Below are 104,702 nucleotides of genomic sequence, written 5' to 3' on the forward strand. Positions count from 1 at the left end.
ATGAGCCGGGCGCTGCCGCCTGCACCGGGGCGGCTCAGCTGCTGGTGACTGAGAGCTGTCGCAGGGAGCGGGGCAGTGGCTCCCGGCGGGCACCCCTGGGCCCAGAGGCCCCCGGCACCGGGGGACGCCGCAGGCTGGACTGTGTTGGGGTGCTAGGGGCTCCCCGCCGCTCTCCCTGCCCTCACCGCGGCCTTGGGGTGGCCCCTGGTCCCGGCAGCGGGGCTGGGCGGGGGGTTAGTCCTGGTGCTGGCCTCGGTGGGATCCGGTGAGCCCAGTGCTTGGGGTGACAGGTCAGGGCTACCGGCGGCGGTGTCGAAGCACTGGCAGGGGTGCGGGTGCAATACGGGGGTGCAGCAGGGTGAGGTGCAGAGTGTGGGGTGGGGGCTGCAGGGGTGCGGGATGCAGGGTGCGCGGGATGCAGGGTGCGGGGTGTGCGGGATGCGGGGGTGGGGTGGGAGATGTGGGGTGCAGGATGGGGGATGCGCGGGATGCAGGGGTGGGATGGGAGATGCAGGGTGCGGGATGGGGGATGCAGGGTGCACGGGATGCAGGGGTGGAGTGGGAGATGTGGGGTGCAGGATGGGGGATGCACGGGGTGCAGGGTGCGGGATGGGGGGTGCAGGGTTCATGGGATGCAGGGGTGCGGTGGGGGATGCGGGATGCAGGGTGCGGGATGGGGGACGCGCGGGATGCAGGAGTGGGGTGGGGGATGCAGGAGTGGGGTGGGGGATGCGGGGTGCAGCGTGCGGGATGGGGGATGTGGGGTGCGCGGGATGCAGGGGAGGGATGGGGGATGCGGGGTGCATGGGATGCGGGGTGCACGGCGCAGAGCGTAGGGCGCGGACCCAGGGCTGCAAGGCCTCAGGCAGAGGGGGTGTTTGGGGTGCAGGTCGTGCAGGGGTGAGGCTGGGGGATGCAGGGCGTGGGGTGCAGCGATCCCACCGCCCCAGCCCAGCTCCTGTCAGCCCTGCCGGAATCCCGCCGAAGCAGGGGCTCTGCTCCCAGACAAGGATCTCTTGCCCCCGTTGCGATCCTGAAGCTCTCCCCACCGCTCCTTCGCTCCCCTTCAGCGCCTCAGGTCCCAGCAAGCCGCCAGCGCCCGGTCTTGTCTTACTCCCTTCGATTCCCAGACTCGATCGTCAGCCCGTAAGGAGGTTCCCACTGGCGATATCGATCCTGGAGCATCACTACTTCCTCCAGCTCTCTGACACCCCAGGACACATCTCTGCGCCTCACCCTGTGCACGGACCCGTTGCACGTGGCAGTTTGCTCCTGCCCGAACCCCGGGAGAGGTGCGGAAGCCTTTTTCTCCGCTTGGCTGCCTGCAGGCCGGCGGAGACGCTTGCATTTCAGGCTCATTCTCAGAATTTACAACGTTTTCTCCATTGCCACGCTGGAAACCTCCTTACAGAGCTGGGCAGAAGCTTCTCCTGCCGGGGAGGTAGGGCTGAGGGTGACCCGTAGGCACACGGGGAGCAGCAGCAGGGCTAAGAATAGACCTTGGGGGGCTACCAAGGCAGCGACGCTCTCCCAGCCATCCTGCCCACCCTACGATTACACCGATGACAAGAGCTTGGAAGAGGGGAAGAGCAGCTCATCCCCAGAAGCCGAGCATCTCCTGCCGGCCGAGGACCAGAGAAGGCCGGGCGGCGATCGCCGCGCACCTCCTCTCCTCCCCGCACGCGACGGGAACGACCACGGCTCGCTAACGCTGCTACCGCCGGGCTCAACGCAACCCCCTCTGCAGCACCGGGAGCTCATTTTTGCAGCGCTCCTGCTGTCACCTTGCAGCCTTCCTCCTCCTCCTCCTCCTCCTGCCACTGGCTGGGGCCTGCGGGAGCGTTCCTCGCTAACTAGTGCTTGTTTTCTATCTAACTTTTAATTGCAGGGCACAAGGAGTAAACCACCTACCCCCGGCAGCAAGCGGAGTTTTGCACAGAAATTCCTCGGCATCGGGCTGCGAGGTCCCTGCCTACGTGCGCACGAAATCCGGCGTTATTTATGGAAGGGAAAGAGTTACAAAGGAGAAGATTACAGGCTGAGTATACCTGGAGTAACACAGTGACTTTGATTACAATTACTGACACTGCTGGGTGAGGTGTAATTAATATCGCGGAGTAATTACATGGTTACTTCATCTGTTTAAAAATATATAAATAGCCTCTGCTGAGTTTTCATTGAAAGCAGCAAACACCAGCCCCAAAGCCGGAGCCCGGCAGCAGCAGGCAGGGCTCCACGCAAGGACCTGGCAGAGCCCGAGCAGGACCCCGGGGCAGCACCGGGGAGGAAAAAGGGGGAAATGGTGAAAGCCGAACAGAAAACGGCTGCTTCCAGAAGTAGCCAGGTGATGCCCAAGGGTACCTCGGGAAGCTGAATGCCGTCAAAAAAATAAAAAAAAATAAAGCATGAGGGGCTGCGCTTCGGCAGGCACAGGCGGTGGCTAATGCCGAGCGCCGCGCCATCGCCGAGACGGTGCCGCTGATCCCCACCAAACCCAGCAGAAGCGGCAGGAAGGCGATGGGCTTGGTTTTAAACAGATGAAGCGCCTGCTCCCGCTACTACGTCGCTTGCCGGTGAGCCCCCGCTCGACCCCGGCGGATTCGGCGCTGCCGGCTGGACTCCAGCACGGATGCTCCCGGTGCGAGCAGAGGTGGTTGTAGCTGATGGGGTTTTTCACCCAGCGGTTCTGAGGCCGCCGCAAAGAGCCCGGTGGCTTCCCAAAATGCTGGGGGGGTGTGGGGTCCTGGGCAGGCGGCGATGTGAGCACCTGGAGACCCCCTCGGCGCCTGGGCTGGCCTGCCAGCCCCGTCATCGGCCATCGCCGCGTCGGCTGGGGGCAGCCCTGCCTGACCCCACATCCCCGCACGCTTTAGGCACTGCTTTCCCAGCTCCGGCACGTGTCTCCAGGCAGAATATGACACCGAGGACCAGAAAGACGAAGCGTCCCTTGTTCTGCCCCGGGGCAGAAAACACTCACTGCTCCGCAGAACCCCCGGGGCAGGTTACGGCCAGACACCGTCACCCACCCGGCAATGCAAGGCAGGGGTTCGTGTGGGTCCCGGTAAGGAGATGGGATAGAGCGCGGGCAGCGTAGGTCAGAGCCTGTGCAAGAAACCACCACGTTGGCATCTGCCCGGCGGGGCTTTGCGATGGTGAGAGGGGCAGGGGGCGAGGAGAGCGCCCCGGCCCCCGGCGGGGTCCACGCAGGGGAGGGAAACTCTCCCTCTGGTGTCTCCGTTGCTTCAGTGCTTCTGACTTGTTGTTTTATTTTGTTTTCAAATGTGAAGACCTGAGATTGAGCGTGGGTTTTTTTTTCCGTCTGCCACCGGACGCCGTGGCGCGGGCCCGCCCGAGGCGTCGCCTCCCGTCCCCTTCCTTCACCACGTGTAGAGGCACCTGAACAGGGATGCGATTCCCGATACCAAGGCGTTGGCAAAGCTCCGAGCGTCGCTCGGCACTGCTGGTCCGACTGGCTCCGGCCGAAGGGTCCTGCAGCGGTTCGAGGACCAGAAGAAAGTCCATGGAGACCTCGGGACCTGCGCGGAAACGCTTCCCCTGTCCGTGGGGGGGCTGAGGGGCTGCGTTTTAGCAGCTGCTTGAGCTCGTGTAAGGGGTGGGGAAGGAGGTGGAGCTGACCCCGATGGGGCTCTCGGAGAGAGGAGTTTGGGGGGTGCCCACCGGCACGCCGACCCCCCGCGCCTCCAGGACGGCGGCGAGCAGGCGCTGCTGCTGCTGGCGCAGCATGTCGGCCATCAGCAGGGGCAGGGAGTTGAAGCTAGCGCTGAGCTGCTCCAGCTTGGACTCCAGGCTGCCGATCTGCTTCTCCAGGTCCTCGCTGCGGTCGTTGAGCTCGGTGATGAGGTCGTACATCACGTTTTGCATCTATGGGGAGGGGACAGAGGGGTTAGTGCCACGGCCCAGGGCCGGAGGGGTTAATGCCACTGCTGCTGGCAGCGCTGAGCCCTTTAACCGCTTCTTGCGGGCAAAGCCCCAAGAACTGCCCCGTCTCACCCGCTCCGGGAGCTCGCAGGGCACCGTGACCGCAGCTTGGCTCGCCCTGGGACGTTAAAATGAGGAAACCCTGTCTCCGCGCAGGCGGAGGGGAAAGGGGCAGCCAGCCCCGTGCTGCCAAGCACTGGTACCCACGGCTGGGGCTGCATAAGGGGGTGCAGGGAGCAAAGACCTTTCCTGGAAGCAGGGTGACCCCCCACCAGTCCCTGCCTCGTGTCTGTATTTCTCCTCCTGCCTTGCAAGAGCAGCCATCCCACGGCAGCTATTCCCAGCTGACATCTACCGAGCCGAAGCATTTTGCGGTCAGCCAGGTCCGCTCGAGTTTTTCCAAGTGAAGAGAAACACTCGGGCAGCCTGGCCGAGCTGCGAGGTCGCTGCGGGGACTTGCCTTCGAGAGGTCGACCAGGGTGTTGGCTTGGTCGCTCAGCTTCCTCTGCTCCATCTTTACGCTCCGCAACCTGGGGAGGAGGAAAGAGCAACGTGTCTGCACCCCTTCCCCAACTGCAAACCTCAGCCGGAGATCTGCCCGCATCCACGGCGATGGGAAAGGGTCCCCATGCTCCTGCCGGGGGCTGGACCACGGTTCCCACGGGGGCTCAGCATCCCCCGCAGCCCTCCCGCCCCGGCGTGCGGCCCCTTACTGGTGAATGGCTTGTAGGAACTTCCTCTGATGCTTCCTGACTTTGGCGTGATCGATCTTCTTCAGCAGTTTGGTGTGCTTATAGATGAGCCACGTTTCCCGCAGGACGTTGGCCGCCGCGTTCTTGATCTGCAAGAAGGGAGTTGGCTGCGTGTCACCGGCCCCGGCTGCGCCGGCACGCAGGATGTGGGATTTCACGGAGACACCGGTCTGGCTCTGCCGTGAGCTGCTGGATCGTGAGCCGGTGCTGCAAGAGCACTTGACTCGCCCCAGCTGGAGCGAGGCGCTCGGCTCCGCTCCCGCACGGTCTCCTGCGCCTTCGCAAGGGATCACGGGCAGCTCAGACAGGAGCACGGGCCGGCAGAGCTGCCCGCACCGAGCAGCGGGTCTTGGCCCCTGGTGCGCCCGCATCCCCATCCTACCCCGCACCGATGCTCCGCCACCGGGCTCCTCACCCCTGCGTGAAGCTGTACCCTAAGCCTCGAGAAAAAGAAAAAAATCCCAAAGTTTTTCTCAATTCCCGCATCCATCTGCCACTCTTGGCAGGTCCCGGCTGGGCTGCCGGCATGAGGACGCAGCTTCCGCAGGCTCCCCGGCTAAACCGCCGTGCTGCTGCTCACTCCAAGATGAATTGGCCACCGCCTGCCTGGCATGGAGCCTGCAGATCCATATCCACGGCCGAGGGAGCGGGGCAGACCAGCTGTTTGCCTTTCCGGCCCGGCCACGCCGAGGCCCCCAACTGTCCCCAGGGTGTCAGGGCTGCTGCCGGCACGCGGCTCTACCCGGGGCTTGGCTCTGCGGGGCAAAGCGGGGTTCCCTGGCCACATCCCGACACTGGGAGGTCGCCCTTCCAAGGGCTGCACCGACACTTGCTTTGCCACCATCCCCTATATAAAATATCACTCCTGCTGCTGGCGTGCAGAGCCCATTACATCACGCGGCGCCGTTGGGTTGCCGACGCTTTGTCATCACGAAGCTGCTGAGACCAGAGACCTCCGGCAGCCCCCGCACGCTGCCGGGGATGCGATGCCAGACCCCGGCGCGACCAGCGACCCCCTGGACCCCCTCTGTGGCCGCCATGGCCTCCGGGTCCCTCCTTGGGGATGGAAACCGCAGAAGCCTCACGGCGCAGCTCTCGTCTGTGGCAGGCGAGGCGCTGAATCACCGAAATCCAGCTGTCTTCCCGACACTGAGCTACAGGAGATCATGCTCCGCAAGAGGAGAGAGCCCATATCCTCCCCAAGGGAAAAAAAATGGGCTTTTCCTCTCGGGAGTGCAGCCGAGCATCCTGCATCGCCCAAATCCCTGATACAGAGCTGGTGCTGTTTGCTTTCACCGCAACGCCTGCACTGCATCCAGAGCACTCAGACGCCTTCCTCCGGCCGTGGGACCCACGGGACCCGCACCCAGGGGTGCCGACGCCTTCCTCCCGCCACGGTCGCCAGCATCCCCAGCTCCCCGCAGCGCCTTACCCGCTTCGTCAGCTGCGTGTCCATCATGAAGTTGTGGACGTGCTTCTCGGCTTTGGTGAGCTCCAGCTTCCTGGCCACCACGGCCACCACCAGTGCCGTGCAGCCGGCGCCCTGCGCGGGGACATCAGTCAGGGAAACGGTTTGGCACCCTCGTGCAACAGCAGCACTCCCACCCTCACAACCCCCTAATTAATTAAACCTCCATGGCCCCCCACCCACATCACCCTAACGAGGAGATATCACAGAGCCTGGGTGTCCTTGAGCGGCTGACGATGTGCTGGGTAATTAACGGGAGAGGCTGGGGCTGATTAACGAGGTCAGTGGTGATCAGCTGTGAGCCCTCACCTCCCCGCCGCTAATTAGAAATGGCTGGGCTGAGCCTGCTTCCCGGTGCCACCGCGGGCCGGGGCCCTGCGGGATGGGGAGCCCCCCGCTCCCGAGAGGGGTGCAGGGTGGGAGAGCGGTGGGGAAGCACCGGGGGAGAGCGGGGAAGGGGACCCGCGAATCGAGACCCCGCTGAATCGCCGCGTCTCCCAACAGCGACAGCTGGGAGCTCGCTTATCCCGGCGATTAGGGCCGGATCCGCGTGGTAGCCATCATCTCCGGCGCGTATTTGTCTTTGGAAAGCAAAGGTGCCAAGCCTCCGCTCCCTGTGGTGTCCCCGCGCTCTGCCTGCTGCTGCCCGTACCAGATGAGCCGCTCCCCCCTCCCGGCACTCTGGCAGAGGCCCACGATCCTGGCAAACGCTCCTTAATTTATTAAAGAGTCATTAATTAACATCATGCTCTGAGCTGAATCCTTTAGCATCCCCGAAGATCCCGCTGCGTGCTCTCGGCTCCCACCGCTTCGCTCTTCCCAGCGGGGCAGCCGCCCCTGGTGCCGCGGCTCGGGGAGCCCCCGGCCCCGGTGGTCACGGGGGTCCCCATCCCCAGCAGTGCTGCTGGATCGGCGCCGGCAGCGGGGCACGCTTTGCCAGATGGTGCCTTGGTTCAAAGTAACCACTGGCTGCGGGGGGAGCTCCGGGAGCCCCCGGCACCGGGACGCCCTCAGCCGAGCCAGTGACCGCTGCCCCGCGCCGTGCTGCTGGCAAACGCCGCGTGTTCCCCCCCCAGGAGGGATTTTCTCCTTTGCTTGGCTCCTATCAACAGCATCAGCCTCGCTGGTGCCCGGCCTCACACAAGGCAGATCAAAGACTCGCAGATAATATAAAATTAATACCCGCTGGCGGAGCCGCCTCGGCCAACAGCTCTCGCGGGGCACAGAGCGGCAGAGCTGAGCCTGGCCAGGGCGGGGTGCCAGCTCCGGCTGCCCCGGCTGGGAAGCGGGGACAGGGATGGCTCCGTCCCCAGGGCCTGGAGCTGACGGGGGCAGCGCCGGGGTGCGGGGGGCTGGGGTGGATCTGCAGAGGAGCTGTGAGCGCAGAGCCCCTGGCCACTCCTTTGGCCACCCTGGCTAGAAAGCCCCGCAAGCTGGGACATCTCACGGGCGCCTTGGAGCAGGTATGCCGGAGGCCCCGGAGGACGGTGACCTTCTGGCCATGAGGAAATGAATCCGCGGCAGAGCGGTGATGCCGGTGGGAGCGCGGCGGGGGCGGAGGGCTCCCAGCTGGTCCCAGCTCTCAGTGGGAGCCGGCAGCATTTGGGATTGCTCCGGGCGATGGAAGCCAGGCGGCGCGAGCAGGGACAGCCAAGGGATGCTCGGGGGCCCCTCTGCTCCCTGAGGACACCCCTGACCCCGCCGCGGTCCAGCTCCCCCCTCCCTCGCCGACCGTAGGTCCAAATCCACCCCAAATTCACCAGTGGGGACCGCGGGGCAAGGGACTGGCTGGCGTCCCACGCTGCACCCGGTGCGACTGCAGCACCCGCCAGGCACGCACCCAGCCTGCGCCATGAACCAAACCACCACGTCCTGCTAATTACTGCGCTTACAGTAATTGCAATTACAGCTCTATCACCTTCCAGGCTGCGAGACCTCGGAGCCGAAGTCGTTACACCTCATGCACGGACAAGCCAGCCGGGAAGCAGGTCCCCTTAAAATCTGGTAGCCCTGCAGGACGGGCAACCGGCTCGGCACGGCCCTTACCATGATGCCGGTGAGCAGGCAGACACCCTTCCCGCAGTAGGTGTGTGGGACCATGTCACCGTAGCCGATGGAGAGGAAGGTGATGGAGATGAGCCACATGGCACCCAAGAAGTTGCTGGTTACGTCCTGCTGGTCATGGTACCTGCCAAGGAGACATGGGCGTCAGCGTCACGGCAGGGGACGGGGACGGCTGCAGGGAGCAATGGGGGCACTTGGGCACGGCGGCTCTCCTGGCACGAGGCTGTGCCGCGCCACGGGGAATAGGGATTAATAACGCGGCAGGATGCCCCGTAGCAGCGGCGCTTGCACAATTTGTGGCACAGGAAAACCCCCAAGGACAAAATCAGAGCGAAAACTCCATGGAGAGGGCTTCTGCTTTTGGTCAGACCTGTCACCACATCCTAGTCCCACCGGCTGCATCCCCGGTGCCACGCAGCACGGTGGCAAGAGCCAGCTGATGGGAGAAACAGCTGTGGTTCGGCAAAGCCCCCAACGGCACCAGCTCGCCGCCGGGGTCCTCCTCCATGTCCCCTGGCTGCGGTGGCTCAGGCTGAGCCCACTCGCCCTGTGCCACCCCGGGGGATGGTGCCGTCAGCAGCCCCGGCAGGACCACTGGGGACGGATCCTGCCAAGCCTCCGGCACGCACTTGGCTCTTGGACAATGCGGGGGGGACGGCTCACGCGCTCGAGACAAAGCACACGTGGAGCGGCTGCGGCTTCGGGGATGCTGCAAACTTTCCGTGGCCATGTCCCTGCCGAGCTGCGAGGTCAGCGACCGCCCTGGCCAGCCCAGCAGCCGGCTGCGGCTCTTCTGGCAAACACGCAACCGGGGGCCCCGGCTGCCTCCGGTTCCCCAGGGCCGGTGCGAGCCCGGCTGAGCCGCGCAGGGATGCTCCCGGGGGGATGGAGGGCTGGCTCCCGGCGGTGAAACGGGGGCTGGCCTGGCCCGCAGCGGGACTCAGCCCAACGCCCCAGGGTGGGCAGGGGAAGGCAGCACCTTCGCCCTGCCACGGGCAGGACGGTCACCTCCTGCCTGCACGCATCCCTCTCCCTGGCAGGCTTCTCCCAGCCTCCTCATGAAATCATTAGAGGGAAACCAGATGGAGCTTTTGGCAATTCCCCCCCAGTTCATCCCAGCTCCTTCTTCCCGGAGCAGTTGGGTTTTCTCCTCTTCCGAAATGTTTTTCCCCCCAAGTAACTGGAGACCTGAACGACATCTTGGTGCATGAGAAAGCGCCCTCAGCCACAGCGAGAGCCGCTGCCGCGCTGCGGCCAGGGGAGCCGGAGCCTGTCACCGCGGCCACGGCAGGGCTCCCCAAAATCCCGGCACCAGCAGCGGCACGCAGCCCCCATCCCGGCCAGCACGTTCCCTGGGAAAGGCTGAGCCCAGCCCGTCCCGCAGGATGTGAGCTCTCGAGCCACGGGGACGACCCCGGGAGCATCGTGCTGGGGAAGGGGGTTACGGCGCAGCCGGACAGACGGATGTTCTCTCTTCCCAGAAGCACTTTGAGCAGAAGGAGCTGATAAACAGCGGGGCCTGGCACACGCCGCGGCTGCCGCCATTGGCCCCCAGCGCCGGTTTCCATCGTCCCCTCGTCCGCCTGCCCCCACCAAGGGCACAGCCGCTCCCTGCCAGCAGGGCCGCCCCGAGCATCGCCCCAGTCCTGCGCCACGGCACCGCCGAGCGGTGCATCGCCATGCCAGGATGCTGCGGTAGCGCTGCCATCGGTTTGGGCGGCACTGCCGAGCGGAGCATCGCCACGCCGGGATGCTGCGGTAGCGCTGCCATCGGTTTGGGCGGCACCGCCAAGCGGAGTATCGCCACGCCGGGATGCTGTGGTAGCGCTGCCATCGGTTTGGGCGGCACCGCCAAGCGGAGTATCGCCACGCCGGGATGCTGTGGTAGCGCTGCCATCGGTTTGGGCGGCACCGCCGAGCGGAGCATCGCCACGCCGGGATGCTGCGGCAGCACTGCCATCGGTTTGGGCGGCACTGCCGGGGAGCGCCAGGCTGGCTGCACCCTAACCCCAGGGAGCGGGGCCGGCTGCACGTGCATGCGCACGTGCGCGCCATCGGCGGGCAAGGCCAGCAGCAGCGCTGGCACCGCAGGCGGCTCTGCGCAGCGGCCGGGCGAGCGGGCGAGCGGGCAAGGTTGCTAAGCGACTTGCTGCCTTCGGAGAGCTGCGGCCCCCCGCCACGCACGGGAGGATGCCCGGCAGCGATGCTGCGCCCGCGAGCACCGAAGCAGCCCACGGTGCCGAGGGGACGTGCCGCAGCCGTGCCACCCCAGCCTGGGGACCACGTCTTGGAGAAGCACAGCCATCCCCGAGCTGCCCGGCCCCAGTGAGTGCTGGTTGGGGATGGCCCCGCAAGCCACAGCAAACTGGTTTCCAGTGCCGGTGCAGCAGCCTGCCGTCGGTGGGGACACGTCCTGGGCGGCCCTTGCAGGGGCTGTGCGGCACCCAGGGCCGGTGCAGGCCCCGGGGCTGGTGCATCCCTCAGGGACGGAGCGTGTCCCGGGGGTCCTGCATCCCCCGGCTCCTGCATCCCCCGGGCCGGTGCATCCCCAGCCCGGCCGGGAGCCTGCCTGGGTTCACATCTGCCGCTCTGTAGACAGAGGGAGGTGGCAGCAGCTCACGGCAGCTGCGGTGCCAGTGATCCGCAGCGCCTCGTCTGCATCATTTCTTTTTTTTTTTTTTTTTTTTTGTGGTTGCTAATGGTTCTTTATTTACATTGCGTTTTCCAGCCCAAGCCCCCCAGGTGCAGAACCAACCCCCCGCGCGTCCCCCGGGAGCCCGTCCGCCCGCTCCCCATTTAGGAGGCGCAAATAAAAAATCTCCCAAACACAATTAAGCAGCGCACAGCTATCCGCTATCCAGCACATCCTGAGAGCATCATTAGGGGAGGCAGGAAGGCAAACGCAGCCTGTAAAAGCTCGTAAAACCTCAGCGTGCCGCTCCGCTCCACTGCCACCACACTGAAAGCTGCTCTAATGCCCCTTCACCGGGTGCCCAGTGCGAGGGGTCCCGCGCTGGGGAAGAGGAGGGGTGGCCTTCCTCCTGCCGTGCGAGTGCCTAGAAGCAAGCTGGGTGTCCCGGGGACCTCGGGGTGCCGGCGGTGCGATCCCGCGCACCTCGGTTTCGAGTATGGCACGAAGCTGCCGCAACAACTTAAATGGATTTCAGGTGATTTCACTAATCCACGGACACCAAACGGTAACACGCGCTCCTCGGGCGCTTCCCGGCAGAGCGGTCCGGGCTCCGAGAGCCCTCCGGGGCAATTAGCCGTGCTCCGATGGCAGCAGGGCACCGAGCTCAGCTCCCTGGGGACAGGGGTGGCCCCACGCTGGGACAGGACGCAGGACACCCTGCGGGGCACCTGCCCTCCCGGCCCTCAGATGGGCAGGTGCTGCCGGCACCGTGCTCCGTGCCGAAACCCCTCCGGCACAGGGCTGGGGCGGGCGGGGGTGCTCCGCCACAGCCCTCCGCTTCCCCTTGGGGGACAAAGGGGTGCTGGCGCATCCCCGAGAGATGGAGGCGCAGCGGTACCCGCCAGGGCCGGTCGCCACAGCAACCCCCGCGCCGAGCATGCCGATGGCGGCGTGATGCCATCCGGCAGTGGGTTTGTCACCGCGGTGTTGTCATGGCAGTCGCTCGCAGCGACGCCAGAGCCCGAGCCAGGCACTACCGCTCATCAGCCTCATGGCACCTCCAGCCTCTCCCCACGCTCGGTCCCCCCAGCTCCCGCCGCTCCCCGCATCCCCCACCCACCCTCCTGGGGCTCCCGCGCCGGCTGGCACCGCATGCCATCCCCTCTCATGGGGACCCTGCCTGTCCCCAGGCACCGCGCTGCGAGGACAGGGCTGGCCCTGCCTCTGCCTCCTGCCCGGGGACGGGGGCTCATCGGTGGGAACCCGCGGCTGCCGAGCCCGCGGATCTCTGCATCCCTCCCACAGGGTGCTGGGACATCGCAGCTCCGCCGAGCATCCTGAACCGCTGCGCATCCCAAACAGCCACGCACCCCGAATGGCCACGCACCCCAAACCCCAACACAGCCCCTCTCACCTCTCGCACACCCGGACCGTCCACGCAGCGATGATCCAGAGGGAAATGCTGAAGACCAGCAGCACCGTCCCGGGGCAGATGGTCATGAGAGTCTTCATGACGAAGCGGGTGTTGAAGTTGATCTTGTTGAGCGCCCCGATGCTGCGCGAGGAGGCGTCGGTGAAGAGCTTGCTGTGCAGCAGCATCACCCGAGCGATCAGGTAGAGGCGCAGGAACATGGGGATGGACAGGATGATGTCCACGTCCGCCTCTGCCCGAGAAGGCGTGTAGGAGAAAGCCAGGCGGGCTGTCCAGAAAAATTTGTACTCCCCGGGGATGGGGTGTATGGCACAAACCAGCATCTCCAGGCTGATGTAGAGGATGCGCTCGTACGTCATCGCTATCCGCCAGTCGTCGGCTCCGTTGTCAATCACAAAGAGCTACCGGGATATAAAACCACACGGTTACTGGTGGCCCCGGCTGACCCTGCCCCACCAGCGTCCCGCCACGGGCACCCGGGGGGACCGACACCAGTGCCCCGCGGAGCCAGCGATGGCTTCAGCCAGGAGGCCTGGGGATGGATGGGGAAGGCAAAGGTGGGGATGAGCCTTCTCCATCCCCTCCGCTGCTCTGCCTGGGTCTTCAGGGGACGGGGACAGCGCTGGGGACACCCCAGAAAGCTTTAGGGTGCCCAGGTACGGCATGGGGACAGCTCGCTCGGACCCGCTCCCGCACGCCGGCTGGCAGGAGCCCACCTCCCGACACGGCCTCCTTGCCGGGGGCACGGAAACGGGTGAGCCGTGGTGCCGCAGATCACTGGCACGAGCCACCCTTTGCTCCCGCCACTGCTGCACCAGTGTCACCGACAGCCACCACGCCCCAGTGCTGGGGCAACTTTTGGGGAGGGAACACCACAGCCAGAGCACCCGGTCGCTGGCGGCGATGGGATCCGGTTGTCATAGCAACCGCCGGTTCGTCCTGGGTACCAGCTCCTCTCCCACCGCCGGCGACAGAGTCGGGGTCTCTGCGGGAGCTGGGAGGACGGCAGCTCGGGCTGGTCCTGCCAGGACGCCGCCAGACCCCGTCCTGCCTCGGCGGGGCCGTCCCGAGGCTGCCATCGGTTTGTCCCTGGTGCGACGGGGACACCGGTGTCACCTACGGCAGCGGGGACGCACTCAGGGCCTCTCCGCAAGCAGTGTTTGGCAAAGACACCGTTGGGAAAGGATCCAAGGGGGACGTGGCAGCCGGCGCTACTGTCACCACCGTGTCCTCGACCCCGCAAAGCACGGAGCAACACCGGCTCATCCGGGGGGGCCAGGAGCTCTCGCGGCCGCTCCAGCCCCGGGTGCTGGGTGGAAGCGCGGCCCCGGCTGGCGCCGAGCCCGGGAACAACCTCCCACTCCGCCGGAGGCCCCAGCGCACCTGCGCCAGCCGCCTCGCCGGCACGGCACGACACACAGGGCTCTCCCCGAGGACAGCAAGAGCCGCCGGGACTGACTCACGGAGCGGCCGTCCCCGGCCACCTCCTTTTCTGTTTGGAAAGCTCCGCTCCTTTTAGCTGCTTTGTTTGAGAAATTGTTTATAAAAATGCTCCAAGCTGTCAAGGGAGATCCTCAGGCAGTTAGCAAGCTGACAGCCCATTCCTTCCTGGAAAAGGGTGTTAAAAATAAACAAATTAGCAAGAGGAAAAAGGCAGGGAGCCTTTTGACTGCGTGGGGGGGTTTTGCAACGGGCCGGGTCGGGGAAGGGAAGGAGCAAGGGGGGGATTCGGGCAGGTTCCCCCTGCGCCAGCCCCTCTCAGCCCTGCACCTGCGGCGCATCGCTGCGGGTTTCCATGGAAACCCCGGCACGGGCCGGCGGTACCCGGGGCATCCCCAGCATCCCCAGCATCCCCAGCATCGGCGCCGGCAGGGGAAGGAGCAAGCCCGCTGGCCACTGCAGCTGCGGGCAAGCGAAGCACAAGGAAAGCCACCGAGAAGCCGCGTGGGGGGAGAAAGCTTCACCCAATTAAATGCACAAAGAGCCCCGGGCACCCCGAGGGCAGGGGCGAGGGGGGCCGTGCCCCCCCAGAATCCCCCCGGCCGGAGCTGGCAGCCTCGCCGGCATTGCGCTCCATCCCGTGCCACGGCAATAACCGCGGTGCTGTCACGCTCCGCACCACCCTGGGGCATCACAGCGGTGGCAGACCCTACCCCAGGGTGCAAACCAGAGCCATCCCCAAGGCGCTGAGCCCGGTGTCACCGGGAGCGGGTCAGCCCCTGCCCGCGGGCGCAGGGAGGCCGGGGCCGCGGCGGCGCTGCTGGCAGCTCTCTGCACACGCTCAGCCTCGCGACGAGCGAGCGACACACGCAATTAGCAGCAGCTCACGGCCTTGCAGCAGAAAGCGGAGCTGGGAAGGCCGGCGGGGGCGGGAGGATCTTCTTCACCTGCAGCCCCGGCTGGCGGGTGATGGGCACAGGGACACCCCGGGGACCCGCCGCCGTCCCAGCCCGTCGGGTGACAGCGGGTGTAGGCAGCCGGGGAGGGGACAGGCAGGACCCCAGGAGCTGGACTCAGGACCCCAAGCACAGCGATGCCCAAGCCCCAGAGAAACCGAGGCACAGGGAGAGCTGCAAATGTCCCAAAAGATGGGCAATTAATGCGATTAATACTGAGGAAAGAGGCCAAAGCCGCTGTCGAGGCTTTCCTGGAGGCCGGGGAGGTCCGGCAGTGCCATGGCGGGGTGAGCGCAGCCCCCCCTTAGGCAAGAGGGCCGAGAAGCGGAGGATTTACAGCTCTGTCAGCCCCGCTTCCATCCCCGGCCGGATTATCAGCAATCCCTTTATAAGCACCTAAGAGATAATAGGGCGATCAGCAGCCAGCGCGGCTTTGTCCGGAGCAAATCAAGTCAAACCGATCTCATTCCCTTCCCTGCCAGTGTAACCAGCCCAGCGCAGCAGCCGGGGCCTCACGGCCAGACCGTGGCGAGGTTCGGCATCCCCGCACCGGCACGGCGCGTGTGCTCGGGGACCGGGACCCCGCGGAGGGACGGCAGCGGGGATTTCGGCTCCGGCCGCAGGCAGAGCCGGGGTAGATGTGGGAAGCCCCGCGCACCGCTGGGGTGGACGCTGCCTTTGCACAACCCACTCCCGAGAACAACAAGCGGAGGAAGCCGGCGAGCACCGGGGCACAGCCCGCCTGGCTGACCCCAACCGCCACCACCCCGGGGTAAATATTATTCTAGCAGAAAACCAGAACTCCCAAATATTTGCTTTGAGCAACCCGCAGCCAGGCTCGCTGCCCGCGCAGGCAGGCTGAGCCGGGGGGGTGGCTCCCGGGAAGGTCCCTGCAGGCAGGAGGCAGGCAGGGAGCGGCGCGCCTGCCTCCAGCCCCCCAGCCAGCAAAGCTGCCCCGTCCCCCAGCCTCGAGCGGGACGAGGTGGGATCTTTGGTGCACCAAAACACCGGGCACTCGGGGTCGGGGGCTTCGGCGGCCCTTCCCAGGATGCTCCTTTTCTGCCTGGTGATTCGTTCCTCCCGTCGCCAAAACACGCCGGCATCACGCCGAAGCCGGATCCCGTGGGGAAGCGCAGCCTTCCTGGAGCAAACCGGGAGCCCTTTCATTTCCCAGCAAAGCCGGGGGGGGGGGGCAGGGAGGAAGAGGGTGGGCAGCCCTGATTAGGAAAGGATTTCACAGCTTTCCTTGGCACCTCGGCTGGTCTGAGCCCTTCCTGGCTGCAGCCTCCCCCAGCCGCCGGCAGCTCCGCCGGGCACCCTGCGCCTGGGCAGACCCCTCGGTGCCCGGCCTTGCTGCCCCCCGAGACCCCTCGCTGTCCCCCAAGACCCCTCGCTGCCCCCTGAGACCCCAGCAAGGAGGGAGGAGGCTCCATGCAGGCTACGAGCTCGGGTACCACATCCCACCGAATCCCGGCAAACCCCGCAGCCACCCGCCCTGGCAGCCCCTCGCTCGGCGCCGGCGACGCCGGGACCTACCTGCACCTCCCGCGTGTGGTAGGCGATGATGAGGCCCAGCAGGATGACGGTGGAGAGGCTGATAAGGCATTTCAGGGCCAGGGAGAACATGGAGTCCTGCGAGGCGAGAACAGGGTGGGCGTTAGGGGGGACGTGGCCGTGGCACCCTGCCGGCACTGCCGCGACGCCGGGCTCCGCACCCCCAGGGAGATGCTGACCCTCCCAATACCTGCTTTCCCCGCCGCCGGCACTTCGGCCACCCCAGCTCCCACCTTGAGTGGCTCGGCACGGTAGCAAGGGCACTGCCGGCACCACCGGCACCATGGGCAAGAGTGGCCCTGTCACCGAAACGGTTTTTTATTCGATTCTGCCAAGTGTAATTACCAGCCTCCCCTCGCTGGGACGCGCGACGCCAGCGCCCCAGCCGCATCCAGCGTGAGCCCAATGTTACGGCACCCTAATGGATGCTCTAATTAGATCCTCCTGCTAATTAGCTCTATGTAAATTAAACCAGCCCGTGATTCAGTGGTGGTCGAAGCAGCTGCTGCCCAGGACCCCGCCGGGAGGAGCAGGATTCACCCTCCCACGGGCTCCCCTCCAGACCCCATTTCAGTCACTGGTAAGGCCAGGATCTGGCCCTACCGGTGCTGGGGCACCCGGCCGAGCCCTGGCAGCCCCTCACCACCATCTTATCTCCAAACCAACCTGCCCCGCCACCGCACCCGTCCCACACCTTCTCCCCATCCCCAGCACACCGAGGCCCGGCACGCTCACGGCACGCCGCGACCCGGCGCGCTCACGGCACGCCACACCCATCCTTTGCTCCCCGGTGCGCCGGGCTGCCTTCAGCCTGCCTCCTCACCCTCTCCCCGGCGTTCCCCATCCCCGAGGGGTATTTAAACGCGGAGAAGGGACTATTTGCCGCGGAGGCGGTGGCGCATTGTTAACAACTTGGCTCCGGCCGTGCAATTGTGTGGATATAATGGCTGGTGCCGAGAGAAGTGCCGGGGACCAAACAACGGCTATTAATAGGCAAACTCCGGGGCAGGGCTCGTGCCAAGGCTGCTCCAGCCAGACTCTTCCCAGGGGCACTAATCCTGCCTGCCCGAAGCACGGGGACCCCATGGGGCTGGTGGGTCCCCAGCAGGCGCGGCGTTATTGGCAAAGGCAGCCACACACCCACCACGTTTACCGATGCCTCCTGCCAGCGCCGGGTCTGGAGGGAGCGGGCAGGAAGAGCCGCTGCTGGATCCCACGCTCGCGGCAAACAACAGGGAGGGCTTGGCTGAGCTGCGGCGTCACCTCGGCAGCCCCGGCACGCATCCTCCCCGCGCCACGCAGGTGGCAGGATGCTTCACCCCGGCGGTGCCGCGCAGGCTGCTGGCGGCCCTGGGAAGCAGCGGTGCCGTCCCGGAGGCGGGAGAGGCCCCATCCTGCCCGAGGGACAAGCAGAGAGCAGGCAAAACCCGGCCACCGCGTCTTGGCTTTCTGGCTCAGCCCCGGCACCCTCTGGCCTGGGGAGCCTGCGGCGGCATGGCTGCCGGCCGTGGGGCAGAGCTGGAGCCGGGCCAGGGCCGGCAGCACCGACATCGCCGTCCGCACAACAGCTGCCGGCCCCGGCCCCAGGCGCTCCTTCGGTCATGGCCGCGTCCCTGCCAGCGAGCTCCGGTTTCCCACCAGGGGCTGCCGGGGGGGATTTATAGACGGTCGCCCATTGCCACAGCTCCGGCCAAGGGCCTGGGGCGGCTGGGAGCCAGGGACCCCCCGCTGCACCCTGCGGTTGTTGGCACGAGCATCACGGTGAGCGGCAGGCGCTGGGGCAGGGGTCGGGGCTGCGGGCGGCTGCACGGCGGCAGCGCTGACTCACAGGGTCTTCCCCGGCTGACACAGCAGCTCGGCGTGCCGGGGCCAGCAAGCGTGGCAGCGGCGCTGCCAGCGGCCCGGTGAGGGCGACTGGTCCCTGCCGGCACCAGGCACGCGGGCCCAGGGAGCCCGGCAAGGGCGGCCGCGGCTCAACAGGTAGCGGGCGCAGGAGGGGGACGGTGGCTCGGCCTTGCTCCTGCCGAAGGAGAACCGCCGGCATTGCGCTCCAGGAATCGCCGGGAGAAGAGGCTCCGGCAGTGAAGCGAAGCAAAGCATCCTCCTCCCTCGGCGGGGGAGCCAGGGATGTGGGCTCGGCACCGAGGCATCCCTCCGCCTCGGCCGGAGCAGAGGGAACCGCTGCTGGCAGCCCCCGCACTCCCGCTGCCGCCGGCAGCTGTGGGCAGCCGGGGCTCGGGAGCCCCCCGCCGCTGTTTGGGCACCTCCATGGGGAGGCGGCGGGGTCTCCCGCACCCACGGGACCCCCAGCCGCGTCCCTGCCTCCCTCCACCTGCTCCAGCTCCGTCGCCTCCGCCGCCTGTGCCGCCCTCCCCGCCGCCCGCGCCGGATAATGGCAGGAAGCGGCGAGCAGCCCCTTCCCACCCTGCTCCTTCCCCTCCGCCGGCGGCACCGCGGCACGGGGACCCCCGCCGCCCGCCCCCCAGCCCCCTCGGCAGCGCCGTCCCGCTGACGCCCATGGGTGCCATGCACGCCCTGCCGGCGCGGGTGCCGATGCCTTCCCCTCTCTGGATAGGTATAAATAACATGACAGATGTCTATACAAAGAGTTATTCATATCGCTGCCAACCAGCGCAGCCCGGGAGCAGGAGCTGGAAGGGGCGTGGGGGGGAGAATTATAAATAAAAGACACCGTCCTGCAAAAAAAAAATGAAAAAAATGGAAGAAAGGGGTGTGGAGGAGGAGGAGGAGGAGGGAGGGGGGGCTCCGCCGCACCGCCGAGGGCACAGTGCCTCGGGGAGCGCCTGGCCGAGCCGGCGACGGGCACCGCAGAGCCTGGTGGGTCGGTCCCTGGTACCGCTGGCACATGGGGTGGCTCTGCCAGGACCCGGCACAGCACCCGCCCCGGCACACGCAGCCGGCGCATGGCCCCCGAGCCCGGCGCTCGCCCTGTCCGACACCTGCGGCCGCAGCGTCCCCGTAAGGCCCCGGGGCCGCCCCGTTGGTCCCCAGCCAGCCCATACGGCCCCGTCCCATGCCGTATGGGGCAGACGGCTCCGTGTTTATCCCATGGGACGCCATACGGGGTAAACGGCTCCGTGCTCACCCCACCGGGCACCGTCCAGTGCCGCCAGCCCCGCACCCACCCCCCAACCCCATCGGTACCTTGGAGTAGAGCCCCCAGGAGAGCTCGGTCTCGATGACCATGACGACGATGCCGAACATGCCGAAGATGAGCGCGTAGTCGCTGAGACGCTTCCTCTTCTCGAAGAGCGCCCGGCGGTGCCCCAGCCGGTAGCCGATGTTCTGCGCCTTGCGTTTGGGCCCCTTGGCGAAGGCGGCGGGGGCCGGGCGGGCCGGCGGGCGGTCGGGGCGGCGGGCGGCGGGCGCGTGGTTGTCCTCGCGTGAAACGACGATCTCGGGGGGTCCGCCGGTACCGAAGAGCTGCAAGGGCTGCGCCTCCGGCTCGGCCTCGATGAGGTTCCTGCGGGATGCGCTGAGCCGGCTGAGGGGCTTCATCACCCCGCCGCTGTACTTGCAGGAGCTCATGGCGATCTCGGTGAAGGGGTTGCTGTCCCGCCGGTGAACCAGCGGGCTGGGCTGCCGGTGTTTGCCGCTCCCCGCCCCGGAGCCCGCTCCCGGGTGGTCGCCGAGGTTGAGTTGGCTGCCGTGGCGGGAGGAAGGGTGGAGGGCGGCGGGGGCGGCGGGAGGAGGAGGAGGGGCCCGTAACGACCCGGGCGAGGAGTGCAACAGGCTGTGCTGGAGCGGCGGGAGCGCGGCGGGAGGCGGCGGTGACCGTTCATCCCCCGGTAAGGGACAGGGACACCGACCATCCTCTTCCAAGTCCCCCACTCCCGAATCGTGAAGATGGCCCGATGTCTCCATAACGGCGGTACCGGCGCCGATTTACCGGGCACCGGTTCCGTTTTACCGGTCCCGCGAGCTGGATCATGAATGGGCGCCGCGCTCTCGCCACCGCCGCCGCCGCCGCCCCCGCCACCGCCGCCGCCGTTGGCCCGGCCCCGCAGCGCCATTGGCCACGCCGGGGCTCCCCGCAGGCTGACATCATCCCCGCCCGCTCCCCGCTTCGTAGCCCCCCTCCTTCCCCTCCCACCTTCCCGGTTCTTGCGTCTCTACGGGGTCGCTCGGGACTTGTAGTCCGTCGTTACCGGTGCCGGTGCATCCCGGTGGACTACAAGTCCCGAGAGACCCCCCCGCACCGGTTCCACCCCCCTGGAGCCCCCCCACCTCGAGGGGCTGCCCCCCCTTATTTAAGCCCCCCCATAATCCCCTTAGGGAGGCTGGGGATTACGGGCAGCAGCTGGAGCGGGTGCTCCCACCCTGGGGCTGCGTCACCCCGCGACGTCCCCAACGCCCCCCCGATGTCCCCAAAGGGGGATCGCGGCGAAGCGGGAGCCGGGCTTTGCCGCCGCCGCAGCGATGGACCCTCAGCCCCCTCCCCAAGCCCGCAGCCCCCCCCGGCCGTGCCCAGCTGCTGCGGGAGAGGAGCGGGTATTAGGGCAGGAGCCGTCGGCTTGGGAAGCGGATAATCCGCAGGGAATCGGCCGCTGGAAATCCATTCAAACACCCCACGAAGCACCCAGCTGGCGGCCCCCCGGCCCGGGCGGCGGGAATTAAAGTGCACCCCTGCCCCCCCCAAAGGTGGGGAGCCCGGCGGGGGCGCGGGCAGGGGAGCATCACTGCGTCCCCCGGCCCCGTCCGCAGGTCCCCTCCCCAGGGAAATGAGACGCGGAGCCGGGGCGGCCGCGGTTCTCCCTGTCGGAGCTTTATTTGCAGGGCGGGGAGGGCTGGCAGGAGGCGGAAGGGGGGGACGCGGTCCCCGAGCCCCCGGCACCGGGCTACAACCGGTGGCGGAGCGACCGCAGCAGCGGCTCCAGCTGCTCCTCCAGGGCCACCTCGTCCCCGTCGTTGGTGATCACCCAGTCGAAGGCCACTCCTTGGTCCAGGCCGCACTCAGACTCGGCATCGTCCACCCCTGGGGAGGAGCAGAGCCCGGGTGAGGCCCCCGAGGAGGGTCAGGATCCGTCCGTCCGTCTGTCCCGCTGCAGCCTCACCCCCCCCCCCCCCCAGCTCAGGGGCTTTAGCTAAAACCGCTGGCTCCCGCAGGCCGGGGATGGTGGCGCAGGCGTGAGGCAGCCGCGGCGGCGGCGCAGCCCCGGGTTTGGCGCTGTGCTCAGGGAAGCGGCGCTCGCTCGCTCGCTCACCGGCGACGAAGGCCCAGTTCCTCTTCTTCCTCGTCTCCTCGCTGGCCACCACCCGCGCGGTCTGCACCGCGGCCCCGTAGGCGTCCCGGAACCACTCCACATCGGAAAGGCGCCGCGTGTCGCTCACCACCTGCGCGGGGGCTCCGTCAGCGCCCGCCCCGCGCCCCCCACGCCCCCCGCGCCCACCCAGCCGCTCACCCACACCGGCTGCACCGCCCCCTCCACCGCCGTCCTGCAGAAGAAGCCGGGGTCGGCGCGGCGCTTCTCCTCGCCCCAGCGGATCATGTCCTGCCGGTACCTCTCCTTGTAGGCGCTGGCGTCCAGGAGCCGCTGGAAATCCAGGCCGTGCTCCTGCGGGGAGAGGGCGTCAGCAGGCACGGCCCGTGCCGCGGCGCGGCAAGGCAGGGCTCGGCACCGGACGACAGCGCAGCACGATATGGCACGGCACGGCAAGGCAGGGCTCAGCACAGCACGACAGCGTGGCACGGCGCAGTTGAGCATGGCGCGGCATGGCACGGCGTGATGTGGTGTGGCATGGCATGGCACGGTGCGGCACGGCACAGTGCGGCGTGGCGCAGCTCAGCATGGCGTGGTGCAGCACGGCACGGCGCAGCGTGCATGGCACAGCGTGGTGTGGCATGGCACAGCTCGGCACGGTGTGGCACAGCCTGGCACAGCACAGCATGGTGCGGCACGGCACAGTGTGCCACGGCGCAGCACAGTGCGGCATGGCACAGCTTGGGACGGTGTAGCACAGCACGGCACAGCTCGGCACAGCGCAGCATGGCACAGCCAGGCACAGTGTGGCACAGCCTGGCACAGCACAGCACGGTGTGGCATGGCACAGCGTGCCACGGCGCAGCACGGTGCGACATGGCACACCTCAGCACGGTGTGGCACGGCATAGTGTGCCATGGCACAGCATGGTGTGGCACGGCACAGCTCGGCATGGTGCAGCACAGCACAGCCAGGCACGGTGTGGCACAGCATGGCACAGCACATTGTGGCACGGTGCAGCATGGTGCGACACGGCACACCTCAGCACGGTGCGGCACGGCACAGCGTGCCACGGCGCAGCACGGTGCGGCACGGCACAGCTCAGCACGGTGTGGCACAGCACGGCACAGAACGGCGTGGCACAGCACGGCACAGCACGGCGTGGCATGGCACAGCTCAGCATGGTGCGGTGCAGCGTGGCGCGGCGCAGCATGGCGCAGCGCGGCACGGTGCAGCATGGTGCGGCATAGCACAGCCGGGCACGGTGTGGCACAGCACGGTGTGGCGCAGCGTGGCACGGCGCGACGTGGCGCGGCAGGGCGTGGCAGGGCGCGGCAGGGCCGGTACCTTGGCGTAGCGCTCCTTGAGGGGCCCGGAGAGGCGCAGCACGGTGCACACGTCAGGGCCCAGCCTACGGGAGAGGGGTCAGCGACCGGCACCGGCACCGGCACCGGCACCGGCACCGGCACCGGCACCGGGCGCGGCTGGCTCCACCCGGGCAGGGCCCGCCCCCCCCCCCCCCCGGTGCCGGCCCCGCCCCTCTGGTACCGGCCCCACTCCCGGTGCAGGCCCCGCCCCCGGGTATCGGTCCCGCCCCCCGGTACCGGCCCAGCCCCTCTGGTACCAGCCCCGCTCCCCCGGTATCGGCACCACTCCCGGTACCGGCCCCGCCCCCTGGTAACGGCTCCGCCCCCCGGTGCAGGCCCCGCCCCTCAGCACCGGCTCCGCCCCCCCGGTATCGGCCCCACTCCCGGTACCGGCTCCGCCCCCCCGGCGCCGGCTCCGCCTCCCGGTACCCGCCCTGACTCCCCCCCCCCCCCGGTACCGGCCCCGCCCTCCGGTACCGGTCCCAACCCCTGGTACCAGCCCCGCCCCCGGTACCGGCCCCGCCCCCCGGTGTAGGCCCCGCCCCCCAGTACCGCCCCCACCCCCCGGCACCGGCCCCGCCCCCGGTACCGGTTCCGCAGCTCCTCGGCCACGAAGTCCTTCCCCGACTTCCTCTTCCCGCTCAGCAGCAGCACCGCGCGCGGCACCGCCATCCGCCCGCCGGCCACGCCCTCGGTCACGCCCACCGAGCCGGTCTGGACCGCCCCCCGTGCCCCGCCCCCCCCCCCCGCGGGGGAGCCGAGTGGTACTGCCCGAGGAGGGGGGCGGGGCGGGGCGGGGCGCCGCTGACTCCGCCCCTCCGGAGGGCGCCCGCCGCACAGCGCCCCCTGCAGGGCGGGGCCTGCGCACCCCGACACCGCGCTGGGGCACGGCGGGGCCCCGGCCCCCGGCCCCTCCGTTCCTCCTCTGAACCCCCCTTTCTCCAGCACCCTTTCCCCCCCCAGCACCCCCTCTTCCCCCCAGTATCCCCAGTTCCCCCTCTGAACCCCCCTTTCCCCCTGCACCCCCTGTTCCTCGTCTGAACCCCTCTCCCCCAGCACCCTTTTTCCCCCAGCACCCCATCTTTCCGCCTGCACCCCCTCTTCCCCCAGCACCCCCAGTTCCCCCTCTGCACCCCCCCTTTCCGCCTGCACCCCCTGTTCGCCCCATTCCCCCCAGCACCCCTGTTCCCCCAGCACCCCTGTTCCCCCAGCACCCCTTGTTCCTCCTCTGAACCCCTCTTCCCTGCAGCACCCCCAGTTCCCCCTCTGCAACCCCCCTTTCTACCTGCACCCCCTGCACCCCCCTCTCCCCCCAGCACCCCCATTCCTCCTCTGAACCCCCATCCCCCCCAGCACCCCATTCCCCCCAGCACCCTCTCTTCCCCCCCAGCACCCCATCCCCCCAGCACCCCATTCCCCCCCAGCACCCTCTCTTCCCCCCAGCACCCCATTCCCCCCAGCACCCCGTTCCCCCCCAGCACCCCCATTCCCCCCAGCACCCCGTTCCCCCCCAGCACCCCGTTCCCCCCAGCACCCCCCATTCCCCCCAGCACCTCATTCCCCCCAGCACCCCCCATTCCCCCCAGCACCCTCCATCCCCCCCAGCACCCTCCATCCCCCCCAGCACCCCGTTTCCCCCAGCACCCCATTCCCCCCAGCACCCCCCATTCCCCCCAGCACCCCATTCCCCCCAGTACCCTCCATCCCCCCCAGCACCCCGTTTCCCCCAGCACCCCATTCCCCCCAGCACCCTCTCTTCCCCCCAGCACCCCGTTCCCCCCAGCACCCCCCATTCCCCCCGGCACCCTCCATCCCCCCCGGCACCCCCCATTCCCCCCGGCACCTTGTTCCCCCCAGCACCCCCCATCCCCCCCAACCCATTCCCCCCAGCACCCCCCGTTTCCCCCAGCACCCCCCGTTTCCCCCCAGCACCCCCTTTTTCCCCACACCGGCACAGCTCTGCCCAGCGGTGACTTTATTGCACGGCGGCCGTGCAGCATCACGCGGTGCATCTGGCTGGGGACCTGGCCCCCCAAAACCAGCCCGTGGGGGGACCCCCTGCCCCAGGGGCGCTGGGGGAAAGCTTGCGGTGGGGCGACTGCCCCGGCGCTGCCCCCCGGTTCTACCCCGCCGTGCCGTGCTGCCGTGCGGCTCTCCGGCCCCGCTCCTTCCCGGCAGCGCTGCAAGAGAAGGGGGGCCGTGATGGGGTGCCGGGGTTTGGCCCCACCGGGACCCCCCTGGCACCCCCCGGCACCCCGGCTCACCCGTTGTCTCCGGCGTAGTGCCGCAGCACGTACTCCTCGAAGCCGTCGGCCGCCTCCTCGTCGCCCCGCTCCCGCCTCGCCACCTCCTCCAGCAGCTCCTCCACATCATCCACGAAGTCGACGAAGCGCAGGCGGTCGTGGGCGAAGGTGCCGTCGGCCCCGAAGGCGCCGTCCAACCGCGCCGCCAGCCCCCCGAAATGTCCCCCCCAGCCCAGCCGCCCCATGAACCCCTCCAGCAACCGCAGGAACTGCGCCTTCTGCACCGGCTCCAGCGCGACACCCAGCACCTCCCGGCCCTCCTTGCGGGCACAATCGGCCACCCCCGAGCAGCCTCGGGGTGCCCGGTACCGGTTGAACGATGGCGGCTCGCGGGGGCCGCGCTGCGGGGGGCCGTGAGATGACTTCCCCCAGGTTTTGCCGGGCTTGTGCTCCCGCGGGGGCCGGGGATCCTTCCCGTGCCGGTGGGGTTTGCCGTGCTCCCTCCTCTCCCGCTCGTGGGGGGCCCCCCCAGCGCCGTGCCGCTTGTGCCGCTTGCTCTCCTTCTTCTCTGCCTTCAACGGCTTCTTCCAGGGCCCGGGGAAGGGCTCGGCGCCCTCCGCCTCCAGCTCCCGGCCCAGGTGCTGCTCCAGGGCGCTCAGCTCCTCCACGAGCCCCTCGAGACCCCCGGGGCCCCGCGCCCGCTCCAGGGCTCCCGCCAACTCCTGCCGCACCGAAGCCAGCCGGCCGTGCTGCCGGGCACCCTCCCGCCGCGCCGCGTCCTCACCACGAGCTGCGGCGTCTGTGGCGGGGGGCTGCTCTGCCGTCGGTTCCCCGGCCCCGGGGCTCCCCGGTGCTTCCACAGCCCGCAGGCGCTGCAGCTCGGCCCGGGCGTCGCGGAGCGCGGCGGCCTCCCGCTCCAGCGCCACGCGAAGCCGGGCGTTCTCCGCGGCCAGGCTCTGCTGTTGCGCCCCGGCCGCCGCCGCTTCGCCCTCGCTTTTCTGCAGCAGGGCGTGCAGCTCTTCCTTGTGCGCCTGGAGGGAGGGAGCGGGGGCCGTGGGAGAGCAGCGCCGGGACGCGGCACCCGGCTTCCCCCGGCCACGGCCGCGCTCGCCCACCTGCAGCTCCGCCTGCATGAGCCGGATCTCCTGGTTCTCCTTGGCCAGCTTGTCCAGGAGGAGGCTCATGGATTGCACGCTCTGGGGGTCCCCAGCGTCCGACGCGGGGGGCTTCTGCTGCCAGTCCTGCGGGAGGGGAAGGATGGGAGCCCTGGGGGTGCCGCCTCCCCTCGGGGAGCTCGGGGGGCTGAGCCCCACCGCGGACCCCCCTCCTTACATTGCCGGCGGCGGGCGGCAGCGGCTCCTGCTCTCCAGCTGCCACGTCCCGGCTCTGCACGCTCTCCACGGGGCCTGGGGAGGAACCGGACGGGGGTGTCCAACGGCGGCCGTACGTCCGGGCCCGGGGAAGGCCGGTCCCCTGTACTCACCATCCGCCAGGTCGTAGATGCCACCTGGGGAGAGGAAGGGACAATGAGAGGGACGCCAGGACCCCTGCCCTGCCGCTGGGACCCCCACCCTGCCTCGGGGACCCCCACCCTGCCGCTGGGACCCCGACCCTGCCCCGGGGACCCCCACTCACCGGAGACGATCAGCAGCCCCACGGCCACCAGCGCCAAGGCGCCCAGCAGGTACTTGCTCATGCTGAGCCCGTCCTCGTCACCGGTGTCCGGTGTCCCCCGGCGTGGAGCAGGCGCAGAAAGGGGGGGCCCGGGCCGGGGCTCGTGACCCTGCCGTCGCCGCAGCCCCTCCACGTCATCGTCGCTGCTGGTGCAGCTCCCCTCCTCCGCTGGGGGCCCTGGAGAGGGACGGGGGGACCTGCAGGGAGGGGCTGCACCCCAGCACTGCCGGCAGGGACCCGGTCCCCTGCGAGGGCCTGACCTGCTTTGAGGGTGTCAGGGCAGGGTCCCGCCTCGGCCTCGGCCTCGGGCTCCTCCTGCTCGTCGCCATCCGGCACGCCGGGCTCCGCGGAGTCGCCCAGGGTGGGCGCTGCCCCGGTGCCGGGGTCCCAACACTCCTCCGGGTCCTGCGGACACAGGCGCTGGGGTGCCCCGCGTCCCCACGGGGCGAGCAGGACCCCGGCCCCCCCCAGCCCCCACCGCTTACCCCCGGCCCGCTGCCCTCGGGGCGCCGGGTCTGGCCGGGGAAGGCGGCTGCGCCGTTGGCGGTGACGGCTGGGGAGAGGCAGAGAGCGGCGGTGAGCCGGTGGCACGGGCGTCACCCGCTCTGCCCCGTCCCCGTGGCTGCCGCCTGCCTGTGACGGTGTCCTGGGTGCCTTCCTCCTCCTCTGCCTCCTCATCCTCAACCCCGTGGGAGGCCAAATCCTGCTCCGGACCCACCGTGTCGACGGGCAGACCCTGGGAGAAGGGGGGGGATGGGTGGCACCTTCGGCCTCAGCCCCTGCCTGCCTCCCCCTGCCCGCAGCCCTGCCTGCCCTGCCCTCACCTCGCTGCCTGCCTCCCCCTGCCCGCAGCCCTGCCCTCACCTCGCTGCCCGCCAGCACCCAGCTGCTGTCCGAGTCCCGTGAGTCCGATTTCTCCGCCATGGGGACGGCCCGGAGTCACCTGCAAGGAGACAGACGGACGGACGGATGCAACCCGGAGCCATGGGCAAGGAGACAGACGGACAGACGGATGGATGGATGCGACCTGGAGCCACCTGCAAGGAGACAGACGGACAGACAGACAGACGCGACCCGGAGCCATGGGCACGGAGACAGACGGACGGATGGACGCAACCCGGAGCCACCTGCAAGGAGACAGACGGACAGACAGATGGACGGACGCAACACAGAGCCACCTGCAAGGAGACACACAGATGGACGGACGGACACGACCTGGAGCCACAGGCAAGGAGACAGACAGACAGATGAACAGACGTGACCCAGAGCCACCTGCAAGGAGACAGACAGACGGACAGACAGACAGACGTGAGCTGGAGCCACGGGCAAGGAGAACGACGGACGAACAGGACCCGGAGCCACCTGCAAGGAGACAGACGGACGGACAGACACGACCCGGAGCCACGGGCAAGGAGAAGGACAGACAGACGGATGTACGGACACGACCTGGAGCCACGGGCAAGGAGATGGACGGACGGACAGACAGACATGACCTGGAGACACGGGCAAGGAGATGGATGGACGGACACAACCCGGAGCTACGGGCAAGGAGACGGACGGATGGACAGACGGACGGATGGACACGACCCGGAGCCACAGGCAAGGAGACGGATGGACGGACAGACGGACGGACACGACCCGGAGCTACGGGCAAGGAGACGGACGGATGGACAGACGGACGGATGGACACGACCCGGAGCCACGGGCAAGGAGACGGACAACCCAGAGCTACGGGCAAGGGGACGGATGGACGGACAGACAGACGGATGGATGGACACGACCCGGAGCCGCGGGCAAGGAGACGGACGGACGGACACGACCCGGAGCTACGGGCAAGGAGACGGACGGACAGACAGACAGACGGACGGACGGACCCGGCTGCCGGCACCAGCAGGACCCGACCGGGGACCCGCACCGCCGCTCCCCGAGCCCCGCCCGAAGCCCCCCCGTTCCTTCCCCCCCCCCCCCCCCGCCGCCAGCTGCCGCCACCGGGTATTTTTACTTTTCCCGGGTATTTTTAGCCGGTGACGCCGCGGCAGGTGGCGGGGGCCCCCGGGGCCCCGCGGGAAGGCGCCGGTACCGGGAAGGGGGCCGTGGGGCAGCCCCCGCCGCCCCCCGAGGGACGCGGAACCGGACCGGGGGGGGGGGGGGTTGACGGTCCCGCCGGTGTCCGTCCGTCCCGTCCCGTCCCCCCCCGATTCCTACGGCGCCGGTACCGGGCGGTGCCCGTTCAAACCGTGCCCGCCCCCCCCGCTGCGTAACCCCGGGCCCGGCACGGATCGGTTCCCGGTTCCCCCGGGGCCGGGCCGGGCGGTACCTGGTGCCGGGACCCCTCTGCTCACTTCGCCCCGGTCCCTCCGGTAACTTTCCCCCGGTACCGGTCACCGCCCTCGGGAAGGGACGGGCACGTGACGCCAACAGCCAATGGGAGCGAGGGGCGACCGCGACGGACCAATGGGATGGCCCGGGGGCACGTGGGCTCCCCCCCCCCCGGTACCGGACACCCCCCCTCCCCGGTCCCCATCCCCATCCCCGGTGGGAGCGGATCGAGACACGGACACGCCGGTTTCAGAGTTTTATAGCGACGGTACAAAAGTTTCCATTAACGATCGGTAAAATGGGGGAAGCACCGGGACCGTCCCGAGCACCGGGGGGGGATGGGGGGGCACCGGGACCGTCCCGAGCACCGGGAGGGGGTGGGGAAGGCACCGGGACCGTCCCGAGCACCCGGGGGGGGGGGAGGGGAAGCAGGCAAGGAGCACCGGGACCATCCCGAGCACCGGGACGGGGCAGGGAGGGCACCGGGACCGTCCCAAGCACCGGGATGGGGGCGGGGGGGGCACCGGGGCTGCCCTGAGCCTGTGGAGGAGAGCACCGGGAGCGCCCCGAGCACCGGGAGGGGGCGGGGGAGACACCGGGACTGCCCCGAGCATGCGGACGGGGGCACCGGGACCATCCCGAGCACCGGGGGGGGGGGGGGGCACCAGGACGGCCCCGAGCACCGGGAGGAGGTGGGGGGGGCACCGGGACTGCCCCGAGCACCGGGAGGGGGGCACCGGGAGCGGTGCACAGCCCCGGGGGAGTCACGGATTCGGGGGGGTGACCCGACTCACCCTCCCCCAAGGGCGCTGACCCCACCGGGCAGAGCTGGGGGGCCCGGGCGGCACCGGGGAGCCTCAGCCCCCCCCAAAAGGGCCGGTGCACCGGGACCGGAGCCTCCCCGGTAGCAAGGGGCTGGCGACGGCATGGCCAGCACCGGCCCAGAGCCCGCGGTGGCCAGTGAGGAGCCGCAGCTGGCGCCCGGCACCGTCTCTGCCTGGCAGGGGGACGGCTACAAAAAAAAAAAAAACCCAAAGAAAAAAAAAGAGGGGGCGGGGGGGGGGGGGATTTGGTCCTAAATCGGCGGGGGAGGCTGCGGCGGGCGGGCGGCTCAGCCGTCGTTGGCGGCCACCAGTTGTCCCATGCCCTCGCGGACGTAAACGGACTGGATCTCCTTCGTCTTCAGGCAGAAGTCGCAGGCCCAGACGGCGGAGGCCTCGGTGGTCAGCAGCCCGTAGGCGTTCTCCGTCATCCCCGTGCATTCCCGGTGGAACCACTTCTGACAGGAGGCTTCGCATAAAATGGCGTCCTGGTCATCGTTTACCTCGTTACGGCAAGCCCCGCAGGGGTACACCAACCCCGGCGGCGGTTGGTGACCCGAACCGCCGGCCGCCTTGCCGGGAGGCGGCGGTGGGAGGCTGTTGGTTTCGGGGGTGCCGGCGCCGCGACCGGCGCTGTTGGGAGCGAAAGCGGGTTGCGCCCCGTTGACGGCGGCGGGGGAACCCGAATGTTGCTCCGGAGCGAAGGTGCTGGGCGGGGGGTTGAGGTTTTTACCCCCCTCCTCGCCGCCGCCGCCGCCGCCACCGCCGGCGGTGGGGAAGCCGGGGTCGGCCCCGGGGAAGGGGCTGGCGGTGGGGGGCAGCGGGGGCACGTTCTGCCCGGGGCGCTGCATGGGCGACTGTCCAAAGAGATTCCCGGGTTGACCGAAACGTTGAGCCACCGCCGGTCCCCCGGGGGGGTTAAGGGTCGGCCCGGGGCCCAGTTCCCCCCGCGGGGGCTGCCCCATGGGGGGGGAGAGCATGGGCCCGAAGCCCCCGACGGGGCCCTGCATCAGCTGCCCCGCGGGGGGGCTGAAGCTCTGTCCGAGGGGCTGCCCGAAGGGCTGCCCGGGGAAGCTCATGCCCCCGGGCTGGACGTAGTTGGGGTTTTGGGGGGCCATGCTGAAAGCCGGACCCATCTGCCCGGGGGCGAAGGGGGGAGGTTGCCTCCGCAGGGGTTGGGGACCCCCGCCGTAACCGGGGGGCACCTGCGGTGACATCCCCCCCTGCAGACGGAAGCCGCCGAAGGGCACGGGGCTGCCGAGGAAGGGGGGGGCGGCGGCCGCCCCCACCTTGGGAGCCCCGAAATCATCCTCGAAGGGGTTGGAAGCCACCAGGTGATCCACCATGGGGGTGGGCGGCGGGGCGAACTCCGAGAGGTGCGAATAGGCGGGGCCCTGCGGGGAGAAGGCGGCGGTCAGGGCGGCGGCGGCGGCGGCGGCCCCCCCCTCCCCGTCCCGGTCCCGGTCCCGGTCCCGGTGCCCGGCCCTACCTGCGTGTTGGATTTGCGCCGCTTCTTCTCGGGGCTCTTCATCTGCAGCCCTGCGGGGAGAAGCGGGGCCGCGTCAACCGGGGCCGGTACCCCACCCCCCCGCCCCGCCAGGCCCGGCCCGGCCGCCCGCGCTCACCGGCCTTCCCCTGCTTCCGTCCGGGCCCACCGGCGGCGGCGCTGCCCGCGGGGTGGGGAGGCCCCGGCGGGGGCGGCGGGGCCGGGACGCCTCCCTCCAGTTTCTCTGCGTGCGGGGCCGCCATGGCCCTCAGAGGCGGCGCGGCGCCATGGCCCCGCCACCGTTCCTCGGCACGGCGCCCCCGACCGGAACCGGAACCCGCGCGGAGCCAATCAGCGCGGGAGGGGCGGGGCGGAGGCGGTGACAGCCACTCAGCGGGCGGGGTCAGGGCGGACCAAGTGCAGCGCATTGCGGGGGGGCGGGGGGCGCGGCGGGACGAACCATGCGCAAGGTCCTTGGGGGAGGGGGGGCACGGAGCAACCATAGCGGGCGGCGCAGACCATTTGGCGCCCGTAGGGGAGAGCGGGACGTACCATGTGCAAGAGCCGGGGGGGGGGGGGGAAGGAACCATGTGCCGGTCGCAGGGACGACGCCGGGGGGGGCCGTGAGCCCGGTGCTTCCCGCCCCCCCCCCCCCGCCCCCCCCGGTTCTCCCCCCCCTCACAGCAGCCAGGGCCTAGAGAAATAACAACTTTAATACCAACCGCCGGTTCCTTTGGTATAGCGGGGCCCGGGGCAGGGCTGCGCTTTGGCTTGGAGGGAGCAACACCGTGCATGCAAAGGGGGGGGGGGGGCACCCTCCCGCCGCCCCCCCGGGGCTACCGGGGCCGGCCTTGCCCAGCCAGGACCCCGGGGGTGGCGGGCAGGGAGGGGGCGCGGAGGAGCACGGCCCGGGAAGGGGCACGGGAGGGGGGTTCTGTCCCCGACCCCCCGCCATTGCATAAAAGTGTGGGACCTGCAGGGTCAAGGCACAGAGTTAACACATAAAGTGATCGGGTACAGTCGGTGCGGGGCCGGCAGGGCCTTGTGCTTGGGGGAGCGGAGCCCCCCGCAGCCCCCCACCGCGGCCCGCGGGCAGGGGACGAGGCCGGGCTGCCCCCCCGGCTTGGGGCGGGGGGCTCGGCTCCAACCGCCCCGAGCCCCTGCCCACGGCGGCGAGAGCGGCCGCGGCACGGCAGCGGGGCCGGGTTTTGGTAGGAGCTGAGTTGCTGTGCAAAGGCTGGAGCTGGGAGGAGGCAGGGGCTTTGGCAAGAAGAGCCCCCCGCCCTGCAGGCAGCTCACGCCATGCTGCCCGCGCACCCCGTGCCCGCCAGCTCCTCGTGGCGGAGGGGGACAGACCCCGTCCCCGGCCTAGTCCACGCTCAGGGCACCTGACCGAGAGTCCGACGGCTCCCTGGGGCAGGGAGCGGGGCCGGGGGGCTGCGCACCGGGGGCCCCCCCGGGCGCTTAGAGTCTCCTCTCCACTGGCTGCTGCAGGCACATCTCGCTGCCGGCCGAGATGATGGGTAGGTGATTGTCCATGTGGTAGCTGATGAGGTGGCTGACGCTCTCAAAGCGGTGGTCTTTCGTTCGCACCTGGGGGGGGGGGGGAAAGGGCGGTCAAGAGGCTGCCGATGCCCGCGGGAGGCCAAAGCCACCGGCCTCCAGGGGCTGGGCACCCAGCCGGGGGGAGCAGCCCTCACCCCCACACTCCGCCAGGCCCTCTCCGATGCCCAGAGGCATCTCCCGAGGAGCGGCGGGGAAGCCCAGCGCCCCGGCAGCTCTTGTAATCCCCCAGAGCCCCCCCAAGCCGTGCCAGGCTCTGTCCCCGGCGCGTTACGTGGACTCACCACTCCCTCGGGATCGACGAGCAGCAGATGCTTGGGCTGCCCGCCCTGCAAGCCGGTCAGCACGTACTGGCCCGGGGTGGTGGTGCTCTCCCGCACCAGAAAGTCTCCGTTCACCTTCAGCAGCTTCTCGGCTTCCTTGCGGTTCATCTTCCCGTGGTACCAGGGCTCCCGTCTCAGCTGCTCCTCCATGGAGGCCACCACCTGGGCAGGGGGAAGCCCCACGGGCACGGACGAGGGGACACGCAGGGCGTCTTCAAAGGGTTCTGCGGGGAGAAAGGAGCGGGGGGTCCAGGACTGACCTCCCAGGACGGACCCCCCAGCCCAGGCACGGCTGCGGCCGCCGTCCCACTCACTCATGTCGAAAAGGTCCCTCTGGGCGCTGCCATTGGCCGTCGCGGGGGTGCCAGCGGCCGACGCTTGGCGTGTCTTGTCCATGTTCTGCACGTTGACATAAGACGGGTCATCGAACAGGTCCGTGCGGCCGGCTGCGCCCGCCGGAGCCGGGTATTTCTCTCTCCCTGCTGCCAAAAGCACCGCGGTCAGCAGGGTTCCAGCCCCAACACCAGTGCCCGCTGCTGGAGCACTTGGGGACCAGGAAAGCAGAGGGGGACCGGCCGCGTCCGTCACGTTACCTTGGGCAGGAGCGTGCTGCTTCCGGGGGTCGTACTCGCCGCCGGATGCCTGGCCGACGGGCTGCAGGGAGAGATGGGTGGTGAACCCCGCTGCGCTTCCCATCCCTTCCCGCTCCCCTGGGCTGCTAGAGGTGGCGGGGAGACGCGTGCCGCGGCTCTCGTGGTGGAATAACCCTGAGTGAAGAGCCCACGGCCCGCTCGGGGTCCCTGCATCTCCCTCGTAGTGTGGAGCCTCCCCGTGAGGACGTGCCCGCGGCCTTACCAGCGTGGCCCCCAAGTGATTGGGGGTCTGAGCAGCCCCGTCCCGCAGCCGCATGTCCACGACGCCCCCGATGGGAGGCTCCTTGCCGGGGAAGTCGTTGTAGTACTGGTGATCAGGGGCCGGTTCCTCCTCTTCCTCATCCCAGGCAGAGCCATCGAACCCCGCCATCCTGGAAGGGCACGGCATGGCACAGATGAGCACCTGACAGCAGCCAGGGCTGCATCCCTGCTCCAAAACCGATCTCGGACACCCTCCCACCTTCCTCCTTCCCACACAGCCCTGCCCTTACCTGTCGTGGGGCGTCACCAGCTTCGGGGGGTTCTTCAGGTACTGCTTGAACCGCAGCTCGAAGGCCTGCCCGATGGTGCTGATCACGTCCTGCGCCAAGCCCTCGGGGCACTCCAGGATATGGCAGGCTGGGAAGGGAAAGGCAGGATGGGAGCGTGGAACCCCAACATTGAGTTCTCCACCCCTCGAGCCTGCCCTGTGCACCCCAAGAGCTTCCTTATGGGGGATCCAGTCCCTCCCCGCCACACTGAGCTGTGGAGCCACGGAAACGGGGCTCTGGTGTTTAGGAGCCGCGGCGGCAGCCTCACCTCTCTGATTGACGGGGTCTTTGGCAACGTAGGCGACGTACTCGGCTGTGTCCTGTGGGCGAGACGCCAGCGCTCAGACGGGGCTGCCGGGGAGCACGGTGCCCGAGGCTTCGGGGAGAGGGCAGGAGAGGCACCGATCCCTAGCAGGGGGCAGGGCGCGCGTGGATGGGGACCCCGCGTACTCACCGGGTCTCCCCCAGAAGCGAAGGAGATGGACTGCATGTGGTGGTTGGCGATGATCTGCAAGGCAGAGAGTTTGTTGGACGCAGCCAGGAGCTTCTCGGCACCCAGCTGGAGGTGGCACCTCCGGCCTGCTGCACTGCCACACTCCTCCCTCCCGGGGCTGGCCCAGCACGGGGGCTTACAAGCCTCCAGAGCCCTGGTTATGAGCCACAGGCCACCAAGAAAAGGGCTGGGACACCAACAGGGCCACCAAAAGCAGGGTCAAAACCAGGGGACTTGGGTCTCCCAGTCTCCAGGACAGATCCTGCAAAGCACGCGGGGTATTGCTCCGACCTCTTCACCCCCGGGGACTGGGAGAAGGTGGGTGCTCAGAAGCTCACCCAGCCGTCCCTTAGGGAGCCTGGGGACATCCCCTGCCCCAGCACGGCCTGGGGTGGGGGACACGAGGATTCCTGCTCGTCTAAAGCCAGTCGCCCGGTCCCCAGCACCTCCCCGCTCTCACCTGCTTGCAGTCAGAAGCCATGAGGTTGAGGCTGCTGGTGGAGATGGTCAGGGTGATGGGCATGCCGGCGAACTTCAGGTTGCTCTTGCCCAGGATGGAGTTCAGGGAGCGGCCGCAGGGCTGGGGGCAAATGGCAGCATGGGGAAGGGGCTCCCCGGGCCAGACACAGCCTGGCTGTGGGGCGATGGGGCACGTCCCGCCGCCCTCCACGGAGGGACGGGCGCCTCCTCCTCACCACCGCCCCTGCCGAGCTCCGCCAGCCTGAGCCACGGTGGGAGATCAGAGCCCCAGGCTGCCCAGCCCCGGTATGGCCAGCTGGGCCCTCGGCCCCGTGGCCAGCCGGCCAAGCGTGCTCCCCCCCAGCAGCTCCCCAGCCCAGCCTCACCTTCCTCCTCCGCACGGCTCCCTTGGCACCGGGCACGGCCTCGCACACCAGCCCAATGGCCTCCCTGCGGGGAGCACAGCGGGATGTCAGTCCCCCCCGCCACCTGCCCTCCCCGTTCCCTCGTGACCCCCCCAACCACGGGGCCGAGGGGACCAGCGCAGAAGGGACAGGGTGACAAACAGAAAGCCCTCGGGCAGCACCAGCCGGGGCTCTCCAAGCCAGGGAAACGCGCTGGCGTTAATATTCGATGGGGCTGCAGGCAGCCTGGCCCCCGCCGAAAGCCCCACACGCCACCAGGGGCTTGTACGGGGCTCAGACCCCCCCAAAAAAGCAGAGATGCAGAGCTCACCTGGTGACCTGCGTCCTGGTGTTGAAATCCAAAGCCCTCATGGACTGGAGGACCTCCACACAGCCCATGTACTGGGGGAGAGAGCGGGGTCAGCCCCGGGGTTTGCTCCCCACGCAGCTGGGGAGGTGGCCGCGGCCCCAAGCCCCCCAGCTCCGCAGCAGTGACCTCCCAGGGGATCCCACTGCCCACCCACTGCCCCCAAGGAGCACACCAGGAGGTCCCCAAATCCCCACCATCACCCTTCCCGCACCCCCCAGGTCCTCAGCACTCACCCGGACGTGGTAGGAGACCCCAGGGCCCATGACCTTGTCATCCGGGTGCAGCCAGCCGCGGGTGGGCTTATTGACGAAGCTGCCGTGACGGGTCCATTCGTCACCCCCCAGCTGGCCACCTTCCACCCGCGTCTTCTTCCCGCAGCTCAGCTTGTTCATATCCTGGGAACAGACAGCGACAGGTCCCGCTGAGTCGGGGCCGGCAGCCCCCACCGGTGCCGGTGCTGGCGTCCCGGCAGGGCCAGGCTCCCCCGGGCTGCCGCCGGTCGAGGAGCCCCGCAGGCTGAGCAGGTTGGCGGGGTTCGAGAGCTTCAGGTTGGCCATTTTGGGGAAGAAGGAGCAGAGGGTGGTGGGGCTGTCCTCCGACTCGGGTGAGAGCTCCGCGAAAGGCGCCGCGGGGCCGAGGGAGGAGGAGGACAGGGAGCCAGGCAGAGACTGTGTGCCTGCGAGGGACTCCACCGGGGAGGCTGGGACCCCCAGGCCCCCCACCGCCTCCTCCAGAGAGGAGACAGACTCATTCCGCAGGTGGCTGTATTTGCTCTTCTGCAGGAGATCCATGCCGGAGAGAGACGAGAAGGGCCGGGGCCGGCCTGGCCCCTGTGGCAGCGGAGTGGAGGCAGCCGACCGGGTCTCACGGGGGCCCCATGGAGAGTCCGAGCACCCGCAGCCACCGGGAAGCCACCCCCAAGCAGAAGCCTCGGCCGAGCTCTGTGCCAGGCCCGCGCCAGCCCGGCATAGCTGGCAGGGAGAGCCGGCCCCGGGACGCCAGGCAGCGGGTCCGGGGGCTGCCCGGCTCCGCGCCGTCGCAGCCGATCGATCGCGATCGGCGTCAGCGAGGATGCACGGATCCGGCCAGACAGAGAACGACCCCCAGCTCCCGCAGCAGCGGGGAGGAAACGGGGCCGCGGCGACGCCCCGGAGAGCCACCGGCTTGGGGAGAGGGGCTCAGCACACTCGGTCCCCAGCCTGGAGGTCCTCAAGCCCCGCACCGCTCCCGCACCGGGCCGGCAACAAATCCCATTGTCTTCAGCCGGGGCCGGATCTGGCCCCCTCTGCCCCGCCGCAGGGTCCGGCAGCGCTGCCCTCCGCCCCGGCCGCCTCGCTCCAGCCCCTGCGCTGCCCCGGGCCTGCCAGCTAAGAGGAAATCAAAAGCATGAATATTTAAAGCCCTGAGACAAGGCAGCCACAGAGCGCATCCAAGCCCAGCCCAGCCCCGTTCCGAGCACGGTCCAGGAGCGAACAAGGTCCTTCTGTGGCAGCCAGCGCTACGCAACCCACGTGCCGGTGGTGGGCAGCTGCCGTTTGCTCCCCGGGCTCTGCCAGGGGGAGCGGTGCCCAAAGCCGGGGGGGGTTGCGATGCTGAAATGCCGCCGGTGCTTGCAGCCGCTTGGGATGCAGGGACATCCAGTCCTTCGAGAGCGTGGATCTCACCCGGAGGGCCGGCGGGAGGAAGAAGAGGATGCCCAGGAGCGGGATACAGGTGGGCTGTCCGCCGGGCGAGGCAGGGCTCAGTGCAGGCCCCCGGGTGCAGCGGGGAGCCGGCAGGAGAGGCAGCTGCTGCTAATTGCCGCTGTTTCCCGCATCCCGGCCGGCACTGAGCAGCGGCTCCTCCCGGGAGAGGAGCAGAAGGGGCTGCCGCTCATCGGAAGGGCCGTGCTGACTCACAGGCGGCGGGGCAGGCTCTGCCAGCGGCGGGGGCTGCGTGCGGGCTGGGGCGCAGCGCAGGAGGGGCTCCCGGCGAGGGGTGGGGACCCAGCGCATATCTGGAGCAGAAAAATCAAGGTCACAGGCGGAGCTAGCGGGAGCGGGTGGCGAGAGCGTGCCGGGGGGCAAACCTCGGCCCCTTCTACCGCGAGGAGCTGGGCAGAGCCCCCGTCTGTGGGTGGGGGGCGTCGGGGGCAAGTCTCCCCTGCTCCCCTGTCCTCAACGCACCGGCACGCCGGCGGGCCCTCGGGCCAGCCCGATCGCACTGCTCGCACCCGCGCCGCTCTCCACGGCCTCATCCGCACCAGCCTCCCCGTGGGGGCAAGAGCTCGCCCTGCTTCCACCTCCCGTGGGCTGAAGCAGGGATTTTGGGCAGCCCTGGGGCGCCCAACCCCTCTGACTTGCCATGGGCCGGGGCCTTCCCAGGCACCAGGCGCTCCGTTTGGCTCCACCGAGCCAAAACCGGGTAAATCCAGCCCAAGGGAAGGGCTCTCCCTGCTTGGATGCGCCACGGGGCGCTGCTCGGCACTGCCTGCCCCGCTTCCCAAACGCTGGCATGCCACCACAGGGACAGGGAAATGGAAGCCAGGACGGAGCTGGAAATAGCACGGCGCGAGGGGCTGCGGCTCTCAACGGCGGGTCCGTCACCCGCCTCCTCCCGGCGCCGGAGCATCGCCTCGGCCGCACACGCCGCCTCCGCGAGCGCCAGCCCCCACCTCAGCCGCCGCCGCTGCTGGTGGTCCCACGGGCACAGAGAGCCCGCGCCAGTCGTCCCGCGAAGCACTCGTCCCTGCCGGGGGCCCCCCGGCCGCTCGGTGCTGTGACCTTCCCGTGGCCGTCAGCGTCGCTGCTCTAAAGAAAAGCAGGAAGCCTGGGGCCAGGGAGCCAGGAAGCCGCCAGCCCCGTGAGGGGCCAGCCGCAGCCCCCGGCTGCCGGGGGGAGCCGAGCTGGGCGGCGTCGAACGGGCGCGGGGTTTGCCCACGAGGGCCTGGCCGCTGGTGGACGTGGGGCTGGGGTGTCCCAGCATGGGCAGCATGGATTCCGTGAGTCCCGACATTTTCCCAGGGCCCTGCTGGGATAAGGGCAGGAGGGAATCGCGCAGGGGCGGGGGGGGGTCTCCTCAGCCCCTTCCCACCACCCCAGGCCCCGGCTGTCACCCAGACAGGCGACAGGGCTCAGAGCAGCCATCCCGGACATGCGCCGAGGGGCTGGCACGCCGCAGGAGCCGCAGCCCCCTGCTCAGACAGGCCTCTGCTTTTATAAAATGGAATCATTTCTGATTTTATCAGAACTTCCCGAGGCCAGGCGGCCCACGTCACCCCGCCAGCCTGCACCGGCTGGGAACAAGACGTATGGCCGCTCCCAGCCCTCGGTGCCACCGCCAGCCCTTGGTGCCGCCGCAGCGGCCTTCCCGGCCCCAGAGCCCACCCTAGTGCGTCAGAGACCCCTTCCCAGCAGGCTCAGAGCACAGAAGGCAAACAGAGACGGGTGCAGAGCCACAGAACAGCCCTGCCTGAACAGGCAGCCCTTGAGCCCCATCCAGCAGGCAGCAGCCCTTCCCCTTGCCAGACAGGCCGGCAGCGAGCTCCTGCCCCTGCAGCGGAGGACGAGCGGAGCAGCCAGAACAACCGCCCCCGAGGAGCTCTTGGGACACGTCCCGGCCCAGCTGCTCCTCACATCCCAACAGCAAGGAGAGGCACCGGATCGGCCGGCCACGCATGGGAGAGGCAAAGGGACGCGGGCTACCTTCGGGTGCCTGGGGCTGGTACTTCACGCACAGCCCAGGGCAAGAAAAAGGAGCAGAGAGGGGAGGCTCGGGGCTCTGCTACCGGGCCAGCGCCCGACATCCTCCCAGGAAACACAAACTGGGAGCTGAGTCAGAGACCTGGAACACGCCAGTGGTTTGGCAAGAAATCGCAGTGAGGAGCAGGCAGCCGTGCGCCAGCCGCTGCCGCACGTACACGCCTCGCCCGGGGCAGGAGACCCCCTCGGTCCGACAGCGGCCGCAGCGGAGCCATCCCTGAGCCTCCAGGGCAGGGAGAAGCAAAGAAAACCACTCAAATCCAGCCAACGGCTGGTTTTTCCCTCAAACATCACGACAGCATCACACGGCATCTACGCGTTCCTGCGCGCAACCTCTCCGCCGCTCGGAAGAGGGGCCAGGAGATGCCAGCAGAGACTTGGGGAGGAGGCCAGGGCCCTGCCAGCAGGGAGAGAGGGGAGGCAGGATCCACCACCGAAGCCACCTAGCCCTCCACCGAAGTCCTTACCACGTACTCCATCGCCGGCGGAGGGCAGGGCAGGCCCTGGGCAGGGAACAGAACCACACAGCCCCTCTCGTCTGGCACTCTGACCTGCGGTTCAGGGACAAACAGGGAGTTAGCCAGCCCTGCCCCGGACTGCCGAGGTGGTGGCCCTGGCGCCAAGAGGCAGACCCTGCTCCTCCTCGCTGACCGCAGGCGGATGGGGCCGTAGCAGCCGCGCAACACGCTGCCAACACTGGGCGAGAGAGCCAGGGAAGCCTCCTGCTTCCCATCTGAGGGAGGACGGAGCTGGGATGTGCCAGGGTAGGAGCACGAGGCTGAGCCTGGCTCTGCTCAGACCTTGCCCACGCTGGCAAACAGTGTTGGGGACCAAATCGCTCCGTGACCCAAGCCAAGTGTCGGAGCCGATCCCTGCCCAGCCCCAAAACCAGTGCCCAGAGGGCCAGGGGCAAGCGGGGAGAGCGGAGGCAGCCCAGCGGGCAGAGCTGCTCCCCTCCTGCCCACGTGCCACCTCCTCGGCTGGCACCCCGCCGCAAAAGGACGCGCAGAGCCCCCGGCGCCGCAGCCCCCTCCTCCCCAGGGGAGTGGTGAAGAAGGGAGTCGTGGAAAGAAGCTACGAGAGGGGAGCCGGGAGGGGCAGGAAGCTCTGCGAGGGGAAAACAAGGCAAGCAAAGCAGGAGCAGCTCCGGAGCCACTGCACTTCCCACTCCCACCCCCACCGCCCAGCCGGTGCGGTCGAGGCCAGGCCAGCTGAGCAGCACAAGGCAGTAAACATGATTTACTTCCTTGCAGCAATCGTGCTCTTATCTGAGGCCTGCAAAGGCAGTGCCGGAGCCCAGGCGGGCACTAACGCGATTAGCTGGGGAGGCAGTGAGATAAGGAGGGCCCTGCTTGGCAAGCGCAGCGGCGCAGACCGGCCCTGGGCAGGGCCTGGCAGCACCGCACCAGGTCACTCGCTGCCGAGCAAAGGCGGTGATGAGGCCCTGCGGACGCCGGGGACTGAGGCTGGCAGCAGGGAAGGAGGATCGGGACCCCAACCCGGGGTGCTCAGCCTCACCGAAGCGTCCTCGGGGCCCAGTTACGTCCCCTGCGAGGAGGGGATGCTGCCCTGCGCCACTCCTGGGGGCGCGGGCGGCCCAGCCTCGGTGCTCCCCCACCAAAGGGCTGTGGGTGAATCCTCAGGCCCCGCTCGGCTGGGAGAAGACGGCGTCTTCGACCCCTCTGGAACAGGCCGAGGCCAGGGCGCTCCCGGGGAGCGCCGCCTAGAGCTGCCCTTTGCCCACAGGCTTCCGCAGCGCCAACCCGGCGGGCAGGGCCTGGGTCGTGTTTCCTCAGACCCTGTGTCTGCGGTCTCCCCGGGGCCAGCGCAGCGTGCGGGTCACCCCAGACGAAAGATTCAATTGGAAAAGCAAGGACAGCCTGGAACGGATGGACACACGGACGCAACACGCTGCCAGGGGGGGAAGGCAAAGGCCTGCGAGGGGAAACATCCGCCCCTGTCCGCAATAGCAGGGGCTGCTCCAGGTTCTCGCCCCCGCCTTCCTCCGAAGCGTCGAAGCGCAGGCAGGGCTGAAGGCAGGCGGCGGGAGCGCGCACCCAGGCACCGCGGAGGCCGAGGGTCCCTGTGGGGTGCCCCGTCCCTGCGGGGGCCAGGCCGGCCTGGGGCGCAGGCCCCCCTCGAGGCGGCTCCCTCCCGTGCACCACACCGGCACACGGCCCCGGGCGCCCGGGACGGGGCGACGCAAGCCGGAGCCCAGCGAGCGGCCCCGGGTACGCAGAGCGGCCGCCGCACCGGGGGGATCCGGGACACCGGAGTCACCCCGAGAGCTGGAGGCGACCCAGCGGCCGGTGTAGCCCGGCCCCGGCTGGGCCGCCCAGGGGAGGGGGCCGGGCCCCGAGCCCCCGCTCGGCTCCCCCGCGCCGGGCACGCAGAGGCAGCGGGGAAAGGCGGCCCGGCCCCCGCAGCGCCGGCGGCGAGCGGAGAGGACTCGGCCCCGGCGGCACCGCCGCCGCGGGGGCTCCCCGGGGCAGGGCCCGGCTGCGCGGGGCCTGCGCGGCCGCCGGAGGCCCCGACCGCTCCCGCGGGGTTGCTCAGGCCGCGCCGACCCCGCCGCGGCCCCCGGGCGCGGCCCCCCCGCCCCGGGCCGGCCCGCGCGCTCACCGGGGCACCATGGGTCTCGCGCCGGTCTCCTCCGGTCCCGGCGGCCGCGGCGCCCGCACCGCCCGCCCTCCCCCCGCCGCGCCGCCACTCACTTCCGGCCCACTCCCTCCAGCGCGGCCTCACCGCGCCCCCGTCACGTGACGAGCGGGCCAATAGCGGGCGGCGCCCGACCCGCGAGGAAGCGGCGCCGCGACCCCGCCCCGTCGCTCCGGCGCCGACCAATGGAATCTCGCCCCGCCTCCGTGACGCGCAGCCCGCCTTGAGGCGCCGACCAATGGAAGCGCGGGGCGGCGGCGTTTGAAAGCGCCGTGGGAGGGGCGGGGGCGCCAACGGCCCGGCGGGGCGCTGAGGCGAGGGGCGCGGCGGGGGCTGCCGGGAAGGGGGCGGACCGCGGCCCGCCGGCATGGCGCACAAGCAGATCTACTACTCGGACAAGTACGACGACGAGGAGTTCGAGTACCGGTGAGGCGGGGGAGAGGAGTCCGGTGATGGCTCCGGGGGGGAAGTCCCGGTAACCGCTCCCTGGTGGGGGGGGGGGGAGGGCCAGTAACGGTTCCCCGGTAGGGCGGGAAGGGGGTTGTCCTAGTAACGGATCCGCGGGGGGGGGGGGAGGGCGGGGTGTCCCGGTAACGGTTCCCGGGGCGGGGGTTGGGACAGTAACGGTTCCCCGGTAGGGCGGGAAGGGGGTTGCCCTGGTAACGGATCCGCGGGGGGAGGGGGAGGGTGGAGTGTCCCGGTAACGGTTCCCTGGGGGGAGCGGGGTGTCGCGGTAACGGCTCCCTGGTAAGGGGGGGGGGGGGTCCCCGGTAACGGATCTCCGGGGGAGAAGGGGCATCCCGGTAACGGCTCCCTGGTAAAGGGGGGTCCCAGTAACGGCTCCCCGGGGGGGAAGGGTGTTGCCCTGGTAACGGCTCCCCGGGGGGGCGGGGTGTCCCGGTAACATCTGCATGGTAAGGGGGGGGTGTCCCCGGTAACGGTTCCCGGGAGGGGGTCCCCAACTCACGGCTCCCCGGTGTGGGGGAGGCCGTTAACGGGTCGCTGGGGGTAGGGGACAGGAGGGGAGTTACCGGTGAAGGCGGGGGGGGGGGTGCCCCATAACGGCTCCATACCGCGGGGGGGGGGGGGGGGTCCCCGGTACCGAGCTGAGCGGCGCGGGGGGCGCAGGCACGTCATGCTGCCCAAGGACATCGCCAAGCTGGTCCCCAAGACCCATCTGCTGTCGGAGTCGGAGTGGCGAAACCTGGGGGTGCAGCAGAGCCAGGGCTGGGTCCATTACATGATCCACGAACCAGGTGAGCCCCGGGCGGGGGGCGGCGGCGGCACCGGGGGGGGGGCCCGGCTGACCCCCCCCCCCCCCCCCCCCCCCCAGAGCCCCACATCCTGCTCTTCCGCCGCCCGCTGCCCAAGAAACCGGAGAAGTGAAGCAGCCACCGAAATCCCCGCTTCGTCCGAGTTGAGCCAGCACCTTCCTCCTCCTCGGTGTTACCGGATTGGGGGGGGTTCACCCCCGTGCCGCGTCGGGGGGGGCCCGGTGCCACCCGGGACCCCCGGCGCCGCACCCCAAAGCTTCAATAAATGGATGTTTGGGAGCTCCCGTCTGCTGCCGTGCTGGGGGGGGGGAACACACACACGGGCTGAGAGGCTGCCGGTGCCTCGGAGCGTCCCGCCTGGGCGGTGGGGCGCCCTCCCGGTAACCGGGGAGAGGAGGGCTTCCCCCTCCTCCCCGGGCTCGGGGGGGGGGGGGGGCTCCCGGTGCTTTGGGGCATCGGTAAGATCGGGGGGGGGGGGGGGTTGGGGAGGTCTCCGGTGCCGGGCGGGGCTGCCGGTGCCGCGGGGAGCGCACGTCGGGCGGACCCACGGCCACACCGGGTTGGGGGGGGGGAAGCGAGCGACCCCCCCTGCCCGCCGCCATGGTTCCGTCCCCGCGTGTTCCCGCCTCCCGACCAATCCGCGCTGGCAGCGTCCGGTGACGGGCGTGTCCCCCGGCCAATGAGAGCGCGGGGGCGGTGTGGCGGCCTGCGCCGGCGGCCGGGTCCATGTGGGGGGCGCTGCGGGGGGCGCGCGGGGTCCTGGGCGCCGCCGCCTCCCGCCCCATGGCGGCCTCCGGCCCCGCGGCGGCCCGGGGTTCCCCCGCCACCGCCGGCATCATCGTTATCGGCGACGAGATCCTCAAGGTGCGGCCGGGGCCTGGGCCTGGGGCGAGGCGGGGGCGAACCGGGGCCTGCTCCCGGGCCGCGGCCTAGCGGGCCCGAGGCGCCCCGCCGTCACGGGTGTCTCCGTCCCGTCCCCCCGCAGGGCCACACGCAGGACACCAACTCCTTCTTCATGTGCCGGCGGCTGCGCGCCCTGGGCGTGAAGGTGGCCCGGATCTCGGTGGTCCCCGACGAGGTGGACGCCATCGCCGGCGAGGTGGCCGCCTTCGCCGCCCGCTTCACCTACGTGCTGACCTCGGGGGGGATCGGCCCCACGCACGACGACGTCACCTTCGAGGCCGTGGCCAGGGCCTTCGGGGAGAGGGTCGCCCCCCACCCCGAGCTGGTGGCCCTGGTGCACAAGTTCTTCGGCAAGACGGACGCGCAGTGCCCCGAGATGAAGCTGGCTCGCGTCCCCGAGTCCTCCCGCCTCAACTACGGCACGGACGGGCGCACGGGCGGTGCTTTCAAGTACCCGCTGGTCAGCGTACGCAACGTCTACATCTTCCCCGGCATCCCGGCGCTGATGGAGCGCGCCCTGGACGGCCTCGCTCACCTCTTCCGCAGCGAACGGACCCGCTTCCACTCGCGCGCCATCTACGTGGCGGCCGACGAGCTCCTCATCGCGCCCGTGCTGGACCAGGCCGACGCCGCCTTCCAGGGTCGCGTCAGCTTGGGTTCTTACCCAGACTGGGCCAACAACTACTACCGCGTGAAGCTGACGTTGGACTCGGAGTCGGAGCAGGACCTGGAGGAAGCGTATCGCTTCTTGACGGAGAAGCTGCCGCCGGGCATTGTCGTGCCGTTGGTGACGGACTGCGTCTCGCCGGCAGCTGCGGAGGTTTACGGCCTGGCTGAGTCAGGTACAGGGAAGAGGTGCTGCAGCACGGCTCGGTGCCTCTGCACTGCTCCTGCGCGGACCCTGCGGCCCAGCAGGGCAGTGGGAAGAGCGGCCTGGGAGCAGAGCTTGCCTGTTCTGGTGCGCTGGGGGGCTTGAGGGGTGCTGGTGCTACAGCTGCAATGGGCTTTGTCCCACACAGGTGGGAGTGGGACCCGTAAACCCAGTTAGAACCAGCTGGCGCCGGTCCCCGAGAGCTCAGCATGCGTTAGGGGGAGCGGTGCCGCGGTTCCCCCGCGCAGGCAGGATCCCTGTCCCATCCGTGGCGCAGACCTGCGGGTTGCGCAAGCTCTTGGCTCCAGGTTGCGGTGCCGGCGGTGGCTCCGCCGTGCATCTGGAGACAAGACATGCCCAGAGGGCGAGGTGCCGCAGGCCCTGGGGCAGCGCCGAGGCAGTCTAGCCCTGGGCGGGCGCCGACCATCCCCTCCCCGGCAGGCTCAGCCCTGGGGGAGAAGGTGGCAGCAGCGCTGCGGACCATCGAGGAGGCTTTGGACCGGTACAGCCTGGCCCAGCTCTGCGTGGGCTTCAACGGCGGCAAGGACTGCACGGCCCTGCTGCACCTTGTCCACGCCGCCGTGGAGAGGTACCCGGCTGCGGGGCTCTGCCAACCCGGCCTGGGGCAGGGGTGAGGGGGTCCCACGGGCACCGGCCGGGGCTCCAGGGCTCTCCCCTGCCCCGCTCCGGGGGAAAAAGCGGATTCCTGGGGCGCCGCTCGTGAGGACTGGGCGGCTGCCCTGCCTCCGGTTGCTGTCTGCCGGAGCCCAGCTGCGACAGGTCTCTCCCCAGGCGGTACCCGGCGAGGCAGGAGAAGCTGCAGGTGCTCTACATCCGCATCGTGTCCCCCTTCCCCGAAATGGAGCAGTTCATCCAGGCGACCGTCCAGAGGTACGGAGCAGAGAGGAGTGGGCCGCCGGGCAGGGGGATGAGCAGCGTTTCCCACAGCCCCTGCAGGCAGCTGCCCGTCCTTGCCTGCACAGGTACAAGGTCCAGCTCTGCACGGTGGAGGGCTCCATCCGGGAGGCCCTGGCCTGCCTGAAGGAGCAGCAGCCGCAGCTGGAGGCCGTCCTGATGGGGACGCGGCGGACGGACCCCTACTCGCGCACCCTGACGCCCACCTGCGTGACGGACCCCGACTGGCCCCGCTACATGCGGGTGAACCCTTTGCTGGTACGTGGCCTGCGCCGGCACCGGGGCTGTCCCGGCTCGGCAGGGGAGCGAGCCTGGCAGGTTAAAGTGACACGGCTGGAAGCCGGCGTGAATCCACCTCCATCCCGGAGGACTTCCCTCCCAATTCCCCCTCTCCCCAGAGCATCTCCTGCCCCATTGCGTGGCCGTGGGTGCCCCTCGCTGCCTGGTGCTGTCAGGCAGGGCTCGTTCCTGCCCGCCGGGGGCTTCTCCTGCGTTTGGGGAGGCACTGGGAGGGACTGGGGTGCTCTGGGGCCCTGGGGACCAGCTGGCTCTCCCGTGTGCTCTTGCCGGGGGCCGGCTGGCTTCCGGGGGCGAGGGGGCAACCCACCTGCCTCTGTGGCAATCTCTGCCCAATTCCGCTTGCAGGACTGGACCTACCGGGACATCTGGGAGTTTCTGCGCAAGCTCTTTGTCCCCTACTGCATCCTCTACGACAAGGGGTGAGCGACCGGTGCTGCCCTCCCTGCTGGGCACGGCTGATGTCCCCGGCCGCAGCCTTGCAGCCGCCTTCTCCCTCCGCAGCTACACCTCCCTGGGGAGCATGGCCAACACGCTGAAGAACCCGGCGCTGCGCTACACCGATCCCCGGGGCCGGGAGAGCTACCGGCCCGCCTACGAGCTGGAAAACGAGGAAGATGAGCGCACCTCTCGCCAGTGAAGGCCTGCGGGCTGAGATCGGGGAGATTCTGCTGGGACGCTGCCGGCGGTCGGCTCCCCTGCGGACATCTCTGGCGCTGCCGGGGATGACACTGAATAAATCTGCTGCCTGCCAGCACTGAATAAACCTGCTGCGCTCAGCCTGCGGTCTGCATCGTGCTCGCGCTTGGCCCTGCCGGTCCCTTTGGGGCCCGTGGGGCTCTGGCGGGAGCGGGACAGGGCGTGAGGTCAGCTCTGCCCGAACAAAAGGGTCCGCGGGCAGTGCCCCCTCCCCGCGCCCACTATTGTGGAGGCTTTTGAAGCGCGGAGAATGGAGCAGGTTCCAGCGCTTGCCAGGGACCCGCGCGTCAGCCTCGCCGCGTCAGACCCCGCTGATCCCTCGTCGGCCATGCGACTCCTCTGGACTGCGGCGGCCCGGCTGCCGAACCCTCCCAGGCGAGCGGCGCGGGCCGTGGCACTGCCGGCATCCGCCGGGGCCTCCCTGGGGCTGCGCCTGGGCTCCTGGCTGCTGCGGCTGCTGCGGGAGTGCGTCTACCTCCTGCTCTGCAGCTGGTGCATCCGCGAGCTGCTGGACTAGGGACCAGCTCCCCCCCGACGCCGCAGGACCCCCGGCAGCCCCTGCCTGCCCCTGCACCGTGGGTGAGTGCCCTGCCCTCAGCTGCCTGCTCGGCACCGTGCCTGGGGGGTGACAGAGTGACGGGGGCCCAGCTGTGGCGCTTGGGGGGTGACAGGGGCCCCACAGTGGTGCCTGGGGGGTGACGGGGCCTGGCTCTGGTGCCTGGGGGGTGACAGGGGCCCCACGGTGGTGCTTGGGGGGGTGACGGGGGCCCAATGGTGGTGCTCCTGGGGGTGACAGGGGCCTCACAGTGGTGCCTGGGGGGTGACGGGGCCTGGCTCTGGTGCCTGGGGGGTGACAGGGTGACAGGGACCCCACCGTGGTGCTTGGGGGGTGACAGAGGTCCAGCTGTGGTGCCTGGGGGGTGACGGGGCCTGGCTCTGGTGCCTGGGGGGTGACAGGGTGACAGGGGCCCCACCGTGGTGCTTGGGGGTGACGGGGCCTGGCTCTGGTGCCTGGGGGGTGACAAGGTGACAGGGGCCCCACCGTGGTGCTTGGGGGGGTGACAGAGGTCCAGCTGTGGTGCCTGGGGGGTGATGGGGGCCCGGCCGTGGTGCCTGGGGGGTGACAGGGTGACAGGGGCCCGGCCGTGGTGCTTGGGGGGAGACAGGGGCCTGGCCATGGTGCCTGGGGGGTGACAGGGGCCCCACAGTGGTGCTTGGGGGGTGACGGGGGCCCAATGGTGGTGCTCCTGGGGGTGACAAGGGCCCCACAGTGGTGCCTGGGGGTGAGAGGGGCCCCACGGTGGTGCTTGGGGGTGACGGGGGCCCAACGGTGGTGCTCCTGGGGGTGACAAGGGCCCCACCATGGTGTCTGGGGGGTGATGGGGGCCCAGCTGTGGTGTTTGGGGGGTGATGGTGGCCCGGCTGTGGTGCTTGGGGGGTGACGGCGGCCCAACGGTGGTGCTTCTGGGGGTGACAAGGGCCCTGCAGTGGTGCCTGGGGCGTGACGGGGGCCTGGCCGTGGTGCCTGGGGGGTGACAGGGTGACAGGGGCCCAGCCGTGGTGCTCCTGGGGGGTGACGGGGTGCAGCTGTGGTGCCAATAAGGGGGTCCTCACCCCCTGTGCCTCTCTCCCTTCCCCAGGACTGCTTGTCACCCCATGCTGATGGACCCCCAGTGCCGGGACCCCACTCCAGCCTGCGTCCCCACCCCCCCGGTCACAGAGACCCCAATAAACCTGCGCAGCGCCTGACCGCCTGGCCGTGTTTGGGGAGGGCTCTGGGGACGCATCACCCCCAAAACCCTCCCAACCCTCGCCCCGGGTAGGACCCAGGCACCCCAGCCTGCACCGTCACCTCCGCCTGCGGCCGAGGGGCCCCGGGCCCCCTGGGGCCAAGGGCAGGAGCCGGGGGCCGTGGCTCTGCTGGCCCCTCCGCCGGCTTTATCCCCGCACGTCACTCAGCCCCTTGTTTAAAGAGCGTCTCCGCTTGTCCCCGCTCCAGGCCGTTTCCTGCCCCAGCCCCGCACACCCAGCCAGCACCGGCGCTGCCAACAGCCGGCGGGAAGCAGCCGAAGCAAAATGTCCCCAAAGGGCCTGGCTAGAGCTGCGGCAAAGGTCAAGGCCGGCGGGACGCGAGGGGCGCCGGGGCCCTGCCGCGGGGCTGGCTGGGGGTCCCCCAGCAGGCTGAGCCCGCCGTGCCCCGGCGCTGCTTGCGCCGGTTCGGTGCCGGTGCCTGGCTCCGGTGCAGGGGCTGCCCGCGGCCCTGTCCCCGGCGCAGGGGAAGCTCCGCGTGCCCCGGCCTTGGCGGCAGCGCCTGGCGCCAGCGCAGCCTCCCTTATCTCGGCGGGAAGTCGGGAGCAGGAAGCGCGGCCCCACGCGGGATAAGGGTCCCGTTTACATTAGCCGCTTTGTTGTGGAGCGGGCTCCCACCCTCGCCCGGCGCCTGCGGGGGGGCCCCGGCCGCAGGGAGGGCTGGGGGGCGGCAGGGACCCCCGCCCGGGGTGCCACGGGGCGCTCGGGCACCTTGCACCTGCTGCGTGGGCACAGGCAGGGTTGGGGGCTGCCGCGACGGCGCGCTGCCGCTGCGCCCCACCGCTCCCCGTTGCCCAGGTCGGCTCCCGCAGCCGGACCCTGCCCTGTGGCACTGGTGCCATCCGGGCTCCCGGCTGCGGCCGACGCGGCGCTGGGCATTGCTGCCCACCGGAGCCCACGCGTCTGGCGCCTGCCGCGTCCTGGCCTCGGCGTCGGCTCGGCCCCGGGGCTGGCCGGGATGGGGCGAATCAATGAATTCCCCAAACGGGGAGATCCGGGGGAGGGGAGAGTCCGTCCCGGCACAGGAAAAAGTCCTGGCAGCAGCGCGCCGCAGGCAGAGCGGTGCTGGCCGCCCCGAGAGCGCGGCCCCATGTGCAGCCCCGGCTCCTCGCACCCAGCTCCACCACCCGCCGTGAGTGAGACCCCCCCCTTCCCCAGAGACCCCTCGCCCAGCCCCGCGCCGGGAGGGTGGCAGGGGGGCGGGTGGGTGCTGCAGGCAGGGGCGCGCAGACCCCTGCCCTCGCCGTCCCGGCACGGGCAGGTTCCCCTGCACAGGGGGTTGGTTTTGGGGTCATGTCCCGACGTGGCCTCGGGGACACCCGTCCCCCTGGGAGCAGCGCTATGTCCTCGCGTACGCCGACGTGGGGGACAAGGACGCGGGGTGGCCTTGCCAGGGCCCCGGCGGGGAAGGGGAGTGCGGCTCTGCCAGGGCGGGAGGATGCAGTGGGTCCCCGATGGGGACCCCCGCGGTCGCAGCACCCTCCCGGCGCGGGGGGTGACGCCCGTCCCCATCCCGCAGGTCGTCCCCGCCACCGCCCCATGTTCCGCTCACGCCGTGCCGGGCTGGTGAGGCGGCTGTGGCGGCAACGCTGCATGGCAGCCGGCCCCGAGGAGGGCCCCGGTGCCCTCAAACCGGCGGCGCACGCCCTCTTCAAGAAGCTGAAGGACGAGGAACTGGAGCTGTTGGTGCAGGCGGTGGAGAGCCGGGGTGCCTGGGAGTCCGGCTGCGTCTGGGCGCCGCGGGGGGAACCGCGGGGGGCCAAGCAGGCGCTGCCCCCCCAGGTCCTGCTCTGCCGTCTCTACCGCTGGCCCGACCTCCGCCAGCCCCACGAGCTCAAGCACCTCTGCTACTGCGCCGGGGGCCGGGGGGGCTGCGGGGACGTGGCCGTGCTCTGCTGCAACCCCCATCACTTCAGCCGCCTGGCTGTGCCCGGTGAGTGCCGGCAGCTCCACCGGAGCCCCCCCCTTGCCCACCCACCCTCCGACCCCTGGTCTCCAGGGCCGGCTCGGGGCTCCGGCGGGCTCAGGGGGGCTCCGGGAGGGCGGGATGTGCATCCCAGCCCCTCACCCCCTTCTCTCCCCCCCCAGAGACCCCGCCGCCCCCCTACTCGAAGGCGCCCTGTGGTCCCTCCTGGCCAGAGGAGCCCCAGCACCCCGGCACCCAGCTCCTGGAGTTCAGCTACAACGGCGGGGACTGGCGAGGTAAGAGGGTGCCACCGGGTTGGGGGGGGTCAGAGGGTCCCACCGGGTCGGGGGGGGTCAGGCAGGGCTGGCCCCACCACCCGCAGCCCCGATCCCCCAGGGAGCTCTGCCCTCACCCCGCTGCCGGTCGGGGTACGGCGGTGCCGGACGCAGAGCCCAAAAATTGGGGAGCAGAGCCGGCAGGAGGAAAGGCTGCGGTGCGGGGCGAGGGGTTCCTGCCGGGGGACCAGCCCGGGCTCGGCCCCCCCACCGCAGCTCCTGTTATTTTTGGCGGCGCCGGGCTCCCCACCGGAGGAAGCGCTGCCCACGGGGACGCACACAATGTGCCTTGACGCACACGGCCGCGGCTCCAGCCTGGCTGCTGGCCACCGGGCCGCTGGCTGCCGGGGCCCCACCTTCCCCTCGCCCGGGGACCCCCCTCACCGCAGTCCCCAGGGAGGGTGGCCAGGGACGGCCCAGTCCTACGTGCCGGCACGCAGCGGCTCCAGTGACTCACGCCCCGCGCCAGAGCCTGTGCTGGGACATCCGCGAGGCGCCGCGTCCATCCGTCTGTCCGCTCCGCCGGCCCCTGCGTGCCCTCCCCATCACCTCTCCCCTTGGCCCCTCCGGCTGCGCAGCGGCGGGTGGCTCTGCCCGTCGGTGACGGCTCTGCTTTCCCCCACCAGACACCAGCCTCTCGTGGAGCACCGTTAAGGATGGCTACTGGTGCAAACTGGCTTACTGGGAGCATCGGACGCGCGTGGGCCGCCTCTACGCCGTGCACGAGGCGTCGGTAAACATCTTCTGCGAGCTGCCGCGGGGCAGCGGGTTCTGCCTGGGCCAGCTGCCGGCCGCCCACCGCAGCCGCGCCGTCCGGCGAGCCCGCGGCAAGATCGGCCGGGGGCTGCTGCTGAGCCGGGAGCCGGGCGGCGTGTGGGCTTACAACCGCAGCGAGCACCCCATCTTCGTCAGCTCGCCCACCCTGGGATCCCCCGGCGCCCGCGGGCTCACCGTCCTCAAGGTGCTGCCCGGTTACTCGGCGAAGGTGTTCGACTACGAGCGGGCGGGGGGCGCGGGGGGCTGGCGGCTCCCCGGGGAGGGTCCCTGCGACCCCCACAGCGTCCGCATCAGCTTTGCCAAGGGTTGGGGACCCTGCTACTCCCGGCAGTTCATCACCTCCTGCCCGTGCTGGCTGGAGGTCCTGCTGAACCGGCCGCGCTGAGGGGGGCCAGGGAGCCCCCCGAGGTGGGGGTACGGGGACCCCGAGCCAGGGGGCCCTTTCGCTGCCCCCCACCCTTCCAGGACCCTCGCTGGGACCCTCTGCCCCAGCCCCATGGGGGTCCAGTGCCCCCCCTGCCTGGCTCACCGCCCTGCCGGCACCCACCGCCCCCGGCCGCGGGTCTCTCGCTGACGCAGGGCACTATTTAATCTCTTTTTTTTTTTATTTTAATGGTTAAATTTATTTTAATTTATCTTATTTTTGTAAAAAAAGAAAAGCAGGATGCGGGACTCCCCCCTGCACGGTAGGCAGCCGGGTCCAGGCCCGGGGAGGGCGGCCGGGGGGGGGGGGGGGGGACGCGGGGGAGGCGGTGGGGCAGAGCCCCAGGGCGGGGGAGGGGGCTGGGGGCCGTGGCAGGCGGGGGGGGACGCGGAGCGAGCTGGGGGTGTGGGGCAGGCGAGCACAGCTGGATGGGTGTGGGGTAGGTGAGCACAGCTGGATGGGTGTGGGGTAGGTGAGCACAGCTGGATGGGCAAGGGGCAGGCAGCGCCCCTGGGTGGGTGCTGGGGCAGGTGAGCACAGCTGGAGAGGGCTGGGGCAGGTTCTGGGGCAGTTGAGCACAGCTGGATGGGTGAGGGGCAGGTGAGCACAGCTGGATGGATGTGGGGCAGCTTAGCACAGCTGGAGAGGGCTGGGGCAGGTTCTGGGGCAGGTGAGCACAGCTGGATGGGTGAGGGGCAGGTGAGCACAGCTGGATGGATGTGGGGCAGGTGAGCACAGCTGGATGGGTGTGGGGCAGCTTAGCACAGCTGGAGAGGGCTGGGGCAGGTTCTGGGGCAGGTGAGCACAGCTGGATGGGTGTGGGGCAGGTGAGCACAGCTGGATGGATGTGGGGCAGCTGAGCACAGCTGGATAGGGCTGGGGCAGGTTTTGGGGCAGGTGAGCACAGCTGGATGGGTGTGGGGCAGCTGAGCACAGCTGGAGAGGGCTGGGGCAGGTTTTGGGGCAGGTGAGCACAGCTGGATGGGCGTGGGGCAGGTGAGCACAGCTGGATGGATGTGGGGCAGCTTAGCACAGCTGGAGAGGGCTGGGGCAGGTTCTGGGGCAGCTGAGCACAGCTGGATGGATGTGGGGCAGGTGAGCACAGCTGGATGGGCGTGGGGCAGGTGAGCACAGCTGGATGGGTGTGGGGCAGGCAGCCCCCCTGGGTGGGTGAGGGGCAGGCAGCCCCCCTGGGTGGGGGCTGGCGGGGGCTGAGCTCGGGGCCGGGGCCGGGTCTCCCGTGGCGGGGGCCGGGGGAGCCGCTCCAGCCGCCGGGGCAGCGCGGGGGCCCCCCCGGGCGAGCGCAGGTCCCGCGGTGCCCGTGCTGCCTCGGCTACTTGTAACCCCAATAAACGGTGGCACCGGCACCAAAGCCCCCCCCTCCCTCCTTCCCCGTGTCCCCACGCGTGTCGGTACGGCGCCGGGCCGGCGAACCGGTCGCCCGCGGGTGCTCGGCTCCGGGGACCGGCAGTGCCCTCTGCAGGCGGCCGCGCCCGGGCCTCGGTGACCGCCCGGTCCTTCCTGCCACGCCGCCGGCCCGGCTGAGACGGGCCTGGCGGCTCCGCGGCCCCCGCCCGGCCCCCGCCCGGCCCCGGTCCCGCCGCGTCCCGGCGGGCAGGAGGTGAGTGCGGGCCGCGCCGTCGGGGCCGCCCCCGGGGGGAACGGGCGCTACCGGTAGCGTAGCGAGGGCTCCGGTACCGGCACCGACGGAGCGCGGCGGCCCGTGGGACGCCGGTTTGGGGGCGGCGGGACCGGGACCAGGACCGGGAGCGGGGGCGGCGGAGGGGATTTTCTGCCGGTGTCCCCCCCCCCCTCCCCCGTGGGAGCCCCGAGCCCGGCGGGTCGGGGCCGGGCCGGGCGGGGGGGGCGGACAGACGGACATTGGGAGGCGATGCAGGTGCACGGACAGACGGGAAGGTGCGGGGCGGGGGGGGGGGGGGAGGTGGACGGACAGACAGACAGACGGAAAGGAGAGAAGCGGAGTTGCGAGGCCGGGGAGGCAGCGGGCGGGATGGGCGGCAGGTGCCCGGTACCGGGACCCCGGGGGCGGGGGAAGGAAGCGGGGGGGGGAGCTGGAGCGGTGCCCCCCGGCGCCGCCCGCCCGCCCCGGCTGACATAACGTCTGCGCGGGGCCGTGTTTGCCTTGGCAGCCCCCGGGGCGGCGGCGGCGGCGGCGGCTCCGGCTCCTCACACTTTCCGCCAGCGCCGGGCAGCGGCCGGGCTCTGAGTCAGGAGCCGGGGGGGGGCCGGGGTGAGGCGAGGTGAACGCCGGGCCCGGCCCCGCCGCCGTCGTTGCCTCCCGGGAACCGGCGGCGGCCAAACCGGTTGTGCGGGATCCCCGCCCCGGCACCTGCGGAGGGGCCGCTCCGGGGGGGGCCGCCGCGCCCCGCCCCAGCGCCGCCGGGAACGGGGGGCCCCGCCGCAGCCCCGGCCCCCGGCCTTCCCCGGGCCCGCTTCTCCCTCCCCCCCGGGCCCGGTCTCCCGGTGCCCGGTTCTGCACCTCCCCCCCGGGGCCCGGTCTCCCGGTGCCCGGTTCTCGGTGCGGAGTTCTTCATCTTCCCCCCCCCCCCCGCCCCGGTGCCCGGTTCTCGGTGCCCGGTTCTTCATCCCCCACCCCGGTGCCCGGTTCTGCATCTCCCCCGGTGCCCGGTTCTCGGTGCCCGGTCTCCCAGTGCCCGGTTCTCGGTGCCCGGTTCTCCATCTCCCCCCGTGCCCGGTCCTCCACACCCCCCGCCAGTGCCCGGTTCTCCATCTCTTCCCCCCCCTCCCGGGTGCCCGGTTCTTCATCCCCCGCCCCGGTGCCCGGTTCCTCATCCCCCTCTCGGTGCCCGGTTCTCGGTGCCCGGTTCTCCATCTCCCCCCCGCTGCCCGGTTCTCGGTGCCCGGTTCCCCGCCCCCCCGGGCCCGCGGGGCGGAGCGGAGCGGGACGGCCCGGCCCCGGGGCTCGGCGGCCGCAGCAGCGGGCGGGGCGCGCTCGGCGCCTGGCACCGGGCGAGGCGCCGGCGGGGCCGTACCGGGCTCCCCCCGCCGCCATCCCCGAGGTCGGGCCCAGCGCGGCCCCGTTAATCCCCGCCGTCCCGCGCCTCTGACTCAGCTCCCCCCCCCCAACCCCACCGCGCCCCGGTCCCGGGGCGGGGGGGTCCCCGCCCTCCCGTGGTGTGGGGGGGGGGGCTGATGGGCGGCCCCCCCCACCAATAGGAGGCCGGACCGCCGGCGCGCTGCCCAATGAGCGGGGCGGGGGCGGGCGCTTCCTGGAGCCCCGGCGGCGGCGGCGGCGGCGGCGGCGGCGGCGGCGGTGGTGGGGGGTGGGGGGGGGGCGGGCGGGGCGCGGCGGCGGCGGCGGCAGGTGAAGGCGGAGGCGGGGCCGGGAACCCCGGGACCGGTCCGTAGCCTTCAGGGCGGGGTTCTCAGGTGAGAGACGTGTGGGAACGGACGGACGGACGGACGGACTCACCGACGGGGGAGGAAGGGGGGGAGGGGGGTGTCTGTACGAAGGTACCCGACCAACCGGTAAGCGGGACCGGTGCGGCGAGCGCTTTGCGGGATGCTACCGGGGACCGGCGGAGGGGTGGGCACGGCGGTCGGTGCCCGGTGCCCCTCCGTACCGGACCCGGTAGCCACATCGCCCTTGGGGTGGGGTGCCGGTCATGCGTGGGTTATTCCCGGTCCTTCCTCAGAGCTCTACGGGAAAACCGGTGTCACCGGCAGATCCCCGGGGCGGCTGCCAAACCGCGGTCCGCTTGCAATGGCGGGGTCCCCCGTGGGCTCAACCCCACGGGTGACGGGGTGCCGCCGGTGTCCCACCGCTCTTCCCGGTCCGGCGAGCAGCTCGGCCACGTCCCCGGGTGCGCGGGGTAGGAATGGCACTGGCGCGGCGGTGAGGCAGCTCGGGGAGTCCCCGATTGCACCGGTACCGGTAGAACAGAGGGTGGGTGTCCCCACGTCCCGGCACGCTGCGCCGTACTGGTGACCTGCCAGGGCCTGGCACGCTGGCAGCGGGTGCCTCGCTGCTCACCGCCACCGAGGGTCCGCAGAGGGGTGCCCACCGGGCCCGGTGGTTCGGTAGCACCCGTCAAGCGCCAGTGGACTCTGCCCCGCGTGCACCCAGCCCTACCGTACCTGTCCCCCCTGGCTGGCTGCCCCCAGCCGGCTGTTTGCCCGGGGCGGGGTGCGGTATTTACCCTCCCGCCGCGGCCCGCGCCGGAGGAGAGCCGCCGTCTTGGGCCGTGGCCGCCCTTGACCTGGGGCTGCTTTCGCTGGGCGAGGGGACGCGGTGCCGGCTTTGGCGTGGGGTGAGTTTCGGCGTGCCTCGGTTTCCCCCGCCGCAGCCGGGTTGGCTGGGCTGCGGGCTCACGGGGAGCGGGGTTGGGGTCCCCCGGCGCTGGCGGAGGCACGGGGCAGCCGCCGGTGACTCGAGGCCGCGGCGGCGATGCCGGTGCCGGGTGCGGAGGGAGGGGCTGCACTCAGGAACTTGAAGTGGGTGCGTGGAGAAGGGGAAGCTGTGGGGCAGGGGAGGGTGTGGGGCAGCGGGGCCGCGCTGGGGCTGGGGGTGCCCTCGGTGGGGACGGGGCCGCGGCGCGGTTGAAGCCCCCGGCGTGGGGAGGTGACCGGCGGGTGGGGGGGGTGTCCGTGGTGGGACCCTCCGAAGCCACCCGCCTGGGCGCAGGCTGGCTGCCCCCCCCGCTTGCTGGCAGCACCGCGGTGCTGAGCCCGAGGCCGTGGCAGCGCGGCTCTGCCAGCTGGTGCCGTGCACCCTCGGTGCACACGTGGCACGAGCGCGACGGGCCTGAGCGCGGCGGGGGTGGGCGGCGGGGGGTGCGGGGCCAGTGCGGCCCCCGCGCCCCGGCCCTCGAGGGGTGGCCGCTGCCCCGCGCGCGGAGCAGGAACTTCTCCTTCGGGGAGGGCGGCGGATGATGAAACCACGGAGAAATCTCTCCTGGCAGCGCGCGGGCTGCTGGCGGGAGCCCCCGGGAGCCCGCGCTCCCCCTGCGCCGCCACCGCCGCCTTTCCATGGTAACCCCACCGCGGGAGCCGGCGGGGTGCCGGCGGGGGAGGCCGCCCCGTCTGGGGGGTTGGCGCCCGCCTGGCTCCCCGCGGCAGCGCTGGCGTCCCCGACATGCCCCGGGAGCTGCGTGTCCACACCCCAGCGAGCCCCGGGGCGGCTGAAGGACCCGGCGAGGGGCCGGGCTGAGACCCGTCAAACTCGCTTCGTGCCAGGGAGGTGACGCTTGGGTGGCCGCGCAGGCAGCAGGGGAGGTGGCCGTGCCCGGTGCCGTGGCCGGTGACCTTCAGTGAGCCTGGTGCCCAGCCACGCTCTGTGTCCGGGTGGCCGGTTCGCGTGTGTGCCGGTGCGGTGGGAGCCGTGGGGCGTGGGCACCCCGTGCCTCCAGAGCCGGTGGCGTGACTTGGTGGGGCTGTGGGCGGGCGGGGGGACCGAGCCGTGGCGAGGGAAAATGAAAGCAGGTGATGCGGAAGGAGAAGTAGGTCAGGCGAGCGCTGGCCTCTCCCGGCAGCCTCGGCTACGCTGCGTGCTCCGCTCTGCCCCGGCTGTCCCCGCCGTGTCCCCAGGCCCCATGGGCAGCGGCTGGAGGGGACGGTGAGTATGGGGTCCTGCTGCTGGGTGCTGGGTCCCAGGCAGGGTGGGTGCCGGACGCTGCCTGCCCTGGGTGCCGGCGGGCTGGGGAGCGCGGCCGGGCTGGCTGGCATGCGGTGGGTACGGCGGCGCCCCGGCAATTTTGCTTCGGTTCCCCTCCCACGTGAATCCCCAGGGACATGGGGCTGGGGGCCGCGGTGAGGATGGGCAGGAGGATGCTCCGCTTCTGGCTCGCACCGGGGCTGAGGAGGGGAGGGGAAGGGGATTCCCGTCCTGCCGGGGCTGTGCCGAGCCAGCCGGCACGCTGGGGACATCCCAGTGGGGCTCAGGGCTGGCGACGGCTCGGGGACGGCCCCGCGTGCCGCAGCGGGGCTCCACGGCCGGCTGCCCCCAGCTCCGCTCCACCGGCCGTGGGGCCGGGGCTGTCGCCCTCCCCACGGCGCAGGGCTGGCCGGAGCCTCGCTCGCGGCGCTGCGTGGGTCGGGGAGGCCGCGGCGGGCACGGCCCCGCTGGCAGCGCTACGTGGGCTCGGGGGGGATTAGAGCCGCCTGCCCCCTCCTTCCCTCCCCCGGGATCAGCCGTGGGCAGCGGGAAGCTGGCAGCAGGCAGCTGCCGTGGGGGCGGAAGCCGGGCTATTTTGGGGGGTGTGGAGGGGGGGCCGTGGGCTGGCACTGTCCTTGTTGGGTGACCCCACTGGGACCAGCACCGCCCCGCTGCCGGGATGGAGCATCAGGGCCTGTCCTGCGCCAGCTCCGGCTGGCGGTGCTGAGTGCCTGGGGTGCTGTGAGGACAGGGACCCCATGGCGGGGAGGAGATGCCACCCCCCCCGGGGCCAGGCGTCGCAGGGGGACCCGGGGGTCTGGCTGCCCTCCAAGGGGCTCCTGTGACTGTGTGCCGCGGGGCGAGCGGCACCGGAGCCGGCTCACCCTGGGGCCGGCAAACGGGACCAGCCGTGGGCAAGCCCGCCTGTCCCAGGCTGAGGGCTGGCACAGCCTCGTCCTCTTGCCACCGGCATCCCTGTGCCCGGGACCAGGCTGCTGGGGTGCCCGCGGGCAACCGAGTCTTGCTCCATCCCTGCAGGGTCCTGGGCAGGGCTGGGCCGTGCCAGGCGGGGTGCGGCGGGATGCCCGGCTCCACCGTGCCCCTCTCGGTGCTGGCAGGGGTGGCCTGGGCACCGGCTGGGCTTGGAGCCCCTCCGAGCACTGCCCGCCCTGACCGCAGCCCTGTCCCCCCGGCCACTGGGGCACCCGTGGGTGGGTTTCACCCCGTGCCGGAGCGATTGAGCGTGGGGTTTGCTGGTGATCGTTTCCTTCCTGTTTCCCCCCTCCTCGAGCTCCATTTCGGCAACCCCTTCCTTCCTTCCTTCCTTCCTTCCCTCCCTCTGCCTGCTCCTGCCTGCGCGTGGCCCCGCGCCCCGGGTCACCCCGGCAGGGAGCAGCCGGGGACAGCCCGTGTCCGGCCTCGCGTGGCCTCTTCCCGGCGCTGGGGATGGCGGCGCTCGCAGCAGGGAGCCCAGGGGTGACCTGCAGAGGCCACAGGCCCTCAGCCACATTCTGGCCACCCATGGGCGAGCAGGTGGCCGTGGGACCCCTTGTCCTGGCAGGTCGGGGTTCCCCGTGTCAGGACGTGGTGTGGGAGATGGGGATGCCCATGGCTGGGGTGCCCGTCCTGCCATCGGGAGAGAGGCTGGTGCCGTGCAGGAGCTGGGATGCTGCCGGAGCCCGTCCCAGCTGCGTGTGGGATGGGGCCTTGTCCCATCACTGGTGACACTGGTCAGGGTGCCGTTGGCCAAGGCAAGGGCGGAGCGCGGAGGAGGATGGATGAAGGTCAGCCCATCCTCCCCAAAGGCCAGCACCTCCATGGCTTGGTCCCCACCGGGTGGGCACCCTTGGTGCCCCCCGGCCGGGATGAGCAGCAGTTTGCGGCCGGCGTGGGCAGTTGCGACACCCCCAGGGTGGGGGGGGACGGTGGTGACTCACCCCAGCGGGGCCTGGCCACCAGCGGGAACCCTGAGTCAGGGCTGCGTGCCCATGCCGTGCCCCTCCCTGCCCGCCTCGCCCACCTTATCTCCCGCCCTTAGCACCTGGCACACCTGGGCCAGGGGGGGCTGGCGCCGTTCCCCTCCTTTATGGGGAGCAAAGGGCAGGCGGAGGGTTGGCAGGCAGGTGCCGCGGCCCTCCCTCCCTGCTGGGGCCGCCGGCCGAGCGCCGTGCCCCCCGCCGTGCCCCATGCCGGGGCGGCCGGCCAGCCCGGAGCATCGCGGCGGCGTGGTGGGCAAGGCTGCCTGCAGCGCCGCAGCCTCCCGGCCGTGTGCTGCCTGCGCTCCGGGCGTCGCGTTGACCCGTGGCGGCACGGCCGGCTCCTGCGTGGCGCTTGGGTCCCGGTGATGGGGGAGGCGGGATGCCATGCCAGGGCGCGCTGGCCCGCACAGGCGAGATGCCGGCGCGGTTGCTGCCCCTCTGCCCGCCTGCCGGCCCCGCTGCCCGCCCGTGTGGTCGGGCTCTTGCGCAACCCGGCTCTTTCCGCGAACGTTGCTGGGGCCGGAGGCCCCCTCCCTGCCCGGCTGCGCGGCCGCGCTGGCACAGGGCTCTTCCCCTTTCTGCTCGGCCTCGTGCTGCCGGCGGCACCGGCACGGCTGCCCGGAGCCCGGTGGGACAGCCCCACCGCATCGCCCTAGCACAGCCCCGTCCGGGCTGGTGTGGGCGGCCGGGGCGGGTGCTGGGTGCCAGCGGTGGGGTGTGGGGAGCACTCTCCGGGCTGCTAATTAATTGCTGTTTAGCTGGGGATGCAGAGGGTGTAATTACCGGGGGGGGGGGGGGATTGCGCGAACCTGTGGGGGGCTGGGGGCACCGTGCCCTGCAGCTGCCCCTGCCCGGGGAGCGGAGGGGACCAGGTGACGCAGCCCGGCCGGGGCTGTCCCCGAGCCCCCTCCCTGGGTCAGCGCGTCCCCCGTGGGGCTTCGGGGGCAGAGCGGGACGTGCATCTGCAGGGTTGGGGGGCGGCTTCGGGGCCGGCCGGGCAGGCCACGGCACGCTGCACCGAGCCCAGCCCTGCGGTGGCAGGCCCGCTCCCGCCAAGCGCAGGCGCCCTCCCGGCTCGGCCGGGGCCGGTCGCGGCCAGCGGCGAGCACCCAGCGCCCTGCCCCGGGGCGGCGGGAGGGCGAGGGCCCGTCCGACACCTCGGCGCAGGAGGCCGGGGCAGGCGGCAGGGAGACGATGCCGGTGGCAGGGAGGGGATGCCCGCGGCACGGGACGCCTGTCCTGCCGGTGCTGGGAATTTCCTCCCGCGGGAAGGGGCCAGGGGATGCCCCCTGCCCGGTTCCGGGTTGGCGCCCCGCGGCACGGCACCGGCCGCGAAGGGTTAATGCCGTGTGTGTTCTGGGAAGCGGGGCTGGGAGGTGCGTGACCCGGGGTGTGGGCGTCGACTCCTTTTGAGGTGGGATCCTGCGCTCAAGTGCAGCGGGGAGCGGGGCCAAGTTCACACAGCACCCTGCCTTCCCCTCCCTGCCGCTCGCGGGCCGCCGACCCGGCCGCGGCACAGCGCCGAGCCACGCCGGGACGCGCACCAGGTGAGCCGCGTGCCCACCTCACCGCCACCAGCCGTCGTGGCGGAGAAGGTGCCGGGGCGGCGGGGACCTGGCGTTGTACCACCAGGCGCAGGGAGGGCCAGGCATGGCTGCTCTGGCACCGACCGGGAGGCTGCCGGGATGCTGGCGTCGCCTGAGCCCTGCACCGCCCTCGCTGCTGGTGGGATGGGATGGGACTGGAATGGAAGGGAAGGGACTGGCGGCGAGGTCCGGGTCACCGCGGCCTGGCAGAGTGGAGCCTGCACCCTGCGGCGGCGATGCCGGGCAGCCGGACGCGCCTCTGCCTGGCCAGGGTGGCGGGGAAGGTTTTGGCAACGGGAGGGGACCGTGATGCCAGCACGGGGCCGGTGGGCGAGGGGCTGGCACGGGGGCTTGGCTGGGCCGGCGGCTGCTCGTCCCTGCTGCAGGTGCCGGGGTTGGCACCGCGGACGCCATCGGTTCTGCAGCTGCTTGCTCCGCCGTGGCAGGGCTGCCTGTGCCCAGCCTCCAGCCCGGCTATCGAGCCAGGCTGGCACCGGGCCCCGGGAGCTGCGCCGGGCAGCGCCGGCTGGGTGCGGAGGCAGACCTGGGTCGCGGCGCTCGGAGCGCCTTCCCCGGTGCTGATGGCTGCCGTGCCTTGGCCACGGCGCACGGCCATGCCCGCGAGGTGCTTGAGGTGCCTGGGGACCGGGAGCTCTCCGGCTGGCACTGCGGGCGCGAGGAGCCGGACGGCAGCGGGGGGCCAGGGCGGTGCCGTGGGGCTCGCTCCCCGGCGCCGTGGGACGGGGGGGGGTCTGTTTATCCTCCTCTCTCTTCAAACCATTTCCTTTCGTCTCTGCTCGCTGTTTTCTTCTTCTTTCAAAGAGCGGGACCGCTTCCCCGCCCGCCTCCCCTCCAGCACCGGGACCCCCGGCACGCCTTTGGCACGTGCCTGCTTTAGGGCCACCAGCCCAGCCATTCCCCGGCCCACCGCCTTCCCCGCCGGGCGGGCAGAGGGGCTGCGCAGCCCCCCGCCCCGCAGCCATGCCACCCCGCTGCACCGCGCCGGGGGCCACCGCTGCTCCCCGCCAGCTTCGGGCAGGGTGATGGGTGGGGGGGATGCACGGCCCGGACACCCGCTCCCCTTCCCGGCTCCCGAAGGGCGAGGGGCCCCTGCGGGGCGAGGGGCCGGGGGCCGGGTCGGTGGCTGGCGCCGCGCTCCCCTTCCTGGGTGACTCATCCTCCCCAGTGCGGCTGTGAAGTCCCTCGACAGCGTTTGTGACTCTTGTGACCGAAAGCAGCGGCGCTCGGTAGCAGCTCGGGGTGGGGGCCGCGCTCCCTGGGACCCCCGTCCCCCTTCCCCATGGGGGAGCAGGCGGGGGGACCCCCCAGGCACCCCCTCCCGCCCCACATCTCCCACCATCCCCAAGCCGGGGCCGGTGCCCGGCACAGGCTGGCACCGTGCCCGCGTGCATGGTGCCATCCCGGCTTGGTGGCACGGGACGTAGCCATTCCCCGCGCAGGGTGGGTGCTGCAGGGCCGGACCCCCACCCTGCTGCGTGCGGCCGGACCGGGGCGGCCGGACCCCCGGAGCGGGGGGGGTGCTGGCAGGTGAACGGGGGCTGGCTGCGGTTGTGCCAGGCGGCGCGGGCTGGTGGCGGGATGTCAGGGTGACCCGGGCAGGCATTGTTCCTGCTGCCACCTGCCCCGGCACGGGAACCGGCTCAGCGTGGGGAGCGACCCCCCCCTTTCCCCAGCCCCGTGCGGCTGCCGCGGCTGAAACAGGCCCGGCCGCAGGCATTGACGTAACCGAGAAAGCCCTGGCGTGGCGGGGGCACGGGCATCGCCGCCGGCCCCCTCCCCAACCCGTGCCCCCCGCGCCGTCGTCTCCGGCGCCGGCCAGGGAAGGCCGGGGGGCCGGGGGCGGCTCCGGCACCCTCACACCTCATCCCCCCCCATTTCCTTATCGCCACTGCGATCTCCTCGATGGCAGCACCCGCTCAGCATGTGACTTCGCTCCAGCGGGGAGGATGCGCGGGGGGGCGGGGGGTGTCGGGGAAGAAGCCGTAACAGGCGGTTTGGTGCGATGGAAAATCCCCCTCCTGCCACCGCCTCGCCCCCGCCCTGCTCCAGCCCTGCACCCTCGTCCGCAGGCATCCGGCCCCACGGCCGCTCACGGGGGTCCTGGCTCCCTTGCCGGGCGGAGCCGTGCCTCCGCCGGTGAGCTCCACGGCACTGACAGCGCCGAGGCCGCTCCCGCCTGCACCATGGCACGGCGAGGCCGGTGGCCGCGCCTGTTCCTCGGAGCAGCCTGTCACCCGCCGGGGTACGGCTGGGGCCTCGGCTGCTGCACCGGGCCCGGGCACCCGCCGGTGCAGGAGCCCCGGCATGGGCACGTGCCAGCCCTGGCCCTGCAGGCAGGAAGAGCCCTGCAGGCGCCCCGTGCCCGGGCGTCTCACGGCGACCGGGGGCCAAGGGAGTCCGTCCTGCTGCCATCGGGGTTTGGCTGGGGGAGGCAGCGATGGAGGATCTGGGTGGCACCACCTGTGACAGCCCTGAGGGTCTGCAGGGCTCCGGGGTGCCCTCGGCAGGCACCACGTCCCTGTTGCCTGTCCCCGGCCGCCTGAGCCACGGCACGGGGCGCTCGCCTCCCCTAATCCTGCCCCCGCTGCTAATCCTGCCTAATCCAACCGGGGGCTGTCGCTGCCTGTTGGCTCCCGGGGCCCTGATGGCTTAATCGCCCCTAATCCGCTCGCCCCCGCCCTGGCGGGCAGCGGGGACCCCGGCCGGCGGCAGGACGGGCTCCTGGGAAGCACTGGGTGGGGGGCATGGGTTCTCGGCACTGGCGCCGGCATCACGGGCGGTCGGCACTGCCCGGCTCCCAGTTTCAGGGGCGGCTACCGCCTGCCCTGCCGGTCGGGCCTGCTCGGCAGCGGCTGGGGCGGCTCCGCAGCCGGTTGCTCCGGGGCCGTTCCCAGCCGCCTGCCGAGGCAGCCCCAGCTGGCGGCCGCCCAAGCGCAGGGAGCGGCCGGCGCGGGGATGGGCCCCTGCGCCAGGGGCCGCCGGCCGCGCCGCCCCTCCGCGGGCAAGAGGGGGCACGTCCCCCGCGCCCGCCGACGGCACAGCGTGGCTTGGCATGGGCCGGCACGGCGTGGCGGGGTTCAGTTCGGATGGGCCTGGAGCAGCTCAGCGTGGCCTGGTGCTGCTCGGCGATGTCCAGTGCGTCGTGCCACCATCCGCCGTGGCTTGGCTCGGCTCAGCGTGGCACGGCACGGCTCTGGCAGCACCATGAGCCTGGACATGGCGGTGCTGTGTGCCCGCCTCTGCCTTCTCCAGGGTGCAGGCAGCACTGCGGCCGCCGGACGGCCCTCCCACCCCAGTGTCACCCAGCGGCCCCGGTGCCACCCAGCAGCACCAGACAGCCGGCACAGCATTACCCATGGCTGGGCACGGGGTCGCAGGCCAGGTTGCAGCACCAGAGCTGCCGCTGCTGCCTGTACCCTGCCTGCGGGTCGGGAGGGCGGTGGGCTCCCACTTTCCACAGCCTCCATCGCCTGCCCACGCCGGCTCCGTGGGGATGGACAGGTCCCCGGTGCGGTACCACGGGCACCCTGGGTGCCAGCGCCGGCAGTGCCGGGTTTACGGCTGAGGCCAAGCCCTGCCAGCTGCAGCGTGGGAAAGGCCCGGCTCGCACAGGCAGGGCTTGGCTGGGCGAGGAGCGGCCCCGGGCTGGGGCAAAGGGGGAGGGAGGGGGCTGGGCCCCCACCGGGAGCGGGGGCAGAAACCGGCGGCGCGGGTGCTGATCCTAATCTGCGGTGGCAGGAAGCGTGGCCCCCGTTCCCAGCCCGGCTGGGCTCCACGGGGCGGCCCCCGGCCCTCAGGGCCCTCTTCCCGGCACTCGCCCGCCCACCCGCGCCCGCCGCCGGCGAGGCCCGCGTTCCCAGGACGGGGCTGCCGGGAGCCGGCGGCTGCACCCGGCCGTGCCGGGGGGCCGGGGGGGGGTGGGGTGGGTGGGCTGGCGCAGGAAACGCCGCGCCTCGGCACCGTTCAAAGGCACCGCGCTGAGATTTCCCCCTTTGCTGTGGTGGCGCGGGGGGCGGCGCGGGCGGCCAGATGCTGGCGGCGGAGGAAGCGCGGGGGGCTGCGGCGGGGGGCCTGCCGCCCGCCAACCTCGCCATGGGGAGGGGGGTGAGGGCAGCCCCCGGGCCCCCAGCGTGCCCCGGTTCGGTGTCCCACCGAAACCCCGGTCCCTGGTGCCACCGCCGCCGAGCACCATGCGAGGTTTCCTCGCACCCCGGCTTCGTGGTAGAGCTGATGCTTCAGCCGTGGCGTTTCCTCCGAGCGCCGTCTTTTGGCCGGTTCCGGTGCCGGTTGGCAAGCGTCCCGTCCTTCCCGCAGGTGAGGATGATGGCCAGCCCGGAGGACGACCTCATCGGCATCCCCTTCCCCGAGCACAGCAGCGAGCTGCTGAGCTGCCTGAATGAGCAGCGGCAGCTGGGGCTGCTCTGCGACGTCACCATCAAGACGCAGGGGCTGGAGTACCGCACCCACCGCGCCGTCCTGGCCGCCTCCAGCCGCTACTTCAAGAAGCTCTTTGCCGGGCCAGGGCCGGGGCAGGAGGTCTGCGAGCTGGACTTCGTGGGGCCGGAGGCACTGGGTGCGTTGTTGGAGTTCGCCTACACGGCCACGCTCACCATCAGCAGCGCCAACATGGGCGAGGTGCTGCGTGCCGCCCGGTTGCTGGAGATCCCCTGCGTGATCGCCGCCTGCGTGGAGATCCTGCAGGGCAACGGGATGGAGGCGCCCGGCCCCGATGACGGCGACTGCGAGCGCGCCCGCCGTTACCTGGAGGCTTTCGCCGCCTTCCCCGAGGGCGAGGCGCCCGCCCCGCCGCCCCCCCGCCCCGCCGCCCGCCGCAGCAAGAAGACCCGCAAGTTCCTGCAAGCCCGCGGCGCCCAGCTCAGCAACCACGCCGAGGAGCCGCCCGCCGAGGCCGAGGGCTGCGGCAGCCCCCCGCCGCCTCCCCGGCCACCCTCACCCCCCCTACCCGAGGGGCTGCCCCTGCCCTACGAGAGCTTAGAGCTGCCCGAGGAAGAGGAGCTGCCCCCGCACTCCTTCCCCTTCCCCTACCAGCCCTCCCTGTCCCCCGAGGAGGCCGCCTCCGACGAGGACGCCATTGACCCCGACCTGATGGCGTACCTGAGCTCGCTGCACCACGAGTCGCTGGCGCCCGGGCTGGATACGCCCGACAAGCTGGTGCGCAAACGCCGTTCGCAGATGCCCCAGGAGTGCCCCGTCTGCCACAAGGTCATCCACGGCGCCGGCAAACTGCCCCGCCACATGCGCACGCACACGGGCGAGAAGCCCTTCGCCTGCCAGGTCTGCGGGGTCCGCTTCACACGGTGAGTGCTGCCGGACAGACCCTCCCTGCCTGACGGCATCCCCCCCGGCACCCGCGCTGCCAGCCCTGCCGGTGCCTGGCCGCGTCCCCGCCGTGGTTCGGCGCAGGTCCGTGGGCTCTTCTGCACCCCATGGGTGCTGCCAGACCCACCCTCCCTGCCTGCCGCCCAGGGTACCCAGCAGCGTCCCCCCGCCACGCCTCCCCTGCCGGCACCCGGCTGCATCCCTGGCGCGGTGCAACACGGGGACCCGTTTCCCACCCCTGCCGGTGCCGCAGCCGTCCCCACGCGCGCCCCGGCTGGGCAGCCGCAACGTGGTCCCCTGCCCCGCCGCAGCACCCGGACCCCCGCGCCCTGCAGAGCATCCCTGCCGCGGGGCTGCCGGCACGGTTTCCCTGCCTGCCGCGGCCAGGTGGCTGCCAGTAGCCGGCGGCCCCGTGCCAACATCTGCCTTCTCCCCGCAGGAACGACAAGCTGAAGATCCACATGCGCAAGCACACGGGCGAGCGGCCGTACTCCTGCCAGCACTGCAGCGCCCGCTTTCTGCACAGCTACGACCTGAAGAACCACATGCACCTGCACACGGGCGCCCGGCCCTACGAGTGCTACCTCTGCCACAAGGCCTTCGCCAAGGACGACCACCTCCAGCGGCACCTCAAGGGCCAGAACTGCCTGGAGGTGCGGACCCGCCGCCGCCGCCGCGACGAGCCGCCTCCGCCGCCCGCCGGACCCCCCGGCCTTGACCTCTCCAACGGGCGGCTGGAGGGGCTGCGCCTCTCCATCGCCCGCTATTGGGGTCCGGGACGGCCCGAGGAGGAGGAAGAGGAGCCGGAGGGTGAGGAAGGGCCCCAGCCGGACGACGCCGTGCCGGTGGAGACGGCGTAGGGCCGCTGCGACGGCGGGCGTCGTGCCGTGCTGTGCCGTGCCAAGCCGTGCCGTGCCCGCCAGGGTTTCTGTTCCCGTTTTTCCCGTCACGGTTCGTTCCCAGTTATGCAAAGGGGGAAATTCCCCCCTGGCCGATTTGCACAATGGGGTGGGGGGGGGTCCCCACCGTGCCCGCGCCCCCCCCCGTCATACCCGGGCCCCCCCCGCCGTGCCCGGGTGGCGGAGCCCCGGTTGGGGGGGGTGGAACTGGGACCGGGGTGTCACCCCCCAACCTCCCTCCCCGTGGATGCCCCCCCCAGCGGGGCCGGGACCAGGTGGGGTCTCCCCCCCACCGGTAACCGGTTACTGGGGAGGGGGGGGCCGCCGCCCCACGCTGTACATAGCTTGTGTCCCCCCCCCCGTTCCCCATCCCGAGCAGCCCCTCCCCGGCGAGCCCCCCTCGCCCCTGCACTCCCGGCTGCTTTCTCTTGGTTGCACTATTTCGGGTGAGCCCACCCGGGTGCGGGGCAGCCCCGGCCCCCACCCGACCCCCACCCCACCCCAACCCCCCCCGGCCCTGTGGGACCCTCCCCGGGGTGACCGGGCCCCAGCGGTCACCCCTCTGCCCTTTGCACATCCCCCCCCCCCCCAGGGCACAGCCCCCCGGGGGGAGCAGGGGCCTAGGCACTATTTGCCTAAAAATAAGAGTTTTATCTATATTTAAAAAGATGATGTAATATATTCCCCCCCCCCAGGCCCCTTCGCTGCTGCCCGCCAGCGCTGCCCGGCCCCCGCGCGTCTGTCCCTTGCCATGGGGTGCCGGGAGGGGTGATGGGGACGAGGGGCTCGGCTCCCGTCGTGGCTTTAAAGTGCCTTATGGTGAACTTGAAATTTTCGGCTACTTGAACCTCTCTGGTGTCAGGAACCAAATGAATAATCGGTGGGCGGCTGCCCCCCCGCCCCGCCGGGTCGCCTCTGTCTGTCTGTCTGTCTGTTTGTGTTTGTTTTTTTAAACGAAGGCTGCCTGGTAATAAACGGAGAAGCAGGGACCCCCCCCGCGCCCGGCTGTCTGTCCGCCCCGCGCCCCCTCCCCGGAGCAGCTCTGCTCGGGCCTGGGAATGAGCTGGGCTGGGGATGGGGACGTCGAGGGGCTGGGGACGGGGACATCGAGAGGCTGGGGGCACCACGGGGATGGGGATAGGGACGTCGAGGGGCTGGGGGCACCGCGGGGCTGGGGCTGGGGACATTGAGGGGCTGGGAGCACCGCGGGGATGGGGACGGGGACATCGAGGGCCTGGGGGCACCGCGGGGATGGGGTTGGGGACATTGAGGGGCTGGGGGCACCGCGGGGCTGGGGACGGGGACATCGAGGGGCTGGGGGCACCACGGGGATGGGGACGGGGACGTCGAGGGGCTGGGAGCACCACGGGGATGGGGACGGGGATGTCGAGGGGCTGGGGGCACCACGGGGACGGGGACAGGGCTGGGGGCATTTCAGGGATGGAGATGGGGGCACCATGGGGATGGGGATGGGGACATTGAGGGGCTGGGGGTACCACGGGGATGGAGATGGGGGCATCACGGGGATGGGGATGGGGACGGGGACATCGAGGGCCTGGGGGCACTGCGGGGATGGGGTTGGGGGCACCGTGGGGCTGGGGGCACCGCAGGGATGGAGATGGGGGCACGGCAGGGCTGGAGCCGGGGGCACCACGAGGTCAGGACCACCATGGGGTGCCATATGCCAGCTCAGGGCACCGGGACGCTGCCGCCTCGAGGACTGGGTGCTTTATTCCCCAGCCCTTCCCCACCCGCCCCGGCCGCTCCCGGCTTCCACCGCGCTGCTCGGGCTCCAGCCACGTCCCCGGAGCCTGGCCCCGCGTCCTCGCCGCCGCGTGGCACCGTCCTGCTGTCACCGGGCCCTGCCCTTGCTGCTGGGCGGCCGCAGGGCCTTCACCTCCTCCAGTTCGCTGCCGCTGCTCTCGGGCTGCTCCTGGTAGCCAAAATCCAGGCTGGCGGAGGGAGAGCAGTGTCGGGGACTGGGATCCCCAGTGCCGGGGGGTGCCGGGGACATCGCCACCCCCATCGCCAGCCCTCACCTGGAGAGGGAGCTGGCCTCACCGTCCACCCCGCTGCTACCCCCGTCGCTCTCCCCGCTCGCCTCCTCCTTCAGCCGGGCTCGCAGTCGGGCTGCCAGCTCGGGGGGCAGCCGCCGGCCACCCCCGTGGCCCCCCGCCACCTCCCGGATGCGCTGCCGCAGCAACCGCCCTCGCTCTTGTCCCCGCAGCACCCGCACGGCACCCAGCCACAACCCCACCGTCTCCTCGTCGCTGGAGTCCCTGCAGGGATGGGGCAGGGGGGTGGGCTGCAGCCCCTCCATACCCGCTGCAGCCCCCCACCCCGGGCTCCCCGCACCCCCCCTGCTCACATCTCCTCGTCCCCGGTGTCCCGGTAGCTCAGGGGACCCATGCAGACGGAGCAGACGTTGCTTAGGGTTTGGTAGCACTCGTTGCAATACAGCCCTAGGGCAAACGGGGCCGTGAGAGGGGTGGGAGATTTTGGGGAGGGGGTTGATCCCAATTTTTTTTTGGGGGGGGGGTCCTACCTTTGCAGCAGGGTGTGATGCATGCAATGAAGTTCGGCTGCTCCGCCATCCCGCAGGCCAGGCAGCGTTTCTGCTGGATGCCCAAGAGCTGAGCCAGCCGGGCAAAGAGAGGCAGCCTGCAGGCAGGGAGATGATGCTCCATGGGGCAACGCCGTCCCCCGGGGGTCCGCGGCAAGGGCTTTGCCCTTGCCGCGGACCCCCGGGGGACGGCATTGCTTTTTGGCAATGCCCAGCAAGGTGCTTATGGGGTCAGGATGGCTCCATCCCCACGGATGCATCCCCCGGGGGCTGCTTACCTGGCGGTGAGGAAGAGGAGCAGGTTGCCTTGCCCGGCGTCGGCGGTGCGCTGCGTGACGGCTTGGCGCAGGGCACGTGCCAGCCCTGCCCGCCGCGCCAGGATGGTGCTGTGGAGGAAGGACGTGCGCTCCTGGCACGGCGGGGATGGGGTGAGGGCAGGCGGCTGCCGAGGGGGGTGTAGGGAGGTGGTGGTGGTTGGCGGGGGCTTCTCACCTGCTCGCGGCACGGGTAGTAGGCGGCGCACACCGCCCGGCGCAGGCGTGCCACGTGGCTGCCGAAGACGGCGATGAAGAGGCAGATGCCGTACAGGAGTCCTTGGTGGGAAGAAGACAAGTCACGCAGGGACCCCCCGGCACCCTGCCACCCACCGAGCACGCCGAGGGTGCAGCTCACCCATGTTGAGGTAGGTGCCGTAGTCGGGCTCCACGGGCTGGAGGAGGCAGCGCTGGGAGAGCACCGAGACGTTGCCCTGCTGCAGCGCTTCGAAGGCAGAGACCACGTCGCGGAAGATCTTACTGGTGTAACCCGTCCCGTTGACGGTGACGCCCAGCACCTCCGGCGCTGCGGGGCGAGCGGCTCAGTCCCGGGGAACGGAGCACCCGCTGTCCCAAAGCCCCGGTCCCCAAGGGTGCTGCTCCGGCACGGTGGGTGCTGCTCACCCCTGGCGACGATCTCCCCCCGCAGCTGGTTGCGGACCAGGTCGAGCAGCCAGAAGAGGCTGTAGTCGGCCAGGATGATGCTGACCCCCAGCAGCACGTGGCGCAGGACCCCCACCAACTGCAGCCCATACCGGCGCCGCTCCTGCCGTGACAACCACAGCACGGCTGGGCAGGCACGGGAGCGCGGTGAGGCCGTGCCGTGCCGGGACCCCGCGGCGGGGATGCTCCCGGGCGCGGGGCTGACCTGGGGGGATGTAGCGGCCGCTCTCCCAGGCCGTCAGGGGCAGGACGGTGGGTCTGCCCTGCTCCGCCCGCCGCAGGTCCATCTCCACGAAGCGCCGTGTGATGTAAACGTTGTCGAAGGTCTCGTCCCGCAGGTACCGGTGATGGTACCGTAGTGCCCTGGGGACACAGCGGGGATGCTGGGCAGCGGCACGGTGGGTCCCCGTCCCCACGGGGGGCCGGAGCGGGACCCCAGCCCACTCACTGGAAGTACATGTAGAGGATGGCGCAGAAGGAGATGTGCATGAAGAGGCCCAGCACCCGGTGGGTGGGCTCCAGGCGCAGGCGCACGCCCTCCATGATGTCCAGGGCCACCTCCCCCAGGCTCTTGCTGGCGTTGAGGCTGATGTCGAAGCGGTGCACGGCCGAGATGTTGAACTCGAACTCCCGGCGGACGCGGTCCAGAGTGTCCTTGAGGGCTGCGGGGGGGATGAGGGGCCGTGCGGTGCTGGGCGAGAGCCGGGACGCGGCGCAGGGGGGGCAGAGAGGGACCCCCAACCCTCCTGCAGCACCGGGATACTCACGGTCTGCGACGTTCCTCCTGAGGAAGGACTGGATGTACTCGGGGACGATGCAGAAGAGGAAGGCAACTGCGGAGAGGGGGGCTCTCTGCCAGGGTGGGGCCCCCGCGGTGGGCAGGGGTCCACCCCGCCACCCCCCCGCCCCGCCGCGGAGGAGCAGGGACCCACGTACAGTTGGCCAGACCACATAAGGGCTTGAAGAGCGTGATGATGTAGCAGAGGAAGAAGAGGAAGGGGATGACGCGCTCGCAGTTGTCCTTGGCCTCGTCGAAGAGGCGGATGCAGCGGTGGTACGGCGTGCCCATCTCCCGGTTGCACACCCTGCTCACGTTCGCCAGCCACAGCCAGACGTTGCGCAGGGCTCGGGCTGCGGGCAGGGAGCGGGCGTTGGGGGACGGGCAGCGGGCGACGGGATAGGGACAGACCAAAAGCAGGATGGGGGGGTGCTGGAGCCGGGGAGACCCTCAGGGACCCCCTGCCCGCTCACCGACGTGGCTGACGGAGTCCATGATGGAGCGGAAGAGCTTGCGGACGCGGTCGCCCACCACCTTGGCTTTCTGGGCGATGTCCTTGATTTTGGCCAGCACGTCTGCGGAAAGGGGGGACCCCTGACCATACCCCGAGGGGCGAGGGCAGCCCAGGGCTGGCCAGCGCTGCTGGGGCTCCCCCGGGAAGGGACCCTCCCATCCCACCGCATCCCCCCGACCCTCCTCTCACTCAGCAGCGGCTCCTGGGCGCGTTGCAGCCGCTCGGCCGTCTGGTTGAGGGCGAGCTCGGCCCCGCACGACAGCGACTCGGCGGCGCGGGAGAAGTTGTGTAGGATGTTGGCGCAGGGGCCCTGCACCGCCATGCCCAGCGCTAGCATCAGCATCAGCATCTTCCCCTCCCCTGCGGGGACAGGGGGGGTCCTGGGGCTCAGCTGGGACCCAGCACCGCCCCGGCTCCTGGCGGCGGGACCGACGGCTGCTTACTGGTGAAGATATGGGGCAGCGATAGCAGCACGGTGACCCGCATCTTGACGGAGAAGGCCATGCCCAGCCCCAGCCCCGCGGCCAGGCTGATGGTGGTGACCAGGCAGTACCAGATGTTGTGGCCCTGCGCCAGCAGCACCAGAGCCCCGTACACGCTGGCCAGGGCCATGCCCAGAGCGAAGCCACCAGTGCTGCGGGCCAATTCCCACGCCTTGCTCGCCTCCTCCGACCGGTGTGTCTGTCGGGGCCGCCTGCCCCCGGATTGCGGTGCCGGGCGCTTCCCCCGGCCCCTCAGCCCCTGCAGGGCTCTGCCCAGCCGCGAGACCAGTCCCATGCTGGGCTGGGCTCTCCCAGGCTCCTGGTGCTCTCTCAGGCTCCGGGCGCAGGGATACGGCGGGCGGAATGGGCGGCTCACAATGCGCCCGTTCCAGGGGAGCATCCCACCGTTGTCGGTTCCAGGGGAGCATCCCGCTGTCGCCAGGACGAGGCACAGAGCCATGGGGCCAGTGGTGGCCCCCGGGCGAGAGCGCTCGGCTGGGACAGAGGCACGCAGAAGGCAGAAACCACCCAACACGAGTGAGGTCCCCTCCCACCCCGCTCCCGGCCGGGGCTGCCCGTGGGCAGCGGGAGAGGGCAGGGCTGACGCCTTCCTCCCCACCCAGCCCTGAAGCGAGCGGTGGTCTCGCTGCTGCCTGCCCCGTGCAGCCGGTTCCTCTGGAGCCGGCCGGACCAGTACCGCGGCAGCAAGTTCTTCCTGGGTGCTGGCGTCGGGACCCTCCTTGGTTTCGGTGAGTGTGCCCCGGCGCTGGGCATGGCGGGGGGCCGGTGGCACCGGGGGCTCAGGGCACATTCGCGGGTGTTTCAGGGCTCTGCCAGCTCCTCATCGTCCCCATGAACATCACGGAGATGCGCAAGGTGCAGCTCTGCTGCGGGCTGGCGGGTGAGGACGGGGCCAGGAGGGGACTGGGGTGACGGGAGCCATCGGGAGCCCTATGGGGGGTCTCTGCGGGACTGTGGGGACAGCTCTCCCCTCCCCACAGGGGTGACTGCCTTGGGCTGGGCCACGTCTCCCCACTTTCGCTGTGCCAGCCTGCTCATGGCCCCCAAATTCCTGGGCAAGGAGGGTCGGGTCTACGTCCTCTCCTTCGTCCTCGCCGCCATCTACAATGGTAGGGTCCCCCCGTGTCCCCATCCCCCTGTGTCCCTGTCCCCCCCAACGGGGTCCCGAGCGCTGGCGGGGTCTGAGCCACCCCTGCCGGCACCAGGGCCCGTGGCCAACACCTGGCACAACCTGGAGGAGGTGACGCGCTCGCTGGGCTGCGTGGCGGAGCTGCAGGTCAACCACAGCCGCCACCTATGGCGGGTGTCGATGGCCCCCCTGCGCAGGGTGATGGAGGACATGGCGGTGAGGCAGGAGGCCAGGGCGGGTGGGTGGCAGGGGGCCGGGGAGGAGCGGGGCTGAACCTCTGTGTGTGTGTGTGTCCCCCTCGGCAGCGGAGCGGGCAGACGCTGAACACCGAGATGGGGAACATCTCACGCGCCTTCGTGGAGCTGAACGAGGAGGTGGCCAGCGAGGCGGGGTACGACCTGCGGCAGCACCGGCGCCCGGCCTCCCGGCCGGCCCCCAGCACCCAGCAGCTGTACGAGACGAAGACCAAACAACGCTGCACCTGTGAGCAGGGCGGGCAGGAGGCCGGCAGCGCGTGGTGCTGCTGGCCAGGGGATGGGGCTGCCGCAGCCCCCCGTGCCGGCCGTGCGGGGCACCCCGGATGGTGCCCGGACCAGCGGGACTGGGGGTGCGTGGGCAGCTGAGGGCTCCTGCCCCCCCAGATGTGATCGAGCTGGGCATGCAGCGCTGCCGGGACTGGTTCAACGACAAGCACAAAGCTTGCATGGCGCAAGTGGTCGTGCCCATCATCAGCCACCTCCTCTGCGTGCCCATGAAGTTCAAGTTCCTCTGCCACATTGTCAAGAGTGGGTGACGTGTGGGACCCCTGCCCTCTCCTCCCTCTGTCCCCCGCAGCCCCCGGGATGGCAGCCGCAGCCTGTGCCGAGGCAATGCCCGGGGGTCCCGGCTCTGCCAGCACCGGCCCCGCTCCCTCCCCGCAGTCATGGACAGCTGGTGCCGGGACAGGATCCCCGTGGAGGGCAATTTTGGGCAGATGTACGACATGGTGAACAACTCCGTCAGCAACCTCAGCCAGGACTTCAGCACCAGCGTCGTCTTCCAAGTGGGTGCCCGTCCCCTCCGCCCAGGGCCGGGGCCGGATCCTGCCCGACCCCACGGCCCCTCCGCCGCAGGAGGAGCACCGCGAGATGCTGATGGGCGCCAACGTGTCGGCGGAGCAGCTGATGGAGGAGGTGACCTCGCGCCTGCGGCAGCACGGCGCCCGCCTGGACCAGGCCGTCTCCTTCTTCCGCCTGCTGCTCTCCTGCACCTTCCTCCTCGTCTTCTTCTCGTGAGCCCCAGGATGGGGGGGGGAGCACCCCTGCGCCAGCCACAGGGCACGGAGGGGTGGGGGCCTCCTTTGGCAGCAGGTTGGGGGGAGCACGAAGGCGAGGGGGGGTCTTGGGGGGCAGCAGCCGGTCCCTTGTCCCCCCCCGGACCCCCCACTCTTGCCAGGGCTTTCTCCTACACCAAGCGGTACTGCCGGGACATCGGCTTCGACAACCTCTACGTCACCACCTACTTCCGCCAAATCGATGCCCGCCGCCGAAAGCAGGTGAGGAGGGAGAAGGGGAGCAGGGCGGCCCCCCACCCCCGGCGGGGGGTCCCGGGGGGCTGCGCTGAGCCGCCCCGCTCCCTCTCCTCCAGCACAAGCGGACGCTGCTGCCCCTGCTCCGGGCAGAGGTCTCGACCGTCATCTTCCCGTGCCGCCTGACCGTGCAGCCGCCCGAGCTGCCGAGCATGGTGAGGGGCTGGCGGGGGGCCGGGGGGCCGGGGCTGGGGGCCAGGCTGTGGCGGACCCTGCTCCCCGCAGGTTCTGGAGCTGCTGGAGTGCATCGCGCCCCTGCTCCTCCTCCTCCTCGCCTGCGGCCTGGACCACACGCTCTTCACCATGCTCAGCATCATCCAGCAGCACTCCTTCATCCAGTACTCCTTCCACAGTGAGCCCCCCGCCCCGCGGCACCGGCGGGCAGCCCCCAGCCCCATGGCCCCACCGTGCCCCGCAGCAATGCGAGGGTCCCCCCAGCCCCGCAGCCCCCCCTCAACCTTGCTCCCGTCCCGCAGGCAGCCACCACTTGGCCGTGAAGGTGACGGGCACGTCCCTGATGGCTCGGCTGCTGCGGAGCACCATCGGGGCCCTCAACACCTCCTCTGACACCCAGCTGGAGACGTCCAACTTCGGTGAGCCCCCTCAAGGGACGGGACCCCCCGCTCCGGCTCCGTGGCCTGGCCGCCCCTGACTGCAAGAGGGGCCACGGGGGGCTTTCCCCAGGGGACTCAGCGTTGCCACTTGGTCCCCAGCCTGCCTGCCGCAGCCCCGGGGCATGACGAGGCAGCAGTACGTGGGCAGCTGCCTGCCCTTGGCCGTGCTGGCGCTGCTCTGCCTGGCCCAGGTCTACACGTACCGCCTGCGCCGCGCCATCGCTGCCTTCTACTTCCCCAAGGTCAGCGGCAGCCCTGGCACTGGCCGAGGGCCCGGCACAGCCCGGCGCAGCCCGGGGGGCAGTTTTTGGGGTGGGTCGGTGCCCCTGGCCACCCCTCACGGTCTTCGCCGGCACAGCGGGAGAAGAGCCGTGTGCTCTACCTCTACAACAAGCTGCTGCGGCATCGGCAGAGCTTTGTCCACCGGCAGCGGAAGCGCATCGCCCAGCGGGCACGGCAGCACCCAGGACTGGTGAGCGGGAACGGGGACACGGGGCTGGGACCGCACCGGGGTGCCGGGGCGGGGGGCTTCACCGTCCCCCGATCCCCGGTCTCTTCCACCATGGGGCGACGGCTCAGCCCGAGCCCCACATGGCACCGTCCCCGCCGCAGGGGATGTCACTGCTGGAGCGGTGCTGCCAGCGCTGGCCGTGCCTGCGCCGCTGGATACGCCGGAGCTGCACGGTGTGCGGGGTGCCCGAGACCCCCCGGGACCGGGTCTGCCCGGTGCCCGCCTGCGGTGCCCAGTACTGCGGGCCGTGCTGGAGGGAGGCGGGCGGCGTGTGCCTCGCCTGCACCCCCGGGGACCACGGCCTCTCCCAGACCAGCAGCGAGGAGGACGCGGGGTACGCGGCCTGAGGGCGCCCGGCAATAAAGGCTGCGACCCCCCTGCATCGGGGTCTCCGGTGTAGGGAGCGGTGAAAGGGGGGGTCGGGGTGAGGAAGCTGGGGGGGCTTCTGTGCATGGGGTGGTGGAGCGGGGGGCTCCGATGTCCGGGTTGGGGAAGGTGGGGGTCTCGAGTGTATGGGGCGATGGAGGCGGGGGTCTCCACTGAATGAGGTAGAGAAGGTGAGGTCTCCAGTGTACGGGGTGATGAAGGCTCCGGTGCACGAGGTGATGAAGGCGGGGGGCTCTGCTGTACGGGGTGATGATGGCGGGGGTCTCCAGTGTACGGGGTGATGAAGGCTCCGGTGCATGAGGTGATGAAGGCGGGGGGCTCTGCCGTACGGGGGGGTGACGGCGGGGGTCTCCAGTGTACGGGGTGATGAAGGTGGGGGCTCTGGTGCATGGGATGGTGCAGGTGGGGGTCTCCAGTGTACGGGGTGATGAAGGCTCCGGTGCATGAGGTGATGAAGGCGGGGGGCTCTGCCGTACGGGGTGGTGACGGCGGGGGTCTCCAGTGTACGGGGTGATGAAGGTGGGGGCTCTGGTGCATGGGATGGTGCAGGTGGGGGTCTCCAGTGTAGGGGGTAATGAGGGTGGGGGTCTCCACCGCATAGGATAACGAAGGTGGGGGTCTCCAGAGCACAGGACGCAGAAGGTGGGGGTCTCTGGAGCACCGGATGGTGATGGTGGGGGTCTCTGCTGTACTGGGTGATGAGGGTGGGGGTCTCCGGAGCTTGGGACGCAGAAGATGGGGGTCTCCGGAGCCTGGGATGGTGACGGTGGGGGTCTCCGCTGTACGGGGTGACGAAGGCGGGGGTCTCCGGAGCTCGGGATGGTGACGGTGGGGGTCCCGCTCCGCAGCAGTGGTGAAGGGGGGTCTCCGTCGCAGCGCCCCGGGCAGAAGCCACCCGGTTCCCGCAGCCGCCGCTGCGCGGAGCCCCGGAGCCGCCTGGGAGGCGCGGCCGCCCCGGTCCGTCCCCGGGCTGGGCGGCACCGGCGGCGGAGCGGCGGGGCGGCGGGGCGGCGGAGCGGCGGAGCGGCGGGCGGGGGCCGGGCAGGAAGCTGCTGCTGCTCCTCCTCCTCCTCCTCCTCCTCCCGGGCCGGGCCGGGCCGGCGGCCGGTGGCGGCGGCGGTGCCATGCGCGGCGGGAGCTCCGGCGGGGGCGGCCGCGGCGGGGCAGCTCGGGAGCCGCCTGCCCGGGGCCGCCGAGCCCCGTTCGGGCTGCGGGAGGGCGATGCGGGCGCTGCGGCTGCTCCTCCTCCTCCTCCTCCTCCTTCTCTTCTTCCTCCTCATCGCCGCCGGCACCGGGGCCAACGGGAGCGGCGCAGGTGAGTGGGGCCGGGGGGTCCCGGGGGGTCCCGGGGGGTCCCGGGGGTCCGTGTCCCCCAACCCGCGGGGTCCGCTCCTCGCCGGGGCATCGCGCCGGGACCCGCGGGGACCGGGAGCGGGGGTCGCAGCCCCGCGGGATGCCCGGTGCCCCCCGGGCTGGTGAGGCCGTGGGGAGCGGGGTCTGCGGGGGACCCCGGCCCCTCCGGTATCCTCCGGGTCCCGGGAGGGCGGGGGTCCCCTGGAGAAAGGGGGGGCTGCGGGGGTGGGGGACACTGAGTCAGCCGGGCCGGGCCTCCCAGCCCTGCCCCAGTCCCCGAGCTGGTTGTACTGGGCAGCTGGGCCGGGGCTGACGCAAGGCCTGGCAGGGGACCCCGGGAAGCCCATCCCGGGGTGGGGACATGCGCTCCCCGTCCCCCTGCCACCTCCCACCGCGGGGGTCACCCCCGGGCTCCGCTGAGAGCCGGCACCCTGGGTGCTGCGGCCGGGGGATGCTCGGGGCTTCACCCAGGGGTGGCCTGGGAGCTGCTGGGGTGAGCGTGGGAGTCCCCGATCCTGCTCCCTGCCCTGAAACCCTGCCCTGGCCCTGGGGGGGCTGCGCTGTGACGGGTGACCGTGGGGGGCTGCGCTGTGACGGGTGACCATGGGGGGCTGGGATGTGACGGGTGACCACGGGGGACTGGGGTGTGATGGGTGACCGTGGGCACCAGGCTGTGATGGGTGACGATGGGGGGCCGGGCTGTGACGGGTGACGAAGCTGCGAGGGTGCGGCTCTGGGCCCCGTGCAGGTGACAGCTCGCGGCAGCGCCATGCCGAATTGGGACGCTCCTGGCACGTGACCCCGTGGGTCCTGCGGGACGACCGGACGCTCAGCCTGGCAGAGGCGACCCAGGTGAGCCCCCACCCGTGTCCCTGGGGTGCCCGCGCCACGTAGGGGCTTGTGACGGTGGGGTGGGGGCACCCCGCCACCTCCCCCTGCCCCCTTCCCAGCGCGGGAAACCCGGCATCCAGGTCCCCTGGCCCCAGGTCCCTGGGGGTCTGGAGCACCCGGAGCCTCTGGGTGCCCCAGGCGCAGTGGGGAGGGGTCCCCCACCAAATCCCCCCTTCCCCCCCTCTCCTGGTGCCGGGAGGGGCTTTACTGGGCCGGGGCACCCACCCAGCGCCCGGCACTCCTCCCGGCTGGGGCGGAAGGGCCCAGCCCGCTTCGCGGCCGTTGGGAGTCTCTCCAGCGTTTCCGCCGCGCTTGCACCGGGCAGGAAGCACAGGGGGTGGGGGGGGGGGGGCCCGGCTCCGTCCGACCCCCCCTTCCCCGGGACAATGAGCCCGGGAGGGAGGGACGCTTCCTGCGGGGTGCGAGGGTGGGGGGCCGGGGTGGGCAGGGGATCCCTTCCGCCCCCTCCCTCCGGGCACGCGCCAGGGCCAGGCAGGGTCCCCTGGCCCCCCGCCAACGCCCCACCGGGGGGTCACGGCGTTTCAGAGGGTGCGTGGGGCCGGGAGGGGACCCACAGCTTGGCGCAGGATCGGGTCCCCTGGGGTGGGGTGGGGGGTCCTTCTGTAACCGCTGCCTGTGGCAGGGGGGGTTCCCCACCCGGCTGCGGGTCCTGCTGGAGCTGGAGGGGACGCGGCTGGTGCTGGAGCTGGAGCAAAACTGGTGAGTTGGCAGCTGGCTGGGGCGGAGCAGGAGCGGGATGGGGTCCCGGGGGTGCCGTATCCATGCCGTATCCCCCATCCAGGGGACCTCCCCCATGCAGGTGAGAGGTCCCGTGGGCTCCGTCTCCATCCGTGGTGCAGAAGGGGTGGGGGGCTGGGGTCCCCTCTCTCCATCCGTGGTGCACAGGGAGTGGGGGTCCCTTGTTCCCCTTCTCCATCCTTGGTACACGTGGGGCGGGGGTCCCGGGGACCCTGTCTCCATCCGAGGTGCACCCGCAGCAGGGTGGGAGGTACCGGCATCCCCACTCTCATCAGCGGTGTGCTCAGAGCGGGGTGAACTGGGGGGTCCCTGCTGGGGGGTCCCGGCTGCAGGGGTGACGCATGCCTCTGGCAGGGAGCTGGTGCTGGGCACCGGGGCGCTGCTCTACTACCTGCCCAACGGCACGCGGGTGACGCAGGAGGCCAGCGAGCAGGTAGGGCCTGGGCGCGTCGTGTCCCCGGTGGTGTCCCCAAGCCGTCCCCGTGCCCTGGGGGGACCCCAGTACAGGGCTGGCTCCTGAGTTCCCCTCTCTGCTGCAGGAGCACTGCTGCTACCGGGGGACGGTGCGGGGCTTCCCCGGCTCCTGGGCCAGTCTCTGCGCCTGCGCCGGACTCAGGTGAGCCCCCAGCCCCGGCGGTCCCCGAGCCCGGCTCCCACCGTGCCGCTGATGCCTCCTCTCCCTTTCCCCAGTGGCCACCTCCGGCTGTCAGAGACCAGGAGCTACGGGCTGGAGCCGGACGCCGGCAGCCCCCTGGGGCGGCACGTGGCGTACCGGCTGCGGGAGGTCCGGCTGGCGCCGCGGGCCTGCAGGCAGGGCCCCCTGGACCCCCCGCGGGCGGAGGAGACGGAGGCTCCCCAGCCGCAGAGGGTAGGTCACCCACGGGTCCTACCCCGCCGGAGAGGGTCCCCTCGCCCATGCCCTCACCCCCTCTCCTCCCCAGGGCAAGCGGGCGGTGGCGGAGCAGCGGTTCGTGGAGCTGGTGATGGTGGTGGACCACGCTGCGGTGAGTGCTGGGCAGATGGCCCCGGCGCAGGGGCTGCCCCGCTCCCCCGCCAGCCCTCCTGACGCCCCTCCCTGCACCCCCAGTTCCAGAATTACCGCGACCTGCAACGCATCCGCACCCGGACCTTGGAAATCGCCAACCAGGTGGACGCGGTGAGTCGCTGCCATGACCCACTGGGCACCGTCCATCCCGGCCCGGTGCTCAGCTCGGCCGTGCCCTCGCCGCTGTGGTGCCGGGGGTCTCTGACCCCCTCGGTGCCCCCCAGTTCTTCCAGCCGCTGGGAGTGCGTGTGGCCTTGCTGGCGGTGGAGGTCTGGAGCGAGGGCGACAGGTTCGTGGTGGGCGGCAGCGGCCGGGCTGCGCTGGAGCGGTTCCTGCGTTGGCGCCGGGAGGAGCTGCTGCCCCGGCTGCCCCACGACAACGCCCAGCTCCTTACGTGAGTGGGGGACGGGGACGGGGATGGGGGACGGGGCGCACAGGCAGCCCTCCCCGACCCCCGCGCTCTCTCCCCAGGGGTGCCCGCTTTGAAGACGTCTCGGTGGGGATGTCGGCTCAAGCCTCCATGTGTTCCCCCGCGCGCTCCGGGGGGGTCAGCATGGTGAGTACCCCCCGTGCCGTCCCCGTCCCCCCGCCGCCCGCCCGCTCTGACCCCCCCTGTCCCGCAGGACCACTCCATCAGCGTCCTCGTCGTCGCCTCTACCGTGGCCCATCAGCTGGGGCACAACCTGGGCATGCGCCACGACGGCACCGGGCGCTTCTGCGACTGCAGCGACCTCCGGCAGGACCGCGGCTGCATCATGGCGTTGCCCACGGGGTGAGGGCAGCGGGCAGGGCCACGGGGGGGGATGGGTCCGAGCCCCCTCCCTGCCTCACCGGCCCCTCTCTGGCTCCGCAGGCTGACGCCCGGCTTGAGCTTCAGCAACTGCAGCCGGCAGGACCTGGAGCGCAGCCTGCGGCAGGGACAGGGCTGGTGCCTCTCCAACGTCCCCGAGCCCCGGCGCCTGGTGGGGAGCCCCCGCTGCGGGAACGGCTTCCTGGAGGCGGGCGAGGGCTGCGACTGCGGCCTCAGCGTGGTACGGGGGGCTCTGGGTGGGCTGGGGTCCCCCCTGCAGCCACCCTCTGTCTCCCCGAGGCCGGAGCCGTGGCTCTGCCCAGGGACGCCGTGTCCCGGCCCTGCCGTGGGGCTGGCAGGGGGGGATGCCGGTGCCACCCGCTCACCGCAGCCCCTCTGCCGACAGGAGTGCACCGATCCCTGCTGCAACAGCAGCACCTGCCAGCTGGTGCCCGGGGCCGAGTGCGCCACGGGGGACGCCTGCTGCCAGGACTGCCAGGTGCGTGGGGACGGGCACGGCGCTGGCGCTCCAGCCGCTCCCCAGGGGGGGTTTCTGGGGGTCCCCACTTGTCTGACTCTGCCCCCCCCCCCCCCCCAGCTGCGCCGTGCCGGACACCCGTGCCGGGAGCCCCTGGGCGAGTGTGACCTGCCCGAGTTCTGCGACGGGGTCTCACCGCGCTGCCCGCCCGACGCCTTCCTGCAGGACGGGCAGCCCTGCGCCGGCGGGCAGGCGGTCTGCTACGGCGGCGCCTGCGCCACGTACGAGGAGCAGTGCCAGGAGCTGCTGGGGCCAGGTATGGCGGGGCCGGGCTGGGGAGCGGTGGCAAGGTGGGGGTGCTGAGGCTCGTTGCCCCGCAAATGCAGGTGCCGGCCCCGTCTCCAGCTCCTGCATGGCCTCCCTGAACGCGAAAGGGGACAAACGCGGGCACTGCGGGCAGCTCCCCAACGGCTCCTATGTCGCCTGCGCCCAGTGGTGAGTGCCGTCCCCCCCGTCGCCATCCCCCCGCCTCACCGTGTCCCCCCCTCGCCGTGTCCCCCCTGACCCCCCTGGCTCTGCAGGGACGCCGGCTGCGGGATGCTGCAGTGCCAGCGTGGCACCACCCAGGGGGGCACAGCAGCGGGGTCCTGCCAGGGCACCCTCCTGCCCAGGGACAAGGACGTGAGCGATGCGGCCATGGTGCTGCCGGGCACCGCCTGCGGCCCCGGGAAGGTGAGCGCCAGGGCAGTGGGGAAGGGGCCGGGGGGCTCGGCCGGTGATGACACCCTGTCCCCCGGCAGGTTTGCCTCCAGCGCCGGTGCCAGGATGTCTCCGCGCTGGGTGACCAGCAGTGCCAGAACAAGTGCCACGGGCACGGGGTGAGCGCAGGGGGCTGGGGTGGGTGCTGGAGGGGGGGACCCGCCGGGGACTGAGGCTCGGCGTCACCCACCCAGGTCTGCAACAACCATGGGCGCTGCCACTGCGAGCGGGGCTGGGCCCCTCCAACCTGCGAGAGCCCCGGCGCAGGGGGCAGCCAGGACAGCGGCCCCGCCACCCTGGAGCGAGGTGAGGGCAGAGGCAGGCGGCCACGCACGGAGAATGGGGCTTTGTGCGGCCGGCGCGGCCGGAGCCGGCGTGGGGTGCGGCGGGGGGGGGCTGACGTGCCGCTCTCCGCAGGAGGGATCGCCCTGCCCACCGCCCTGCTGCTGAGCGCGCTGCTGGGGCTGGTCCTGGCGCTGGGGCTCTGCTGCGCCCGCCGCACCCGCCTGCACAAGCACCTCTGCCAGCTCAGCAAGGGGACCTCCTGCCAGTACAGGTAACCCAGCCGGCGGGGACGGGTGGCACGGTGGGTGACACGCACGCCTCTGCGTGTGCCGTGGCAGGGACCGGCGCTGCCTGCCTGCATGCGGGCGTGCACACGCGTGTGGCGGGTAAGCGGGCACGTGTGTCCCGCGGCGGCTGACCGAGCGGTGCGCGTGTCCCCGAGCAGGTGACTGTGTGTGTGCGTGCATGTGCCTGCGCGCGTCCCCCCGCAGGTAGCGGACCCCGTCGTGCATCGTCTCCCCGCCGTCACCGCGGTTCCTCCCTGCCGCCGTCGTCCCCCCCCCCAGGGCTGAGCCCCCCACTCTTTTCCCCACAGCGCTGAGACCCGGGTCCGATTCCTGGGTCCAGAAGCCGCAGACGGCTGGACCGGGTAACGTCGCTGCCGGAGCCCGGGCGTGGGGCTGTCCCTGAGCTCTCCTGCTTCGCAAGGCCTCCGGTGCTGCGCTCTTCCCCTGGCAGTGCCCGTGGGGTGCGGGGCAGCCCCGGGTTGCAGGGTGTCGCATAATCCGGTGCTGAGGGGTTCGTTTCTCTTGGGCTTCTGCTGATGTTGGTGTTGCTTGGTGTTGTGCGGGCTCCCCGCAACCGCCCGGAGCGAGCAGGGCCTGATCCTGCTTCTCTCCTGCAGGATCTCGCAGCCGGAGCCCCGGTCTGGCAGCCAGGGCCCCCCCGAGCGGCCCCGGCCCCCAGAGTGGCATCGGGCCACGGAGCTGCAGGTCATGCACAGCAGCAAGGTGAGAGCCAGCGGGGCCGGGGATGGAGGGGGCTGCTGGCGAGGGTGATGCTGTCGCCGTGGTAACGGGCTGCGGTTGCCGTGGGTACCAGGGTTCGGTCTGGTTGTTGCCGAGGAGGCGGCCCTGGGTACCAGCTCTGAGCATCCCTCTGCGCCGGGGGCCGTGCGGTTCGACTCCGCGGCGCCCTGGGACAGGAGCAGCCTGGCACGGCCCTGAACCGCGCTGCTCCGGTGCCCTGTGCCGCGCTTGGCGCTGGCTGCGTTTCTCCAGGATCAGTGGCCGGCCAGGGGCCGCGGCGGCCAGCCGAACCCCCCGGAGCCGAGCCCCGGAGCTGCCCGCTGTGGGGGGGGGTCTGTGCTTCGCGGTGGGAGGGGGGTCTCCGCATGCTGCACGGCTTGCCCTGCTCCAGGGCTGCATGGCGCGCCTGCCCCCTCTTCCCTCTCTCCGCAGCCGGCTGCCCTCGGCTTGGCCCGGCCCGATCCGCCCTCCCGGCCTCTCCCGCCGGACCCTACTCCCAAGGTAACGCCCGGGCCGGGGTGGGGGGCCCGGGCAGCACCTCCCTGGCCACCGGCCACCGCTGCATGCCTGGCTGCGCACCCGCTCTCGGGGACCTGCGGGCCGTGCCACGGCTCCCGGTGCCCACCGCCCGGAGAGCCCTGACCCCCCAAAACCCCCCCTGCCCGGCGGGAGGCTCAGCCCCGCGGCCGCCGGTCCCCGAGCTGTCTGGCTGTCCCCCAGCTGTCTTTCTGTCCCTGCTCTCTGCCCAGGCCCCCCCCTCGGACAGGCCGCCCCCCCCCACACGCCCGCTGCCCGCGGACCCCGTGGTGCCCGGCACTCAGGTAACGGCGGCACGGCGGCGGCACCGGCGTGTGGGGCAGGACGGCGGCCACCGGGGCCTCCCTTGCCTTACCCTGGGGCAAGGGAGGCGGTTTGGGCCCCCCCGAGCCCACCGGAGCTTTGACACCCCCATTCCTCCGCAGCCCCCAGGTCCGGCCAAGCCCCCCCCGCCTCAGCGGCCGCTGCCCTTGAACCCCCCGGGCCCTTCGCTCCCTGGCAGCGAGACCCCCCCCCCATCACCCCTACGTCACCGTGATTCCCTCCAGGTGAGCGTGGGGGGCCGGGGGCGCCAGGGTGGGGGGCTGCGGGGGCCAGGGTGGGGTGCAGGGGGGGGCTGTAGGGGCCAGAGGGAGTGGGGGAGGCTGTGGGGTGCCAGGGTGGGGGGCTGCGGGGGGGCTGTGGGGGGTCGGGGGGGATGGGGTGCTGGAGCAGGGGTCCAGGGGGTGCAGGGGTCCAGGATGGGGGTCTAGGGGGGCCAGATCAGGGTGCAGGGGGGGCTGTAGGGGGTCGGTGTGGGGGACCCAGGGCTGTGGGGAGCCAGAGTGGGGTGCAGGGGGGCTGTAGGGAGGGCAGAGGGGGAGCCAGGACGGACGGGGGACCAGGAGGTGCAGGGGGCCAGGGTGGGGGCTGCGGGGGCCACAGTGGGGTGCAGGGGGGCCAGAGCAGGTGGGGGGGGCTGCAGGGGGCAGAGCAGGGTGCGGGGGGGGGCTGCAGGGGCTCGGTGGGGGCAGCCAGGAGGAATGGGGTGCTGGAGCAGGGGTCCAGGGGGTGCAGGGGGCCAGGGTGGGGGGCTGGGGGGGCCAGAGTGGGGTGCAGGGGGGCTGGGGGGTGCAGGGGTCCAGAGTGGGGGGGCCAGAGTGGGGTGCAGGGGGGCTGGGGGGTGCAGGGGGCCGGGGGGTGCAGGGGAGCGGTGCGGGGGGCTGCGGCAGCCGGAGCACGGTGCCACGTTGCGGCCCCAGCCCCGTCACCGCCCGCCTCTCTCCCCCCAGACCGGCTCCGCCGCCGCCCGCGGGGGCCCAGCGGGAGGCCTGAGCCCCGGGACCGGGACCGGGACCGGGACCGGGACCGGGACCGGGACCGGGACCGGGACCGCCGCAGCACTGGAGCCGCGGGGAGGAGGCCTCGCCCCAGGCCCCGCGGGGCCTCGCCGCCCGCTTGTCCCCCAGCCGACGCCAATAAATGGGCTGTGAGCCGCCTCCGCGCTGCCTCCGCCGCACAGGGGGGAACCGGGGCGGGGGGAACCGGCGGGGCCGCGCCGCGGAACTACAACTCCCGGCAGCACCCGCGGCGCCCGCCGGAAGCTCCGCCCCTGGAGCAGGAAGTGGCTCCCGGCCGCGACCGCCCCCTGGCGGCGGCCGTGCTCCCTCGGAGCCACGTGGGCACGTGCAGGGCCCGCCCCCTGTGCGCGGACGCGGGTGGGCGGGGGAGCCGCGCACGTGGGCGCGCGCGTGGACGGGAGCCGCCTCGTGGGCACGGGCACGTGCGCGTGCAAGAGCTGCCCCGCGCACGTGGGCACGCGCGTGGGCAGGAGCCACCCTCTGTGCACGGACACGCGTGTGCAAGAGCTCCGGTGTGTGCACGGGCACGCGCGTGTGCAGGAGCCGCCCCGTGTGCACGGACACGCGTGTGCAAGAGCTCCGGTGTGTGCACGGGCACGCGCGTGTGCAGGAGCCGCCCCGTGTGCACGGACACGCGTGTGCAAGAGCTCCGGTGTGTGCACGGGCACGCGCGTGTGCAAGAGCCGCCCCGTGTGCACGGACACGCGTGGGCAGGAGCGGCCCTCTGCACGGCCACACGCGTGTGCAAGAGCCACTGCACGTGTGCGTGCACATGCGTGGGCAAGAGCTGCCCCCCGGGCACGGGCACGCGTGTGTGCAGGAGATATGGGGTGTGCATGGACACGCGTGTGCAAGAGCTGCCACACATGCATGCATGCACACGTGTGCAGGAGCCACCCCATGTGCACGGACGCGCGTGGGCAGGAGCTCCGGTGTGGGCACACGCGTGTGCAAAAGCTGCCCTGTGGCCACTGACACGCATGGGCAGGAGCAGCCCTCTGCACGGGCACATGTGTGTGCAAGAGCCACTGCACCTGCATGCGTGCGCATGCGTGGGCAAGAGCTGCCCCGTGAGCGTGGGCACATGCGTGTGCAAGAGCCACCCTCTGTGCACAGGCACACGCGTGTGCAGGAGCTACGGTGTGTGCATGGACACGCATGCGCAAGAGCCACCACACCTGCATGCACGCACGCGTGTGCAGGAGCTGCCCCGTTTGCACGGACACACGTGAGCAGGAGCTTTGGTGTTTGCACAGGCACACGCGTGTGCGAGAGCTGCCCTGTGGGCATGGGCACGTGCTTGTGCAAGAGCCACCGCACCAGCACACGTGTGGAGGAGCCGCCCTGTGTGCACAGACACGCGCGTGCAAGAGCTCCGGTGTGTGCATGGGCACACACATGTACAGGAGCCACCCCGTGTGCACAGACACGCGTGGGCAGGAGCGGCCCTCTGCATGGGCACACGCGTGTGCAAGAGCCACTGCACCTGCATGCGTGCACATGTGTGGGCAAGAGCTGCCCCGTGAGCACGGGCACACGCGTGTGCAAGAGCCACTGCACCTGTGCGTGCACATGCGTGTGCAGGAGACACCCCCTGGGCACGGGCACATGCGTGTGCAGGAGCTATGGGGTGTGCATGGACATGCGTGTGCAAGAGCCGCCACACCTGCATGCATGCACACGTGTGCAGGATCCGCCCCATGTGCATGGACACGCGTGTGCAAGAGCTGCCCTGTGCCCATGGGCACATGCTTGTGCAAGAGCCACCGCACCAGCACACGTGTGCAGGAGCCGCCCCGTGAGCACGGACACACGTGGGCAGGAGCTATGGTGTGTGCACAGGCACACGCGTGTGCAAGAGCTGCCACACCTGAGCAAGCACATGCGTGTACAGGAGCCGCTCTCTGTGCATGGCCACACGCGTGTGCAGGAGGTACGGTGTGTGCATGGACATGTGTGTGCAAGAGCCGCCCTGTGTGCACGGGCACGCCTGTGCAGGAGCAACTGTGCGTGCATGGGCACACACATGTGCAAGAGCTGCACGTGTGTGCAGGAGCCACCCCATGTACATGGACATGCGTGTGCAAGAGCCACTGCACCTGCACACCTGCACATGTGTGTGCAGGAGCCGCTCTGTGTGCACGCAGGAGCTACAGTGTGTGCAAGGACATGCGTGTGCAAGAGTTGCTGCACCTGCACGCACACAAGCGTGTGCAGGAGCCGCCCCGTGTGCATGGACACGCGTGTGCAAGAGCCACCTCACCTGCATGCGTGCACACGCGCGTGCAAGAGTCACCCCATGGGCATGGACACGCGTGGGCAGGAGCTCCGGTGTGTGCACGGGCACACGCGTGTGCAAGAGCCACTGCACCTGCATGCGTGCACACGCGTGTGCAGGAGCCGCCCCGTGTGCACGGACACGCGCGTGCAAGAGCTCCGGTGTGTGCACGGGCACACGCGTGTGCAAGAGCCGCCCCGTGTGCACGGACACGCGCGTGCAAGAGCTCCGGTGTGTGCACGGGCACACGCGTGTGCAAGAGCCGCCCCGCCTGCACGCACACACGCGTGGGCAGGAGCCGCTCGGACCGGCGCCCTCCCCCCGCCGGTGCCGGTCCCGGTCCCGGTGGGCGCCGCTGCCCGGGCGGGGGCGCAGCTGGTGCCGGGCGGGGCCGGGGGTACCGGGGGGGGGGGGGTGGGGCCGGGGCCGGTCCCCGTGGGTGCCGGTGGGTGCCGGGGTACCGGCCCCGGGGCCGGTGGATGGCGGGGTTGCCGGTCCCGGTGCCGGTCGGTCCCGGGATGCCAGGTGGTCCCGGGGGGTGCAGGGGTCCCGGTCCCGGTGCCGATGGGTGCGGGGTGGGTCCCGGGGAGCCGGTCCCGGTGGGTGCCGGGGTGCCGGGTGGGTGCCAGTCCCGGCAGCGGTGGGTGCCGGGTGGATCCCGGTGCCGGTCCCGGTCCCGGTGGGTGCCGGTCCCGGTCCCGGTGCGTGCCGGGATGCCGATCCCGGTGCCGGGTGTGCTCTGGGGTTTCGGTCCCCGTGGGTGCCGGTCCCGGTAGTGGTGGGTGCCGAGTGGGTCCCGGTCCCAGTGCTGGTGCCGGGTGGGTCCCGGTGCCGCCCCCCCCCCCCAAGGGTTAATGGCGCCGGGTGGGCCCCGGGGTGCCGGTCCCGGTCCCGGTGCCGGTGCCGGATGGGTCCCGAGGTCCCGGTGCCGGGTGGGTCCCGGGGTCCCGGTCCCGGTGCCGGATGGGTCCCGAGGTCCCGGTGCCGGGTGGGTCCCGGGGTCCCGGTCCCGGTGCCGCCCCCCCCCAAGGGTTAATGGCGCTGGGTGGGCCCCGGGGTGCCGGTCCCGGTCCCGGTGCCGGTGCCGGATGGGTCCCGAGGTCCCGGTGCCGGGTGGGTCCCGGGGTCCCGGTCCCGGTGCCGCCCCCCCGCCAAGGGTTAACGGCGCCGGGTGGGCCCCGGGGTGCCGGTCCCGGTCTCGGTGCCGGATGGGTCCCGAGGTCCCGGTGCCGGGTGGGTCCCGGGGTCCCGGTGCCGGTGCCGGTGCCGCCCCCCCCAAGGGTTAATGGCGCTCGGGGAAGTTGCCGGGCGGCGGCGCGGCGCGGATTGGCCCGAAGTTGGCGGGGCGGGCCGGGCCGTGCCGAGCCCCGCCGTGCCGAGCCCCGCCGTGCCGCCCCCGGCCCCCGCCCCGGCCCCGGCCCCGCCGCCCCCCGCCGCCGCCGGCGGAGCCATGCGCCCCGCGCCGCTGCTCGGGCTCCTGCTCTGGGCGCCGCTGCTCTGGGCGCCGCCGCCGCCGGTGCTCGGCCTCCGCCACGGCGTCCACTGGAACGGCAGCAACCCCAGGTAGCGCCGCCGCCCCCGCCGCCGCCGCCGCCTTTGTGCGCCCCGGGCCCCGCCGAGCCCCGGGCCCGCGCCGCCGGGAGGGTCGGGACGGCGGGCGGGGGGCTCCCGGGAGGGGCGGGGCTGGCGGGCACCGAGCCACCGGGCTGCTACCGGGCGCCCCCGGGGGCTACCGAGCCGGTGAGTGGCTCCCGGTGGTACCGAGCCCCCGGTGGTACCGAGCCCCCGGTGGTACCGAGCCACCGGGCGCCCACGGGTGATACCGAGCCGGTGAGTGCCTCCCGGTGGTACCGAGCCCCCGGGCGCCCACGGGTGACACCGAGCCGCTGAGTACCCCCAGGTGGTGCTGAGCCCCGGGCAGTACCAAGCTGCCAGGCATCCCCGGTGGTACCGAGCCCCGGGTGGTACAGAGCCACCAGCCATCCCCAGGCGTTACCAAGCCGCTGAGTACCCCCAGGTGGTGCTGAGCCCCGGGCAGTACCGAGCCACCAGGCATTGCCGGTGGTACCGAGCCCCAGGGCGGTACTGAGCCCCCGGGCACCCACAGTGGCACTGAGCCCCGGGTGGCAGCGAGCAGGTGAGTACCCCCCCGGTGGTACCGAGCCACCGGGCACCCACAGGTGACACTGAGCCACTGAGTACCCCCAGGTGGTGCTGAGCCCCAGGCAGTATGGAGCCACCGGGCACCACCGGTGGCACTGAGCCCCCGGCGGTATCGAGCAGGTGAGTGCCCCGGGTGATGCCGAGCCCCGGGTGGGACCAAGCTGGTGGGTGCTCCCGGTGGTGCCAAGTCCCCGGTGGTGCCACCCTGCACCGAGCGCGGGCGCCCTTGGCGGTACTGAGCTTTGGGTGCATCCTCCGGTGGCACCGAGCCCGGGCACGCTTGCTGGGCACGGGGCTGGTGGGCACCGAGCCTGGGGTCACCCTGGGTGCCATCAAGCCGGCGGGTGGCAGTGCCAGGGCTGCGGGTCCCCGTGGCCGCTGTCCCTGCTGGTGGGAGCCATCGGGCACGGCGCGGCCACTGCCCGGCCAGGGGTGCTGCTCTGCCATCCTCGGCGGGCCGGGGTCCGGCCCCTTCCCTCCTCCCGGCCTCCTCCATTTTGGGCCTGTCGCTGCTCGGGCAGCGGGGACGCAGGGTCGCGGCGTTGCGCCGGCGGCTGCGCTCCCCCCACGGGGGTCTCGTGCCCTCGGCCTGCAAAGCCGGGCTGGGGCAGGTGGGCACGAGCTGGGGGCACCGATGCTGCCTTCCTCCCCCCGGAGTGGGAGACGTGGGAACCCACCACCCATGGGTGCCCCAGGAATGGGGCCAGGGGGCCGCGTGCCCCTCCGCAGGGTCAGGGCAGGGCCCCGGCGGCCCTCGGCTCTGCCCGGGCTCGTCCCGGCCAGCGTCGCCCGGCGGGATGCTCTGAGTCAGCGGGGAGCCCGCGCCCGCTCCCGTCCTCGAAGAGCCCCCGGCCTGGGGGGGGGCGGCTGGGGCCCAATCCTCCCCAGCTTGACAGCGCTGCCGGCCCGGTGATTAATGCACCGGCCTCTGCCGCAGCTGCCAGGAATCTGTGTCTGGTGTAAACACCGCCCGTGCCTGCGCCGGGGCAGGAGGAGGGGGCTGAGCCGGGCCTGGGGTCCCCCCGCCAGCCCCCTCCCCGGTGGGACGGGGCGACCCTGCCAGCCGGGCGGCAGCTCGGCAGCACCATCCCTGCCGCAGCGCTGCCGGCAAGGCCAGGGCCCTGCCACGCTGGTGCGTGCCTGGGCCGCGGCAGGATCCAGGCGGTTGGGAGACGCGGGCACCGGGGCTGGGAAGGGGGAGAGGGGCTCCGGCTGCGTCGCCTGTCCCGGGTGGGCAGGACCACGCGTGTGCACATACGTGTGCACATGTGTGTGTGCCTGTGCGTGCACGCGTGTGCCTGCAGAGGTGTCTGCTCCACCCTGGCCTGGCCGCACGCGCTGTTTGCAGCCGTGAGCTTGTGCTGTCCCAGCAGCCGCGCCGGTGCCCGCGCTGGGCCCCCTCCCCTGCCTGGCCAGGCAGCAAACCCCCCCGTGCCCCCTGCCCCGGCCAGCCGCCCCGCTGCGAGCACCGTGCCGGTGCTGCCGGTGTCACGCGAGGCAGCCCCCCACCGGGGTGTCAGCACCGATCAGCGCCGGGGGCGGTGAGGCGGGTGCCTGGGGCGAGGGGCTTTGTGCCCCGGCCGGCGTGGCTGGGCTCCCCCCGGCCACAGCGGCCGAGCCCATTCAGCTCCAGCGGCCTGCGGCTAATCCGAGCTGATGCCTGGTTGTGTGGAGCGGCCGGGTACCCGGTAGCCATTTCTGCAAAAGCTTGGCCACCCGCTCTTGCCGGAGCGGGGGACAGCGAGGCGTCCCTCCTGGGGACAGCGGGACCCCCGGCGCCCGCTCCCCGGCTCACCCTGCCCGGCAGGTTCCTGCGGGACGACTACACCATCCAGGTGGCCATCAATGACTACCTGGACATCTACTGCCCGCACTACGAGGGGGCCGTGCCCGCCGGCCGGGCAGAGACCTTCACGCTCTTCATGGTGGACCAGGAGGGCTACCGCGGCTGCTACGAGACCCCCGGCGCCTTCAAGCGCTGGGAGTGCAACCGGCCCCAGGCGCCCTTCAGGCCCCTCCACTTCTCGGAGAAGATCCAGCGCTTCACCCCCTTCTCGCTCGGCTTCGAGTTCCAGCCGGGGGAGACCTACTACTACATCTGTGAGTCGCCGCGCGGCGGCCGCGCCGGCGGGTGGGTGCAGCCGGGGTCGGGTCCCACCGGGGTTCGGCTGCACCCAGGGGGTCTGGGTGGAACGGGGTTTGGGGTACGCGGGAGGGTTGGGGTGCACCGAGGAGCTGGATGCAACCAAGGGTCGGGGTGCAACCAGGGTTGGGGTGCACGGGGGGTCTGGATGCAACCGAGGGTCGGGGTGCAGCCAGGGTTGGGGTGCACGGGGGGTCTGGATGCAGCCGAGGGTCGGGGTGCAGCCAGGGTTGGGGTGCATGGGGGGTCTGGATGCAACCAAGGGTCGGGGTGCAACCAGGGTTGGGGTGCACGGGGGGTCTGGATGCAGCCGAGGGTCGGGGTGCAGCCAGGGTCGGGGTGCACGGGGGGTCTGGATGTAACAGGGGGGTCTGGATGCAACCAGGGTCAGGATGCACAGGGGGTCTGGATGCAACCAAGGGTCGGGGTGCAACCAGGGTCAGGGTGCAACCAGGGTTGGGGTGCACGGGGGGTCTGGATGTAATGAGGGGTCTGGATGCAACCGAGGGTTGGGGTGCAACCAGGATCGGGGTGCATGGGGGGTCTGGATGCAACCAAGGGTCTGGGTGCAGCCAGGTTTGGGGTGCACGGGGGGTCTGGATGCAACAGGGGGGTCTGGATGCAACCAAGGGCTGGGGTGCACGGGGGGTTCAGGGTGCACAGGGGGTCTGGATGTAATGGGGGTTTGGATGCAACCGAGGGTTGGGGTGCAACTAGGATTGGGGTGCACAGAGGGTCTGGGTGTAACTGAGGGGGTCTGGATGCAACCAAGGGTTGGGGTGCAACCAAGATTGGGGTGCACAGGGGTTCTGGGTGTAACGGGGGGGGAGTCGGAATGCAACTGAAGGTTGGGGTGCAACCAGTGTCAGGGTGCACGGGGGGTCTGGATGCAAGCGAGGGTTGGGGTGCTGGGGGGGGGTCCAGCTGCACTTGGGGATCTGGATGCAACAGGGATCAGGGTGCTCCGGGGGTGGGGGTGCCCCGGGGTGGGGTTGTCCGGGGTGGGGTTGTCCGGGGTGGGGTTGTCCGGGGTTCGGGGTGCCCCGGGGGTGGGAGTGCCCCGGGGGTGGGGGTGCCCGGGGGTGGAGGTGCCCGGGGGTGAGGGTGCCCGGGGGTGGGGGTGCCGGCCCCGCAGTCCGCCGGGAGGGGGAGCCCCAGGCCCGGCTCTGGCCCCGCCGTCGGGGGGTCCCGTCCCGGGCTGGGGGGGCCATGGTGGGGGTGGCGGGGGGGTGACCCCTGATGTGTCCCCTCTGCCCAGCTGTCCCCAGCCCCGAGAGCGCCGGGCGCTGCCTGAGGCTGCGCGTCTCCGTCTGCTGCAGAAGCACCAGTGAGTCCGGCCGGGGGGTGGCTGCACCCCAAAAATCTGGGGATCTCCTGCCTCTGGGGCAGCCTAGTCCCTGCTGGGGGCACTGGTTTGCACTGGGGCCTTGTGGGGACACCGTGTCCCCCAGGGGAACCGGTCACATCGTCGGGGTTTGTTTCAGCGCCGGAGCCGGTGACGGAGGTTCCCAATTCGCAGCCCCGCGGGCGCGGGGGGCCAGAGGGTGAGTGCGAGGGGGGCAGGGGGCCGGGGGCCGGGCGGGGGCACCGGGGGCTGGCGGGGGGCCGGGGGCCAGCTCGCCCTGACGTCTGCTCCTGCCCTGGCAGACGCGGTGCCCGGCCGGGGCATCGCGGTCCCGCTGCAGCCCCCTGCCCCGTGCCTGGCGCTCGTGCTCCTCGCCCTGTTCTGGATCTGACCCTCGGCGCAGCCCATGGCGGGGAGATGGGCTCCTCTGCCCCGCTGCCTGCTTCCAGACTCTTCCTCCACCGCCATCCCGCCCCGAGCCCACGGGGCAGCCCTGGGCCACGACTCGCCCGCCGGACCCCCACGGAGCCGAGCCGGGGCCAGGAGCTCCGGGCTGGAAGGTGAGGGGTACACGGGGGGGCTCCCAGGCGGTGGGTGCCCCTGGGTGCTGGTCCCCCGCAGCATCCCCTGATGGGGCTCTCCCCTTCCCAGGGACCTCGCTTCCCGCCGGCATCGCCGCACGCCAGCCCCACCAGCCGCCCTGCCCCGGCGCTGGGCTCCCCGCAGCTCGGCGGACGCCTGCTCTGCCCCAGGGCCGTGCCTCATCTCGTGCCTTCCCCCATGGACCCCCTGCCCCGGGGGGCCGGGGACCCCCAGGCCCTGGAGCGGGGTGACAGCTCCTCCGGGTGCCAGATGGAGGCAGGCACCCAGCCCCTCCACTGCCTTGTCCTCCGGCGAGGACACACCGATCTGTCTTCTGGGAAGACGCCTTCCTCCGTGCCGTCACCGGCCCCTACGGTTTGGTTTTAACCCCTGGTAGTGACTGAGCCGAGCAATACAGTATTTGCAAGATCGCTGCGCCCTCGGGCTGTGCGGCCCCCGCCCCTGGCCTCGCGCTGCCCGCGGTCCCCTCCTGCCCGTACCCACCTGCCCGCGGTCCCCTCCTGCCCGTACCCGCTTGCCCGCGGTCCCCTCCTGCCCGTGCCCACTTGCCCACGGTCCCCTCCTGCCCATACCCACCTGCCTGCGGTCCCCTCCTGCCCGTGCCCACTTGCCCGCGGTCCCCTTCTGCCCATACCCACCTGCCCGCGATCCCCTCCTGCCTGTACCCACTTGTCCACAGTCCTCTTCTGCCTGTACCCACCTGCCCGCGGTCCCCTCCTGCCCATACCTACGTGCCTGCGGTCCCCTCCTGCCCATACCTACGTGCCCGCGGTCCCCTCCTGCCTGTACCCCCTTGCCCTTGGTCCCCGTCCCTGCAGGGACCCCGGGGGTGCCTGCGCCTCTCGCCGCGACCTTTCAGGCCGGGGGTTTAATTGCAGCGATTTGATACTGAGACGTCAGCTCATGTCACAGGGAAAGCTTTAATTACAGACGAGCTGCCTGCAATTAGTGCCTGGCAGCGGGACCGGAGCTGGCCACCGGCGCCTGCTAAGGGACAGGGACGAGGGGTGGCGGCACTGGGGGGGTCGCTCGCCCGGAGCCTCCGGCCGGGCGCCCCTGGTCCTGCTCACTGCCCTTGGCCGGGCTTGGGCTGCCCACAGGGCGGTGGTCCTCCATCCGTCTGTCCATCCACCCCTCGCGTACCCCGTTTCCAGCACCGCAAAGCAGGGGGCTGTGGGAGCCGCGGTCAGGGTGTCACCCTTTGCCCGCAGGTCGCTGCGGGGGCCGGTTTCACGGTGTGGCCGCACCGTGGTCACAGCTCCGGTGCAGCCGGCGGCCATGGGACGGAGGGTCGCTGGCAGGAGGGTTGCTTGATGCTTCCGCAGCGGCCGGTGGCTCCTGGCCCCCCCACCCTGCGGGTGCAGCCCCCCGCCGCCCTGCTCGGGGGGCCCAGCCAGGGCCGAGCCCCCCACAGGGCCGCTGGCAGCCAGGCCTCCGCAGCCCCCTCCCCGCGCAGGCGTTGCCGACCGCCTGCCGCAGTGGTGCTGGGCACGTCAGACAGGTTTTATGGCTTCTCGGGAGAAACTGCTCGGCAAGAGGCTGAGCAAAAGCATCGACCGTGCCGTGCCCCTCCCCCCTGCGCCGCTGCCTGCCCTTCCCCCGCTGCACCCTGCACCCCATCCTCGCACGGGTGGGGGCACCCCGGCCCCATGGGCGGCAGTGGGGCCTGGCCCCACCGCCGATGGCCGGGGTAGGGGGGTCCGTGCCCTGTGGGACCCCCATGTGGGGATCCTGGGGGGGGGGTAGGGGCTGTGCTTTGTGGGACCCCCGCATGTGGGGGTGATGACATCTGGGGGGGGGACCGTACCCAAGGGACCCCCATGCGGGGATGCTGGGAGCAACCGTGTCCCACGGGACCCCCATGTGGGGATGCTGATGGGGGGCATCCTCCCAACAGACCCCCACGCAGGGATGTCGGGGGTGATGGTGCCTGTGGGACCCCCACGCAGGGATGTCGGGGGTGACGGTGCCCATGGGACCCCCACGCAGGGATGCTGGGGGGGGCCATGCCCTGCAGGACCCCCGTGCAGGGCTGTCAGGGGTGACGGTGCCCATGGGACCCCCACGCGGGGATGCTGGGGTTGGTGGTGCCCATGGGACCCCCACACAGGGATGTCAGGAGTGATGGTGCCCATGGGACCCCCCATGCAGGGATACTGGGGGGGGGGCCATGCCCTGCGGGACCCCTGTGCAGGGCTGTCAGGGGTGATGGTGCCCTGGAGACCCCCATGCAGGGATTCCGGGGCGGCCGCCCCCACCCCAGCCCCCCAGGGCTCTCCCAGGTAAGGCCAAGGGGTCCCGGCGGGGACCCACGGGTGGGTGCTGGGTCCCGGAGCAGCCCTGTCCTTGAGCGGGGGTTGCTTGGTATGCGGGAGCCGCTGCCGGCTTCAAATCCCATCGACTTCCAATGAGCAATGCCATCAATAAAAGCTAATTGATGGCACGGCCGCTCCAAATCAGATTCCCCATCCCCTGAATCGAATTGATGGCTCCGCGCCCCGCAGCCAGCCGCGGCAGAAATTGAATCTATTAAAGGAATAGGCTCCATTAGCCCGTCCCTTCTGTCTCGCAAGCTCCCCGCCTCGGGGCTCCCCACCACCCAACGCCAGCTCCCCCGCTGCCACCCACGCCAGCCGGGATGCTCGGGTGCCAGGACACCCAGGTCCCACCGGGCAAGGACATGGGGTGAGGGTGCTGGGTGCCCTCAGCCGCGGGTCCGTGGCCCACAGGGCGGCCCCGGGCACCATGGGCGGGTGGGAGTTAAACCCTCAGAAATTGGGAAGGAAGAATTTATCACCAGGAACAGAAAATGATGTGAAACAGTAATAGGCAGCTCTGAGATGAAGAGGGGGATAAAGAGGCGGCGGGTTGTGCCGACAGCCTGGGAGACACCGGCGGCATGGCGGGAGGTGAGGTGGAGGCACGGCGTGGCCGTGTCTGGCCCTGTGCGCCAGCTCGCTGCCGGGACGGGAGACCGTGGGTGCACTGTGGCGAGCCTGGGCGCAGGCCCCCGGCCCCGTGGTGCTCCTGGCAGCGTGTGAAGAAGCTCCTGGCATGGGGTCCCCCAGCTGGCCACGCTGCTGGGGTCCCCTCACCCAGCCGTGCCGGGACAGGGGAGCCGGCACTCCCCGACGCCCCTCGCCGCCCCAGGGTGCGGATGAGGTCAGGCACTGCGGCCATCCCGGATCCCAGGGGCAGCCCCAGGGCGCACAGGGCGGGACGTGGGGCCCGGCAGCCCCCCAAGAGGCTGGAAGGGAGGAGCACGGCCCCCCCGGGGCAGGGGGGCCCGTCCCTGCCCGTCTCCCATGGGTGCAGGGCAGCGGCTGCAGCCCCCACCCGAGAGCTGCCGAGAGCATCCCGGAGATGGGAAATGGCTCCGTGTCACCATGGAAACGGGGCCACCAGCTCACCATGCCGAGGGGACACGCGTGCCGAGCCCCGAGGAGCGCAGCACCGGGCGAGCTGGGCACTGGGTACCACGCACCAGGCAACGGCCGCAGGCACCCTGGAGCCGCACCACAGAGCCCATCACCCGCCTCGGGCCTGCTCTCGCCTCACCCACCGGTTGCGGGCATTTGGTGTGATGCCACCCCAGCGTGATGCCACCCCGGTGTGTTGCCACCCCGGTTTGTTGCCACCCCAGCTGGGCAGCTCTGCGCCGCCGCGCCGGTGCTCAGCGCTGGGTGCGTGGGGCCGGAGCCGGCTGTTCCCCGAGCAGCCGCCTGATGATGCGCATCGTCAAGGTTATAATTTAGCAAAACACTCAGCAGGGGCTTTGGAGGGAGCCGGCCCGCGCCGGCTAATTAGCCAGAGCCGCACGCACCGAGCCCGCGCCTGCCATAGCAATGAGGGTGCGTGCACCGGGTGTGCCGGCTCACACCGGCGCGGAGCACACGTGCAGGGGCCGTCGCACCCCGCAGGGCCGGGGCAGGGTGCCGGGTGGGCAACCGCATCTCTGCTGGCCAATTCCCGCTGCCGGGGTCGGAGCAGAGGGCACCGCTGCTTATCTCCGCTGGCCCGGGGCCAGGAGCAGCAGCCGGCGCGGTGGGGAGAGCGCGCGGGAGCGCGGGGCACGCGCTCGCCAGCGCGGGCACCGGTGGGTTTGCGCACCCCGGGGCTACGGGCGGAGGCAGATGCTGCGTGCAGGCATCCCTGCTCCGCGTTGGGGTGTCTGTCTGTCCCTTCCGGCGTCCGTCTGCCTGTGCCCCCCGCACGTGCCGGGGTGCTGGCAGCGGCTCGGCAGGGCTGCTCCCCCCAGCCTGCTGTAATCCTGACGGACAATAATCCGGCTGTGCCGGAGCTGGGATGGGCAGGAGCTGCCCTTGCAGCGGCAGCGCGATTCAGCTGCCGGCTCTGTCGGTGCTGCCTGCACCGGCTGCATACTAAGGGCCTTCGGTGCTGGCTCAGCCGCGCCCCAGAGTCCCTGCGCTGGGACCCTCCCTGGATCCATGGGGATGGGGCTGGTGGCCCACGGGACACCCAGCCTACGGCGTGGGATCTGCCCCAGGGCACGTGGGCAGGGTGCGGGCAGGGTGCAGGCAGGGCTCCCACCTGGGTTTTAAGCCTCCTGTCCTCTTGCCCCTTGTTAGTTTTAACCGGAGCTGGGTCCATCCCAGGACTCACAGGCTGGCACCGGCCCCGCTGGCGGAGGAGAGCGGAGCAGTGGCTGGGAGGACTGGGACAGGACGGGGTTGGTGCAAAGGACGGCGTCACCCCGCAGTGCGCGGCGTCCCCGGGGCAGCCAGACAGTGATGCTGGGGTGGGTGCCCACCCAGGGCAGTATCTTAAAGGGTGCCCGGAGCGGGTGCTGCGAGGGTCGGCAGCGGGGCTGGATGCCGGGGTTTCACCGCAGCCCTGGCGAGCGGTAGCCATGGGCCTCTGTCCCCTCCGGGCGCACGTAGGGCTGGGAGGATGCTGGGGGAGGATGGAGGGGTCCCGGCACCGAGGGCTGGAGCTGCCGGCGCGATGCCCGGGCATGGGGCCGATGCGGGTCCCCGGGGGGCTGCAGGGCAGCGGGGACCCCGTGGGCTCCTGCATGGGGGTCCCTCCCCGTGGCCTGGTGCGGGAGCCCTGCGGTGCCTCTGTGCCTGCTCCCCCCGTTCATGGAGCCGCCCCAAGCTCCTTTGATCGTCAGGCTGCTAACGAGCTTCCCTGGCAAAGACCTCGTTTGCCACACAAGAGCCCCACGCTGCCTGGCCAGCATCTGGCTTCGGTGGGCACAGGGCCGGTGTGCTCGGCTCCACCGTGGGCAACCTCCTGGGTCCCCACTGGTCCCAGCCCGGGGAGAGGGACGGGGACAGGCAGGTGCCAGTGGCTGGCAGGAGCGCGGCGCGGCCGGCCCACGGCCAGAAGCAGGAGCAGCAGGAGGCGGATCGATGCGCTGAATTATTTAGCGAGGGAGCGTGAAGCAGCTGCGACGGCAACACCCTGTGTGCGGGGCACGGGGCCACGCTCACACCCGGGCACGGGCCCCCCCCTCCCCCAGCCCAGACAGGGCAGCCGGGCACCCGCTGCCGGGCTGCAGGTTCGGTGCACCCACCCGGGGTCCTCTGCCACCCCCTTGGGCGGTGGGTGCCAGCGGCACAGGGCACCCCACTCCCCCCAGCACCTCTCCATGCCCTGCTGGCCGTGCCATGCTGTCCCCGGGCGGTGCCACCGGCACGGCCTGCTCTGTCCCCAGCCGCACACCGCTGCAGTGGCACCTAGCCGGCACCACGGGGCTGGCACAGGCCCCACCGGAGCCCGGCGGCTGCGGCTGGCCGAGGGACCACCCGTTTCACCAGGACCCCCACATCTCAGGGAAGCGCTGAGCCCTGCCCGCCCTCACCCCACGTCCCCAGCCCCTCTCGCAAGCCTTTTATAAGCGATGCATTATTAAAACTACCCCGCGCCATCGCTCACGGCCGGCGTGACGGCGGGTGCCGCATCAAACCTGATGAATATTTCAGGCCCTGAAATCTCCCGCGCCTGCATGCTTTATCCTGAGCCCCCCCCCGCCCCCCCCCCCCCCCCCCGCAATTTATTAGCTTATTTGCTTCCCCGCGCTTCTGTCCGGCACCAAGGGCGCAGCAGAGCAGGGTCACTGCGTGCACCGGCCACCGTGGCTCCAGCCCAGGATGGACGGGGACGGGCTGACGCCGAGGGGCGGGTGGGCAATGCCGGTGCTGGTTGCCCATTCCCAGGGCAGAGCCAGAGCAGCCCCGCGCTGCCAAGCTCGGTGCCAGCCAGGGGTCCCCAGGATGGCTCCCGTGGCCCCCGGGACCCCTGCACCCAGCCCTCATTTGGCACCAAGGGCCTGCAGTTCCCCTGGCATCGTCACCTGCAGGATCAGGGCAGGAGCACGGGGACAGCCCTGGGCAGGTCACAGCGTGGACCTGTCCCCATGACCCCAGCCTGGCCCCCTGCCGTGTCACCCCTTCCACCTCTGCCAGCGCTCCCGGTCCCGGCAGCCACGGACGCTCATTGCGGCGGGAGCTACGTACGGCGGGAGCGGGATATTGATGCTGCCTGTCACCCCTCGATCAGATTAACGTCACTTAGGCACCGGTAATGGGCGGCTCGGAGATCTGCCACCGGGGCTGGCGGGGGCTCCAGCACCACCATCCTGTACCGGCGCAGCTGCCGGGTCCGACCTGCCACCGCAGGCCAGGTCCCTGCCCAGTCCCACGGGTGCTTCGCCAGCTCCATCACCCCTCACGCCTCTCCTGGCACCCGCGGGGAGCCGCCCCGTGCTCAGACCCCCCCCAGGGCCACGGCACCACGTGCATAGCTGCCGGCGCGGTGACGCACCAGGGAGCCCCTGCGCACACCGACAGCCCTGGCACGTGCGCTCCTGCACGCGCCCATGGGCGCTCGCTCCCGGGCTGCACGCGGAGCCCCCGGTGCGGGCAGCAACGGCAGAGCCAGCGCGGCCCAGGCACAGGCAGCATTCCGGGAGGGCACGATGCCACTGGGGCTGAGCAGGGCTGCGTCCCGGGGATGCTGCGAGGGCGAGTCTGGGGTGCGGGGTCCCTCGGGGGGGCTGGGGTGTGCTCGGGTGCTCCTGCGGCTGCTGGCAGCAGCGGGGCTCAGGTGGGGTGGTTACGGCTCCTCGTGGCCCAGCCACGCGTGCCATCAGCCCCGTGTTCGGCTCTCCGTCGCTGCTCTGCCCACCGCCGCCGCTGCCTGCCTGGCTCTGACGGGTGCTGGGGGGGCAGCGGGCCATAGCCCCCACCCCAGCTGGTGCCTGCTGCAGCCCCCAGCCACCGTGCAGGGGACACCAGGGTGGCACGGCCAAGGTGAGCGGAGCGCCAGGCTCCAGGGCCAGCAGGGACGATGCCAGCAGGGAGCCGAGCGCCGGGGCCGGCGGTTGCAGACCCAGCTCCGTGTCCTTGTCCCTTCCCTGGGGAGCTGTGGCTGCTGCGCTGCAGCGGGGCCAGGTGCCAGCGCCTGCTACGCTCGCCGTGCCCACGCTGGATGGCTCCATCCCAGCACGGCCCTCGCACCCACTGGTGCATCCTTGCCGTGGCCATGTCGGAGGGGCTGGACCGGGGCCAGCGGGGCTGGGGTTGCCACTGGTGGATGATATTGGAGTGATCTTGAGGCTGGGAGGGAGGAGAGGAGAGGAGAGGAGAGGAGAGGAGAGGAGAGGAGAGGAGAGGAGAGGAGAGGAGAGGAGAGGAGAGGAGAGGAGAGGAGAGGAGAGGAGAGGAGAGGAGAGGAGAGGAGCCGGCTGAGTCACCCAGTGCCAGCTGCTGACTCAGGCGGTTCCTGCCAGGTAGCCCCCGCCACCGGCGCGTGGGCTGCCGGGCCGCGGGACGTGGCGGAGGGGGCAGCTGGGACCCTGGCACCTCCCGGCACCCCAGTCCGGCACCCGCGGTGCCGCAGGGGTGGTGCAAGGTGAGAGCGGTGCGCGCGTGGATGCTGGTCTGTGCCTTGGTGACCTGTTTCTACCTGGGCTCACCCGCCAGCGGTGCAGCCGCATGCCGGGGTGGCGTGGGGGGACCGTGGATGCCGGGCCGTGGGAACCATGAGGAGCTGGCTGCCGTCACCTCCCGCCTGGCACCTCTGGGTGCCCACACACCCAGGACTGGTGGGAATTGGCACGGCGGAGCCCGCTGGAGCCAGGTTTCCGGCAAGCAGGCGCCCGGCGCCCAGGGCAGGGACCCTGCGGCTTCCTCCCCGCCGGGCAGCAGGAGCAGCCCCAGCGCTGTGAGCCAGCCCGGGGCTGGCAGACGGAGAGGCCGGGAGCCACGCATGGCTTCATCCGGCAGCTCCGCGAGGAAACTGATTTCCTCCGACAGCCCGGCTCTGCGCCGCCACCGCCGCTGCCACCCGGCGCAGCTGCCTGCTCGTGGCTGCGGCCCGGCTGCTGGCGGCCAGCTTTGCGTTGGCAATTAACCCTCCTCTGCGATCCCACGCCATCAAGCTCCGCGTCAATTAACTCAAGCTGCCGAGGTGCTAATTAACGAATCACCCCCATGTCCATCTGCATAGCGGGGCTCACCTCCAGCCCTCCCCGGTATGGGGCCGCTCTGGCTGGACCTATGGCTTGCCGGGGAGGTGGGCCGGTGGCCGGTGGCATTGCCACCCATCTCCACCCACCCTGTGCCACATCCCCGCCCTGGATCACGCCGCCGTCACCCCAAGCCCAGCCCCAATCAGCCCCAGGAGGTCCCATGGGACGCTTCCAGCGCTGGAGGTCCCCCCTCTCCCCGGGCGTGGGGAAGTCGGCACCCCGCGCCCTCACCGGGGCGGCGCTCGCCCGGCGCTTCCCAAGAGGCTGACGCGGCGCGACCATCCGTGAGGCCTTCATTCAAATTTAAAGACCGACATGGGGATAAAAAGGGAAAGGGGCAGCGAGGAGCAGGGCGGCTGCAAGCCCGCGGGCGTGCGGCGAGCCTCCCCCAGGCGTGCCGGCCGGGCGCGCTCCCCGGCAGGACGGTGGCGTGCCCAAGCGCCGGCGCGGGGCTGCATGGGGCTGCCCGATTTGTACGGCTAAGCGCTGCCAGGAGGAGCCAGCAGGAGCCGGGGGCCACTTGGCTCCGTGCAGACATGCCAGCACCGCCGGCTACCAGCTCCCCAACCCGGGTGCCGTGTCCCTGTGGCTTCGGCCGCCCACTCTATGTGCCATTAGCATGTTCTTGCCGTG

At 71.3% G+C, this 104,702-nt stretch overlaps 13 protein-coding genes across 35 annotated transcripts; 7 read left to right on the top strand and 6 right to left on the bottom strand.

The window, feature by feature from the left end:
* Positions 1 to 817: 817 nt before the first annotated feature.
* Positions 818 to 20,196, bottom strand: KCNN3 (potassium calcium-activated channel subfamily N member 3). The gene is made up of 8 exons (XM_087772033.1): positions 19,403 to 20,196; positions 16,220 to 16,315; positions 12,270 to 12,688; positions 8,206 to 8,347; positions 6,124 to 6,234; positions 4,653 to 4,780; positions 4,400 to 4,469; positions 818 to 3,882 (listed from the first exon to the last, which is right to left on the bottom strand). The coding sequence occupies exons 1-8, from the start codon at positions 20,120 to 20,122 to the stop codon at positions 3,586 to 3,588; spliced, it is 1,983 nt and encodes a 660-aa protein (XP_087628159.1). The 5' UTR covers positions 20,123 to 20,196; the 3' UTR covers positions 818 to 3,585.
* Positions 20,197 to 21,002: 806 nt separating this feature from the next.
* On the bottom strand, positions 21,003 to 23,601 carry PMVK (phosphomevalonate kinase). Of its 3 annotated transcripts, none has more exons than XM_087772256.1 (5): positions 23,416 to 23,601; positions 22,807 to 22,870; positions 21,667 to 21,813; positions 21,463 to 21,592; positions 21,003 to 21,233 (listed from the first exon to the last, which is right to left on the bottom strand). In XM_087772256.1, exons 1-5 carry the CDS (start codon positions 23,496 to 23,498, stop codon positions 21,097 to 21,099), a joined length of 561 nt encoding a protein of 186 aa, XP_087628382.1. In that variant the 5' UTR covers positions 23,499 to 23,601; the 3' UTR covers positions 21,003 to 21,096. The 3 variants fall into 3 exon arrangements, with proteins under 3 accessions (XP_087628382.1, XP_087628380.1, XP_087628383.1); XM_087772254.1 differs by having other exon boundaries at positions 21,661 to 21,813; positions 23,416 to 23,573; XM_087772257.1 differs by lacking the exon at positions 22,807 to 22,870 and having other exon boundaries at positions 21,661 to 21,813; positions 23,416 to 23,525.
* Positions 23,602 to 24,784: 1,183 nt separating this feature from the next.
* On the bottom strand, positions 24,785 to 31,592 carry PBXIP1 (PBX homeobox interacting protein 1). Of its 2 annotated transcripts, XM_087772252.1 has the most exons (12): positions 31,509 to 31,592; positions 31,373 to 31,422; positions 27,608 to 27,686; positions 27,377 to 27,479; positions 27,229 to 27,296; positions 27,004 to 27,148; positions 26,705 to 26,920; positions 26,553 to 26,576; positions 26,402 to 26,475; positions 26,185 to 26,310; positions 25,091 to 26,100; positions 24,785 to 25,006 (listed from the first exon to the last, which is right to left on the bottom strand). In XM_087772252.1, exons 3-12 carry the CDS (start codon positions 27,665 to 27,667, stop codon positions 24,949 to 24,951), a joined length of 1,884 nt encoding a protein of 627 aa, XP_087628378.1. In that variant the 5' UTR covers positions 27,668 to 27,686; positions 31,373 to 31,422; positions 31,509 to 31,592; the 3' UTR covers positions 24,785 to 24,948. The 2 variants fall into 2 exon arrangements, with proteins under 2 accessions (XP_087628378.1, XP_087628377.1); XM_087772251.1 differs by lacking the exons at positions 31,373 to 31,422; positions 31,509 to 31,592 and adding an exon at positions 29,061 to 29,156.
* On the bottom strand, positions 30,160 to 31,803 carry PYGO2 (pygopus family PHD finger 2). The gene is made up of 3 exons (XM_087772253.1): positions 31,509 to 31,803; positions 31,373 to 31,422; positions 30,160 to 31,277 (listed from the first exon to the last, which is right to left on the bottom strand). The coding sequence occupies exons 1-3, from the start codon at positions 31,795 to 31,797 to the stop codon at positions 30,174 to 30,176; spliced, it is 1,443 nt and encodes a 480-aa protein (XP_087628379.1). The 5' UTR covers positions 31,798 to 31,803; the 3' UTR covers positions 30,160 to 30,173.
* A 261-nt stretch (positions 31,804 to 32,064) lies between these two features.
* On the bottom strand, positions 32,065 to 42,711 carry SHC1 (SHC adaptor protein 1). 8 transcript variants are annotated; one of them, XM_087772149.1, is made up of 14 exons: positions 42,527 to 42,629; positions 40,372 to 40,455; positions 36,398 to 36,559; positions 36,126 to 36,196; positions 35,777 to 35,840; positions 35,392 to 35,511; positions 34,893 to 34,946; positions 34,707 to 34,758; positions 34,400 to 34,526; positions 34,111 to 34,279; positions 33,849 to 33,909; positions 33,570 to 33,734; positions 33,217 to 33,479; positions 32,065 to 32,962 (listed from the first exon to the last, which is right to left on the bottom strand). In XM_087772149.1, exons 2-14 carry the CDS (start codon positions 40,381 to 40,383, stop codon positions 32,834 to 32,836), a joined length of 1,449 nt encoding a protein of 482 aa, XP_087628275.1. In that variant the 5' UTR covers positions 40,384 to 40,455; positions 42,527 to 42,629; the 3' UTR covers positions 32,065 to 32,833. The 8 variants fall into 8 exon arrangements, with proteins under 8 accessions (XP_087628275.1, XP_087628274.1, XP_087628282.1 ...); XM_087772148.1 differs by having other exon boundaries at positions 33,570 to 33,737; positions 42,527 to 42,626; XM_087772156.1 differs by lacking the exon at positions 40,372 to 40,455 and having other exon boundaries at positions 33,570 to 33,737; positions 42,619 to 42,711.
* Positions 42,712 to 42,808: 97 nt separating this feature from the next.
* On the top strand, positions 42,809 to 44,115 carry CKS1B (CDC28 protein kinase regulatory subunit 1B). Its single transcript, XM_087772157.1, has 3 exons — positions 42,809 to 42,988; positions 43,691 to 43,818; positions 43,896 to 44,115. The coding sequence occupies exons 1-3, from the start codon at positions 42,930 to 42,932 to the stop codon at positions 43,946 to 43,948; spliced, it is 240 nt and encodes a 79-aa protein (XP_087628283.1). The 5' UTR covers positions 42,809 to 42,929; the 3' UTR covers positions 43,949 to 44,115.
* A 426-nt stretch (positions 44,116 to 44,541) lies between these two features.
* FLAD1 (flavin adenine dinucleotide synthetase 1) lies at positions 44,542 to 49,267 on the top strand. The gene is made up of 8 exons (XM_087772184.1): positions 44,542 to 44,700; positions 44,822 to 45,581; positions 46,052 to 46,199; positions 46,403 to 46,501; positions 46,594 to 46,783; positions 47,171 to 47,244; positions 47,327 to 48,100; positions 49,162 to 49,267. Exons 1-7 carry the CDS (start codon positions 44,563 to 44,565, stop codon positions 47,460 to 47,462), a joined length of 1,545 nt encoding a protein of 514 aa, XP_087628310.1. The 5' UTR covers positions 44,542 to 44,562; the 3' UTR covers positions 47,463 to 48,100; positions 49,162 to 49,267.
* Positions 49,268 to 50,041: 774 nt separating this feature from the next.
* Positions 50,042 to 52,955, top strand: LOC148053915 (SMAD family member 6-like). Its single transcript, XM_087772528.1, has 4 exons — positions 50,042 to 50,462; positions 50,850 to 51,263; positions 51,419 to 51,532; positions 52,198 to 52,955. Exons 2-4 carry the CDS (start codon positions 50,870 to 50,872, stop codon positions 52,731 to 52,733), a joined length of 1,044 nt encoding a protein of 347 aa, XP_087628654.1. The 5' UTR covers positions 50,042 to 50,462; positions 50,850 to 50,869; the 3' UTR covers positions 52,734 to 52,955.
* A 1,337-nt stretch (positions 52,956 to 54,292) lies between these two features.
* Positions 54,293 to 69,221, top strand: ZBTB7B (zinc finger and BTB domain containing 7B). Of its 6 annotated transcripts, none has more exons than XM_087772523.1 (3): positions 54,293 to 54,393; positions 66,308 to 67,311; positions 67,773 to 69,221. In XM_087772523.1, exons 2-3 carry the CDS (start codon positions 66,314 to 66,316, stop codon positions 68,191 to 68,193), a joined length of 1,419 nt encoding a protein of 472 aa, XP_087628649.1. In that variant the 5' UTR covers positions 54,293 to 54,393; positions 66,308 to 66,313; the 3' UTR covers positions 68,194 to 69,221. The 6 variants fall into 6 exon arrangements, with proteins under 6 accessions (XP_087628649.1, XP_087628648.1, XP_087628650.1 ...); XM_087772522.1 differs by lacking the exon at positions 54,293 to 54,393 and adding an exon at positions 56,073 to 56,183; XM_087772524.1 differs by lacking the exon at positions 54,293 to 54,393 and adding an exon at positions 56,210 to 56,282.
* Positions 69,222 to 70,084: 863 nt separating this feature from the next.
* DCST2 (DC-STAMP domain containing 2) lies at positions 70,085 to 74,006 on the bottom strand. The gene is made up of 15 exons (XM_087771922.1): positions 73,508 to 74,006; positions 73,254 to 73,424; positions 73,024 to 73,125; positions 72,709 to 72,903; positions 72,540 to 72,605; positions 72,221 to 72,434; positions 71,978 to 72,135; positions 71,734 to 71,898; positions 71,468 to 71,635; positions 71,288 to 71,388; positions 71,074 to 71,204; positions 70,778 to 70,893; positions 70,601 to 70,694; positions 70,272 to 70,511; positions 70,085 to 70,184 (listed from the first exon to the last, which is right to left on the bottom strand). The coding sequence occupies exons 1-15, from the start codon at positions 74,004 to 74,006 to the stop codon at positions 70,085 to 70,087; spliced, it is 2,520 nt and encodes an 839-aa protein (XP_087628048.1).
* DCST1 (DC-STAMP domain containing 1) lies at positions 74,005 to 77,735 on the top strand. Its single transcript, XM_087771923.1, has 16 exons — positions 74,005 to 74,083; positions 74,170 to 74,295; positions 74,373 to 74,447; positions 74,548 to 74,676; positions 74,773 to 74,912; positions 75,002 to 75,179; positions 75,338 to 75,481; positions 75,617 to 75,738; positions 75,809 to 75,966; positions 76,131 to 76,230; positions 76,323 to 76,418; positions 76,489 to 76,615; positions 76,740 to 76,856; positions 76,977 to 77,119; positions 77,236 to 77,349; positions 77,490 to 77,735. The coding sequence occupies exons 1-16, from the start codon at positions 74,005 to 74,007 to the stop codon at positions 77,733 to 77,735; spliced, it is 2,094 nt and encodes a 697-aa protein (XP_087628049.1).
* A 1,137-nt stretch (positions 77,736 to 78,872) lies between these two features.
* ADAM15 (ADAM metallopeptidase domain 15) lies at positions 78,873 to 87,177 on the top strand. Of its 7 annotated transcripts, XM_087772172.1 has the most exons (25): positions 78,873 to 79,090; positions 79,877 to 79,980; positions 80,663 to 80,739; positions 81,133 to 81,211; positions 81,318 to 81,394; positions 81,469 to 81,646; positions 81,720 to 81,782; positions 81,866 to 81,934; positions 82,048 to 82,217; positions 82,295 to 82,379; positions 82,447 to 82,595; positions 82,677 to 82,854; positions 83,020 to 83,112; positions 83,212 to 83,407; positions 83,478 to 83,586; positions 83,673 to 83,823; positions 83,892 to 83,969; positions 84,045 to 84,156; positions 84,268 to 84,406; positions 84,731 to 84,784; positions 85,040 to 85,145; positions 85,596 to 85,664; positions 85,913 to 85,984; positions 86,126 to 86,248; positions 86,972 to 87,177. In XM_087772172.1, exons 1-25 carry the CDS (start codon positions 78,997 to 78,999, stop codon positions 87,170 to 87,172), a joined length of 2,826 nt encoding a protein of 941 aa, XP_087628298.1. In that variant the 5' UTR covers positions 78,873 to 78,996; the 3' UTR covers positions 87,173 to 87,177. The 7 variants fall into 7 exon arrangements, with proteins under 7 accessions (XP_087628298.1, XP_087628302.1, XP_087628300.1 ...); XM_087772176.1 differs by lacking the exon at positions 85,913 to 85,984; XM_087772174.1 differs by lacking the exon at positions 85,596 to 85,664.
* A 3,568-nt stretch (positions 87,178 to 90,745) lies between these two features.
* On the top strand, positions 90,746 to 96,833 carry LOC104012329 (ephrin-A4-like). 2 transcript variants are annotated; one of them, XM_087772192.1, is made up of 6 exons: positions 90,746 to 90,881; positions 93,289 to 93,612; positions 94,883 to 94,951; positions 95,109 to 95,168; positions 95,272 to 95,529; positions 95,621 to 96,833. In XM_087772192.1, the coding sequence occupies exons 1-6, from the start codon at positions 90,769 to 90,771 to the stop codon at positions 95,946 to 95,948; spliced, it is 1,152 nt and encodes a 383-aa protein (XP_087628318.1). In that variant the 5' UTR covers positions 90,746 to 90,768; the 3' UTR covers positions 95,949 to 96,833. The 2 variants fall into 2 exon arrangements, with proteins under 2 accessions (XP_087628318.1, XP_087628319.1); XM_087772193.1 differs by lacking the exon at positions 95,621 to 96,833 and having other exon boundaries at positions 93,289 to 93,581; positions 95,272 to 95,506.
* Positions 96,834 to 104,702: the final 7,869 nt, after the last annotated feature.

The sequence above is a fragment of the Nipponia nippon genome, unplaced genomic scaffold, assembly GCF_047370975.1.
Source record: "Nipponia nippon isolate SJK-2023a ecotype South Korea unplaced genomic scaffold, ASM4737097v1 scaffold_36, whole genome shotgun sequence".
Taxonomy (NCBI): domain Eukaryota; kingdom Metazoa; phylum Chordata; class Aves; order Pelecaniformes; family Threskiornithidae; genus Nipponia; species Nipponia nippon.

What these genes read in the sequence shown, in the direction of transcription:
- FLAD1 (XM_087772184.1), top strand. Translation starts at nt 44,563, where the DNA reads ATGTGGGGGGCGCTGCGGGGGGCGCGCGGGGTCCTGGGCGCCGCCGCC. An exon ending in GTCCACGCCGCCGTGGAGAG is followed by an intron (nt 46,200 to 46,402) that starts GTACCCGGCTGC and finishes GTCTCTCCCCAG; the next exon opens with GCGGTACCCGGCGAGGCAGG. An exon ending in ATCCAGGCGACCGTCCAGAG is followed by an intron (nt 46,502 to 46,593) that starts GTACGGAGCAGA and finishes TTGCCTGCACAG; the next exon opens with GTACAAGGTCCAGCTCTGCA.
- LOC148053915 (XM_087772528.1), top strand. Translation starts at nt 50,870, where the DNA reads ATGTTCCGCTCACGCCGTGCCGGGCTGGTGAGGCGGCTGTGGCGGCAA. An exon ending in CAGCCGCCTGGCTGTGCCCG is followed by an intron (nt 51,264 to 51,418) that starts GTGAGTGCCGGC and finishes CTCCCCCCCCAG; the next exon opens with AGACCCCGCCGCCCCCCTAC. An exon ending in CAACGGCGGGGACTGGCGAG is followed by an intron (nt 51,533 to 52,197) that starts GTAAGAGGGTGC and finishes TTCCCCCACCAG; the next exon opens with ACACCAGCCTCTCGTGGAGC.
- DCST2 (XM_087771922.1), bottom strand. Translation starts at nt 74,006, where the DNA reads ATGGCTCTGTGCCTCGTCCTGGCGACAGCGGGATGCTCCCCTGGAACC. An exon ending in CGGCCGCTACATCCCCCCAG is followed by an intron (nt 71,899 to 71,977) that starts GTCAGCCCCGCG and finishes GTGCCTGCCCAG; the next exon opens with CCGTGCTGTGGTTGTCACGG. An exon ending in GGGGGAGATCGTCGCCAGGG is followed by an intron (nt 71,636 to 71,733) that starts GTGAGCAGCACC and finishes CTCGCCCCGCAG; the next exon opens with CGCCGGAGGTGCTGGGCGTC.
- ZBTB7B (XM_087772521.1), top strand. An exon ending in TGCGGGGTCCGCTTCACACG is followed by an intron (nt 67,312 to 67,772) that starts GTGAGTGCTGCC and finishes TTCTCCCCGCAG; the next exon opens with GAACGACAAGCTGAAGATCC.
- KCNN3 (XM_087772033.1), bottom strand. Translation starts at nt 20,122, where the DNA reads ATGGAGACATCGGGCCATCTTCACGATTCGGGAGTGGGGGACTTGGAA. An exon ending in ACCACACGCGGGAGGTGCAG is followed by an intron (nt 12,689 to 16,219) that starts GTAGGTCCCGGC and finishes ATATCCCGGTAG; the next exon opens with CTCTTTGTGATTGACAACGG. An exon ending in TTCCTACAAGCCATTCACCA is followed by an intron (nt 4,470 to 4,652) that starts GTAAGGGGCCGC and finishes CCTCCTCCCCAG; the next exon opens with GTTGCGGAGCGTAAAGATGG.
- ADAM15 (XM_087772172.1), top strand. Translation starts at nt 78,997, where the DNA reads ATGCGGGCGCTGCGGCTGCTCCTCCTCCTCCTCCTCCTCCTTCTCTTC. An exon ending in GCCTGGCAGAGGCGACCCAG is followed by an intron (nt 79,981 to 80,662) that starts GTGAGCCCCCAC and finishes TGCCTGTGGCAG; the next exon opens with GGGGGGTTCCCCACCCGGCT. An exon ending in ACAAGTGCCACGGGCACGGG is followed by an intron (nt 83,970 to 84,044) that starts GTGAGCGCAGGG and finishes TCACCCACCCAG; the next exon opens with GTCTGCAACAACCATGGGCG.
- DCST1 (XM_087771923.1), top strand. Translation starts at nt 74,005, where the DNA reads ATGGGGCCAGTGGTGGCCCCCGGGCGAGAGCGCTCGGCTGGGACAGAG. An exon ending in GCAGAAACCACCCAACACGA is followed by an intron (nt 74,084 to 74,169) that starts GTGAGGTCCCCT and finishes CTCCCCACCCAG; the next exon opens with CCCTGAAGCGAGCGGTGGTC. An exon ending in GCTGGAGACGTCCAACTTCG is followed by an intron (nt 76,857 to 76,976) that starts GTGAGCCCCCTC and finishes CTTGGTCCCCAG; the next exon opens with CCTGCCTGCCGCAGCCCCGG.
- PBXIP1 (XM_087772252.1), bottom strand. Translation starts at nt 27,667, where the DNA reads ATGGCGGAGAAATCGGACTCACGGGACTCGGACAGCAGCTGGGTGCTG. An exon ending in CCCTGACACCCTCAAAGCAG is followed by an intron (nt 26,921 to 27,003) that starts GTCAGGCCCTCG and finishes GTCCCTCTCCAG; the next exon opens with GGCCCCCAGCGGAGGAGGGG. An exon ending in TCATGCAGGCGGAGCTGCAG is followed by an intron (nt 26,101 to 26,184) that starts GTGGGCGAGCGC and finishes CCCTCCCTCCAG; the next exon opens with GCGCACAAGGAAGAGCTGCA.
- SHC1 (XM_087772151.1), bottom strand. Translation starts at nt 36,955, where the DNA reads ATGGATCTCCTGCAGAAGAGCAAATACAGCCACCTGCGGAATGAGTCT. An exon ending in TGGCTTCTGACTGCAAGCAG is followed by an intron (nt 34,947 to 35,391) that starts GTGAGAGCGGGG and finishes TCTGCCTTGCAG; the next exon opens with ATCATCGCCAACCACCACAT. An exon ending in TCGTCGATCCCGAGGGAGTG is followed by an intron (nt 32,963 to 33,216) that starts GTGAGTCCACGT and finishes CCCCCCCCCCAG; the next exon opens with GTGCGAACGAAAGACCACCG.
- PYGO2 (XM_087772253.1), bottom strand. Translation starts at nt 31,797, where the DNA reads ATGCGCTGCACTTGGTCCGCCCTGACCCCGCCCGCTGAGTGGCTGTCA. An exon ending in ACGGAAGCAGGGGAAGGCCG is followed by an intron (nt 31,423 to 31,508) that starts GTGAGCGCGGGC and finishes TTCTCCCCGCAG; the next exon opens with GGCTGCAGATGAAGAGCCCC. An exon ending in GGCGCAAATCCAACACGCAG is followed by an intron (nt 31,278 to 31,372) that starts GTAGGGCCGGGC and finishes TTCTCCCCGCAG; the next exon opens with GGCCCCGCCTATTCGCACCT.
- PMVK (XM_087772254.1), bottom strand. Translation starts at nt 23,498, where the DNA reads ATGGCGGTGCCGCGCGCGGTGCTGCTGCTGAGCGGGAAGAGGAAGTCG. An exon ending in TCAAGGAGCGCTACGCCAAG is followed by an intron (nt 21,814 to 22,806) that starts GTACCGGCCCTG and finishes CTCTCCCCGCAG; the next exon opens with GAGCACGGCCTGGATTTCCA. An exon ending in GGGCGGTGCAGCCGGTGTGG is followed by an intron (nt 21,593 to 21,660) that starts GTGAGCGGCTGG and finishes GCCCCCGCGCAG; the next exon opens with GTGGTGAGCGACACGCGGCG.
- LOC104012329 (XM_087772192.1), top strand. Translation starts at nt 90,769, where the DNA reads ATGCGCCCCGCGCCGCTGCTCGGGCTCCTGCTCTGGGCGCCGCTGCTC. An exon ending in TGGAACGGCAGCAACCCCAG is followed by an intron (nt 90,882 to 93,288) that starts GTAGCGCCGCCG and finishes CCTGCCCGGCAG; the next exon opens with GTTCCTGCGGGACGACTACA. An exon ending in CGCGGCGGCCGCGCCGGCGG is followed by an intron (nt 93,613 to 94,882) that starts GTGGGTGCAGCC and finishes CCCTCTGCCCAG; the next exon opens with CTGTCCCCAGCCCCGAGAGC.
- CKS1B (XM_087772157.1), top strand. Translation starts at nt 42,930, where the DNA reads ATGGCGCACAAGCAGATCTACTACTCGGACAAGTACGACGACGAGGAG. An exon ending in GACGAGGAGTTCGAGTACCG is followed by an intron (nt 42,989 to 43,690) that starts GTGAGGCGGGGG and finishes CGGGGGGCGCAG; the next exon opens with GCACGTCATGCTGCCCAAGG. An exon ending in TTACATGATCCACGAACCAG is followed by an intron (nt 43,819 to 43,895) that starts GTGAGCCCCGGG and finishes CCCCCCCCCCAG; the next exon opens with AGCCCCACATCCTGCTCTTC.